Below are 144,179 nucleotides of genomic sequence, written 5' to 3'. Positions count from 1 at the left end.
ACGAAGCTACATCTGTGCTAACGATGCTATCCGTAGCATACAAGTTAAAACATAATGGAGAAGTGTAAAACATTAAGAAGGATTATACTGTAAAACATAAGGCTTCTCGGTGAGGTTGGTAAAATAAGGTCATGCTTTAGTTAGTTTGCTAGTTAGGTAACTGTATGCATTGTTATTGTTAATTTAAAATAGCTATGCTCGACGATGCAGACAGCTAGCGTCACATTAGTGTTGAAGAGCAGAGTACTGTATGCGATTAACCCATAGATTAACCTCACTATAAGCTCTGTGTATCTGAAAAATATGAATTTCACATTTCCAGTTGGTTCCAGAAATAACGTTGACGTAGATATTGCAATATGGTTTGTTGAGCTGGAGTTGATTGTTGAAGCTTACTGGTTAACGTTCATCATATTAAACGAACGAACCCAAACGTTGTTGTTTTTAATAATATTATTACCAATACTTACTTAGCATTTTATTATCATAACACTGGAGAAACCGATTTATTGTGGCAGCAGAACGTGAACATGTAACTTAATGCCTGCATTTGAGGACGAAAAATAGCTCAGTCAATGCTTTAGGGACAAGGAAATGATTTGTTTAAATATTAGATATGACGTTATGTGTGCTTCTGTGACAATGAAGCTTATTCATTGCATTACATTTGTTGAAGTTGTTTGTCTTTTACCCTTACGTGTGTGTTACAAATGAATGTGAATATGGCATAGTACAAATATTTAAATTGACTGTCTCATGAAAAACGATTCTAAAATAAAAAGGACCCCAAAGTGAGTCAGCAAAACTTTCAATAATAATCTAAGGTATTGAGTTTTGGGATGTTACTTGCATACAAATCTATAAATGCCTTAAGGTTTCTAAAACATACAATATGTGGTAAATGCAACAGTGGACCCAGCAAAGATTCACATTTTTGCATGGTTTGTTGCTGTTACTTAATTTTAATAAATTCAAGTCAAGCTTAGTTACATGTGATGGTAGCTATATGCTCTTACCTGTGTGCCTCCTCCGCAACCAGACTGTATTCAAACTCTTAAGTACCAGTTCTATCTACTTTAAACAATTAAAAAGACAAAATCAACTACATTTATTGATATACCAATCTTTATTTTTGGGGCCTCTTCTTCTTTTAAATTAAACTTTCAGACAGGAGATATTGAAATACAGTAATAGTTTTGTCTATTTAAAAAAGAATGAGCCATTCCTTACAGTTAACTTAATATTTCTTATTGTCTAAAGCGTTTATGACACACATTTCCCCCTCATATTCACAGTGTGGATCAATTGAGACAGCGTGCAGAGACTTTGGGAGAAACCTCAGCATGACGGATGTCCTGTCTGTGGGTTTGGCTGGAGAGGACTGAGGTGGAGAGGTCTTTCTCTGGGAGGAGAAAGGCCTGATGAAGAAACCCCCTAACTGCATCTGTGAGCACATACTGGGCTCAGCTGTCACAAACAAATGATGGTCCTGTTTGACTTTGTGTTCACAATAAAAGTGTAGTTTCTTAGTGAATGTCCTGTATTGGTCTTTAATCTGAAATCAGCTTTTCATTTTCTTCTTGCCCCTCTGAGAAAACGGTGAGGCAGTTGTGTCCTTCAGGTATGTCCTTTCCTAACAGAAATGACAAGAAACATATGACATTATTGCAGAGCAAGTGTGTTATTTATGAAAGGTTTGTTTATTTAGCGGCTGTAGAAATAATGTATTTTTTTAATTTGAATGTGTTTTTTTAATTCATCACTTTGTACTACAAAGATAATCAGATTATGAATGAACAGTCTGCAGTTAATCAACATTAAAATATCTTATTAAATAATATTCAACTGCTCGGTTGTCTCACTGCAAGAACCACTTTTACCACGTCTTTTACAGACAATATGTAGAGACAAATGGTAGCAATTCTCACAATGTAAAATAATAATTGCCTTAAATAAATTGAAATGTGAAAGCTGATTATAGTTGTTACTTTATCTATTTAAACCAGAACGTTTCTCGATTCTTTGTACAGTATGAAAGGAGTCTTTGTACCTTTGAGTCCATGCTGAAGTTCACTGATGTTAGGAATAGGTCTGTCTCTCGTGGTCAGCATCCTCTGGTCTGTCTGCATCACCTGGAAACTTTAAACAAACAGATGTATATGTAAAGTAACAATGTGTTGGTCACAGACTTGTTTTTACATGCAAATGTCATGTGATAATCTTTTTGTTATCCTTAAAAAAAAGTGCTGGATATCAAAGCCCACACACACGTAAGGGTAAAAGACAAACAACTTCAACAAATGTAATGCAATGAATAAGCTTCATTGTCACAGAAGCACACATAACGTCATATCTAATATTTAAACAAATAATTTCCTTGTCCCTAAAGCATTGACTGAGCTATTTTTCGTCCTCAAATGCAGGCATTAAGTTACATGTTCACGTTCTGCTGCCACAATAAATCGGTTTCTCCAGTGTTATGATAATAAAATGCTAAGTAAGTATTGGTAATAATATTAATAAAAACAACAACGTTTGGGTTCGTTTAATATGATGAACGTTAACCAGTAAGCTTCAATAATCAACTCCAGCTCAACAAACCATATTGCAATATCTACGTCAACGTTATTTCTGGAACCAACTGGAAATGTGAGATTCATATTTTTCAGATACACAGATCTTATAGTGAGGTTAATCTATGGGTTAATCTCATACCGTACTCTGCTCTTCAACACTAATGTAACGCTAGCTGTCTGCATCGTCGAGCATAGCTATTTTAAATTAACAATAACAATGCATACAGTTACCTAACTAGCAAACTAACTAATGTACAAGCATGACCTTATTTTACCAACCTCACCGAGAAGCCTTATGTTTTACAGTATAATCCTTAATGTTTTACACTTCTCCATTATGTTTTAACTTGTATGCTACGGATAGCATCGTTAGCACAGATGTAGCTTCGTCTCGCTTGTTAGCTGAATAAAAAGACAAGTAAGAAATAAAGTGCTTGAATTTCACTTACCGAATAAACTGCATTCATGTACGGTCTGTTTGAACCGCAGAGCCATAAGATAAGTGCGATATTTCAATGAAGAATACTCCACCAGGCATCAACACAACAAGCACGTCCGAGTAGCACCCTGGAGCTAATGAAGCTAACGTGGCTAGCAAAGAGACCACTAGCAGATGACTTCCGTTACATTAGAATGACTTCCGTTACATTAGAATGACTTCCGTTACAGCAAGAATCCCCTCACACACACATAGGTGAAACACATGCACATTCCCTACTGAGAACCTTTCAGTAAAATGTTTTTCAGGAGTGTGTGTGTGAGGTTAATTTTCAGTAGTGTGTGTGTGAGGTGTTCAGTAATGAATGTGAGAGGATTTCAATAGTGTGTGTATGACGTTAATTTTCAGTAGCGTGTGTGTGAGTTGTTCAGTAGTGTGTGTGTGTGTGTGAGGATTTCAGTAGTATGTGTGCAAGGCCAGATGTTTTCAGTAGCGTGTGTGTGAGGTGTTCAGTAGTGAATGTGAGAGGATTTCAGTAGTGTGTGTGCAAGGCCAGATGTTTTCAGTAGTGTGTGTGTGAGGTGTTCAGTAGTGAATGTGAGAGTATTTCAGTAGTGTGTGTGCAAGGCCAGATGTTTTCAGTAGTGTGTGTGTGAGGTGTTCAGTAGTGAATGTGAGAGTATTTCAGTAGTGTGTGTGCAAGGCGAGATGTTTTCAGTAGTGTGTGTGCGAGGTGAGTTTGAATTCTGGCCTACACGGCCCTTCATAAACATCCCCCATTTTCATCACTTACAGCGCCCATCGTACAGGGCAAATGAAACGTGTAACCGGGGTGAAAAGGGTACACAATACAAACACAATGATCTTACACCTGCATTAGGCTATACATCACATTGTATATCAGCATGTTCAAATCGGATAGGTGGGCACTAGGGACATCTGGGCACCTCGATGTACAATTGGCTATTTTGTCCAAAATGTTAAAAAATAAATATTTGAAAAATGGTATTAAGTAATGCAAAGTATACATGATGTGAACATGCACGATACATCATTATTAGACTTAATGTTATCTGAAGGATAACAACCATTTTCCCAGCATTTTCCCATCAATCCACACACACACACACACACACACACACACACACACACACACACACACACACACACACACACACACACACACACACACACACACACACACACACACACACCACAGATCTCCACTCACAGGCTTTACCCAACTGTGTTTTTCTTCCACTGTTTGTTGTAAGACACAAGTATTTTCTTTTTAGAAGGGCCAGGGCCCAGAACCACATCCTCTCTCTCTTCTCCTCTTTCATTATCACCTCCTCCACCGGCAGCGCTCATTTCCCCACACGACTGAACAGGCTGACATGACACACAAACAATGATGCCGCGTCCGCGGCCCACCGGAGAAAATCTCACACACACACGTGCGAGCATTGTGCCTGCCCTGTCCACTGAGCGGTCCTAGTGCCCTTCGGATACAGCAAACAAACACACAGGCACGCAGCCAGACACACTGCATTGCGCGCAAACAGAAACATATTTTTGATTTTTCCCTTTACACGGGAGTCCGGGACAAACAATGTCCCGTACGGGACACGCCCCTTTTGGCTCAAATACGGGACGTCCCGGCTAATACGGGACGGTTGGCAACCCTAGATGGAACTACGATTGCTCAAATGCTAACCCAACTCTAAACATTCATTAACGTTAGCTTAATAAAAACACCAGTAACATAACATAAAGTACGCAGGCTTCACTTACCGAAGAAACTGCATTCATGGACGGTCTGTTTTAACCGCAGATAAATCCTATATTTGCATGACGAATAGTCCACCAGGAACCAACACTACAAACACGTTCCGAGTTCAAGTAGTGTTCTCCTCATGAGCTGAGCCGCTGTAGCATCACGGAGCCAATGGAGCTAACGGAGCTAGCAGAGAGGAGCTAGGAGCAGCAGTCCCGTTGTCATGAAGGGGGAATCTAACTATATACAGAATATGTTTTGTGGATCCAGGCTAGAAACATGTTCATTTTCTGATATTAAGTTGGACATTTTAACATATGATCTACGGGAATTGCTCCCATCTGCATCCATCGCCTACAGTTTGCAGCATTGGGCTTCACCGCACTGTCCCGGGGTTTGCCGCTTGGCTCCATAGACTGTATATATATATCTGATAGGCCAGAAGTCGGTTTGATTGCATTCGGACTCGATTGCTTATCCTGTCTGAGTAGCCCGGATGATGCTGCATCGCAATTTTTGACGTCGAATTTTATACAGCGAATTTTTTGACATCGAATTTTAAACACCGAAATATTTGATGTCGAATTTTTTTCACTTGAATTTTTGGGATCTGAATTTGAGCATTCGAATTTTTTTCACTTGAATTTTTACATTTTTATTTCACATAGGTAAATTCGGAGCAAAAACATTTCAGATACATGATTTTCAAAGTAATTATTTTCAATGCTATAAATTCGGTGTCTGATCAAATTCAAATACTTCTGTCTCTTGTTTGCTTCCATATTCAGCGCTCTGCTTCCACTCCCTGCACTGCAGCCGTGCCTGGAGTCCCGCCCCTCTCAAGCACACTCTAAGTGCCTCCCCTCTCTCGTGCACGCGCTAGCTGCCAGAGCATATGAGAAAACGAGAAGCATGGCTGCAAGTGGGAGTGCAACTGCCGCTGCGCCTCGGCTTGTTGACAAAAAAGACGCCAGAAGCGAAATTTGGAAGTATTTTAGCTATATCTCTGACAGTGAGGGCAAGCCTACGGACACCACGAGGCCTGTCTGTAAGAAATGTATTAATTTTATTTCATACGAATTCTTGTCATTTATTTTATATATTTATTCTTCCCATTGTTTAAAAGTTTGTGTTATGGTTCTGGTGTGAAATAAAGCACAATAATTACATTTAAGACTGTTTCCCTTTTTTTAAGAAAAGTATCGAAAAATAATCGGAATCGCAATTCTTGACTTGGTATCGAAACCAAAATGTTGGTATCGTGACAACACTAGCTACTCCTGACAGTTAAACCTGATATTTAGTAGGTCTGTTAAGTATTGAATGCTGATAATTCTGACGTAATTTGGCTGGTCAAAGTTGTTTGGGCTCGGATAAAATCGCTCCGTTACTTTCGTCCCGTGTTACTTTCGTCCCGTGTTACTTTCGTCCCGGCTCTCCCTACTTGTGTATGTGTGGTGTCAGGTGTCAGTATGAGAGGATGACAGCGCGTCTAATTTTGATGTGGCCCAAGAGCCAATCACAATAATACCTGCGATGCAGTGAACCAATCACCTTGGGGGGGGGGGGGAAACCTATCGTTGATTAAACACTATCCAGTGTTTCCCCTACCATTGTCTTGGAGGGGCGCTGCGCCCCGCCAACGGAGCCCCGCGCCCCCCCCCTGAAATTCAAGGTGTTTAAAACATATAATTTTTGCACCAAATTGCAAATAATCTATAACTACTGTCACTTTTCACATTGAACATGTGCTCTTTTATTAAATAAACTAAACGCTTTCATTTTAAGTTGTGAGTTTAGTGTTTTTGACCCTAAGAAACACTGATGCATTCATCAATAACAATAATCCACAGCTCCTCTCTCTGCTCCAGAGGATTTAAAAAATATATATCCTGTAGTGGAAATTGTATTATATCCTGATATGTTTCAACCAAATGCTTCTCATTTGGTTAGATGTGCTGTTTGCCTCTATCTACACTACTTCCAGGCCACAGAGCTGTTTTGGCTACTGAGTTGACTCACACAAAGTCACACGAGAACTTCTACAGCTCAAGGCCAGGTGTCTAATAACAATGTGACCGTGTGAAGATTTCTTACCTTCCCACCATTTTCCTCCCTTTATAAGCTTTGCTATCATATTGAACTGCGCACACTCGCGCAGACATATTTTATACTCTGTGAGACCTGTGTCTATATATATATATATATATATATTATTGTGTCTGATGTTTGTTTGAGTCATCGAATAAACATCACCAGAAAGACAACTGTCTGATTCACCATTTATTTTATTTGATCACTTTGACTTGTACTCTACAGTATTGGGGTTTTTAGATTTCCATAACAATTGGCGCTGCGAGCAGGGTCTCTGCAAGTTCGATTGGGAACACCTCCGGACGCTGGTGGTGGCCGGCTCCAGGATCCTCGGATCTTCCTCTACCCCGACAGAAACCGTATGGGACGAGAGGACCAGCGCCGGGGGTGGAACTGATTGACTTTACGAGATCAAACGGACTTAAAAAGGCTTTTCAATACTGGGTGAGATGTACAGTGTCTAAATTGTTTAAAGTTAAATGTAATTAAAACTCCATGACATTTATGAGAGGGACTGCTCGAAGATAGGGTTTATCCCGTCGTAGATCGTGGGTTTACGATTAGTTTTTGCGTGATTTGTACTGAGAAACAAATATCACATAGGGTTTATCCCGTCGTAGATCGTGGGTTTACGATTAGTTTTTGCGTGATTTGTACTGAGAAACAAATATCACATAGGGTTTATCCCGTCGTAGATCGTGGGTTTACGATGAGTTTTTGCGTGATTTGTACTGAGAAACAAATATCACATAGGGTTTATCCCGTCGTAGATCGTGGGTTTACGATTAGTTTTTGCGTGATTTGTACTGAGAAACAAATATCACATAGGGTTTATCCCGTCGTAGATCGTGGGTTTACGATTAGTTTTTGCGTGATTTGTACTGAGAAACAAATGAGGTGATTTTGTCATGGGAGCAAGGCAAAGTAGGGGGCTTGTACATCCTCCTGAGGGCCCGATTGTAGACGTCATGAGAGTAAAATATGGTGAAAACAGTCTGTCTAAAGAATAAATATATGGACGGAAATGTTTGGATTTCCAAAGGGAGGTTTTTGAGTAAATTAAAAATCAAGAAACTAAAGAATACATGTGTTCTTCAAGAAGAAGTAGAAATACAAATAATGTTAAAGTAAAAGACTTATATAGAAAACTGGACACTCACAGAAAGTGTTTATAATAAATACTGGGAGGATTAAGCAGAATGCCGTGAAAGAAGGCAGTTGGCCTTGGGCGTTAAAGAAAATATTAAGGTTGGAATGAATGTGAATAAAAGAAGGAAAATAAATTATTTCCAAAACCATGTAAACCCCAGACATCTCTGTGTTCTTCCATTGCAGGCCTGAATGACCTCTCCTCGACTGGGTATCCTTTCCCTCCCCCGGGGTACAACCCTGGCAATCCGGCTGGGCCACCTCAACCACCTCCACCGCCACTACAAGTCCCAGCCATGCAGTCAACAGACTCCCCGTAAGCTCGTCCACCCCCATCAGCCCCAAGTGGATGGGGACAACAGCGGGATAAACAAACCCAAGCCCAAGCAGGTGTTTGGGCAACACACCTCAGTAATGCCTTTCTCAACGGACTCACAGTCTGGCCGGTCACAATACCGAGGGAGAGGCAGAAGAGGTTTTCCGAGGCAGAAGACGAGAAGCAAGACCTTCATTTGAGAAAGATGTTTCAAGTGTGGCAGTGTTGAACATTGGATTATGGGACTGCTCACAGAACACTGGCGAGTGGAGGCAGAGAGGGGGACAGCAAGGACGGGGCCATTCACAATCAGACTGACCTACACTAGATGGGGAGGAGGGGACCCGATCGAGCGAGACGGAAATTTAGCCAGCAGCACCAGGGAAGTGACACACACAAACACATCATGCTAGTGAGTAATTGAAAAAATGTAGAAGACATGTCTGTGGTTAAAGAGGGTACATATTTGAAATATGACAGTGAAACAGCATTTGAGAAATGTCCCACACTGACTTTGGCTGTCATGGGTGTTGATGTTATATTTTTTTTGGTTGATTCTGGGGCTACACATTCTATAGTAAAAAGGGCAGATTTGCCTGATTGCAAATGTAGTGGTAGATTTATGCATTCAATAGGAGCGGCTGGGGTAACTGTAAAGGAGAAGTTTTTGTATCACTTCAGAGTGGAGATAACGGTGATGATAGTCATCCATTTCCCACATCAGTAAAAAAACAGTTTATTTTATCCTCCGTCTGCCTAATACATTTACTGGGCAGAGATCTGAAACTCCGGTTCGGCTTAGACCTAATTTTTCAACAAATGAGGGTTTTAAAGTCCGGCAGCCATCTCCTACAATGGTTCAAAAACTGGCATTTGATGAAAAAGAACTGTGTGAATGTGTATTAAATGGCTGCTGACATATCCTGATTCTCAGGCGTTGTTGCGTTTGACTGATCAACGTGTTTTTCCACCTGCTGTGTTCATGGAGGCTTCGCATTTGCATTATACGTGCTAACGTTGTTAATGTTGTTGATCCGTGTAAATGCTATGATGAGTTTTTCTGTTAGAATGTGTGAATGATGAGCTCATACTTAAAACTAAGCTTGAAGTTTGCTGCGCAGCTGGTTCCTGTTGCACACCCACACAACACAAACTGTGTCAAAACCCAGGGGCGGTCCACACATTTCACTAGCCAGGGGGTCCACTGATAGATAGATAGATAGAGGGATTTGGGTCTAATCGTTAAAGATTTGGAGTCAGTCACTGATTGGACATCTACACACACAGAATATGTTATGTACTATATGTCAGGTGACATGTATAAGATGAAAATGTGCACAAACGTAGCCGTTCTACGCACATTGCTGTTGGTTGAGGATGATGAGGTAATTCTCATATCTCTGAGCTTCCTGCCGCGCTTTCAGATGTGCCATACTCACTCTGGGCAGCTCACAGATATGACGTATGTTTGATGTCCACGTTCCGTTCAAATCAACCCCCGTACCCATTGAAACGTGAAGCTGTTGATGAAATTCGGCCAGTGTTTACCTCTCTGCTTAAACAAGGGGTCATTATTCCTTGTAACGATTCCGGTACACACTCCAGTGTTTCCTGACAAAAAGATCAGAGACAAAACCTCCTGACGAGTGGAGATTTGTCCAGGAGTTACAGCTGTAAATGCTATGCAGCTATGCACGCTCGTCCCAAGTCCTTATCTGATTCTTTCAAAAGTTCCAGCCTCTGCAGCATTTTTTTTACTGTAATAAGATCTCTCAAATGCATCTTTCAGTGTTCCTGTACACAAAGACAGTCAATTTTGTTCACATTTGAATATAAGGGTAAACCTTACACATTCACACGTTTGTGTCAAGGCTACTGTGTACAACCAGGCATTGTATACAAGGTTGGTCTCTCTCCAAGTTTCTAAAGGCACCGCTCTCATACAAGGCCAGTTTGATGACCTCATGATTTGCGCACCCACAGCAAAACAGTGTGGAGCTGATACCATTTCCTTAAAATACCTCGCAGCCGAAGGCCAGAAGGCTAGTTTGTCTAAACTCCAATATGTACAAAGAACAGTTATATTTTTGGGTCATGTCATTTTGGCGTATGTGTTCATAACACACGGCTGTTGTTATACTTGCTGTGATGTTACATTAGTCCGTTCTCTGTTTGTAATTATGCCGTTACAAGCTTCAAAGTTGTATTTATCATCTGAATTTGCCGAAACAAGTTTAATATTCTGAAAGCCCATAACATAGATACCGTACACGTTCGGCTAGAGAACCTGACTTACGAGACGACGCAAGGCTTCCAGGCATTGCCCCCTTTCATAATAGCCTCTAGGAATATGCTCATGCAGCACCAATTTGCTCTTGACCTTTTGTTCGCCTCAAAGGGTGGCCTGTGTCATGTGATCGGTGACTCCTGTTGCACTTACATTCCCGACGCCACCAAGAACATCACTGACACCGTGCTGCATCTTAACAACTTGTTAGCCGACATGAAAGTGGATGACATATCCAACGCAGGCGGCTGGGACTGGTGGTCCTGGCTTACATCGGGGGGGTGGCAAGCATGGCTGGCTAGGATAGTTCCAACCCTGACGATCATTTTCGGCCTATTAATCAGTTGTACCTGTTTGATTATCCCAATACTGAAGAAAGGCTTTTCCAGCCTGGTATCCTTAGCTTTCGTTCAGTATACTGTTATTCCATTACAAGACAATCCTTTGCGCCACAGTGAGATAGACCAGCTAGAATCAGAAGAGTCTGATTCCGACACTACAATATAATCAATATAATCATGTGAATCGAGTGTACTCTCCTCTTATGCTTACATTATATTGGAGTCTGTCCTCCACAAAAACAGCCAGTTTTCTATGATATATTTGTGATGTGTTTACTTAAACCAGCGATGGAGTGTATTCATTGATGTGTTATATCAGTCTATCCTGTCATTTGTTTTTTATTGATCAAGTATGATCAAAAGGGGGGAATGTAGTGGACATTTTATTATATCCTGATATGTTTAAACCAAATGCTTCTCATTTGGTTAGATGTGCTGTTTGCCTCTATCTACACTACTTCAAGGCCACAGAGCTGTTTTGGCTACTGAGTTGACTCACACAAAGTCACACGAGAACTTCTACAGCTCAAGGCCAGGTGTCTAATAACAATGTGACCGTGTGAAGATTTCTTACCTTCCCACCATTTTCCTCCCTTTATAAGCTTTGCTATCATATTGAACTGTGCACACTCGCGCAGACATATTTTATACTCTGTGAGACCTGTGTCTATATATATATATATATATATTATTGTATCTGATGTTTGTTTGAGTCATCGAATAAACATCACCAGAAAGACAACTGTCTGATTCACCATTTATTTGATTTGATCACTTTGACTTGTACTCTACAGTATTGGGGTTTTTAGATTTCCATAACAATCCCAATGCCACAAAAATGCATCAGTGACGTGGTTGAAATCTTGTCTCCAGAAAAAACTGTTTGATGTGGCTCTTTGCAGTAACATAGAAAAAATGTGGCTCTTAACCTCTGACTGGTTGGCCACCCCTGTGCTATATGAACGTGGACAACAGAGAAACATATTCTTCATGACCAAAGTTGGAATTGAAATAAAAAAGGAAAGTGAAACTTATGCTTGTCACCCTCTCCCTCCGGTCCACATTAATACAAATGATCCCAATACGTATGATTGTATGAAAAGATCTTTAAAAAAATATAAATGTATTTATCAGGGTTCGTACGGGTGCTGGAAATCCTTGAAAATGCTTGAAATTGTACGAGGTGTACTCAAGGTTTGAAAAGTGCTTGAATTTTGGGAATGGTGATTGAATTTGGGATAAAGTGCTTGGAATTGTAAATGCTTTACTTCGCTTTTTAGATTAAAAGAAAATAAAGAAGTCTGAGCGAGCTTAATTGCTTCGCTTTTACATAAAACAGCTCTGCTCCAGCCTTCCCGCGCTATGCGCGTGACCTGCAAGTGTTTTTGTTACGTGTGACCTGGGCATTCTGATGAGAGTGATAGATGACTGTGTGCCAGGAGGTTGCAGTTTCAACGAGCGTTGGCTAGCAGAAGACAAATACAAGCCATGGCTAATACCTCATTCACACCAACGGTGTTTCAGGGCCGGTTCGGAGCTGGAGCTTGAAAAGCACCGGGTTTTCCTCTTCACACCGCAGCGGAGCAGCCTCTTAGCTCCGGAATCTGGTTCGTTTCAAGCACCAAAAAATTGTCCGGCCAGAGCAAAAGCACCACATACGTCACGCTTACGTCGAGGCGGGGGCAGGGGCAGAGACAGATCAACTCCTGAACAACAACAAAAGCCCGCGTTTTATCCAGTTTGTACAACGATGGAGAGACTTAACAAGAGTTTCAGAGTTTCTGCCATAGACTGTATAAAGGTTTCTGCTCATGGTGAAGCAACGTGTCTGCGTGTTAAGGTGGAACCTGAGCATTCACGTTGATCACCTCTCATTATAACTCATTATAAATCTATAAAACTATAAATATTAAACTTTACTTCACGTGGTCATTTGAGAACAGCTGTTACATACCTGGGTGAAGGTTACAGTTCATTTAAATGAAAGATACAACGTTACTCCACACTCATGGTTCAGTCCACCTTAAGAAATAAGACCGACCTCGGAAGCAGTTGTGTTTTAAAAAAACCTTTATTGACACGTGTACACTTTTTTATAAGAATATAACTAAACGACAGAAATGACTCCGGAAAAGCTGCAGATAGAGCCATAAGAAATGAATGCAACTGATTTCATCCGCGCGGTTTGGCTTTATGAAGCAGGCACGCAAACGGTTACGTCATGACGCAAACGATGACGTAACGACGCATTACCAGTCGGACTCTGGGCGGTGTGAAAAGAGCCAGAGCTAAACCGAAGAACTGGTTCTGAACCTGAAAAGCTCTAGCACGGAGCTTGAACCGGAGTTGCGTTGATGTGAATGAGGTATAAGACGAGGGTCAAGCCCACGAGTCAATCCTGCAAAGTTTGCAAAAAATAATTTCAGTTGTTCACGATGGGAGAGTCTGCGCTGACGAGCCACATGAAAGGTACGCCGTAGTAGAGCATTTTAGATTAGGCTAACGTTGCATGTTACATTTGTTTAAGCTAACGTTAGCGAGCTGAATAGCGAACTCGATGAGGGATAATAATAATTGCAGGGGACAATCATTTCAGAGGAGCGTACCTATGTTAATATATGCGTTACAGTCGCCATCCTGTGGTGTTCAGAGGATGAAGCACTCACTGTTGTAATTGTTAGAAATTAAAATCAATGTTGATATGGCGTACTTTGAATTAAATACACTATTTAATTTAAATCAGTTTTATTCTGAAAAAAACGGAAGTTCACACTAACCATTAACTTAACACTTTTATTCTGAAAATCCTTCATTTCCGGTTAGTATTAGCATGTGGCGAAATGCTACGTTTTCGAAACGTGAATTTAAGGTGAAATAACGTGATGTTGTACCCTAAACACACTGGGTTTAACACTCATTTATTGATGCTGAAATCACATTTATTAGGGAATGTTTAAATAACCACAGACACCAGAATGATGTAATTTTGCAACAGAAAAAGGCAGGAATTGCATTGAACCCGCCCCTCTACGACGCCGGCCAATAGAAGAAGACCTCAGATGACAACAGGAAGAGCAAGCCAAGAATCGACCCCTCTTCTTCTCCTGACCAACACATGAGGAGAGCTCCTCCGCTTGCAATTTTGTACAACACCGCATCTTTTGTTAACTTTTATAAGCTTCCCTTGACTCTTTTCAGTTTCTCCTGCTCTCAGGGTTCTAGAATTGCTTTCAATTTGGTGACCCAGACGTGAGGCCCTGAAGCAGGATAGAGCTGAGTGGAGGGGAAGGCTACAAGCTAACTAGCATCACACTAGGCTGCAGACAAAGGAGTTTTTGGCTGGGCCCAGTGGCGGACTGGCCTTCTGTAGAATCTGGAGAACCACAGAACGGCCGGCCCTTTAAAAAAAAAAATGGTTTAACGTCATCATTTAATCATGCGAAGAAGAAAAAAGACCGGCCACACGAAGAGAAGGGATTAGACGCCGCGGCAGACAGGGAGAATGAAAAAACATGGATACAAATCAAAGAAAACGAAAAGAAAAAGGTGGGGCCGAGAAGGCAAGAGAAAAAAAAGTGAAGTCACTCGCAGGTGAAGCATATAAATGTCGCAAATTGACAGACCTTTTTGGCAGCAGCACCCTCCACAAACACCTTGAAAAGCCACAAGCCCATGCCAGGCTTTTGTTTGCTGACTTTTCTTCAGCATTTAATACAATGCAGCCGCATCTCCTGGTGGAGAGCCTATTATGTCATTGTAAACTGCCCGATCAACTTGTTTTATGGATTTTAAACTTTCTAACTAATAGAGAGCAGAAGGTGTCTGTCAATGGAAGCCTCTCTGACTCTGTCATCACTTCCATGGGCTCGCCTCAAGGATGCGTTCTTTCGCCCCTACTTTTATAATGTACACTGATAAATGCAGGAGCATGCAAGACAACAGCTACCTGGTTAAATTCTCTGATGACACCGCCCTCTTGTCCCTCCTTAGCGGCTCAGAATCAGGCCACGAGTGTGTTCTTACCGATTTTATTTTCTGGTGTGACGACAGTTTTCTGGATTTAAATGTCTCCAAAACCCAGGAATTGATCATTGATTTTAGACGTCACAAGGATGTTCCTAAGGAGTGCATCATACACAATGACGAGGTAGAAATTGTCACATCATACAAATACTTGGGCACCATTTTCGATGACCACCTCAAATTTGATGTGAATACTGAGTGTATTGTGAAGCGGGGTCAACAGAGAATGCACCTTCTTTGCAAACTGAACTCTTTCTCTGTCAGGCCTTTCATTCTTTGTCGTTTTTACCAAGCATTCATTGAGAGCCTTATTTGTTTTTCTTTTATCTGCTGGTTCCATAGCCTTACACTGAAAGACAGGAACAGCCTGAACAGCATTGTTAAAAGCTGCTCCAAGATCATCGGCGTGAAACAGAGAGACTTAAATTCCTTCTGTAACCAACAGATTCTGCGGAAAGCAGAGAGCATTCTGAACTCTCCAGGTCATGTACTTTCACATGAATTTCGTCTGTTGCCATCAGGGCTTATATATGCTCTACCTGCTCAAAGGACTAATCGCTTTTCTAAATCATTCATCCCTTCTGCACTCAAACTTTTAAATTCTTGAAAAGGCTTTTAACTTGATTATTTATTTATTTATTTATTATTGTGATGCTTTGAACTATTTATCGTGTAAATTGGAATTATCCACATCTGTGCTCCCGGGTGTATCTGTGTGTTTTCTTCCTTGTATGTTCCTGCCTGTGTACATGACATAAGCTGCTGCTCATAACCAATTGCCCCTTGCGGGATTAATACAGTTGTTGATTGATTGATTGATACAAGCACTATCAGCAGCAGCTTAGAACAAGTGCAAGATGATGAAGAGAATGATGAGGGTGCGAGTTCAGATATACAGCCAGCCTCCTGCGTTCATGATGAGGGACAGAGTTGAGCTGGTGGCTGGCACATACAAGTGCAGGGCAAGAGCAAGAGGTGGGTGAGAATTATCCCTTGAACTCAGTGGCGTTTTCTCCTGGAGGCCAAGGGAAGCCAGGCTTCCCCTGTTTTTTTGGATTGTAGTTATCATTTTAATAAATAAATAAAAACACTTTGTTTAGTTTCGGTAATTATTCTGTCGGCCCATCTCTCCATTCTCATTGAGTATTTTACAAAGAGTGAAACAGCGCCCCCCTAGATATTATGGTGAAACAGTAGATTGCACTCTGTTGCGAGAGGAGGCCAGCCGAAATTGGCTTCCCTTGGTGAAAACAAATCGAGAGATTGACCAATCAGATGAGGCTCACGTCATGCCTCACAATCCAATCAAATCGCATCAACTTCAGTTCGTACTGTAACTGTCATCACCGCCCTTAAAAAGTAGCAAGCAAGTGCAATTATGGAGGGTGGAGATTCTGAGTATTTCATCAAAAATAATTTTACTAAACTTCCGCTACAGGCAGCAGCAACTAAAAATGAAATCTGATGACAGGCCAATGCCCAAACTGGAGCTGTGTACAGAGAGGAAAAAAGGAGCGAATCGGACGTAAAACTTTAAATAATAAACGGCGGATTTCTAACATTTGACATTTCATGTGGCCCTGGCTGGGCCTAAACGAAAGGTGAGACAGTTACCTGTTTAATTCCATGGTGATTGCGAGTGGTGTGGAGATTGTATATAGTGTTTCTATTGTCTCTGTTGTATCTTTGGCGCCGCCCGATTAATGTGAATATTACATAGTATTAAGACCTTCTGGGGAGGCACTAGATTTTATCTGGTTTACACTGGACTGGGTCCATCTTGTGTTAATACCTCTGGGTAGGTACTAGCCTTTATCTGGGATAGGACTGGGTCCACCTTGTGTTAAATACCTCTGGGTAGGTACCAGACTTGATCTGTTTTACACTGGACTGGGTCCATTCATGTTAGTCTATATGTTTGATGTGTTAAACCGGTGTAGTCTGGTTTAATAAAGTATATTGTGTGGAGTTTTTAAGCCGAAAAGTATATTTTTGTGTGATGTTCTAAGCCGATAAGATTGTGTACAAGATTGGTATGAGATCAGTATCTATAGAATTTAGAGCTAAGATAAATGAAGATTGTGTTGTTTTGTATTTAAGTCAAGCAGTGTGGTTTTTTATCTGCAGATGTTGAGTGTTCCCATTGTTCCCCTTCCCCCAGTCACATGAGGTTAATGCTATACTGCTAAGCTAGTTAGCTAGCCAATTAGCATTACTAGATGGTGAAATAGTTTGAGTAAAGATACAACCGGTAACTACTGATTAAATACACACGGATGGTGTAGATCAGGGGTTCTCAAAGTGCGGCCCGCGGGCCAATGGCGGCCCTCGGAAATGTTTCTGGCGGCCCGCGATAGTTAATGTGACACGCTGAAATGCATGCGTTATATTTTAATCCTCCATGGTTCGTATCTAGTGAGAATTAGAATGGATATATACATAATTTACGTAAATTAATCATATATTTTCGATTATAAGGAGTAGAAATATGATTCAGATATCCGCGGAATCGCTGAAAGTGTAGCTTTCCAGCGGTATCTCCTGTGAGACTGTAACCAGGGCACAGCAGCCAATATGGTCGCTCAAAGCAGCTTGACTTTACACTGTGTGGGATTGGTGGATTCGTGTGTCCGTCAAGGAAATCTCGGCCGGCAGCTATCATGGTCTGAAATGACCAATGGACATCGAGAAATCACTAAGGACCTACCCACCAAGTAAATAAAACATAAACCACGTGTCTCCTATCAGTTTACATCTGTGAGGAGAAAGAGAGAGACAGAAAATTGCTTTAAAAAAAACTTTACAGTCGCCGACTTCGCTAGAGATTTTTTTCGTTAGCAGCAGTGAAGATAGAGCCTCAGAACCTGAAGTCTTCGATTCTTCTGAAGAAGAAGAATACAAAGACAACAACAAGGATCCATTTGGACATGGGTAAGTGTAAATATTACAGTAATAGTGTACTGGCAATGTGTGGGGAATACCGCAAAAAGTAACAATAGGTTTATTGATATCTTTTTTTATCGATAGTCATTAACTTTTTATTGGGACAAAATAGACTCTCCATTAGCAAACGTTTACTCTGTGTTAACGTTATTTTGGTGTGTAAAAGTGAGAGTGTGTAAAAATGTGTAGATGATTAAATTAATCATTTATTCGTCCCACAACGGAGACATTTACAGTGGCTATGGACATGTTTTTGCCATCGATTATTGTATCATACTGTTCTGTACAGATGAGACTTTGTCATAGATTTATTTATATGTGTGCCTGTGATTATTGTACCGTCCTGTACAGATGAGACTTTGTAATCAGATGTAGCCTATGTATATGTGTGTCTGTGATTTTATACTGAATGTAAAGTAACTGGAAATACCTGTGTGTGTGCAACACATCCTCACTCCCAGGTCGGCCTATGTTGACGTTATGTCAAGTCCCCTGTCGGCTTTTTCCAACGCAAGGGGGGGGGCCTTAGCGGCCATTTTCAACGCAAGGGGGGGGGCCTTAGCATCAATTTTCAGCTTTCCGGGATGTCCATATGCTTCTATGGACGCTCATGGAAGCACGACATTCGTTTGTGTCGGCTGCCCTTAAAGGCAATGTGAGCGTCCATTCTCATTGGATAACGGAGAATTGTACACCCGGAAGTAAGTATTCCCCTTACTGTCGATTGATTTTACAGTGATATCTGCACTACTCATCGACTAAAAAACACCAGATTATCCTTGTTAATTACACAACATTGATTGGTTTTAAATTGTGTGCAATGCTTTTGTATTTTTCCCCTTCGATTCGGAGAAACAAATATGTTTTCGGAGTAAAGGATGGCAGAAGACACTACACTACCCAGAATCCCCAGCTATCGTTTTGACTACACCATGTGCTCTGTTTGACGTCACGTGATCTTCAAATTTCTCCCTGCAGAAAAAAAAAAACATGGCCGAACTTCGTTTTATTCTTGATGGAAAATGCCTATTTTAAAGTTAGTTTAGCCATTAAAATGCGTTTTGATGTCATTTGATGCGAGAAATATGAGTTGTTATTTCAGATTATGTGTGCAGTGGATGTACATGATCTTTAGTTTGCTAGTTATTACGAAGATTACTTCAGGAAATTGCGTCCATAATGTTTTCGTTGTTACCAAGGTGGTTGCTAGGGACGCTGCTATCGATATTATTTCTGTTATGTTGTGTAACTGTTTAATGGTGTTATCTTTATTGCTACCCCCTTCCCCGTCAATGTATAGTGTTGGTCCACAGCGCAAACATATTAGTTTAACAAAATCCGCATCTAAAGATACGTTATTTTCCCCTGTGCAATTCCAGTCTCACATCTCACAGCACATCGTCATTAACAAATACCGGAAACAGACCGAAAACATTTAAAAAAAATACAATAATACTTTATTCCGAGTGTGCTTGCTTTTCTCTTTGGAAGTCATCACATAACGGCATTGTAATACACGGTTCGGCTGCATTAAATATTACATATCTGCCGTAGTTCTGTATTTATAGAGCCCTGATGAGAAGACTTCTAGACAAACATGAGGAACTGAAAACGTGACGTGGATCATAAATATATCAGCAATTAAACAACATCTTACATTTCTTTTCACACAATACGTCTCCTTGCAGTATCAACACTAATTCGGCTGACTTTTATATTTGATCCAATTTGTAGATAGGCTGTATTTACACCATAAAGGTGCACAGCTGATATAAAGGGACACCTAGTGGTTAAAGCATGTTATTGAATTTCATTATTTTTATTATTAGATATTAATAGGATCCCTATAAAGTATATTAATTACTCATTATTCTCTACTAATAGTTAATTAAAGACTGTATATAATGACTATTTTGCACATCCCTTTCAAGATTTCATGATTTTCTAAGGTTTATTGACATATCATATAGGCCTACACAACTACGGTGTAGTTATGCATTGAATGAAAAACTTGGGTCGCAGGTTCCTCAATATTGCATTACAAGACATCTATCAATATTTGTGCATACCTCCAGCAATGTTAACTATGTTGAAGCACTTATTTTAACTGATATTATACATAATGTATTATACTCTTATAAGATGTATGTAGATATTTCATCTCTGACCTTGTCAGGTATTGAACAATCAATAAATAAAGAACACAGAATTGTTGAATATAAAACACAGAATTTGTGTGATTATACTAAATGATTTACAAATAAACACCACTGCATATTTAACTGTTACACATGCTGATGTAACGCAAATGTTCCAACTTGAGATCAATAAAGTATATCTTATCTTAAGCTGATCGATGGCTACTGCCATATTTGCAAAATGTGCCTCTGAACCTTAACAAGTGCATGTTTCAGGCTTATCAATTAATGTAATGTAATGTAATGTTATCAATTAACAACAGGGGTCACAAACATAAGACCAGCTGTTAAATAAAGCTCTTCTGACCTTAGCTGGCATGTCTGTAGGCCTATATATATATATTAATGCTGCCCATTATGGGCACAAGCAATTTTCACCCATTTATTAATTATATGTTTTAAATGTGAGTGTTTCCTATCCCCTAAACCTCCAGGGATGTACACAGTTTAATACTGGCAACTTCTTATTATGGGAAATACGAAAACGTCTTTTATAACTACAACTCCCAGTAGAGACGTGCCATAGATAGAGAACATGTTGCGAAACAGAATAGCCAGCATGTGTAGTTCTGGGGACGGGGTGGGGGAGGGGGGACGCGGTGGACCCGTTCAAATCCAGTTTTGGACAGTCTGCCGTGATTCCATCCCATTTCAAGTGCTGTTCGAGAATCGGCGTAACCCTCGGAGCACACTCTCCAATCACAGAGCTTGAGGACTATCACGGGGTTTGTCAAACAGAGCACATGGTGTAGTCCAAACGATAGCTGGGGATTCTGGGTAGTGTAGTGTCTTATGCCATCCTTTACTACGAAAAAACATTTGTTTCTCCGAATCGAAGGGGAAAAATACAAAAGCATTGCACACAATTTAAACCAATCAATGTTGTGTAATTAACAAGGATAATCTGGTGTTTTTTAGTCGATGAGTAGTGCAGATATCACTGTAAAATCAATCGACAGTAAGGGGAATACTTACTTCCGGGTGTACAATTCTCCGTTATCCAATGAGAATGGACCCTCACATTGCCTTTAAGGGCAGTCGACACAAACAAACGCCGTGCTTCCATGAGCGTCCATAGAAGCATATGGACATCCCGGAAAGCTGAAAATGGACGCTAAGGGCCCCCCCCCTTGCGTTGTAAATGGCCGCTAAGGCCCCCCCCCTTGCGTTGGAAAAAGCCGACAGGGGACTTGACATAACGTCAACATAGGCCGACCTGGGAGTGAGGATGTGTTGGTGTGTGAGAGAGAGAGAGAGAGAGAGAGAGAGACTCCTGTCCAACCTCCCAAACTTTATATTTATGTGTGCATTGTTATTTGTGCTTGAGCAACATTTTACTTGAACTTTATTTCAATGCAGTAATTATTGTCCTACATTTTAATTTGTTTTACAGAGAGGTTTCACAGCTGCCTGGGCCTAGTGGCTCACAGGCGGCGTTTATCCAGGAGCCAGAACATCCATCTGTGCCGGCCCCCAGGTCAAGATCTACCGTGGCACAAGGACCTTCACCAGAGCCATCACCACAAGGACCAGCAGACCAGCATCACTACAGCTGCCTCCACCTCCATCTGCGGCTGCCACCAGGTCAAGATACACCTCAGCACAAAGGCTCCACCACAGCCATCACCTTCAACCCAGCCAGCAAGGAGGTCTCGTGGAGGTCTCATATAGCACTTGTACACCCCACCTACACAGCAGCCCATGCACCATCACCCCCATCTTCACAGCAGCCAGACCCACTGTCTTGGAAGACAGACAAAGACCTTGACACTGTCTTGACATTTATAATGAATAGTTGGTTGAAAGTTCTGATGTTCAATATTGTAAATAGTGAGATTTTCCAGTTTCTTATATTTATATAAATAGTGAATGCTCAATTTGTATTTGTACACATTACATGAACCTTGGTATGTAATATGAAGTCATTATTCAGTCCTGATGTATCTCAGTCCCTGCTGTGGTGAAAGTAGAGTGATAAACACCTATTTTTCTTAAAATTCAAATTAATTAATTTTCATTTTAGACATGAATTACACATTTATATACAGTGTAATTCAAATATTTCACTACTTTTGTTATCCTAAGCTACTTATCTCATCACACAGTGCTCTAAGGTTAGTAATTTGCATATATAGCAATACCAGAGATTCTCCTGAACATTTTGATATTTAACACATGGGGTGCCATGTTAGAAGAAATATAAAATAAAAGGTGATTTAAGAAAACATCTAAAAATCGAGAAAATACCCTTAGACTCCAGAGGGTTAAGAATGGTAAAACTGCACCCCCCGGGTTGTCATTCCTAAATTATGAATGACAGCTTGTGGAAAGTTTGCTAGACTACTGGTTGCATGGCAACTAGGCATCTCGCGGGAAAATCTGTTGTAAGTTATCAGAATCAGAAACGGGAGTTAGCTAGCGATTTTAGCTAGTCACTGTCTGTAGATAATCCAACTTTGTGTCCTCTGCAAGTTGTTAATGTATACTGTATGTATAATTGGTTAGTACAATAAAGAAAGGATTTGTTTTGGAATTATTTTGTGTTCCGTTTTTTCTTGGACGGCCCTCAATCCAATATTGGGTACCTAAATTGGCCCTCACTCATCAAAACTTTGAGAACCCCTGGTGTAGATGAACGTTGAGAGTAGATTGAGTTGTTTTGTTTTTCATGCTTTTCAAAGAAAGTCATTTGAACTTTATTATTTGGGGAAATAAACAGGAAGTAGGTTTATGAACCGGAAGTACTAGTTGATACATTTGAAGGGTGATACAAATAAAACAGCTCCCCTAGCGGACATAATAAGTATTACAGTTAATACATTCTTCACCACACACAGATAAAGATTACATGTGGTTTCTTTGAATTGAAGTATTGTAGTTAACACATTTTATGACATTTGCATAATTTCATAAACTTGAGTATACACTGTAAACAGTTTATTTGGATTTTCACCATATTCCTATGTTCATATTATAAAGTCAAAACCATACTGTTCATTTTTATTTATTTAATTCTGATTTAAAAATGTGCATCATTTCTAATTTCTAATTTAAAGGTGGGGTAGGTAAGTTTCAGAAACCGGCTCGAGATACACTTTTTGTTATATTCCATGGAATGCTCTTAACATCCCGACAGCAATGCATATCTTAAGTGCTTTGACAAAAAATCCATAAAAAAACGTCATCTGTGGAAGCCGTAGTACTGTAAAAAGTACAACCAATCCGTTCCCGGCTAAACGGATTGGATTGCCGCCCTGTCTGTCAGCCTTCCATCTCGTGCACGCACAAATGTATCTCGTGCCCTCATTGGGCGTGCCGTCATTGGGCATGCATTGCAGCAGTACTTCAATGACTCGCCAGCAACAGGCGGCCAATTTTGAGAGCACCTCCTCCAACACACATGAACGCGCACATGACGTCTGCTGACGTCATGTGCGCGTTCATGTGTGTTGGAGGAGGTGCTCTGTAAGGAAGTCTGAAGGAAGGGGCGGATTCTTTTCGGCTGTGTACTTTCAAATTTTAGTGCACTCGAGCCGGTTTCTGAAACTTATCTACCCCACCTTTAATTATTTCAAAATTTTAATTTAGTTTTTCCAATTTCTAAAAAAATACTACCAGATTTTAAAGTTAAGTTCAGATGACATAGGATACTTTTATAAAGAATACAAAGGTACTATTCAGTGGATTAGTAATTCTTCCTTGATAACTTCATAATTCCATCCAAGTACTTAAGAAACATGTCACCAAAAGACACTAAGATAAGAGCTTTCTCAATGCCAGGCACAACTGCAGATATTAAGGAGAGAGTAAACATCTGGTCAGATGCTGGGACAGTTCCCAGTAAAAGACAGAAGACATGGAACCAAACAGAAGAACTGTTCAAGCAGTGGCAAACGAGAGAATTGATTCCAGCAGATGATCAACCTGAACCAACGGAAGCCCATAGAAAAGCTGTAGTTGAATATGAGAATGCTGAATACCTACAACAGCAAGAAGCATGGATCAAAGCCGGACAACCCCCTTGATATGGTATAGACCTGCTAAAATCGCTATGAACAGAGCTGAAAAAAGAAAATCTAGAGTTACAAGACTGGTACTCCATCTGGAAGATGCCAGCCAAAGATTGACAAACAGCTTACTTATGGTAGCAGCAGAAGATCTGCCAGTAAATGAAGACACAGCAGAAGAGGCTCCAGTTATCCAAACTCCAAAGCAGTATCCAAGCCTGACCGAAGTGTCTCCTCCCGACATATCAGAGAACAACCAATTTCACCAAGCTTCAATTCAAGCCCCTAATGTGGAAGTATTGGAGTATGAAAAAAGAATCAGTAAATGTAACCAGCTGATGGAGGACAACAAACGCATCATAGAAATTATTGAGTTGAAAGACATGACTAGAGAAAACCAAGTTCAGCAAGACAGATCACATGGGTTACAAACACCCATGTCATTCAAGCTGGAGGAGGAGCTCAACAGAAGAATGGAAGAACTCGGCAGAAGACTGGAAGCAGAACTCATCAGAAGAATGGAAGAACTCAAAAGACAAGAACATGAAGAAAGAAAAATATGGGAAAAATAACAAGAAGAGAAAAATTACCGAACTTGTTACTCTCCTGAAACAACACATTCCGTTGAGGAAAGACGGAAGGCAGATGAAGCACATAATGACATTATGGCAGAAAGAAAAAGGACAGAACAGGAATACCAAGAACGCATGGTGCAAAGACGACAAGAAGATGAAAGATTCCAAGTCATGATGGCAGATAGACAACAGAGAGAAAGGAGGGAACAAGAAGAACGAATAACTCAAAGAACACGCCGAACAAACTACTCTCCTGACAAACAATATTACGAAGGACAAGGAGACGAAGATGACAGCGGCAGTACACATTCTGTAACCAGCAGACACTCTGTATACCTGGAACCGTCACAGCAACAACGGAGTCTTACACCACTCTCAGAAAACGAGCAAGAAAAAAAGAAACAAGAACAGTAGCTATAGCTAGAAGACTCAAGGACCGCACAAGACACATGTTACCATTGATAGCAGCGGGAGAAGGACGAATTGAATACCAATCATGGACTCACAGGGACATGGAATCCTTAGTGGCAAAGCTACCTCCACTCACCCAAGGAGGTCAGAATTGGGTGAATGATCTGGAGAAGTACACTGTCCAAGACCACCTGTGCTTGGGAGACATGAGGGCACTGCTTGGACGGATATAAGGAAGACTAGAGGCAAGAGCAGTAGATTTCGAGGCCAAATGCACCAACTCTCCAGATGACATTTCGTTCAACAAAATCAGGTAGAGGTATTGGGCTGCTATTCGTCACATATACCCGACAACACGCAGTTTACATGCCCTCACCAGCCGGAGGAAAGGCACGGAGGAAGACATGCATGCCTTCTGGAAGAGATGTGAAGGAGTGTGGGAGGACAGCACGGGAGAACGACATGATCTTTCTCCATCTGTTGAAATGTTGTGGAAGAACGCTGTCATTGAAGCTCTTCCCCGATCAGTGCAGGCAAGCCTGGGAGACGTGGTGGGATTAGAGACTAAACCCATTGAAGAATGGAGACTACATCTCATTCACCACGATATGAAATACCAGGCAACACAGAGGGAAAATTATGAAGACGACAAAATACTAGCTAGAAGACTCTTGAAGATACAAATAGCTGAGAAAGTTACCGAAGCTAATAAAAACAAGAAATCGACAAAGCAGATGGCCATACTAGCAGAGAAGGCAGGGCGGACACCTCCAACAGTTCACACTCAGGAAGAACCAGAGAATCAAATGCAGAACCAACAAAGCGCAGGAGGAAGTGTATGTCCACAAAACCAAGTTCAGCAGACACCTGTGTATCTTCCTACGCAAGTACAGCCACAAGCACCACAGTATCTTCAACAGCAAACACCTGTGTATCCCCCTACCCAAGTACAGCCACAAGCACCACAGTATCTTCAACAGCAAATACCTGTGTATCTTCCTACGCAAGTACAGCCACAAGCACCACATTATCTTCAACAGCAAACAACTGTGTATCTTCCTACGCAAGTACAGCCACAAGCACCACAGTATCTTCAACAGCATACACCTGTGTATCTTCCTACGCAAGTACAGCCACAAGCACCACATTATCTTCAACAGCAAACAACTGTGTATCTTCCTACGCAAATACAGCCACAAACACCGCAGTATCTTCCCATACAATTCCAGAAACAGCAAATACCTGTGTATCTTCCTACCCAAGTACAGCCGCAAGCACAGGTATACACTCCCATACAGCATCAACAAAAAGGACAATGGAGAGGAAAGAAACGATCAAGAGGAAGAAGGGATGATGGCTGCTTCATATGTGGTGATTGTAGACATTTGGCCAGAGATTGCCCCACTCAGCAATATCCACCACAAGGTAGCACCTCACAATACAGAGGAGAACCAGTGTTAGATATTAGAAAAATTGAGGCGGAAGCATATGCCAGGCCCATAGGGATGGGTACCGAGCATAGACTGTATATATAAATGGACGTAGGGTCCGTGACGTCACCCATAGGATTCTGCAGAGTTGCCGAGAAGCCCTTAGTAGGCGGAGTCGGCCACTAACGGCTCAACAGTGACGTCAGAGTTCAACTCCCGCCTACTCCAGCCTGCTCCAAATAAGGGCAAAGAGGCGGAGCCGAGGCGGGACCTCCTGCCACCGAGCTGGAAGTTCCAGAGCTAGCTGAAGCTACCAAGCTAAGCTAACATGCTCCCCATCTCCACACTGCCGTGGCATTTTACGTTTTGGAGGTAAGCGGCAGAGGTGGGACCAAGTCATTGTTTTGCAAGTCCGAGTCAAGTCTCAAGTCATTGTTTTGCAAGTCCAAGTCAAGTCTCAAGTCAGGATGGGCAAGTCCGAGTCAAGTCTCAAGTCATTGTTTTGCAAGTCCAAGTCAAGTCTCAAGTCAGGATGGGCAAGTTCAAGTCAAGTCAAGTCCTAAACTTTGACAAAACGAGTCATAAACAAGTCATTATGTGTTTTTCACCAAATGTAATGACATCGATCAACAGAATAATACTTAATAATCAAATTGCTCTTTATTAGTCACATTCATAATTTAATAATACATTTTCTCTCTGCTGGTAAAGTAACGTGTGTTTTTCTAATTTAAGAGGGATCAGTAAGGTAAGGCTACCGTGACGGTTTGATTCAGAAGGAGTTTAATGTATAAGATCCCTGATATTGAGCTAACCAGAATGTTTATTTCCACTGTGTACAACATGTTGTAAGGGACCCACAATCTATCTTTATGCAAGGGATAATGTGCAGCGAGGCGGTCTCTATGGGGAAGAGAACACCTGCATCTAGATCCCTCTGCAGGTGGTACTTTAACTATATTTTGATGATAATACTTTTGTACTTTTACTTGTAACATTTTGAATGCAGGACTTTTTATTGTACAGGGTTCCTGCAGGTTTCGCCAACTCAAATGTAAGACTTTTTAACACCTTTTTAAGACCACTTTGAATAGAATTTAAGACCTATTTCACGGCAATAAAGTATGAAGGAAAATGTATATAAAGAAGAAATACGTCCCATAATCACTTACAAAGTAAATGTATTCATGTTCAACATAAGAACAATGACTGAACACAACAGCATAACAGTACAGAACTGTGTTAGCGTGTTAGACAAAAAGTGTGTCTGTGTGTGTTAGGGCTGTGCAATTAATCATATTTTAATCGCAATTACGATTTTGGCCTGCCACAATTACGAAAACAACATAATCGGAAAAAACGATTATTTTGCTTTGCTAGGTTGTGACAGTGCACTACAACATATTTGATCTAATTATTTTTTTAGTAATGTATCATTTATTTAATTAATTTTTGTATTGGTTTTTCAGTTGAATTATATGTTCAGGGTAATCAACAGTTAAAAAGTTGTGTTCAAATTATTATTTATTTTAAAGTTCAATAAATGGATGTTTTCAAAGTCAATGAATAATCATATTTAATAATCGTGATATTAATTATTGACCAACATAATCTTGATTATTGCCATAATCGAGCAGCCCTAGTGTGTGTGTGTGTGTGTGTGTGTGTGTGTGTGTGTGTGTGTGTGTGTGTGTGTGTGTGTGTGTGTGTGTGTGTGTGTGTGTGTGTGTGTGTGTGTGTGTGTGTCTGAGAGAGAGTGACAAGAGCTATATTCAGAGCTTTGCTGCCTTGGCTACACTATTTCATCGTTGCTGTTGTATGATTGGTTTTAGGGTTGACGTAGACCCAAACTTCGCCCGGAGGTCCCCCGGTGTTGTTGCGGGAGCTGCTGCATTAGCTGCTGCTGCACTAGCTAACGCTACATTAGCAAAACAAACACTAATTTATTTTGCAAAAGGTGCAGCGGGCTTCAAACACGTTCCCTCCACTGGTTTCAACCAAGCACTAAATTAGACGTTTTCCAACCAAATACGGTGGAACTTACACTTCCCCATATTTATTTGTAAGTAGATTCGAAGATAGGCTACATGAGCTGAAGTTTGGTTGCTAGGTTACTAGCTGGGTGTTCTCCAATAAGGGGCCGGGGGAAACAAAGTTAGTGATTACTGGAGTGGTTCCATGTTGATTTAATTCAATACAAATTGTTGGGGGGAACTGAAAGGCTATTACCGTACTGGTTACTTTGCAGCCCGGACATTTCCCCCAAAACACATTTAGACGCTATTGCAACATAGAAGTAGCCTACCTTTAAAATCCGATAATTTTTAAGACCTTCTGAATCATATTTAATGCTTTTTTAAGGCCTTCAATTCTGATTATCAAATGTAAGACTTTTTAAGACTTGTTAAGACCCCGCGGGAACCCTGATTGTAACTTTTTTAATTCTTTGAACTTCTCCCACCACTGACAATAAATCCTGAGTGGTTACCAAAAAAAAACCCTGCTCTGAAGGTTATTTTCATTTTACAAATCCTGCACTCAGCTTTGCTTTCTCCAATATCATTGAAAAGCAGCCAGATGCTGCTTCTTTTTTCGGTTTTCGCTCATTTCTTGACTTTTTCCGACGCGTATGCATTTAAATCCGGCTCCCCGTCTCCCCGTCACTCTGTGCAGCTGGCCTGTACCACTACACATGCTGTGCCCCCCACCCTTCTTTCACATAATGGTATGATCCTAGTGTGTCCTCGCATATGATTGGCCGCATGGTGGCCCAGCTAAATAAAGACCCGCCCCTGCCTGAAAGGATTCTCAGCAAGAGTAGGAGCCGCTGAAGATTCTGCTTTCCCCGACGGGAGTCTGCTCTTCTAACGGCAGCTCGCGATCGGCGTGTTGGAGACCTCTGAATTAAAGTATCAAGTCACCTCAAGTCAGAAGGCTCAAGTCCAAGTCAAGTCCCGAGTCATTGGTGTTCAAGTCCAAGTCGAGTCGCAAGTCTTTTGTGATGTTGTCAAGTCGAGTCTCAAGTCATAAAATGTGTGACTCGAGTCCAAGTCATGTGACTCGAGTCCACACCTCTGGTAAGCGGACATGAAACTATTCAGCAAAACTATAAATAATAACACTGGAATCAAGCAAATATTAATATGTTTGCATGACATTAGTTATTTGTATTTTGATATAACTTAACTATACGTTTAATACATTTAAGTCAAGCTAAGGTACATGTGATGGTAGCTAGTTAGTGCTCTTACCTGTGAGGCCTCCTCCAAACAGCATAATAACCAGACTGTATCATTACAACTAAGTACCAGTTCTAGATCCTTGACTTTAGACAAACAATTCAAAAGACAACATGTATTTAAAGACCAATCTTTATTTGAATGTGCCTCTTAACCTGATATATTAGTTATACAGTAATATTGACAATCTAAAAAAACTGAGCAACTCAACAGTCAACTTTATGTTTCTTATTGTCTAAAGCATTTATTATTTTCATTTCCCCCCTCTCATATTCAGTGTGGACGGATTGAGACAGCATGGTGTCCAGAGAGCTGCAGAGACTTCAGGGAGAAACCTCTGTGTGATGGAGGACCAGGCCTGATGGAGGACCAGGCCTGATGGAGGAGCCCATGCTGGGCAAAGCTGATACCAACTGCACAGGCCTAGTCTGTCACTTTATTTGACTAAATGTGTTTACTTATACATTTAATAGGTTTACACCTTCTGTCCATATGTGCTTTTTATTTAAAACATTTGATTAACTTTTGGTTCACATTTGAATAAATTGTATTTGTATTTGCACTCCTTTTGTCCATTATTCTTACTGAAAATGTTAGATTACACATTCACATCTGACTGAAGATTGGCCCCATTTATTTGTGACGTTGCAAACTCTGCAGTACAAGGCACAAGTGATGTGAAGCTCATAAAGCGAGGCAAATATAAATAATCAGCGGATGGAGTGTAGATGTGTAAATAGGTGCATTCGATAAGCTGACTGTTTTTACAATAAAAGTAGTTTCTTAGTGAATGTCCTGTACTGGTCTTAAAATCTCATAACATCAGCTTTTAATGTTCCTCTTGGATGTTCTTCTTGACCCTCAGAGAAGGAGAAAATGTCGTGTCTTTCAGGCATGTCCTTTCCTAACAAAAATTACAGGAAACATAAAACATATTATTGCAGAACAAGTGTGTTATTTATGAAAGCAGTGTGTTTGTGTGTTTAGGGGCTGTAGATATAATTATTTTGAAATTGTAATGTTTTTTTTTTATTTCAACAGTGAGCTACAAAGACAATCAGATTATGAATGAACAGTATGAAGTTCATCAACATTGAAATATATGTTATTATCAAAATAATATTTAACTGTTACAAAACGTAGTGCAACTGTAGAAGCTTGCTCTGTTGTCTCACTGAAATAATCACTTTTACCACGTTTTTTACAGACAATATTGAGAGATAAATAGTAGCAGTTCTCACTATGTGTTAAATATCTTTGCCTTCAATACATTAAATTAGAAAGCTGACAAAGTCATAGTGCTTGTTAATATCTAAATGTAACTTTTTGCATGTAAAAAACCCTCAACTTAACTGATGTGTAGGTGATCTAGTATTTAGTATTGTTTAATGGAATGTATATCAGTGTATTCAAGTCAATACTTCATTTATTAAACCAATATCTTTCTTGATTCTTTGTACAGTATGAAAAAAAGAGTCTTTGTACCTGTGCTGAAGTTCACTGCTGTGAGGAGTCCAGTTCTGTCTCTCACTCTCTGGTCCAGCCTGTCTGCATCACATGGACACCTTAAACAAACAGATATATATGTAAAGTACCATGTGTACAAACAATATAACTGATTATCTTCTGTTGAACATGTTGGATTGTGTATTGTCCGAGTCAAGGTCCTTTTTATTTTACTGTAACTTTGGAAGTTGTGTTACCAATGCTTACTGTTTATTTGATACCCATTTGGTAATGCAATTAATAAAAACAACAAGGTTTGGGTTCGTTCTTCAGATGACTGTGACGTTAACGTGTAAGCTCGATAATGAACTCCAGCTCAACCAACCATATTGTAATATCTAAGTAATCATCTTGAAATATGACATTAATAATTGTAATATACACATCTTATTGTGAGGTTGATTTCACATACACTACTTCAACGTTAACTTGTCTACATACTTGAGCATAGCCAATTTAAATGAACCTTAGCGATGCATACAGTTCCTACCTACATAATAAAATATCTCTCTACGTTACAAGGATGACCTTATTTTATCAACCTCAAACAGAAGCCGTTTGTTCAACAGTATTATCCTACTTAACGTTTAACACTTGTCTATTTCGTTTTAACCTTTATATATACAGTCTATTATTTTAACTTGGAGGCTACGATTAGCATCGTTAGCACCGATGTAGCTACCACTCGCCACACGCTAACCCAAGCCTTAAAATTCATTACGTAGCTGATTAAAATCATTAACACATAAATAAAGCACTCGAATTTCACTTACCGCAAAACCGCATTCATGCACCGTCTGTTTTAACCGCAGAGCGAGTCACAATAGTCCGATAAATAAGCATGAAGAACAAACAGCCACGGCCGGCTTCAAGTTGTGTTTCCTGGATGAACTGACCAGGCAGAGTCCCTGTAGCTTCACGGAGCAGCTAGCAGAGAGACAAGAAGCTAACAGCGGCAGGCACTTGACAGAGCCGTCACTCAATGTGACCACGCCCTAATGTATGCAAAAACGTTAAGACCTAATATAAATAAAAGGGTCGTGTTAGAAAACAATTCACTCACAGATCCATAATCATGAAGGTGGAATCTAACTATATCGATAATAAAATGTATGGAGCCAGGGGTAGAAACATGTTTTTATCTGCTGTAAAATTGGGCATTTTAACATGGGGGTCTATGGAAATTGCTCCTTTCTGCAGCCATCGCCTATCGGCCAATATATGAACTGCAGTGTGTGGCACTTCCGTATTGGCGTCCCGGCTATTGCCCAGAGTTTGCCCCTTGGTACCGAGCCCCGGTATTAAACGGGCCCCGGGGCTGAATTATTAAAGACCGTGGTACCCTTAAGCTCCGACGTTAGCGGTCTTTTTATCGGTACTGGAGACATGTAAAAGATATATGTCATGTGTATTATTGCTACACAAACATTATATTGCAGTTTTAGTGTCGCCAACTCCGTTTCTAACATGCAAAAAGACTGCAAAAATGCTTCTATGATTATTTTTAGTGTATTTTCGATCTCTCTCCCCCGCCTGCTTGCGAGGGGGGCGGGGCAGTTTACACACACGCAGCTGCTACATGCAGCAACACACACACACACACACACACACACACACACACACACACACACACACACACACACACACACACACACACACACACACACACACACACACACACACACACACACACACACACACACACACACACACACACACACACACACACACACACACACACACACGGAGGAGACGGCGGAGAGAACTCGCTCCGAGGTGTGGTTAAACTTTACCCGTCTCGATGCTCGTTGCCTAAAGTGCAATAAGAGTTTAGTATGTAAGGGCGGTAACACGAGCAATTTGTCTAAACATTTAGCAAAAGTGCTCCACATCCAGACGGAGGAATGCACCGGGTTCGACTGTCTTTCTAGTATCTCTGTAGCCCCATCCACGAGTAACGTTTCCACGTCAGGTGTTATGTATGCTAGCAGCAACACACTACATTATACAAACATGGGTTAATGATTAGAGGTAACTGAGTTATTTATTTTGTTAGTTTTGTTCACAATTTGTTTAGTTAGTTTACCTTATTAAAACCTTATCGATACTGTTAGAAATTAAAATCAATGTTTTATGGCATAATGTTCCTTAAACATACCGTCAGTTTAAATGCTATTTTATTCTGGAAAAAAACGGAAGTTCTCAATACCAAGCTTTTATTCTGAAAATCCTTCATGACGACATCCGGGACTACCGTCCATTAGTATCATTAAAGTGGCTATTGACGCCGTTAACATGTATTACATATAAAGTTATGAAAGAGATAAGGAGGAGAAAAGGTATGTGGAAGTAAGCAATGAATGTAAAATGTCGAAATCCTCTGTTTAACGCGATATCGGAGACAGAAGAACGAGGGGGGAAGTCCCCTACGTCACTACAGCTCACAGAGAGGAGGAGCGAACAGCGAGCAAGCGGGAAGGACGAATGCTTGTACGCTCTCTTCTGCACGGCCGGCACCTGGGAGAGGAAGGCTGCAGCCTTTCTCTTCTGACTGAACAATATCCTGCTTGTAACATTACCGCACCATATTTTTAATTAAAGTACAATTTGAACCTTCTCAGAGACTCCATTTAGTCTCCTTTTTAAGCTTCTCTCCTGGACGCGAGAAAAACGAACATAGTTAACAATACCCATCCCTACAGGCCCATGATGAATATTTCTGTTGGATCAGGTGATTGGGTAAATGTAAAAATCCACAAGATGAACTCTTTGCAACCTGTATGGAGTGGACCATGGGAAGTTGTAGATGCAGATGTTAAAAGTTAAAAGTAAAAAAATGAACATGTTGGCACCCACTTACACATTGTGTAGCCGTACCGCCACATTACCTGAAACGGTACGGCAGTTAGAACTGATTTTGAAAAACTGGTACAAAACAATAAGGAATTGGACATTTTTAGGAATGACAGCACCAGGAGATGAGTAAACTCAAGAATCTGTAGAGTGTAAATACATAGAGAAAAACACATTTTTACACTCAAACTGTTTGCATATCATAGACAAGGAATTTAGATAATATAAATAAATGTTCACCAAAAGTAATAAGTATAATGGAAAGTAGACATAGGCCTACACTTGAGTCAAATTACATTACTGTGATCTGATTAGTGTGATCTGCAGGTTTACTACTGTTCTAAGTAACAGTGGGATTTAAAATAGTATAGAAGATATGGAGAGGTTCTTTCATAGTGTGTGGAATATGTGATGCTTGAAACATGTAAGTATTCCAATTTATAGGAGAAAATGGTTTCCTGAAAGAGTTATGTTGGGTAAATATGTAACAATGGATGAAACCATTTTTAGAAGGAGTTTTTGTAATATCATTAGTAGACATTCATTGTGTTGTTTAGATGGCATTTAACAACTAAGACAGATAGTATGATTAGAAAAAAGACAGAGTGGAAAGGGTTGAATTGATTTCACCTCAGTGTGCTAGACTTCCTATAGGTAATGCATCCCGAGAGCTGGACTCCCCCTCTGAGTCAGAAAGGCTACCACCCCGACCCTCCAAGCAGACAAAAGACCTAACCCAAAAGGAGACTCCTCCTTCTCCATCGAACAGACAGAGAACCAGAGCTGAAACAACAAGACTGCATCCAGAACCATCTCCACCTGAGGCATCCAGAACCAAACAGCAAGCTGACATACAGAGAGATACTCTAATCATTCCCTCTGACAGGGCATGAAGTTCCAAGCTGAGCCACGAGATTTGGCACAAGAGCAGAGTGTGGGACATGAGAGCAGAATCCGCCCTCCATAAAACAGCAAAGAGACTGTAAAGGAGGAGATGAAATGTAAAGCAGTAAAATAACAGTGGCATGATGTGGGCTGCAGATGTAACTGGGCCAAAGGCTGCCTAAAGGAGTTACAGCGGATGGATTCAAGAGCTGATGGACTGAAGAGAAGACAGAATCAGAGGAGTTGGCATGGTCGATTAGAAGTGAGGAGGCCGGGGTCACGACTTGATAAATACGTAAAGACAAACAGTTTTATTAACCATGAATTAATCAATTGGTAAATTAAAAATAGCAGTAAAGAGGAAACTATTAAAGTAAAATGAGAAAATCATCCTAAAACACACTGAGGGATAAAGGGGGAGACATGACAGAGTAGAACTATATTCTTCAATCTTTTCATCATGTTAATAAATTATTCTTTAAGAGATTTTTATTCAAGTGTGAATAAAGTAGTGATCTCATTTGTTACAATATTGATCACCATTAAAAGGATAGTTTTAGGAACCACTCTATAAGACAAATCTTTATTTGTATGGATAATGTTAAAGGGAGAGCTAGTGCCAAGCCAAATATAGTATTCCAATCTAAAGTGTTGATTTCACCATTGCAGCATGGTTATTACCACAGGAGGGCTTTAACCTGTTAAGCCCGAGAGACACCGGTACCGGGGCACTGCCGCAAAATCTTGCAGGAAACAGTGTCTGAGGGCATGTTCATTTAATAAACTATGAATGTTTTATATCCATGTAACGGGACGAAACTCATCTAACCGATCATTTAAAAACATTTTTTTTTTAAAAACCCCATAATGCTAACGCTGAGCCTCTGAATTAGCAACGAGCGAAAAATGCTAACAGATGACTGCACCAAAATTCACTCACAAAACCTTATTATTTATCTTTGCTGCACATCCAACCCATAGTTTCACATCGTGAGGTGACACAAAATCGAAGGGTACCCTCAGTATCACTTAATTATATGAACTCGCGGAGATAATAACAAGAACAGACATCAAAACATATGGCACTAGGTAGCTAAAAACGCTAACATGGCTCACCTGTGTCGTAGTCTGGTCAAAAGTGGTCTTCAATGGCATTAAAACAATAAAAACGCTGCTGAAGTTAATTCATAGGTTCATCCAATGTGTCTGTGTCCCTTTGAAATTATTTCTGATAACCCATAAGCAATAAACCTGCGTTTCCGTTTCTAGAAGTCAGAGCTAGAGACAGCTTCACTCTGGTGCAAAACTGTGTGCGCGAAGCTCACACCTTTTTGTTTTAGACTGTGTGTGAGTGGGGAGATTCCCCTCCCCTTCGATTCTATTGGCTTTAACGGTCAGAAAGAGATGTCAATCACCAAAATCGACCAATGGGTTCCAGAGAAACGGTAAAACCCCCATTTCCACCCAAATCACCTCAGAGGTGGAGTTTATTTTGCTAAACCTCTCTAAAAAGGTCAAATGTCACTTGTTTTGCATCAATCTTGATACAGGGTACTTATTATATGTTGTACTTTGGATTCTTAAAGCTTTTAGTCTACCTTACCATCGTCCAAGGGTAGTTTTCACTATAAGTAAAAACATTATTTTGGACGGACACTATAATTTACAGTTTTTTACTATGTTCAATCTGAATTTTCTTTAAAATAAAAAACATCTATATTGATTCTGACTTTTCTACATCCAACTCACAGGTTTATCATTACTTTGAGAAAAAAGATTATGAATGTAACCCTTTTAGAAGGGAAGATATGGTCATTTGTTCTGGGAATGTCATTTTCGAGCCTGAGACCTGAAAAACTGGCTCAGGGCTAAACTGGTTGAGATGGAAATATGAAATGACTTCTGTTTTTAAATCCTTGATAAAGGAGGGAGTAATTGTTGCATGTTCGGACACCCAAGGTTCCACACACTGCTAAAGAGTTTTACATTGTTCTTTAAGTGGACAATGAGCTATGAAATACATAGCAGAGCTACACAGATCCTAGTAATGGTTTGACTCAAGATAATAGTTATGTACACAAGTTTCTGAAATAGATCCATTAGAATTTGTAATACTAATTAGGTGTAAATGAATTGCAGTAGTAGTAGTACTATAAGGAAGTGAGTTTTTTACCAAGTTTCAGGAAAGGTGGGAGGCAGAAGCCCCAATGAAAAGTTAGAACCATCTTGAAAATCATGGAATGGCGCTCCGCATATGACATATTTTTGGGTACCCGCCTATGCTGAATTACCTCTGAAAAGACTCTGCAGAGCACGACATGGCCAAAAGACTGAGACCAAATTACCTTTGACCCTGACTGACAGTGTGACAAAAGCACTGTCCATGACTGACTCTGGGGTGTACCTGACCAAACCTGACTTGACAACCAGACAGTGTGAGTGTGAATGGATGCCGGCATGTGATCAGTGTAACTGCATGATTCTAAAACAATAACTAACCAAGCATGTTTTTGGACTAACATATTATTTTGGAGCTCCAAGGGAAACGAGAGGTTTCCTATAAATTCCACAAAAATGGAAAACCGCACATGTGACCCGTTTCTAATCTACTTGATGATATTTTACTCCCACAGGAGTTGGCGGTTTGCAAATGTAAAACTCAAACTAAAATCTGAAGACTCTGTTTCTTTTGGGCCTGAAGGACGGAGAGGAACACTTATTTTCACTGAAGTGTTTACTTTGGAAATCATAATAACGGATGTAAAATTGTAAATAATGTTCGCTATGTCCCTAACCAATATTTACCTGAACGTTTTTTCCCCCTCCTCATTACAGGAGTTTGTTACACATGAGTTCATGTGTAAAAAGGGGGGAGTGTGTATAATGTATAATGTCAACATGGCTGTAAAATTCACAATTTAAATGTTTCTTTTAGGGATTGAAAGAAACCTTCCGCCCCAACCCAGATGTTCAAACTGAGCATTGAATGATAGTTTTAGAATGAACCTGCTCCATATCTGGGGATAAGATACAATTTGGTGAATGTTGACATGTTTCTAAATATTGATTGAATTATGTGAGAGATGTAATTCCAGAATTGAATACTGAAGAAGTTGACCTGTGATGATGAAACAATTTTGTAATATTTTAACAGATATTAGAGTAACTGAGGTTTGAAATGTAGAAAGAACATATTACAGTTAAGTTAAGCTAAAACATAGTAATGTAATGAGACCGAATTTAATTTAGACAACATATTGTAACTAGCCTGGTAAAGAATTAGAAGTAAAAGCCATAGACTTTATTGTTTAGTTCATTATGGGGATATACATTTAATTTAAATTCATAATAGAAAGACATTTGATGACAGTATGTTGGAATTCTGTATTCATTTTTCAGCTTGATAATAGACAGGTAGAAGCCGTATTGCCAGGTGCAATCGATGGGATTTCTGCACACGATCCAAGCAGAGAATGACGTACCTTACAGGACAGATACACTCAGGAAATCATTCACTCTGACAGCATCATGACTTTAGTTGTTTTTGAATCCATAATGAAATTGTATTACATAACGTTAGTGTGTGTCTTTACCACAAACAGGAATAGTTCATTGTTATATTTAGATTTGAGAAAGATTACAAGGATTTTATTTAGGAATAACACAGAGGCTCACCAGACATTTCCGAGCTATTGAAATATGTTATTTAGTTCACCATGAAGATGTTTTTATTTAGTTTGTAACATATGCCAAATAGTAAGATTCAGATATCAGCAGGTTCTGAATTATTATTCCTCTGTCCCACAACCAACAATAATGTGGATGGGGAGAACTATATCTACTAGAACCAGCAGAGATTCATAAATTACACCAGAGACACAGTAAAATAAGACACAAACAGTTAGATAAAACAGACCGATAGAATGGCACTAGACATTAGTTGAAAAAGGGGGTGTATGCTAAAAACTGAAGAAGATAAGATTGTTTAAATAAAGAGTAATATTTAGCTATTGTCAGATAGTTTAATCCTTCTTATACTTTATACTTATACTTTACTTATACTACCTGCTCGTCGCGAAGAGACGGAGCGGCTCCACCTGTTTGCTGCCTGCGATCTGTGATCTACGGAGGCCTGCTCCCACCTGTAGAATACGGCTGTACTGGAGAGGTTTTTACCCCGGAGTCGTCGCGGAGAGACGGAGTGGATCCACGCTTCGGGCTTGGCCTGCTTCCACCGGGCGTGTGCTGCTGTGCGGAAGAGGATTTTACCACCGCTGGGGCCTGCTTTCCACCTGTCCTGGTTCTGCTGTTGCAGAGGCCTGCTTTCACCCCGGGGATACCACGGAGGGACCGGAGCGCTTCCACGCTGCTGTTTTCGCCTGTCCTTTGCTGCTGTGCTGATTTTGCTCCAGGAACATCGCGGTTACTGTGTGCTGGTCTGGGAAAATGGCCCATATCGGGATTCTGCTGTGCCTGTTAACTGTTTTGGACTATGAGAAGATCTCTAGTCATTCTGAGAAGACTACTGGATTCAGGTCTGTTCTGCCACCCGCAGTGGGCATCCCCTGCAAAGGTTCGGATGTGTTGCACAAACAATTACCGGTTGCCTTGTCACAGACAATCTGCTCGACAAAATATGTTTGTCTTTTTTATTTTCCTGCGATGATGGTTCTTCAGGACTGCTTCTTAAGCTCTAATCACACTCTCGCAGACTTTTCCGGTGTTTCTAAATTAGATGACAATGTATGTGTGTCGCTTAAGAGGAAAATATGCCTGGTTTTGTTGTTGTTATTACTGTCAGGAAATGTACAACCTAACCCTGGTCCGCCCAGTAGTAGTAGTCAGATCGCTACTCCTGCTGATTTTAAAGCTAGGTCTGGGTTGGGTTTCATCTACTTGAATGTGCGCAGTCTGTTAGGTAAACTAGATTTTGTCCGTATCTGGGCAAAATCGACTGACGCTGACGTCATTGTCTTATCAGAAACATGGCTAAACAAATCTATTTTGGCCTCTGACATTGCCTTAAATGGTTTTAATGTGTATCGTACCGACCGGCCTAATAAAGGTGGTGGCGTTGCCATTTATGTTAAGAATAAGTTCAGTGTAACCACATTAGTTTCCAAATCGATCAGTAAATATAGAAGTGGCAAAGGGTCAACAGGTCATGGTAGTGAGTTGTTACAGACCCCCCTCAGCTGTCAAAGACTCCTTGTCTTCACTAGCAAATCTTTTATCACAACTAGACTACAAGGAAATAGTGCTACTTGGAGATTTTAACTGGGACTGGTTAACTGCAGTGTCAGAGGATTTTAAAAACCTTTGTATCTCTTTGAATGTTACTCAGATTGTTGACAGTCCTACTCGCCCAAATATTAAGTCCCCTAATAAATCCTCCCTAATTGATCTCATTTTAACTAATGTTCCCCATCAATGTTCATCTGTGGGAGTATTTGCAAATGATCTGAGCGATCACTGTGTTGTAGCCACAATTAGGGACACTAAGGTCCAAAAGGTTAAACCTCGCATTATCATTAAGAGAGACATAAAACATTTTGTGGAGCAGAGTTTTGTGCATGATCTGTTTGATTTTGATTGGGGTAAAATCGATCTGTGTGTTGATGTGGAAACCGCATGGTCTTATTTTTATCTTGGTTTTATGGAGATCATTGATAGACATGCACCCCTGCGTAAATTTAGAGTAAAGGGACGAGACAATCCTTGGTTTTCTGCTGAGCTGTCTAGTCTCCTTCATGAGAGAAACAAGGCCTGGGCAAAGGCTAGGCAATCAGGCTCAGAGGTAGAGTGGCTGCGTTTTAGGCAGCTAAGGAATAGCTTCACTTCAAATGTCAAAAGTGCAAAGTCGAAGTACTATTTGTCAGTTACCACAGAAAACTTAAATAATCCTAGGAAATTTTGGAAAGCAATAAAATCGATATCCACCGGTGAGATCCGTAATGAGCTACCTCCGTGCCTTACCACAGCATCTGGCACTATATTGGACAGGGCCACTATGTTAAATTGTTTTAATGAGCATTTTGTGTCCTGCGGTTCTATGTTTGATTCTGTGACTAACTCTGCTTTTGTGAACACCCCAATCCGTGACTCTGAACAATGTGGTCTGGAAAACCCTTTCAGTTGTACTCCTTTTACTGTCAATGTTGTTCATGAAGCCTTATCTAAGCTAGATCCTAAGAAACCGGCTGGCCCGGACAACGTAGAACCCTTCTTTTTAAAGATAGCTGCAGATTTTATTGCTCTTCCTCTTACTACTCTTTTTAACCTCTCCCTCAGCACAAATGCAATTCCAAAAGTATGGAAGTCAGCTTATGCCTTATGCCTTATGCCTTTACTAAAAGGAGGGGAGGCAACTATTTTAAATAACTATAGGCCAATCTCTAAATTGTCAGTTCTGGCGAAGGTGCTCGAACGCCTAGTGAGTGAATAGGTAAAGGAGTTTTTATGTAAAAATGATATCCTGTCTAAATATCAGTCAGGCTTCAGAAAACAACATAGCACCATCACTGCCACAATTAAAGTGGTGAATGACATTACGAGTATTTTAGACAATAAGCAGAGTTGTGCAGCTCTATTTATTGACCTTTCCAAAGCGTTTCATACCGTCGATCATCGCATCTTAAAGCAGAGGCTACTCAGTATCGGCATATCCAGCCATGCAGTGGGGTGGTTTGTGAACTACCTCTCTGAAAGGTCCCAATGTGTTCACTTTGATGGGCTGTCTTCTGAGTGGTTAAACATTGCTAATGGTGTTCCTCAAGGTTCTGTTTTAGGTCCACTTTTATTCTCCATATCAACAGTTTAGGTGAAAATGTGGATGAAGCTACTTTACATTTGTATGCTGATGATACCGTGATGTATTGTGCAGGTCCCTCCATTAAGGAGGCTGGTGTTAAATTACAGGCTGTTTTTAACATTATTCAGACTCAGCTTGCTGAACTTAAGCTTATTTTAAATGTTGATAAAACCAAGGTAATGCTATTTTCTAAAGCTAAAAAGACACCAGAGCCTGTTTTGGATATTGTTACTATGCAAGGACAAGTACTTGAAGTGGTTACCAGTTATAAATACCTAGGTATCTGGCTTGATGATTGTCTTACTTTTAAACTTCATGTCAATAACCTGCTTAAAAAGCTGAGGGTTAGACTAGGTTTCTTTTTCAGAAACAAGTCCTGTTTCTCTTTTGAAGCCAGGAAAAGGCTAGTCACTGTGACCTTTTGACCTGTGCTGGACTATGGTGATTTGATCTATATGAATGCACCTGCCTATTGCCTGAACAAGTTAGATGCCGCCTATCACAGCGCACTGAGATTTGTCACAAATTGTAAAGCACTTACTCATCACTGTACCCTGTATGCCAAGGCAGGTCTGCCATCACTTACTGTAAAGAGGCTCAGTCATTGGTACACGTTTATTTATAAAGCTTTGTTGGGTAAACTCCCGTATTATATCTGCTCTCTGATAACACAGAGAGTTGCAAGCAGCTATTGTCTGAGATCGCATGATGTAGTATTGTTAGATGTGCCAAGAGCAAGGACTGTCTTAGGTAAGACAGCTTTTATGTGCGCAGCTCCACTTGCTTGGAACAGTCTTCAGCAATAATTGAAACTGAGCAATCTCATTCCTCTGCATGTTTTTAAAGCTAGGCTAAATGAAATGCTATGGCCACTTGTAAATGTCTATAACTATGTAAATGTATCCTGTAAATATAATGTATAATGTCCTTTATTGTTTTATGTTTCATGTGGAACCTATATGCAGCAGGTCTCCCTTGAAAAAGAGATCTATGATCTCAATGGGACCAATCTGGTTAATTAAAGGTTTGAAATGAAATGAAATGACTTTGTAAAAGAACAAGTGCCTTTACACCAGATACAGTATGAAGAGGATTTATGATGTGAAAGGAGGGAGTTAGACGTTTTCCATACCAAGCTAATTGTTGCTATTTTACGAAGTGACATTAAAGGTTTAAGCTAGAAGTTATGCACAAATGAAAAACTTCATATTTATGATGAATATGTATTCTTATTTGTATTTGTTACTTTTATGAGTTATGTACCATGCAATGTTCGGATGAAGAACTAATTGATTTCAGTATTATTTACATACCTTAAAGGGTATGTAAGGAGGGATTGTTAGAAATTAAAATCAATGTTGATATGGCGTACTTTGAATTAAATACACTATTTAATTTAAATCAGTTTTATTCTGAAAAAAACGGAAGTTCACACGAACTATTAACTTAACACTTTTATTCTGAAAATTAAAGGTTAGCATTAGCATGTGGCGAAATGCTACATTTTCAAACCGTGAATTGAAGGTGAAATAACGTGATGTTGTACCCTAAACACACTGGGTTTAACACTCATTTATTGATGCTGAAATCACGTTTATTAGGGAATGTTTAAATAACCACAGACACCAGAATTATGTAATTTAGCAACAGAAAAAGGCAGGAATTGCATTGAACCTGCCCCCCGACGACACCGGCCAATAGGAGAAGACCTCAGATGACAACAGGAAGAGCAAGCCAATAATCGGCCCCTCTTCTTCTCCTGACCTCGGCTGAACACATGAGGAGAGCTCCTCCGCTTGCAATTTCATTTGTACACCACCGCATCTTTTGTGAAATTAAATGCTGTTAACTTGTATAAGCTTCCCTTGACTCTTTTCAGACTCTCCTGCTCTCAGGCTTCTAGAATTGCTTTCATAATTCAACCCAGTCTCACAGCATTTCGTGTTATAGTCACAAAATATAATCTATTGATTCGACACAGAGTGATTTTAAAAGCAATGTATTTCTACGGGTAGTATGTTTCGTGCCTAAACCAAATGTGACTTGCTCTATCGAAATCAGTCACATTGACCCGAAGACACATTTTCGTTTGTATTACTGGTCTGGGGGAAGCTCGAGAGGGTGTGTGTGTTTGTTTCCCGGGGAAACACTCACAAGAAACACCGGCTGTTGTTATGCTTGCTGTGACGTTAAATTACTCCGTTCTCTGCTTGTAATTATGCCGTACAAGCTTCAAAGTTGTATTTATCATCTGAACTTGCTGAAACAAGTTTAATATTCTGAAAGCCAAGACTTTGTTTATTTGAAAACAAACTGTCCCGAACCCTGTTGTGTTATCTATGATTACTATACGGCGTATGCCTTTACTTCATCATTTCAGCGGAGGGAGGGGGAGCGGCGCTGCGGAAGAGAAGGGTGCGAAATAAGAGATGCCTCTTCTTCCCTTTACAAGCTTCAAAAATGTTTTATCATGAGATTTTGGCAATAACAGTTTCATGTTCTGAAAGTCAAGACTTTGTTTATATAAAATCAAACAAAACACCCGAATCCTGAAAAACTAGTTTTTTTACACAAATCCACGTTTATTTTTTAAATGAGCCGTTGCGACTTTTGACTGATTTCGATAGAGATAACAAATTAGAAGGAACAAAATATATACAGATTTCAGTATTCTGAGGCTCTGAGCCCCATTTATTTTCCCCACAGGCGGCAAAAAAAGCCCGACATTATACGATTTAAAATGATAAAACAATAATGGTGGCTTGATATTGAGTAAGAACATGTTTTTATGAACCACACAGCTTCGGGTCTTCCAAGACCGACCGGACAAAAAGACGCAGGCACGAAACATACTACTTGGTTGCGTAATTAGACCATAGCTTTTCGCTATGGTTGATACTTTTAGAAACAGGCTTTAATATAAAATCTTGAAGTATTATACAAGTAAAACTACATTTAGCTTTAATCCCATCATGTAATTGTAGAATGAACACAGTCTTCCTTTGAAGATGTATAAGTCAGGTGTCTTGAGTAGTCAAAATTACCTACAAATCATTGGACACATTTGTAAATATTATTTTACACTTGTTACCATTGTGAGTCTATTTTTATGCAGCTCTGCGTGATTTTGTGGCTACAATTCAGACTAATACGCTACCAGAGGTGTAATAAGTACTCAGATGTTGTACTTGAGTAAAAGTAGAAGTACTCAGATCTTGTAGTGAAAGTAGAAGTACTCAGATCTTGTAGTGAAAGTAGAAGTACTCAGATGTTGTACTTGAGTAGAAGCAGAAGTACTCAGATCTTGTACTTGAGTAAAAGTAGAAGTACTCAGATCTTGTACTTGAGTAAAAGTAGAAGTACCAGGAATACTCTGTTACAGTAAAAGTCCTGCATTCCAAATGTTCCTCAAGTAAAAGTAGAAAAGTATTCTCATCAAAATATAGTGAAAGTAGCGACAGTAAAAGTAGTCGTTGTGCAGATTGGTCCATTTCAGAATAATATATATGATATGTTTTATAATGATTGATCATGAAAGTGTTCTCAAAGCTGGTAAAGGTGCAGCTAGTTTGAATGACTTTGTATACTGCAGGGTAGCTTGTGGATTTACTCCAGGTGGAACTAAAGTCTGATTCAACACTTGTAAGATGCTTGAAAAGCTTGAAAATGCACCTTGAAAATGCTTGAAAAGTTCTTGAATTTGACTTTGGAAAAGGTGTAAGAACCCTGTATTATAAACGTTAGTCCTTAACATCTATCACTGTGTATATCACCATACAAACATCTTTTAAAAGTTGAACAAACCCCACACAGCTCAGTAAAGACTGTGAGATGTTGACTTTATTTGATCATTTCAGTAAAAACTAACGTTCATATTTCTCTTTTTGATTATAATTAGGGCTGTCAGTCGATTAAAATATGTAATCGCGATTAATCGCATGATTGTCCATAGTTAATCGCGATTAATCGCAAATTAATCGCACATTTTTTATCTGTTCTAAATGTACCTTAGAGGAATATTTTTCAAGTTTGTAATACTCTTATCAACATATGAGTGGACAAATATGCTTTATGCTAATGTTTATTATCATTTGAACAACGACAAATATTCTCATGAATATTAAACACAACAACCTCTGAACATTACAAATATTCGCCTCAATTCAACCTGGAACCTCTCATTCAATAATACAATACAACTGGTGTGTGTGTGTGAGTGTGTGTGTGTGTGTGTGTGTGTGTGTGCGTGTGTGTTTGTGTGTTTGTGTGTGTGTGTGTGTGTGTGTGTGTGTGTGTGTGTGTGTGTGTGTGTGTGTGATGGATCGTTGGAGCTATGTGCAACTCAAGGCATATGCTCGAACCGGAGCTGCCTGGACGCTGCAATCATGTTGCGCACTATCCGTGCTGAGTGTGCTGACTTTTCGTACAATGTCCCACTGTCTGGCTTCCTGCATAAAGTCAAGTGCTCGGCGCAGTTGTGGCGAAATGTCGCTCCTCTGTTTTCATTTAAACAGCTCCATATCCGTTAGCGCAGCTAGCTAGCACCAGATGCTAACAACAACAATGCACGTAAGGTCTCTCTCTCGCTCGCTCGGGCCACACATACACACACCCTCCCGGTCCTCCAGATGGCCAGTCGGTGCCTGCCGGTGAGCGTGGAAGTGTGGTCTGCCACAAGCGGGCGGCAGGAGCGGGGCTGTCAGCATCAGCTTGTAGATGGTATTTTAAACTCGATGCGCTCTGAAACTACGGGGCGGCCGAGGACAACAAATACACATGCGTTAATCGCGTTAGAATAATTAGTGGCATTAATTTTTTTTGCGTTAACGCGTTATTAACGCGTTAACTTTACAGCCCTAATTATAATACTGATGAACGTTCAAAACAAAGCACTTTGGCAACTTACCACATACGTTTTAAAAAGCTTAATAAGCACCGTAACTTTCATGATATAATTTCTCCGTCATAATCGGTTGTTTCCGTGAACGGCCGACTGTTGAGTGACGGAAAATGCTGCGGCTGCACTGCATTGTGGGGCAGCATTTTCTCCTCTCCTTTCGGTTAGGGAGGTCCAGTGGTTCCTAAGCTAAAGGAGGTTATAAAGGAAGTTTGAAACCTCCTTTCCTATCATCTAGAGAATTCGAACGGCACTTATCATGGCTGCCACTGAGGGACTTGCGGGTCATTTCACTCCGTTAGGAAGGTTCCTAAGAGAAACGGACTATTGGACTTCAGCCGGAGTCTGTGCGTGTACCAGTTTGTTTGTGGGCGTGTCTTCTTCTTCTTTTCTTTAATGGTGAATCGCTTCGACTTGGAGCATATATCACCACCTACTGTTGATTTATTTAATGTTCATATTAAATCCTTGTCCTCAGACCAGTGTTTTTGAGGAACTTGAAGATCAGCTTGTTTACTTCATTTCTTGAGTTACTTTCGCATATTGAAATCCATGTCCTTGATGTTAAGTTGTTCCAGTGCAGTTTTCAGCATGAGTCTTTGCCTTGTATATTCCAGGCAGCTAACAAATACATGATGTATTGTCTCTGGTTGTTGGCAACCATCACAATTGCCAGTTGGATGTTTTCCAATCAGATGTATTGATGAGTTTAATCCAGAGTGACCCAATTTTATCCTGCTGTTAATGCTCTGTTCTCTTCTACTACTCCCCCAAGTGCTTTCCGTTCCTACTTCCCTTTGTATCTGGTATAAATGTCTTCCTTTAGTGTTACTGTCCCACAACTTTTGCCATTGTTGCTTGATAACAACTTTTGTTATCAAAAACAAACAACTTATTAACAACTGATTTGACTTCTGCTCTACTGATGGGTACAATTATATAAATCTGGTTTGCTTTCTGTGGGTGTGTCTGCTCTGATTAGATGATGTCACTCAGGTGTGTCTGCCCCAATCTGCCCAGTAACTGGTTACCATGGTCACCTGCAGCAGCAGAGGGAGGATCATTCAGAATGCATTGAGGTTTATCTCTGACAATTTTGCCTTCTGTTCAAAAACTATGGCTCCTATCAAAGAAATGACCTGACCATGAGCGCCAGGGAACCCTGATAAAGATATCAAAAATCGGAATACCAGTTTAATAGCTGAATGTCTTGTGACCGTTTTAAAGTTGGAATGAAGTCTGTAGCTGAAAGTATGTGAAAGGAGTTGCATTTTGCACACAGTGTAGGTAAAAGAGGATTTGAAGGTTCATCCAATTGAGTTAAAAAAAATAGTTGAAAAAGCTGAATATTTTAAAAATTCTTTCCCATCATCATTTTAATGGTTTCTGTGGCTGAAAGTATGCTCAAGTTATCGGACGGCGGAATCTGGTTGAAATAATAATAATATGCGGAATAAAGATTTGAAGAACAATAGTGGAATGCTGTTGAACAGCATTCACACTAATGAAATGTATGTTCCTACATTACGAGTGTATACATATCTGAAATGTGTTGGTTTGTAAAAACAGTAAAAACACAAAGGAGTGCCTTCTTGTTTAGGACATGGGGAGCCCGATGTTATGGGCAGTTGATTTTCCTGCTGTGGTTAAAGGTTTAAGGTTTTTAAAAGGTTGTATACATCAACATACAGTAATCACCTCATGATTAGTTAATCATGAGTATCTGTAAAATGATGAACATGTATTTCCTCACAGCAGGTTTCTCGTTCAGTCTCAGTCCTGGTGATGGACTCCAGGTAAAAAAGCTGCTATGAGAGAGAGAGAGATCCAAAGATTATCTTTAGGAGTTATGGTCAGTTAAATCCACTGCTGCTGCTTAGATTATGTACCGTCAGAAGTCCTTATCCCAAGCAGACAGCTCATCAGGAGGTTCCTCTGTGTCAGGAGGGAACAAGTCGAAGTGACTGTGATCCATTGGGCCCTTCAGCTGAGGAGCAAGATAAATCATCAGGAAGTCAATACATTTTGCCAGCATAAGTTCATTCACAGTGTCCTCATTGGTAGAGCTGAATCCCTTATGTCCGTGCACACGCTAATCAAGGACATTTGGCCAGTTCAGTTTGCATACTGACAGTCTTCCTTAAAATACATACTTATAGGTCAATATTTACACATGTCAGGGACAGTTTGATTTCCTTCATGCAGCTAGGAAACCACTGTAACTCAGTACCTTAAATAAGTCAGTATTGCACTTTGTACGTTGAACAACCACTCGACCACATGACACATGACTGTGTGAGAATCTAACAGACTTCAAACAATGTTGTTTCTCAAAAACCTAATGAGAAAATGTATATTTTTGTACGTGTAGATCAGGGTAACTCAACAGTTTAGTGATGTCACTTTGTTATGGAAGTAAACAATGGAGTCCAATGGGGCCGTTTTAGTCAGGGTGGGGAGTGTGTGGGAGAGAAACTCCCTCTGGAAGGATAACAGGGATTTTAGTCTCTGCAGACCATTTACATGCACCAAAAATCTATAAAACACACTGTAATTCAACCATTTCAAAAATGTTCTTCAAACCTGTCGCTGATCCTTTGGGCTTGGTTCAGAGCCAGTTAGTTCAGTTGGTAGTTGCTAATTCATAGCTATGCTATTACCATATATATTTATGCATTTTAACCTTCATTAAATCTCAATTTTCCATTATCGGTCACAAATAATATTGTAAACATCATGGCAGATTTCCCCATGAATAAAATAAAAGCAGTAGATTGCATTCTTGTAAAGTTTATAGAATGGCAAGTGGTTTTCTCAGATTGTTCCGGAACAGTATGTCAGTGCGCCATGTTAGAAAACAAAGCTCATGGTCTCACCTCTCTCCTCAATGGGGACGGCAGCTTGTGACGCCTCAAACCTTCCCAGTTGAAGCCCTGGAACCACCTTTACAACAGAACAAAAATAACCTCAGGGTTGGACTATATTTTAAATAGAACAGGCTGTGACCTTAAACCAGATTATTCCTGGTTGAAATATAATTAGAAACTGTTGGGTTTTCTACGATCTGAGGTAGGATTAGCTGAAAAGAGTCCAGGAAGCTTATTTACAAGTTAACAGCGTTTAATAAAACAATGGTACAATGATACAATGAATTTGCTCTCTCCGTCGCAGGGGATGAGAAAGAAACCAGCTTCCTTTTTGTGTCACATATTTATCATCTGTAGTCTTCTCCCATTGGCTTTGCGTCCAAGGCACGTCCTGTCGTTTTCTGATGTTAGTTACAATCTTCTAATTGGTCTAGTTGGTCATTTAAACATTCCCTAATAATAGTATTGCAGCGTCAATAAGTGAGAGTTGAAGACAGTGTGTTTAATGTGCAACACCACGTGTCATTCTCCTTATATTCACGTACACAAAATAATATTAGCTACATGCTAATGCTACAAACACCGTCCGAACAGACAGGAAGTCGAGTGTGTCGACAATGTCGTGAACAGAATAAAACAGTGTTATTAATTGAAAGTTACAGCACATATTGATTTTATCCCTTACAAAACCACATAATACACCTACTAGTTTCAACCAGTGGTTATAACATAATCACGATTTTATGCTTATGTTTTCAGTCTTTTTATGTCTTCCACTCTAAACTTCTCTGCAATATAGCTGATAAAACAATCTAAATGGGTGGCATCTTATTTGAAGGCTACAGGATACAACCCAGACCCGGTTCTACAGAGATGCATAAGGGAATTGAGTCGTTATGCACCCTCATTTGAAAAATGAAAAGTAAAAAAAAGAAAAAAAATGAAAAGTCAAAAATATTACATATATAATAATAATAGTAGTAATACTAATAATAATAATAATAATAATAATAATAATAAGAAGAAGAAGAAGAAGAAGAAGAATATAGTTGAAATAAAATAAATTGTAATTGTGGTTAAATAGCGTTGTCTGCTGCATTTATTTGGTCAATTTAAATGGTAAGTAACGTTATGTCAGGTGCGCGTGACCTGTGCTGCTGCGCGTTCGTCATCTGCAAGGTGCTTACACAGCAGTCAATGATGGACATCAGAAAATGGTTAAAACAACCAGCCCTTATCGCCAGCAGTAACACTGCATCTACTGCAGGTAATAACAGTTCAGATCATGGGGACATTACGTTACCCGCGGCCACTGTCGTGGACACTAACACCCGACTCGCCGGCTTTGCCCGCCTCGCCCACGGAGGCGGAGCAGCCGCAGTCGTCTTCGTTGCCCCTCGGCGGCCCGCAAGTGCCAGAGGACCTCAGCAAAACAGAGCCTGCCCAGGTATATTTAAACTAGACTGGGAAGGCATGAATCAAGCAAAGAGCACATAGATCCATAGATCTCTTAATTTTGCTCTCAAAGTGCACCAGATTGATGCTTTTAACTAAAAAATCTTCTCGGGGGAGCATGCCCCCGGACCCCCCTAGAGGAGGTGAGGACCCCCCTAGAGGGTGTTAGGTCCACTCCCGACTTATAAAAATAGCACTTTACCACTGCACCCTCTCTAATCTCAGATGCACCTTGAGTCATTTTGTTCTGGAACCGGGCCTGATACAACCTTAGTGTTGTAACTAGTTTACCTGGGTAAAGCTCTGTGTAACATGAATGCCACTGTGACAATATAAATATCTTACATTATTGCAACAAAACACAATAAAATGCGCCAACCGCTGGATAAGCATTCCTAGAAAAGTCAAATTTTGATCTTAAACAATGTTTTAAACTCATCATAATGCCCTGTGGGGTAGAGTGGGGAAAGATGACCCACCCCCTGTATCTAGGGCAGTGGTTCCCAAACTTTTTGTGCCCAAGGCACACCAAAGGACAAGTAAAAATCTCAAGGCACACCTATTGTGCAAAATAGCCCTTATAACACGTGTTATCACTCATATCATGTAAAATATCTGTAAATGTGCATAATTATTTACTAATGCCAAATAAAATGTGACAAAGACAACTATATTACTCGTGAAATATTTATTAACGAAATATTTCAGAAATTAATTTGAAACTTTATCAAATTAGGCTTCATCAAAGCAGCAACACACTCATTTAAACCAGACAGGTCACAACATAAAAAACGAGGCAAAGGAAACTCAGCAGAAATTCAGCACAGAGAACTGTCAATGCAAGGAAGCTGCATTGTCCATGGTCCTGAACTACAAATTATAAATGTATTACTTTAAAAAAAGTAATATATTACACTACTTCGTTACTATCTACATAAAGTAACTCGTTACTTTACTCGCCGAGCACGTACGAACTGCGCATGCGTGAGTGACAATAACTTTCCTTACCAGCAGGCGGCGGTAGTGTGTATTTGTCATTCAAAACAGGCAACAACCGGAAGACAGAGAAGAAGAACAGACAAATAGCGTGTGCGGTAGCTTCACCTTAGCATGTGTTCTTTGCAGGTGTTTGTTGAGGTTTGACGTAGTGTTTACAGCAGTGGATAACAGCTTCTGGCCTGGACACAGTTTGCACCTCACCGTCACATTCCTGTCTATTCTTCGGACGAACTCAAAATAATGGGCATACCTCCACCCCTCGAAAGTTATCGCTGACTCAGCCATGTTTATGTAGCACTGCACGTGGAGATGTGGATGCGCAAATCGCGCAGATTACGTACATATAGAGCTACAAAGTACTGATATAGTCAATTAAAAAATAATTATTTTTGTGTAGTTGTATATTGCAATAATAACGTATGGTTGTCACAAAATCCCACGGCACACCCGGACTTGCCTCACGGCACACCAGTGTGCCGCGGCACACCGTTTGGGAACCACTGATCTAGGGAACTGTGCACATTTGTTGTCATGTGAACATAGATTCAGGAAGCACCCATCATTTTCTATGTGGCTATGATATGTATCATACATGTTGGTTATTTAGCAAGGTGTAAAACCATGTAAATCATTGTGCTAAAGATTAGCATCAATGGCTAAGCTAGACAGCTTTTTTTCTCCAAAAAAGTGGATGTGGGGTAAAGTGAGCCAGTGGTTCAACTTAACCCCCCATGAGGCACTGAAGTCAAATGAAGTCTCTGTAGCATAAAATAGTGTTTTAGTGTAGTTTTTTTTTGTACTACACAACTGATTTGTAGTGTTGTAATACTCGAAACTGATCACTTTTTAAAGGTTTTGGTCTTGTCTCGGAATCGACTGCATTTGGTCTCGATCTCGAGATTTTATGTCAAGACCACGGCTATAGCTGGGGACCTGATGAAGTTTGGGTACAGAAATCCAACATATTTGGTTCTAATTTATTGATAGACACCTGACAGCTATGGCCTGCTCAGTAGTCTAGTCATTGGGCTTCCCAAGTCTTAGCATCAGCCGTTAGTTTTATGAGAAAACTTTAAACATCATTCTCTGACCTTGTGCACCTTAACTGCGCCCTTTAATCCTATCCTCACCTAAGGAATACATTGCAAAGCTACTTCATCCATTAGTGATTCCAACACCATTAATACCTGTTTCTAATCGTCTTACAAATAGCCAGTTGGCAACCCCTCTGGTATGTTCTCTGACATTTCTATCAAAGGTAAGAACCAGTTTGCCATATTGTGTTTCATTATAGGAATGCAGGTCAGTCTTTAGGGACATCAGGTAATTGTTACAATTGTATACAATTGTTGTCTCAGTAATTGTTAAATTTTTTAGTTGGGGCCCCAAGGTTATTGCCTCAAAAAGCAAGTTATAATCTGGTGCACATCACCAGTTTACATTACCAGCTAACAACATGTCAAGCTAACTAGCATGCTGACAGTAGCATGCTGCTAAACAGAACTTTACATCACAGTTTTGAATTAAATATAATTAAATTAAATTATGAGCAGTCAAGCGGAAGTTTCTTACTTGTGTTTTTTGATGTCAATGATGCCATTTTTTTTGTTTCCCAGCCTCTCGACTGGATTTAGCCTGATAGGAAGCGGAAGACATTTTATATTAGTCCAATTTATTAACCCTGAGGATTCTCTATTTAAGAGAAAGATACTGCCAGGAAACCTAACACACTTACATGATAACATTTGTATAACACTTGGCTGAATATACATAGCAGCAGCATCAAAACTTACAAGCTGCTAGCACATTGGCTACAAAGGCAAATGTGGACAGGACATCAGTGTTACTGCAACATAATCATCCATTTAATATTTTTGAATGATATTGCCTGGTCTGCTCCACACCACCATCTACACAGTGGTTTCCTAATTGTCTGTTTAAATGACAGAGCACTATCATCCTCATATCAGAAGTTGTTTCTTGATTCACCGTACTTGCAGAGTCTCCTGATAAGGTCGTCTGGACGCTTCCCTATTCTTTTAGGGAAGTCAACCTTCTCAATGCCATGGAGGACCATGGTGTATATCTTTATGGGGTCTGTGCCTGCAAAGGGAGGGCTGGAAAAAACCCAGAAGAAACAGATTTCCTGTTTATTGGGAAGTAGAATGATCATTACACTAATGAAAGAATGGGTTTAACATTTTGGTAAAAAAAACCGTTTTCTTTCTTTCTAAGATATTATAAAAACTAAATCCATCTCATTTAACATGTTTATTATTGTACATTCTTAAATACTGAAGTGACTGTTATTTTGTATATATTGATTGTTGTGTTTTTATTTAGGTTTTAATGTGTGCACATGTAAAAATGTGTCTTTTATTCTGTGTATATATACTTACTTATACATATATATCTATACATTTGTTTTATATTTGGGATTGTGGGAAACGGTATTTCGATCTCTCTGTCTGTACACATAAAGTTGACTTTGACTTGGACTTATTTTTCAACTTTTAACAGAGCCAGGGAAGCTGTTTCGAATGCCTCCAGGCTTTATGCCATTTTTTTTAAATCTTAATGTCTGAAACAAAACAAATAAATGAATTAAAAACAACTTGTAGTCAAACAAGCATGCATCAAATTAAAGACACTATCAGCTAGATTACATTTAATTGTGCGCATAAAGCACTTTTATGATTAAGGGTGGTAGGGAGGAGGTGAAATATCTTGCTCATGTTGCCTTCTTTTAGTTGGGCACCTTACAGTTAAATGCTTTTATTACTGCATATATATATATTTAAACATTTTAGCTTAAATCAAATGTTGACCTGCTATGCTGAGTACACTCAACTTCACCTTCATAAAACTATTGCATCTAAGATTGTAAAAAGCTAACATTTTTTGACTGACTGACTTACTTGCCAGTGAGAAGTTCAAATATGAGGATTCCTAAGGACCAGCAATCAGCTCCAAAGTCATGACCTTTGTTCATAATGACTTCGGGGGCCACATATTCTGGAGTCCCACAGAATGTCCAGGTCTTCTTTCCAAGGCCGATCTTTTTAGCAAAGCCAAAATCTGCCTGAGGAAACACAGAGGAATTAAGAATATATGTTAATAATTTAGATACACATTGCATAACACTCTTTAAATATTACAAAAAAGATTTAAAACAAGTGGCTTACCATTTTGACATAACCCTCAGCATCCAGCAGAAGGTTTTCAGGTTTCAGGTCTCTGTAGATGATACCCAAAGTGTGGAGGTAATCAAAGGCCTCTAAGACACAACCAGTACAAAACCTGGCTGTGGGCTCTTCAAAATAGCTCCTGGTAGGTTAAGAAAAGAACCACACAGGAATGGAATCCATTAATACACAAAGACAGTTAGGAAAACTATCAGGGTGTTGTGCATCTTAAGCCATACACCAACGGGGGTCCCCAGGAAAAGATATTGAGCTCTATACAGCAGAAGCACATGGCAATACCATAGTATTCTTCCAAACATAATTGTATTTTGTGTACAGTTTGTTTGTTACAACTCCATATTGATCTCAATGCGTCATGGTTGCTTCAGAGAACACTTGTGGTGAGAATTGGTGGGTTGGTTTTTGCTATTTTGTCAACCTATCTGATGCATTTCTTTAATCTCTGCCAGATTCAATGTCATCACTGGTCCTTTAAATTCATCTGAAATGTAAAACTGTCTGGACTCTAGATGTAGGTACATTTGGAGAGATAGATAGCAACTCACATTTATGGTGCATTCCCAACCCAACCCCTCATTTGTTAGGTTAAATGCTCACCTTGCAGTCATGCCAGGATGTTCCCCAGGGTTTGTCAGTGCACTGTGGATGGTTTACATGTGCAACCATAGTCTATCGGTGCAACAGACCGAAACACAGCCGCCAAAATTGTAAATTGTCTGTAGTACTCATCTAATTATGGTCTCATGTTCCCAGTTAAGTATTATATTACACTGTGACTAGAGCACCAGAAATATGAAGCATATCGCTGTAAACAGAATTCACCTGATGCTGACCAAAACACAGCAAAAAGGAAATCTCAATCTCAGAATGTCTGAGAATAGCTGTATGCCATTATCAAAGTGTTTCGTTAGATCTCATAGATATTACAAAACAATTTTCCCTACTTCCCCATATTTTTCCTGTGAAGGTATTTGTGTGTGCATGCAAACATATGCTCTCTCCCTATAACATTCAAAAATAAATATACTTATTACTTCTAGTGATTTTGAGTAAACTAATCCTTTAAATTACTATGCATATTTTCAATAAAGTTGTTTATAATGTAGCAAAAGAACCTACACTCACATATCCCGCAGCACAGTCCACAGCTCTCCACCAAGACACACCTCCAGCAGCATGTAGACAAACTTATCATCCCGATATGTTCGGAATAACCTGAAATACAGCCAACAGACTCTTTGTTAACTCCTGTTCGCGTTAAAAACATCACCAACCAGCTAGCTTACTACCCTGTTAATATTCTGTACATTTGAGGTGCACCTTTAAGGCCCTGTTACACTGTCCCGAAATTGACACCCGATGGACACACAAATATGGAATTGTGAATTTCGCACGAAGATGGCCCCGAACCACACACGAAGGCAACATTTACATTACATTTAAGACATACAACTGCAACGAAAGTACCAAAAACAATTATGTTACAGTACTATGATACTGTACTGATATCTTCAGACTTTGTTCTTTACTTTATCCGTCGTTATATGTAGAAAATATTACGTTTTCTCCGTAATGTTGTTTCCATAACAACAACAACTTCCTGTCAACTGTCCTTCAAAATAATATATTATATCTTTTTTAGTTTCACAGAACACAAATTGGGTTATTTACATAATATATTTACATGATTTTGTTGTGCAATAAAACAACCCGATGGACACACGATAAAGGAAATGTTCAAATTCGGCTGTGATCGTAGCAACATCGGGCCATTCGTGAGGGCATCTTAAGCCTTCGTATGACCGCAGGTGGAGTTTCTCAGGCTCCGGCAGCAACTTCGTGAGCGGTGGCAAAATCTTTGGCATGCCAAAAAATTGCCGAAGGACCTTGCGAAGGTTCATTTTCGTGTTGAATTCGTGTGTAAATGTTGCCCTTCGTAAGGCCATCGTGAGGACATCTTGTTATCATCGGTGCCATCGGGCATTCGCCCCGATCAGAGTGAGGGTGAATGCACTGATGATAACACGAAGATGACACGATTTGACAAGATGCCCTCCCGAGTGCCTTACGAAGGTGCCGCTCACGAAGTTGCTGCCGGAGCCTGAGAAACTCCACCGGCGGTCATACGATGGCTTAAGATGCCCTCACGAATGGCCCGATGTTGCTACGATCACAGCCGAATTTGAACATTTCCTTTATCGTGTGTCCATCGGGTGTCAATTTCGGGACAGTGTGACAGGGCCTTTAGTCAAAACTGCATTCATGCTTTTTATTGGTATTGATGTCTTGTATTGGTAATGCAAATCCTAATAATATGAATGGTGAATAATGGTTGTCATAAACCCAGGACATGCGTCTAATGCACTTCTATGGACTAACGAGGGTTTACAGAGTGAAGCTGCAGATCAAAAATACTGCTACTGCAACTCTTCAGAGAAAAGCCCTTGTTGTTCTATGAACTTGACAACACATGACGACACATTAAATATAATTGACATACTTAGATTTAATTGATAATAAAATACCTCTGAACTGATATAGAATAACGGGAGTGTGGTATTAGTGAAGGAGAGTGAACATCACATGATGGCTGACCTTTCCTCTGAATGACAGTCAACACACTGCTCACACAAGCCTTTGTTCTGTAAAGTCATAGTCCAGATAAATCTCAGTGCAGTGGATGGACCCGGGTCAGCAGCATTCTCCCAGCAGGTTCCTTAGCAACTCCACAGAGAAGCTGAAACATCACCACCCCTCCATTTAATCTTCTCCTTTCGGAATACAGGAGGTTTGTGTTGCCTAAAATCCTCCTGCCTCTTCTCTTGAACCTTTTTGTGCTTCCACTAGCTCAGATAGCAGACAACAACTGCATATCTTTAAACAAAAATTACCAGGGTATGGTTACACCTGCATGTGTGATGAGATTCACCTGATGATGAACGCAGAGTTGGTCTGCTGAAGGATGTTTTTCTCAGAGTAGATGTGCTCCTGCTGTCTGGTGTCAACGATGTGCTTCTTCTTAATGCACTTCAGAGCAAACGTGGTGTCCTCGTCCTTCAGCTTTACCTGAGACGCAACAGAGAGGAGTTAGCCTTCATTTATAAACACTGTCCCTGTAATAGCCTCCCGAGGAAAAATACTTTGATTATAGTGAGGAGCCTCAGGAAATCTCATGTTTTCCCCATAATTATCTAGAACAGCTTAATGCTACATTTCACTTTTTTCCATGAAGTAGATTAGACGTTTTATCACTCACCCTGTCATATCCTCTGACCCAACCTGCCATGAGGTCACAAACACTGCCCCTTAATTTTGCAGATATATTTTAATAATATTCTTATTTTTCATCCATTGATCCATGATGTTTCCTCAAAGATGCCATGCTACAAAAGGACTTGAGTTGAATAAATAACAAGAACAGGGTTTGGCTGTTAAAACATTATCCAGATAAATAAATTGCAGTATAATAGTAGTGTTACTGAAGCTAACCAGCTCCACTCGTCCAAACCCTCCCATGCCCAGAGTCGCGATGACCTCCAGATCCTTGAAAGGCAGGAGGGAAATCTTCTCCCTCAGCCTCCTCAGCTCCTGGGCCTCTGCAGAGTCAATATGAGGGGAGTGGGGCCTGAGAGAGGAACAGCAAGGGACATACGGTCACATTTGGGCCCCTGTTTGCTTTTACTCATACACTGACTCTGTCATGGTGCACTTACAGGGCGTTTCTCCTCTCATCACTCCTGGAAAGCTCATCTACATATTCCTTCAGATAAGCCTGGAGCTCCTCATAGGTTCCCACCATTTGGTTGAAATTGCTAGAGGGGGTAACAGGGGGAAATTAACAACCTTTAGTTTGCTGTGTGTATGTGTATGTGTGTGTGTGTGTGTGTGTGTGTGTGTGTGTGTGTGTGTGTGTGTGTGTGTGTGTGTGTGTGTGTGTGTGTGTGTGTGTGTGTGTGTGTGTGTGTGTGTGTGTGTGTGCTGCTATTATGACTCACACATAGTCACAGGAGAACTTGCCTTTCCTGAGATCTACAGCTCAAGGACATGTGTCTAATAACAATGTGACCGTGTGAAGACAGATTTCTGACCTTCCCACCCTTTCCTCAATATAAGCTTTGTTACCATATTAAACTGCGCACACTCGCGCAGACTATCCTATACTCTGTGAGACCTGTGTCTATATTTTATTGTATCTGATGTTTGTTCGAATAAACATCACCAGAAAGACAACTCTGTCTGATTCACCATTTATTTGTTTTCTGACTTGTACTCTACAGTATTGGGGTTTTTAGATTTCCATAACAATTGGCGTTGTCGGCAGGATCTCTGCAAGTTCGATTGGGAACACCTACGAATGCTGGTTGGTAGCTCCAGGATCCTCGGATTCCCTCTACCCCGCGACAAAAACAGTACGGGACGAGAGGACCAGCGGCGGGGGTGGAACTGATTGACTTCACGAGATCAAACGGACTTAAAAAGGCTTTCCAATACTGGGTGAGATGTACAATGTCTAAATTGTTTAAAGTTAAACGTAATTAAAACTCCATGACGTTTATGAAGGGGGCTGATCGAAGAGGGTTTATCCCGTCGTAGAAGTGGGTTTACGATTATTTTTTGCGTGATTTGTACTGAGAAACAAATATCACATAGGGTTTATCCCGTCGTAGATCGTGGGTTTACGATTAGTTTTTGCGTGATTTGTACTGAGAAACAAATATCACATAGGGTTTATCCCGTCGTAGATCGTGGGTTTACGATTAGTTTTTGCGTGATTTGTACTGAGAAACAAATATCACATAGGGTTTATCCCGTCGTAGAAATGGGTTTACGATTAGTTTTTGCGTGATTTGTACTGAGAAACAAATATCACATAGGGTTTATCCCGTCGTAGAACGTGGGTTTACGATTAGTTTTTTGCGTGATTTGTACTGAGAAACAAATGAGGTGATTTTGTCATGGGAGCAAGGCAAAGTAGGGGGCTTGTACACCCTCCTGAGGGCCCGATTGTAGACGTCATGAGAGTAAAATATGGTGAGGACAGTCTGTCTAAATTAAATATATGGACGGAAATGTTCGGATTTCCTAAGGGAGGTTCTTTGAGTAAATTAAAAATCAAAAACCTAAGAGATAAATTACAAGAGTGTGAAGATGGAATAAAAAAGAAGAGCAGAATTAAAGGAAAAGACTTAGAAAAACTGGACAGTCACAGAAAGTGTTTAAAATACTGGGAAGATGAAGCAGAGTGCCGTGAAAGAAGGCTATTGGCTGCGGCAATAAGAAAAATACAGGTTGACGATAAAGGGGAGAAGAAAGAGAAAAAGAGTTTCATACCACCACCCAAGTATAAACTACACACTTCCCTTTATCCCCATCTTTACACAGGCGTGGAGGATCCTCTCCTCGACTGTGGATTTCCATTCCCCCCTCCCCCACCCCCCGTTCACCTGCCAGCTGAGCAGGCTGAGGAGGCTGCTGGAGGTGTTGCTGGAGGTGCTGCTGGACCAGAGGTCACCGCCAAAGAGCAAGGATATGGCGGACATTCTCCTGGTTACCCCACCAAACTGGAAAGGACGATCCAGGAGAAGAAAGAGAAGAGAGAAAGAGAGGAGAAGGAAGCGGAACTCTACAGAAAAGAACACCCCCGCAGACCGGACCAGGACTTAAATTACAATCTTCCCATGATCCAGGTGGCTGGACCTGCTGGTCCGTCACTCCTTTACCGCCCATGGACCATATCGGATATGAGGGAAATAGCAAAAGATCATATCCCAGATGTTGAGTTAGGGGGTGCTAAATTTGCTGCAGCACTAAAGCACATGTTCTGTCGACAATTCACACCCACTATGCCGGAGATAAAGACATTGTTGACTCTGAGAATGGGTCCGACACACGTCAGCCATTTCGCCGAAATACTGGGAGGTCAACAGCACGTGGTTGCCCCACTCTGGGATGATGACTTGAACAATACCTACCGCACTGCTTTGGCTAGACTAGAGGCCGCAATAACTACAAAGTTCCCCGCCAAAGTCGACATGTCAAGAATCTGGGCATGTAAGCAGACCCCGGAGGAAACAGTAAATGACTATTACCACCGCTTAGAAAAAGTGTTCACGGAGAACAGCGGCATTATCAAACAAGAGGCTGGGGCACAAGGAGTAGCAGAAATAGGAGTCTGGGAAACACACCTCACAAATGCTTTCCTCAACGGCCTATCTCCAGCCATTTCGGCATCGGTGCGAAACTCCTGCATTGGCGTAATGGAAGGTGCCCGACTGGAAGAAATTCGCCGACATGCCGTGCATGCCGAGAAACGCCTTTTAGAAGAAAAAGCCAGCGAGGAAAAGAAACGCCGCAACCGTAAAGAAAAGTGCCAGCTGACCTTGGTCCAAACTGTTACAACCGGCTGGACCCAAAGTGATGGCCAGGGCAGAGGGAACAGAGGCAAAGGAAAAGTCTGCAATAAAGAACGCTGTTTTAACTGCGGAGAGACGGGTCATCGTATGGCTGACTGCCCACACGAGAAGAAGAAGAAGAAAAAGTACCTTCGATTTGATAAATCGGACCGTAAGAAAGACAATTCTTCAACTTGACGGGGGTCGAAGGAGGGAGTGGGGGAGGAAGAAATTCGGTTGAGAGAGACGGACTCACTGCCAGCATCATCTACCCAGGGAAGTAATGCACACAAACACATTCAGCAGGCTATTGAGAAATTGGAAGATTTAGAGAAAATGTCTGTAATTGAAGAGGGTACATATTTGAAATATGACAGGGAAAAAGCATTTGAGACATTTCCCACACTGACTTTAAGTATAATGGGTGTTAATGTTACATTTCTGGTTGATTCGGGGGCTACGCACTCTGTGCTAAAAAGGGCAGATCTGCCAGATTGCAAATTGAGTGGAAGATACATTCACTCAATGGGGGCAGCTGGGGTAACTGTGAAGGAGAGGTTTTCCATCCCAATTCAGTATAAAGATAACGGGGATAATATGCATCCATTTCCCACATCAGTCAAACATAGTTTCCTATTATCATCTGTCTGCCCAATACATTTACTGGGCAGAGATCTGATCCTTAGGTTCGGCTTAGACCTTATTTCTACAAATGAGGGACTCAAAGTCCGACGACCAACTCCATTGATGGTTCAAAACCCCACATTTGAGGATAAAGAATTGCTGAATGTGTGCCAATGGCTGTTGGCATATTCTGATTCTCAGGAATTATTACGTTTGACACATCAACGTGTTTTTCCACCTGCTGTGTTCATGGAAACTTCTCATTTGCATTGTACTGCTAATATTGTTGATGATACATGTCAATACTATGATGAGAGTTTTGTGCTGGAAGATTTGAATGATGAGATCATGCTTAAAACTATGTATTGGAATTCGCTGCGTGCTGCTATCTCTGTTAGACTCGGAGCCGGACAAACCAAGCTGTATCAAATCCCAGGGGCGGTCCCACACATTTCACTAGCCAGGGGGCCCACTGATAAATGGAGAGATTTGGGTCCAATCGTTAAAGAATGGGAATCTGGTACTGATTGGACTTGCACAGACGACCCGTGGATTGAGTATTCCCCAAAACATGACGTGTTTAAGTACAGTATTGACTGGTCGGTTCATGTACTGCGGTCTCTGACTCTCACAGGCAATGAGGAATATGTTAACCCTGTTACTGGCCCAGAGTTCTAATTTTTCAGTCATATTTCTGAGCTCCCCGACGCGCTAAAAACAGTACCGCAAATACTGTGGGCAGCTCACAAATATGACGTAGGGTTAATCCGCTCTGCGGAGCCGGTGGTTATCACTCCTAAGTCCACGTTCCGTCCAAATCAACCCCAGTACCCACTTAAACGTGAAGCTGTTGATGGCATAAGGCCAGTGTTTACCTCTCTGCTTAAACAAGGGGTCATTATTCCGTGTAATGATTCCCCTGTCCGCACTCCAGTGTTTCCTGTCAAAAAGATCAGGGACAAACCTCCGGACGAGTGGAGATTTGTCCTGGATTTGCGAGCTGTAAATGCAGCAGTGCACGCCCGAGCACCGCTGGTGCCAAATCCTTATCTGATTCTTTCTCAAGTCCCAGCCTCGGCAGCATTTTTTACTGTCATCGACCTCTCAAATGCATTTTTCAGTGTCCCAGTACACAAAGACAGTCAATTCTGGTTTGCATTCAAATTTGATGGCAAACCTTACACATTCACTCGTTTATGTCGTTTATGTGAATCTCCTACTGTGTACAATCAGGCTTTGTGTACAAGTTTGGCTTCTCTCCAAGTCTCGAAAGGCACTGCTCTAATACAATATGTGGATGACATCATGATTTGCGCACCCACAGCAGAGCAATGTGAGGCTGATAGTATTGCTTTGTTAATGCACCTCGCAGCCGAAGGCCACAAGGCCAGTTTGTCTAAACTTCAATATGTACAAAGAACAGTTACATTTTTGGGTCACATCATTTCAGGAGAGGGAAAAACGCTTTCAGATAAACGTATTGCATCATTGGCATCTCTGCCAAAACCTATCACTAAGCGACAGATGATGTCATTTTTGGGTTTTTGTTCATATTGCAGGTCGTTCATTCCAAACTATTCTCCAATCGAGTTGCCACTGCGTACTATCACGTACGTCACTGGTTTGAAACCTACAGATCACCTTATATGGACACCGGAAGCCGACAAAGCCTTCATTAATATGAAGCTGGCTCTCCAATCCCCACCGACTCTAAGTCTACCTGATCACACTAAACCTTTCACTCAAGCAGTGGATGAACGAAATGGGTGTATGACCTCAGTTCTTCTTCAAGATCATGGAGGAAAACAGAGGCCTGTTGCCTATTTTTCCTCCAAGCTAGATCCTGTAGCTGCTGGCCTGCCTAAATGTCTACGTGCAGTGGCTGCTGCTGAAAAAGCGCTCAACTTCTCACGTGACATTGTGGGATATGCACCTTTGACCCTGTTAGTTCCACATGCTGTTTCACTCATCCTCCTTGAACAGAGAACATCACACCTCTCTGCTGCACGTTACCTTAGGTATCACACATGCCTGTTAGACATGCCTAATGTTTATGTCAAGCGATGTAACACTCTGAATCCAGCGTCTCTTATGCCTTTACCTGAGGACGGTGACGAACACGACTGTGTTGCCGAACTTTCCATTGTGTGCACACCTAGACCGGACTTAAAAGACGTTCCTCTGACCAATGCTGACCTCATTTTGTATGTTGATGGGTCTGCCTGTCGCGACCAAGGGGGCACTAATCGGGTGGGTTTTTCTGTTGTTTCAGATTCTGCTGTACTCCGTTCTGGACCACTCCCATGTCACCTCTCGTCTCAAGCGGCAGAGCTGATCGCACTAACTGAAGCCTGCACGCTTGCAGAAGGCAAAACCGTGACTATTTACACTGACTCACGATATGCTTTTGGGGTAGTGCACGATTTTGGGGCTATTTGGAAGTGTAGACAATTTCTGAAATCTGATGGCAAACCAGTACTTAACCATCTACTGGTTGCAGGCTTACTAGACGCCATTCTGCTCCCATCTGAAGTTGCAGTCTGTAAATGTGCCGCACACGCAAGCAGTACAGACCCAGTTTCCCTAGGAAATGCGTCTGCTGACTCAGCCGCAAAGGCAGCTGCTCTGATTCCTCTAACACCTCACGCACACTCATTTATTAAAATCCCTGTCTCCTCCTTCACTGACAACATGTCATCACTGACTTCCATGCAGCAGCTAGCTACACCAGTTGAGAAGGCTCAGTGGAAGGCTGCTGGGGCTGCTTTTGACCCAACCTCCAGCATCTGGGTTGGTCCAAATTCCAATCCATGTCTCCCAAGACATTTCTTCCCTCATTTCGCTAAGTTGACACATGGGTTAGACCATGTGTCAAAAGGAGGGATGTTAGAGTCTATAAATCAGGAGTGGTTCACAAGGGGGTTCACAATAACAGCTCAAAAGCACTGTGAAGCATGCCTAATTTGCATCATGCACAATTCTGGTAGAGCAGTAAAGGTTACAGGACCCGGAGCACATCCACCTCCCACCAGGCCATTTGAGCACCTAATGCTGGATTTCATTGAGCTTAGCCCATCAGAGGGTAAGAAGCATTGTCTGGTGGTGGTTGACATGTGGTCCAAATGGGTTGAAGCTTTCCCAGTAAAAGCACAGACAGCAAATGCTGTGGCAAAGGCACTACTGAGGGAAATCATTCCTAGATGGGGATTACCAGACAACATTTCTAGCGACAATGGTTCACATTTTGCTAATGAGGCCATTACGCAGATAGGAGAATACATGGGCATAGACATCAGAAAGCATTGTGCTTATCATCCACAGAGTGGGGGTGGTGTGGAAAGAGAGAACGGCACAATCAAAAACAAACTAGCAAAATGCTGTGCAGACACAGGTCTGTCATGGACACAAGCTCTGCCCATTGTGCTGATGTACATGCGGATGAGGAAAAGAACACGGAGTCAACTCAGCCCATTTGAAATCCTTTTTGGGGCTCCTCCACAGATTGGACTCAAGGCTCCAGGATGTCCTCTTCCCTCCACAACTTTGTGTGAGGATGCTATGTTGTGCTATTGTGTTAACCTATCATCCACTTTAGCAGACATCCGACGTCAGATGGTCGCAGCATTGCCTACTCCTGCCACTGGTCCACTTTATCATCTCCAACCCGGCGACTTCGTGCTGGTCAAGGATTTCCGGAGAAAGAGTTGGAAATCCAATCGTTGGCAAGGTCCATACCAGGTGCTTCTGGTCACCCAGACAGCGGTAAAGGTCGCCGAGAGAACTACGTGGGTCCACGCCAGTCACTGCAAGGTCGTAGTCACAGGAAAGGGGAAACAGAAGTAGATGACAACAAGTGATGTGTCCTAGTCACCAACAGATGACAACAAGTGATGTGTCCTAGTCACCAACAGATGACAACAAGTGATGTGTCCTAGTCACCAACAGATGACAACAAGTGACGTGTCCTAGTCACCAACAGATGTAGATGACAACAAGTGATGTGTCCTAATCACCAACTTGCACCACACTTGCACTACATACACTAAAACACACTACACACAAGGTATCACGAGCGAGTGCCAGCTGAGCGGTTCCATATGCCTCTGGTTCCTCGTTTGTGTTATCAATGTGCGAAGTCTGTCACAAAATCGACCGAGGGAATACACACACACCCCATGGAGCATTCCCACCTCGTGATGACGGCTCGCCTGGGAAAACGACAACGCAACCGTGAGCAATACTACTGGAGAGCCTGGACAATCACAAAATGGTTCCTCTGCATACTTGCCATGATAGTTGTGTTAGGACTAGTTCTATATTTTATGTATTCATGGTCAGCACACAGCAGGTCAGCCAAAATCGAGGTATCTAAGAGGTACATGGGGAAAGCAGGGCGAACCACATGGGAAGAGGGGCTGATCAAGACAGGGATTGGTAACATTACTCTAAGGGATGGGGAAGATAGCACAGTGCAGTTAGACCCGTGCGACTACATGCATTGCTCCGACCCTAAGAAACTGGGGTGGGCGGACGCCTACATATGCTATGTCGAAGGCAGTTTTGGTCAAACCGCCAATCACTGCTCGGGGGGCTGGGCTTTTGTTTTATGGACCACCGCATACACCGATTTGGGTTATACCCTATGGGACGACAAAACAAACATCAAAGGGAGATTGTCTATCTCCAAAGTCAATTCATCGAGCCCCGTTGTCCTGTTGCAACTACAGGCTGCCCAGATATCAGACGGGGGTTATTATGTTGTATGTATGTATGTATCCGGCACCGACCCGTGTGGCACATTTTACATAGACATCGCGCCCAAAACTCAGACCCCCAAAAAGGATAAACCGCCTTTGACACAAACATTGACATCCATAGGTACATCTACACTTCTAAAACGTAACCTATACATAGGCAATAACGACCATAACAACATTGATGTGGTTCAGACCAGTAATGGGAACACCGGTAACGTTTGGTGGCACACTCTGAGATCATTCTTGCAGGCCGCAGGACAAAATGGTTCATGTTATGCATGCACCCTTTTTCCCCAGGACTCATCAATGTCAGTGCCAGTTCGTCCGCGCTCTCTGACCCAGGTTGAACACCTCTGTGCGTTTATGGCTCTGACAAGGCCCATCAAGGGGGAAGACCGCGTAACCGAGTGGCGTTATGCCAGGCAGCTTCCTCCACCATGCAGTAATAAGTCTAACTCCCTTTTGCGTGCATATACGGTTGATACCACATACGCAAAGTACCAACCGGTCAGCCATGTGCACCCCAGCCATTTGAGAGGGATGAAACACAGCATTTGTATCCAGAGAGTATACCACAAAACGTCTCTTACACCACCTTATTTTTCCCTAGGTACTACTACTGGTTGTACTCGTATCCTACAGAATACGTGCAGTTACGGTGTTTACAATAGCTCGTATTGCATATTCAGTGTCCCTGAAAGAATCCTTTCTAACGTAGCATTCCCTGATGTTAACCATACTTCCCTCCAACTGGCCTGGCCCAGTGATGCTGGGTTTAGCGCGCCACAAGATTACGTTTGGTTGTGCGGCGACAAGCTCTATCAGATGCTGGCTCCCCTCTGGATAGGTACATGCACTCTAGTGGATTTGAATCCAGCAGTCACGGTCCTCACGTCCTTAATGTACACGACACATCATTACCCAGAGTTCCAACACCCCGACCACCACAAGGTAAAAAGAGAGCTGACGTCCACTGGAGTTAAATTCTTTGGTGGCTTGTTTCCATGGTGGGGTACAGTAAACAATGCCCATAAGATAGATACCTTACACGTTCGATTAGAGAACCTCACTTACGAGACGACGCAAGGCTTCCAGGCATTGCCCCCATTCATAATAGTCTCTAGGAATATGCTCATGCAGCACCAATTTGCTCTTGACCTTTTGTTCGCCTCAAAGGGTGGCCTGTGTCATGTGATCGGTGACTCCTGTTGCACTTACATTCCCGACGCCACCAAGAACATCACTGACACCGTGCTGCATCTTAACAACTTGTTAGCCGACATGAAAGCGGATGACATATCCAACGCAGGCGGCTGGGACTGGTGGGCCTGGCTTACATCGGGGGGGGTGGCAAGCATGGCTGGCTAGGATAGTTACACCCCTGATAATCATTTTCGGCCTAGTAATCAGTTGTACCTGTTTGATTATCCCAATACTGAAGAAAGGCTTTTCCAGCCTGGTATCTTTAGCTTTCGTTCAGTATACTGCTATTCCATTACAAGACAATCCTTTGCGCCACAGTGAGATAGACCAGCTAGAATCAGAAGAGTCTGATTCCGACACTACAATATAATCAATATAATCATGTGAATCGAGTGTACTCTCCTCTTATGCTTACATTATATTGGAGTCTGTCCTCCACAAAAACAGCCAGTTTTCTATGATATATTTGTGATGTGTTTACTTAAACCAGCGATGGAGTGTATTCATTGATGTGTTATATCAGTCTATCCTGTCATTTGTTTTTTTTAATTGATCAAGTATGATCAAAAGGGGAGAATGTAGTGGACATTTTTATTATATCCTATATGTTCAAAGTAACCAAATACTTCTCATTTGGTTAGATGTGCTGTTTGCCTCTTGTTACTCTACTTCAAGGCGACAGCTGCTATTATGACTCACACATAGTCACAGGAGAACTTGCCTTTCCTGAGATCTACAGCTCAAGGACATGTGTCTAATAACAATGTGACCGTGTGAAGACAGATTTCTGACCTTCCCACCCTTTCCTCAATATAAGCTTTGTTACCATATTAAACTGCGCACACTCGCGCTATACTCTGTGAGACCTGTGTCTATATTTTATTGTATCTGATGTTTGTTCGAATAAACATCACCAGAAAGACAACTCTGTCTGATTCACCATTTATTTGTTTTCTGACTTGTACTCTACAGTATTGGGGTTTTTAGATTTCCATAACAGTACATGCAATACTATCTATAAAAACAGTATTACTTTTAACTGGTTTGCAGCCACATAACTTATACAGAATACACTACTTTAAATTATTTTAGTACAAATGCACTGAATGGAAAAGCACAGCACGCTGTCGCACAAGCGCAGGCTACTAACTGTCATGGGTTTGACTTTTTCTTTTAGAATAATTAGTGTGAATGCTGTTTACAGCATTCCACTATAGTACTTAAAATCTTTATTCTTCTCCTTAAACTTATTTCAGCCAATACTTTGGCACTCCATAACTTCAGCTTATTTTCAGCTACAGAAACCATTCAAATATGAAACTATTCAGCCTGTTCAGGAATCGATGGGAAACCTTCAACTGTTTCAAAATATGTTATACTTTTTGAAATATTCAGCTTTTTAAACTCTTTTTTTAAACATTGAAGTCAATGGGAGATGCCTTCAAATCCTGTTTTCCTACACCTTGCGCCAAATGCTACTACTTCCACATACTTTCAGCTAGACACTTCATTCCAACTTTCAAATGATCACAATATCTTCAGCTATTCAATTCCTATTCAGATTTTTGATATCTTTTAAACTTTTTGAGATATTGAATTTAGTTTGGAGCTTGGTAGAGAGGCCTTTTCAGATTTTAACATTAGAGTGGATGGAGCAGCTCGTTAAGTCGAGAGTGCTTTGATCTCAAAACAGAGTGCAGCAGTGCCTGAAATTCTCCCCCCAAAATATTTTAAACTTGCCATAATTCCCAAACCCTACACTCCTCAGACATATTTTTTCATGAAAAACGTAGGAAAACCTCTCCTAGGTTGGAAAATAAAAAACAATTAAGAAAAAAAATTAAACAAAATGCCTCTTGAGGGCATGAAGAGAGAAAAAGTCCAGCTAGCTCCCAATATATTCCCATGTTAAATTGTTCTGGATCTTTCTTCAGAGCAGAGAGAAGTACACTTTAGACAAACTGCTCCCATCTCCACATTTTAGACACAAAACCAAAACCAAAAACATATTTCAGTTCATTGGGGTTCCCTGATGCTCACGGTCTGGCCATTTTTTGATAAGAGCCATAGTTTTTGAACAGGTGGCAAAATTGTCAGATATAATCCCCAATGCATTCTTATGGGACTCAGTGCTGCAGTTGGTTGTCATGGTGTTGCTGGGCAGATTGGAGCCACACACACACGTGAGTCACATCATCCAATCAGAGCAGACACCATGGAACCCTTTGATCTCTGGGTTTACACACACACAGGTGTTTGTAAACATTCAATCACTACTACTTGCATTTAATATCTTTATTTAACTCCTTCAGCCTAATTTCAGCTGCAGGAACCATTCAAATAGCAAACTATTCAGCCTTTTCAACACATGATGGGAAACTTTCAACTTTTTCAAAATATGTTATACTTTTTAAAATATTCAGCTTTTTAAAGTCTTTTTTTAACATGGAAGTTATTGCAATGCATTTGAGCTGTAACAATTAACACACACACACACACACACACACACACACACACACACACACACACACACAGACAGACAGACAGACAGACAGACAGACAGACAGACAGACAGACAGACAGACAGACAGACAGACAGACAGACAGACAGACAGACAGACAGACAGACAGACAGACAGACAAGCTCCAGGATGCTATTGGCTACAACAGCAGTCTGGGCTGCTCCCCCCAGCCCCGGCGCCCCCACAGCCCCCCCCGCTTCAGTGTCATCAACCAGGCCCCCAGCCGCTTCCACAGGGTGGCTGTGGAGGTGCACCGCCGCCTCAGAGCCAAAGAGGGCGTTTCTGCAGAGCCTACCTCAGAAAAATTCTGCGGGGGGTTCAGAGCAGCTCACACCCCCACAGTAAAGTCTGTCCGCAAAGACTCACAGTAAGTTAACGGGATACTCCACACATTAACATTAACTTTTAGAGTGGTAAACATATTCCCTCTGAAACCTTCAAATCAAACCCAAAATCAGCCCACCGGGAGTACAAATATCTACATTTTCTAGTTAAAACTGACTTTTGGGATCCTGAAAATGTCATGTGGAATCAGCATCCTCAATCATCCCCAAAACCACTCAGAAATTGTCCAAATCGGCCAATCATTATTGTCTACATAAGATATAATACTATTTGCTATCAACAACACCCTAAAGTCTATACGACTCTACCTAGCACCTGGATTTTTGTTTTACTAAGACCACAAATCATATTCCCTGGTGTGTAGAAAAACAGCTACTAAGTCTATAGAAAATGTCTTACAAAATCATTACTGATGATAAATCTAGAAAAGTATTTATTACGTCATCAACAAGCTTTTACTACAAAAATGGTGTCGAACTTCACATGTGTGCTAACAGTCCAGCCATGAAGACATCTACGGGAACGTTTTGAGATTTCTTCAAATGCTGTTGCCATGGCAACACAGTGCTCACCATGAAACACGGTTTTCTCATAACTTCAGTGAAAATACTCGAAATGGCCCCAAACTTCACAGGTTTGGTAACGATGCAGCCATCAACACATCTAAGAGTATTATGGGGTGTCATCAAATGCTGTTGGCATGGCGACAGATCATTCACCATAAAGTTAGTTCAAAAGTTTACAGTCAAAATATTCTGCTGCTTTCCCAAGCCTTTTTACTTTCTTTTCTCATCTTAATACAAATTCATTCACTACTACTTACATCTGATATTTAACTCCATCAGCCTATTTTCAGCTGCAGAACCCATTCAACCATTATATTATTCAGCTATTTCAGGACATCAAGGCTATACATGTTGTTGTTTATACCTTTTTTTAAACCTTTTCTTTGAAATATTAAGCTTTTTCTGCATTTTTGTAGCTAAAAGCAGCTACCATTCAGCTAATAACATATTCAGCTTTTTCTGCATTTTCAGCTAAATTCAGCCATAAATGTTCACAGTTTACAGCATTCGCACACATTTTCTGCAGGAAATGCATTTTCTAGTTCTTATTTAGTTTGCTTGTTTGTGTTCTGTTGTAACTGATGTCCTTTCTGAGCCTGCTCTCCCATGATCCTGCTCTTCTGTCAACCCGGTATCACGGCAAGACGTGAACATGTGACAATTTACCATGCTGGGAGACGTGAAGATGTCACGATTTCTTCCCTTCAAACGTGACAGTTACATGGTATTGTTAACATGGCCCAACCAGTGGAGATATACCCAGAAATGCCAAGCAAATGCTACCCTAACGGTCGGTTGTTATTGTCAATATTAATATAATAATGATTTATTTTTTAATAGTCACACTCGATTTCGCCGATTTTCTTGTTGCCCCAGCTGGTCGACACCTCTTTTAGCAGAAACAAAGACTACATTAATGTATTAAATCGATGTTAATCCATGTGTGTGGATGTGGAATTACGAATGACGTTGTGCGATTGCGTTGCCAGGCAACAGCTTCGGTTCATCTTTAATTTCATAGTTCATAGTTTAATTTACAAACTCTTCAACTAGAACCGTAGTTATATTTAAAAACATTTTAGAAGGCCTCACGAAATACTTCAATGTACATTTAAATTTAAATGTGAAGGAATGTGTGTATAACAAAATACATCCGTCATTAACAATACCGGAAACAGACGTAGGCAAGATCCTCAGCTCGGTGATTCGATGGTTCATCTACAACCTTTATGCACGTTGGGAAATGGTGTTTATGTGATGTGAAATCCGAAAACATTTTTTAAAAATAAAATAATACTTTATTCCGAGTGTGCTTGCTTTTCTCTTTGAAAGTCATCACATAACGGCATTGTAATACACGGTTCGGCTGCATTACATATTACATATCTGCCGTAGTTCTGTATTTATAGAGTCCTGATGAGAAGACTTCTAGACAAACATGAGGAACTGAAAACGTGACGTGGATCATAAATATATCAGCAATTAAACAACATCTTACATTTATTTTCACACAATACGTCTCCTTGCAGTATCAACACTAATTTGGCTGACTTTTATATTTGATCCAATTGGTAGATAGGCTGTATTTACACTATAACGGTGCGCAGCTGATAGAAACTGACTAACGGTTAAATGGTTAAAGCATGTTATTGAATTGTATTATTTGATTGCTATTGTGGCCAGCCTAAGGCACACCTGTGCAATAAGCATGCTGTCTAATCAGCATCTTGATATGCCACACCTGTGAGGTGGGATGGATTATCTCGGCAAAGGAGAAGTGCTCACTATCACAGATTTTTTCAGATTTGTGAACAATATTTGAGAGAAATTGTTATTTTGTGTATATAGAAAATGTTTTAGATCTTTGAGTTCATCTCATGAAAAATGGGAGCAAAAACAAAAGTGTTGCGTTTATATTTTTGTTCAGTGTATGTGAACATTATGAGATGGACAGCCAGAGAGAATAAATGAAAAACAGTTGTGAAATATTATATGACAAAACAAGTCAAGGCTCCTCCTCCTCTGGCTGGCTTCATCAGCCTAAAGTCCACCTCAACCAGGGTTACTAGAGGTGCGGCTAGGGGAGACTGCACCATCCCATTTAGGAAAAGCGCATTCAGCCAGGCTGTCTTTTCATTCCACGCATCCCATCAATGGAATTCAATACCACAACCAATAAGAGAATCCTCATCCTACTACACATTCAAGCAGTGTTAAAAAGTGGCTCATTAATAATCAACAGTGTCAGCACTGATGTGTGGGTGTAGGTGTGTGTATGAGTGATTTGTAAAACATCACAGACAGAAAGGTATATCCGTCATTTAACAGTAAGTTATTGAAATTATGAATCCATAGATGTGTCTCCCATCACCCAAAACCCCTGACTATTCTCTCAACTCAGTATTTACATTCTTATATTCAAAGAAAATCAGTAATATCTTTAAAAACTACAAGTAATTTTATATCAGCTGGGCACCGTTATGGTACACAGCTGTGTAAATCTACTAATTGGATGAAATATAAAAGTCAGCCGAATTAGTGTTGATACTGCAAGGAGACGTATTGTGTGAAGAGAAATTGAAGATGTTGTTTAATTGCTGATATATTTATGATCCACGTCACGTTTTCAGTTTTGGTGGCAGTTCTTTCTGTTTGTCTAGAAGTCTTCTCATCAGGGCTCTATAAATAGAGAACTACGGCAGATATGTAATATTTAATGCAGCCGAACCGTGTATTACAATGCCGTTATGTCATGACTTTCAAAGAGAAAAGCAAGCACACTCGGAATAAAGTATTATTTAAAAAAAAAAAATCGGATTTCACATCGCATAAACACCATTTCCCAACGTGCATTGCGGCTAAACCATCGAATCACCAAGCTGAGGATCTTGCCTACGTCTGTTTCCGGTTTAGTTTATGACGGATGTATTTTGTTATACACATTCCTTCACATTTAAATTTAAATTTACATTAAAGTATTTCGTGAGGCCTTCTAACATGTTTTTAAATATAACTACGGTTGTAGTTGAAGAGTTTGTAAATTAACATGAACCCAAGTTGTTGCCTGGCAAGGCAATCGCACAATGTCACGTCCGTTAATTCCACATCCACACACATGGATTAACATCGATTTAATACGTTAATGTAGCCTTTGTTTCTGCTCAAAGAGGTGTCGACCAGCTGGGGCAACAAGAAAATCGGCGAAATCGAGTGTGACTAGTAAAAATAAATTATTATTATATTAATATTGACAATAACAACTGACCGTCGGGGTAGCATTTGCTTGGCATTTCCGGGTATATCTCCACCGTGTAACTGTCACGTTTGAAGGGACGAAATCGTGACATCTTCACGTCTCCCAGCATGGTAAATCATCACATGTTCACGTCTTGCCGTGATACCGGGTTGCTTCTGTCAGTAGATCCACTCACCTGCTCCCCATTCCCTGATCAGCTCCTTCCTATCTATACCAGAGCATTTACTTGCTGCCAGATTGTCTTTGAGCCATGAGCCTGAGCTTTCCTTTGTCTTGTACCATATTCTGCCAGTGCCTGTGTTTTTAACCATTGCCTGTTTTCCCTGGACAATGCTTTATGTTCAAAGTTCAAGGTTCGAGGCTTTTATTAGTCATACGTACATAGCTACAGTGTAGTTATGACGATGAAAATCTTAGGTCACAGGCTCCTCCAACAGTGCAACACATTCAAAAAAGCCTTACCCATTACCTAATTTGCCTGCCTGGGATTTTTGTATCATTGGTCTACTTTTGTAGTGATTTTTGTAAGACTGAGCATTTGCACCTGCCCTTGTGGTGTTATGCATTCGGTTTTTTTCCTTGAACTGTTGGAGTAGCACTGTATAATTACATCTGTTAGTTCATGTGGATGACAGAAAACTAAGGGCTGTGCTCTGGGATTTGACTGCAGCGTTTGTTGTCATGTCTCTTATTGCCAAATGTAATGTCAAGGTTTTTCATAGAACATAAGGATCTCGCTGACAGTTTACCCAGGGTTGGTTATAACCTTCCATACTCCTCTATCCATCTTCAGTAATAACTGGTTGCAGCAATGAAAGAGTAAACAGAAGTAACAAAACACAGATGAGGATATATTACTGCTCTTTACACTCTCATCTATCATATATTAAAATGGCCTTTAATATAAGCTTTGGTTCCAGCTGTACACAATAACATATCAGGTAAACATCTTGTATGTACTCACTCTCTGTCCACCACCAGGCAGTGTGTGTCGTTCTCATTGCAGATAATGTTGGCTGAGCGAACATCCTCACTGTAAACAAACGCAACACAACACACATGAACACATTCTGTGGAGCACCCCTCTGACATGCCTTAGATCTCTGATCAGATGAGCAGTCTCCTCTGTTTGTTTACCCATAGTCAACCCAGACACAAGGAACTGGCCCAAACTGCTCTCTACAGTGGAGTTACTTAAAGCAGCCTTCTTATCTTCATGGGTTCACTGGTTAATTGGTAATATTATAACACGCAGTGTTGGAAGAAGTATTTAGATAATTAACTTAAGTAAAAGTACAAATATGATGGCCTTAAAATGTTCCATTACAAGTAAAAGTCCTGATTTCAAAATATTACTTAAATTAGTACTCATTCTACACAATGACCCATTTCAGAATAATATCAAAATACAGAAGTATTATCAGCTAAATGTAGTTCAAGAATCAAAAGTAATAAGTGTACGACAACGATCTCTTCAAATTATTATATATTATGGTTATTATGTTATCCTGTTGTATCCATATAAGAGCATTTTAGTGTTGAAGTTATACCATATCAGCAGATCATGTGTTTTAATATGTACAAAGTAACTTGGAGTGTTGTAATAAATGTAGTCGAGTAAAAAAAGTACTTAAGTAAAATACTTGAGTTAAAATACTTTGTTATTTTCCACCGCTGCAAACCGCTCACTACAGTGGACAGGTAGGATACTCAAAAGTAGTGTTATTATCTTCATGGGTTTCACTGGTCAACTGGTAATGTGTTAACAAGTGAGCATTGATGGCTGCCAGAAGAACACGGAGCATGAGCTTCAGAGAGTTGGTGCTCACTGAATACCATGTGATGTGAGCTTTGAGGGTCTGTAATATATCTTGGTTTTTACAGTTTTGCAGTTCTGTGTCCTCAGTCCTGTCTGTACCTGATCAGAGCTTTTTCTCCAAAGTAATCTCCAACTCCCAACGTCTTGATTTGCTGTGGTTCAGCCAGCCCCTCTGTGCTCTGAGTGACTATCACCTACAGAGAGAACTGAACTGAGACAATCATTATTTTCTAATGGGAGTCAGTCAGTATACAAGCTGTAGAGGCAATATACAGTATATGGGACCTAATATTCAGCTTAAATCATACATAATCATTCATAACTGGATATTTGGCATTAAACATATATGATTTCCTATACTTGAGAATCATATTATACATGCAAAGCTAAATACGTCAATCATATGTCATATAGCATCAAGGTGAGTTATGAGCAGCTATGAATCTTAAGGGTAACACTGTATTGATTTCCAGATGTTTCGTCATTTGAATTGCCCTCTGCGTATTGCAACTACTGCAGAAAAATCAGCTCCGGATAAATAAAATGATATATATATTATCATGATAACATTTAATTTATTTGCTTCAAGGCAAATTAATCGTGCAAATGAACTTGAATAAATCAAATACTGAGGCTTTAGGACAGTTTGACAGTCTTGTGCAGATATCTCACCTCTCCTTTTGCAATAATAAAGAAAGTGTTCCCTTCTTCACCCTCTCGAATGATATACTCCCCTTTTTCAAAATAGTCCTGAAAAGACAGAAGGTCAGTCATTCTCTTTAAATCAGAAACAGACACTGTATGGAACTTGATAAAATGTAGAAATATGCTAAAAAACGTCAGTGTGAAATACTCACCACTTCAAGACAATCCACAACCTTGGCCAGCTTCTCCTCAGGCAGTCCTCGGAGAAGGGACACACTGACAGAGACACAAATACACACTTTTTTTAATGGATGTTGGCATTTATCATATACAGTAAACTGCAAAATAATAGAAATTTAGGAAATGTTACAATGCACTTAATTGTCTGCCACTAAAAATGGTCTTTAAGGCTTTGTATTTGGTATATCATGCAGGATTTTGATGATTTAATAATGATAGCATTTAGACTCAATGTCTTCATTATGAAATTAAGACATTTTAATTTTACCAGCCACTATAGCACTGCTGGTATTTTTTTCACCTAGAGCGTCTGAGCAAAAGTCAGTCTTAAACCTGTACAGGTGTGCAGTGGTGGAAAGTAACTAAGTACATTTACTCAAGTACTTCAGTACACATTTAAGGTACTTGCACTTTACCTGAGTATCTCAGTATATGCTACTTTATACTTCTACTCCTCTACATTTTGGAAGCAAATGTTTTACTTTTCACTCCGCTTCATTAATTTTAGAGATGTATTTACTAATTACTTTATACATTCAGATTTTGACAAACATTACTCAGGTAAGCATTTTAAAATAAGATGTTTGGTATGGATAAAACTATCGTGCATTATATTTAATTTACCTAAATAACTTAAAGTGGGGTTAACACAACATTTATTGGCAGCACATTCTTCTAATATTTGAAGATTTGCTGCTTTTGCTTTAAAATATTAACAAATGTGGGGGGGGGGGGGCACAGAGCTGGGTTACCTGCACAGGAAGCTGAAGTACTCGTCATGGCGCGCCTGTGTGCTCTGCATCATGATGGTCTGGAAAGTCTGCCGGTCCAGAGCCCAAATGTGAGACTGGGACACAGCTGGAGGAGAATCAACCATTCATTTGATCTGCTTACCATATCAGTTGCTTATATATTTGATTACTATTTATTTATTTTGTATTTGTATGCTGTATTCAGTCCAACAACATGCTGCAGATGTACTGGAATGACTATTATGTTCATGTTGGGGGATTGTTTTCTGTATTTCTGAGCCAGACAAGAACACTGGCATTGTTTCATGTTCTGGAACATTTTGTAGACATGTTTTCTGAATAGAGCTAGCTGTTTTCTCATGCATTCTCATTCTCATTTATCATGTCTGCACACAAACACAGGCAGAACATTCCAACTAAACTTTGTTTAACTACTTCTTTAAGATTATGTGTGCAACTATTAAAAACAAAATGAGGATTAATCCTTAAATAGATTTCAGACAGCTAACCTTCAGGTATCTTTGATCGGCTGCATTTGATATATATAATATAACACCAAACATTTTATAGCAACATTTATTTTGTTATAATTTCTCCAGGTGCCAAAGTAATATTTATATTGTGATATTTAACAAGAACAAATCAAAAGCTAAGCTAAGATAAAGACAATTCAACTATCAAGTCATAATTTCAAGTCATAATTAAAGCAATTAATTATTCAATAGATGTTATTAAGGCCTAATTTAAATATAAATTAATGTATTCAAATTCAAGCTGATGAGTGAAAGGATTATCATTTAACACACTGCAGGCCCCATGTTTACCTAAAATGTTTGTGTTGCATTGTGAAAAATAATTGTGTCTTTCCATCAAATGTTAATTCAAACATATTGGGTGTACAGTTAAAGCTTATAAGCATGATAACATTATCATATCTGTGGAGTTGGTGACACATGGATGAGCAGGTTTGAGGTATATTTAATAACTCCCTGTGAGATGGAGGTGTCTTAAATGATATGGATATGGTTGTGAACACACACGCCATAGCATACACAGTGAAGCACCAGGGAGTGCGATCCCAGAGGAGACACACATAAAGGACCAGCACTTATTTAAAGAATGGCTGCTCCCCTCACCTTTGACCGTGGCTGTTCTCTTACAGTTGTACAGTATGGCCAGCTCTCCAAATGCAGTTCCAGGACGCATCTCCCCCAGCAGCTTTCCATTCTGGAAGACCTCCAGCAGGCCATCTGCACGGAGCAAACACACTTTACAGTTCCACTCATCTGAAATCCTAATATCTGTTGGATACAGATGTTAGGATGGCCGGCCTTTCATTATTCCTGTCATCCCTACCTTTCTATCATCCCTAACTTTCTATCATCCCTAACTTTCTATCATCCCTACCTTTCTATCATCCCTAACTTTCTATCATCCCTACCTTTCTATCATCCCTAACTTTCTATCATCCCTACCTTTCTATCATCCCTAACTTTCTATCATCCCTACCTTTCTATCATCCCTAACTTTCTATCATCCCTACCTTTCTATCATCCCTACCTTTCTACCATCCCTACCTTTCTATCATCCCTACCTTTCTATCATCCCTACCTTTCTATCATCCCTATCAACTGTCCAGCAAAGTCTCTTTAATGTGAAATGGGCCAGTGTTAGTTGCATCAGATCCATGCTCTGCAGAGCTTACCTGCCAGGACATAGAGGTAGTTTCCAGGCTCCCCCTCCTGGATGACCAGCTGTCCCTTGGTGTAAACCTTCTCGTACATGCAGTCCACCATCTCCCTCATGTGCTGCGGCTCCAGCTTCTTCAGAAAGTCATTGTTCATGATGGCTCTGTTGATGAGTTTCTTGGTTCTGGAATTCAGGAAGAAGCAGCGATAACCACATTCTAATGTTAGTGATCCATACCAATATCACATCATACATTTACCTCAGGGGTTTAAGAACCTTTGCAGCATACAAAAGTCCTCTAAATATGAAGACCTCACGTAGGATGCTAGCTATGTTTTTGTTGTTATCCTGTTAGCTGCCAACCAATAAAGGCGGTCACCTATGGTCTTTTCCGTATGCGACGTCAAGGAAAGCCACAGTAAGCACCAGTGGCGGCGCTAGGGGGTGGCTATTTGGGCTCAAGCCCCGGATGTTTTCTGAAAAGCCCCAGATGTTTCACTTAAAACATTTTTTTAACGTCTCGGGAGTAATGTGCAGTACCGGAGTCCACCAGAGAGGCAGCCGCTGCGGGACATTAGCCTGCGTACTGCGTAGTACAAAGTTATTGTCATTGAAGCAGCCGGCGCCACAAGCTGCAGCAGCAGCAGTATCAGCAGCTGACAACAATGTCATCACCAGCAGTCAAGAAATGGATGATGTTTCAGGTTTGTGAATCTAATGGTGATATCTGCACTCTGGCTGACTGAGTAAGAAGTGAAAAAGAGTGATGTAACGTTAATGTTATAGCTAGTAAACATGGAGTAACCACACTAAGTATATCCTTATATGTTAGTATGTATACAGAACATGACTAACAATTATCCTAAGATGTAACGTTAACCCTTCATACCTCAGTCTACTTTTAAGACACTAAAATAACGTATTCCAATTTTTATTTTGTTTTCGCGCGTGGAATTATACCGGCTCTCGTTTCAGTACACATAACAACGGAACCATAGCAACGGAACTGACAGGCAACGGAACTGACAGGCAACGGAACTGACAGGCAACCCTCTGAATCCGATTGGCTGTGACTGCATCCACTCAGAGTGTCCGATTCAGAAACGTGACTCTTACACTCTTTACGTCACAATCAAGAATGGTTGATGAGAATAGATCTATAAAACGAAGAGCAATGCGCCAGAATCAAGGTGAGACTATCCGCATCCTTTAAAACGCACATTCGTTTCACCGAAATAAGTAAACGACTGTATTTGAGTGAGTTAAGGCATTAGTTTGCTCCATTAAGGTGTTAATGAATAAGTGTTCTCCAGTGCCTTTTGTCCGCTTTAAGGTATTATTAAGGTAGGGTTAATCTAGCTCTCAAAGTGCACCAGATTGATGCTCCCCCCCCCAACAACTCATGGGCTAAGCCCCGGATCTCCTACAATCCTAAATCCGCCACTGGTAAGCACGCAGTAAGCTTGGCTCAGTGTTGCTGTTTTCACTGGAAGCAGCAGAGAGCAAACAATATAGGTTGCTTTCCTTCAGTTCATCAGTTTATTTTGCATACAAAACAGCCAATGATGTGATCAACAGCTAATGAACACGTAGCTTCAAGATTTGACCTAGCTGGCACACAACAGAGACATATGAAAACCAATTTATTAAAACACATGTCGCTATATATATATGTAATATTTTGTATTATATTCTGCTGTATTACCCTCTATATTATGTAAGGGCTGACTTCTGTAAAATAGTTCTGCTATTCATTTATTTGCACACCTTCATGGTTCATACACAGGAGAGGATTCTGTATTAGACACAGCACTAAGTTTGCTAGATGACATGCATCCAAAGGGTTTCAGGTTTCCATAGACGATTCTCAAAAATGATTAGCCCAAATGGAGGACCCCAGCAAAATCACTTATGTCATGTTTTGCTTGATTTGGTCAGATACATTTCCCCTGCCCAGAGTCCCATATGACATAGACATAGGCGTGATAGGGCCACTAAAGAACATTTTGACAGTGGGGCAGGATCATTTGAAAATGTGATTGTCAGAAGCATTGCTGTATTACTGTGAAACTACATTCTAGTTTTAATTCTAAAGTGATGTCTTCACGTTAGTCCAGGATGCATGTTATAAGCTCAACCATGCCACTGCCCATTATAGGTTATACCTTTATATGCTAGCATATTATTTATTTATTTACAAAAGCAAATGTGATCTAAATAGTAATGTATAATTATGTGTTGGTTTCACCAGACGTGTTTGCTACAATAAAATATTGCAAATATGGGTCCTGGTTCCAAGCCACTGCATTAATGTGTGCATTTTTTATTTATTCAGCAGATTTCCCTGAGTGGGTGTTTTTGTGCGTCTCTGATTAGCACATCACACAGATGATGTGCGGTGCGTTCAGTGGACATGAGAGTCTGAATGGATCTGAGAGCAGCAGGCAGCGGAGGTTGAGTAATTGAAGCTCATAATGACCCAGATCCTGCATCTAGATTCAGTGGCCCTTTGTTCCCCTCCATGTCTTTCTATTATCCTGCCAAGGTAATACAGCCTTTCAGATGTGTGTGTGTGTGTGTGTGTGTGTGTGTGTGTGTGTGTGTGTGTGTGTGTGTGTGTGTGTGTGTGTGTGTGTGTGTGTGTGTGTGTGTGTGTGTGTGTGTGTGTGTGTGTGTGTGTGTGTGTGTGTTGTGTGTGGTGTGTGTGTGTGGGGGGGGGGTTAAGCACACTCTGCTACCAAAGGTCTTCTGTTTTGGTCGATCACATTTAAATGACAACGACACCGTTTTTGTAGTAAAAGCTTGTTGATGACGTAATAAATACTTTTCTAGATTTATCATCAGTAATGATTTTGTAAGACATTTTCTATAGACTTAGTAGCTGTTTTTCTACACACCAGGGAATATGATTTTTGGTCTTAGTAAAACAAAAATCCAGGTGCTAGGTAGAGTCGTATAGACTTTAGGGTGTTGTTGATAGCAAATAGTATTATATCTTATGTAGACAATAATGATTGGCCGATTTGGACAATTTCTGAGTGGTTTTGGGGATGATTGAGGATGCTGATTCCACATGACATTTTCAGGATCCCAAAAGTCAGTTTTAACTAGAAAATGTAGATATTTGTACTCCCGGTGGGCTGATTTTGGGTTTGATTTGAAGCTTTCAGAGGGAATATGTTTACCACTCTAAAAGTTAATGTTAATGTGTGGAGTGTCCCGTTAACTTACTGTGAGTCTTTGCGGACAGACTTTACTGTGGGGGTGTGAGCTGCTCTGAACCCCCCGCAGAATTTTTCTGAGGTAGGCTCTGCAGAAACGCCCTCTTTGGCTCTGAGGCGGCGGTGCACCTCCACAGCCACCCTGTGGAAGCGGCTGGGGGCCTGGTTGATGACACTGAAGCGGGGGGGGCTGTGGGGGCGCCGGGGCTGGGGGGAGCAGCCCAGACTGCTGTTGTAGCCAATAGCATCCTGGAGCTTGTCCACCTGGGAGACCTTGGCCTCCAGCTCACTCTGGAGATACTGCAGCTGAAGCTCCTGGGCCCGGAACTCCTGATCCCGACGGGCCAGCTCCTCTTCCAGCTGGGTGATCCGCAGCCTGAAGAGCAATATTAGTTTCATCACTGAATATAAAACCACACTACTGCACACCGACTCAGTCTACACTACAAACATAGAGCAGACAACGTCTGAAATGCTTAGCTGGACCGGGGGGGGGGAATGACTATACATTTAACCTGTTTAGCCCTGAGCCTGTTTTTCAGGTCTCAGGCTCGAAAATGACATTCCCAGAACAAATGACCATATCTTCCCTTCTAAAAGGGTTAAATTAATAATCTTTTTTTTTCTCAAAGTAATGATAAACCTGTGAGTTGGATGTAGAAAAGTCAGAATCAATATAGATGTTTTTTATTTTAAAGAAAATTCAGATTGAACATGGTAAAAAACTGTAAATTATAGTGTCCGTCCAAACATTCTTTTTTACTTATAGTGAAAACTACCCTTGGATGATGGTAAGGTAGACTAAAAGCTTTAGGAATCCAAAATACAACATATAATAAGTACCCTGTATCAAGATTGATGCAAAACAAGTGACATTTGACCTTTTTAGATAGGTTTAGCAAAAAAAACTCAGAGGTGATTTGGGTGGAAATGGGGGTTTTATCGTTTCTCTGGAACCCATTGGTCGATTTTGGTGATTGACATCTCTTTCTGACCGTTAGAGCCAATAGAATTGAAGGGGAATTTCCCCACACACACACATGGTAAAAAAAAAGGTGGGGGCTTTGCGCATGCAGGTTTGCATCAAAGTGAACCTATCTCTCGCTCTGACATCTGGAAACGGAAAAGCAGGTTTATTGCTTATGGATTATCAGAAATCATTTCAAAGGGACACAGACACATTGGATTAACCTATGGATTAACTGCAGCAGCGTTTTTATCATTGTAATGCCATTGAAGACCACTTTTGATCAGACAACGACACAGGTAAGCCATGTTAGCGTTTTTAGCTACCTAGTTCCACATGTTTTGATGTTTATAAAGTTGCAAGTTCTTATTATATAGTGATAATGTATGTACCCATCGATTCTGTGTCATCTCACGATGCGAATCGATGTGTTGGATGTGCAGAAAGGATAAATAATAAGGTGTTGGTGCAGTAATCTGTTAGCATTTTTCGCTCGTTGCTAATTCAGAGACTCAGCGTTAGCATTGTGGGTTTTTTTTTTGGAAAAATAAATAAAAATGATCAGTTAGATGAGTTTCTTCCCGTTATATGGATATAAAACATTCATAGTTTATTAAATGTTAAGATGCCCTCAGACACTGTTTCCTGCAAGATGTTGCAGGAGGGCCCCGGTACCGGGGTCTCTCGTGCTTAACAGGTTAATACACATCGTAAAATGTGCTACAAGTTGGAGAAGCATCCGTAAGGAAGAATTGTATTCATTTTGAAATGAACTATTTTTTTTTGACATTTCCTAAGCATTAACTAGAAGTTGGTAAGTAGTAATTCTTGAGAATTAATCAAGTTGTTTTTGAAGGTAAAGCTAATCAAACCTGAACCATATTATTGAATGGTTTTATAACAATGATTAAATGATTGATAAACAACACATTTTGCTGTTAGTTTGGATCGAAGTCTTGGTTATAAAGGGAACAGATGTTGTAATGTAATATAATGAAATATGGGACATTTCCAGTAAAGCAAAGACCAATGACATCCCACCGAGGGCTCAATGATTAATCACACAAAAAACGTGTACTAGCCACATTGGTCCATAGGGCAAAACGTAGTATGTTCACAAAAACATCCTCTCAAATTGTTACATGGCTAGGATTCTTTCTTTCAGCCTGTCCTCCTACAAAAAATGACCAAATAGGTCGATTGTTCAGCAGCTTAACACGACCCAGAGTAAAGTGTAGCACCTCTAGTGGTCGTGTAAGAAACAACATGCTCCCGTTGATTGCAAACGCTCCGGAGATTCTTTTATTCACAAATAACCCTCTCTGGAAAATCCTAAATTGTGCAATAGTTTGGCCATTAAAATGCTTTTTGATTAGATTTCTAGCGATAAGTGTATATTGTACTTTTATAATCTACGTCCAGTGGATGTGGAGGATCTATAGTTTGATAGATATTACGAAGATGATTTCAGGTCTCACCCAACCCAGTCTCAAGGCATTTCGTGTTCACCAACACGATTTTTAATCTATTGATTCGTGTTCACCAACACGATTTGCCCCTTTTTTTCGTGTTGCACAGCACGATTTTAAAAGCAATGTATTTCTACTGCCTGCAGCACGTCTTTTTCTCCGGTCGGGTCGTGGGAGACCGGAAGCTGTGTGGTTCATAAAAACATGTTCTTACTCAATATCAAGCCACAATTATTGCTTTTATTTTAAATCGTATAATTTCTGACTTTTGTTGCCGTCTGTGAGGAAAATAAATGGGGCTCAGAGCCTCAGAATACGGAAATCTGTATTTTTAAATCTTTTTTTCCTTCTAATTCGTTATTCTTTTCAAAATAACACACTGTTATTTACTCACCAATAACACACAATTACCCTTGCTTTTATTTATTGGTTTAATTCCATAATCTCGGGCTTTTTTGGCGTCCGTCAGGAACTGAATTTCAAAATAAAAATAACCGGAAACAGACGTAGGCCTATAAGGGACATTTCGAGCATCATTGCGATTGTCAACATTTCTGAGTTTAGGATGGCCGAAGACAATACACTACCCATAATCCCCAGCTATAGTTTAAGACTACAGTCCCCGTAAGGTTACGCAGAGCGTCAAACAGCTGTGTGAAATGGAACGAAACCACGCCAGACTATCCAAAACTGGAATCGAACGCCCCCCCAGAACTACACATGCTGGCTATTGTGTTTCGCAAAATGTTCTATGGGACGTCTCTACTGAACGTTTTCGTTTTTCCCACAATTAGAAGTTGCCAGTATTAAACACATTGGTGTTATCAAATGTAAAACATATAAGTAATAAATGGGTGAAAATCGCTTGTGTCCATAATGCGCAGCATTAATACCCACATGACAGCTCATTGTTACTTTATAATTCTACTCCACTACAATTCAGAGGTTAACCTGGTATTTTTACTCCACTGCATTTATTTGAGTTACTTTGCAGATTCTGATTAATGATGTGAAATATAAACAACCCTTAAATCAGACTTTAGTTACACCTGAGTAAAATTCAGGTAAGGTGATTGTCAAGTGCCAACAATCAGGAGAGATATTTGATAGTTGGTGCTTGAGAAGACTAAACATGTATCTGCAATTGACATGAATGGAAACGAGTAATAAAGTATATTCATTACTCGTTATTCTCTACTAATAGTTAATTAAAGACTGTATATTATGGCTATTTTGCACATCCCTTTCTAGATTTTCAAAGGTTTATTGACATATCATCACAACTACGGTGTAGTTATGCAATGAATGAAACACTTGGGTCACAGGTTCCTCAACAGTGCATTACAAGACATCTATCAATATGTGTGTACCTCCACCATTAAACTGTCATATTCTGCACATTTCTTATTCTATCTACATACATAAGAGTATAATTCATGTGTATAATATCAGTTAAAATAAGTGCTTCAACATAGTTAACATTGCAGGAAAGCAATATATTAGACGTTACGTACTTTGTCAGGCTTAATATTTATCTGTAGATAGATACCCCCAAAGTTGTTTTCTTATTTAAAAGAAGACCTTAATCTGTTATTTAATGTTTAAATAAAGGTTAATTCGTTTTTCTGTTTTGCACCTCCTCCTATTAATATCTTTGTACATTCTGCACTAAACTGTTTTATTGTAGAGATCACTTATAGTATCTTCTTGATTTTTTATATTCTATATTTATACTTTTCCCCCTATGAAAGTATGTACTCTTAATATTTTTTTAATCAAATAAAACACAATAATTCAATAACGTGCTTTAACCACTAGGAGGTGCACACAAGGTACACACAGCCATAATAACTTTGTATTATTAGTGTAGGACACTTATGTTTTCGTACAACATCTGAAGATGTGTAGTTTTATGCATGCTTTCACATAATTTTACAGCATATTGCTATACTATTTCAGACTCAGTATTTACATTCTTACATTCAAAGAAAATCAGTAATATCTTTAAAAACTACAGTCCTTTTATATCAGCTGTGCACGTTATGGTGTAAATATAATCTATCTGTGAATTAGATCAAATGTAAAAGTCAGCCGAATTAGTGTTGATACTGTAAGGAGACGTATTGTGTGAAGAGAAATTGAAGATCCACGTCAAGTATTCAGTTTCGGCGGCATTTTCTCAGTTTTTCCAAAGGTCTTCTCATCAGGGCTCTATAAATAAAGAACTACGGCAGATCTGTAATATACAATGCAGCCGAACCGTGTATTACAATGCCGTTATGTGATGACTTTCAAAGAGAAAAGCAAGAGCGCTCGGAATTAAGTATTATTTTATTCTTTTAAAATGTTTTCCGGATTTCAAATCATATAAACACCGAATCCCAGCATGCATTGCGGCTAAAACATCCAATAAGAGAGCTTAAAACCATAGCTGAGGATCTTGGGTAATCGCTCACTGTTTCCGGTTATTTTTATTTTGAAATTCAGTTCCTGACGGACGCCAAAAAAGCCCGAGATTATGGAATTAAACCAATAAATAAAAGCAAGGATAATTGTGTGTTATTGGTGAGTAAATAACAGTGTGTTATTTTGAAAAGAATAACAAATTAGAAGGAAAAAAATATTTTAAAAATACAGATTTCAGTATCCTGAGGCTCTGAGCCCCATTTATTTTCCTCACAGACTGCAACAAAAGTCTGAAATTATACGATTTCAAATAAAAGCAATAACTGTGGCTTGATATTGAGTAAGAACATGTTTTTATGAACCACACAGCTTCCGGTCTTTCTCGACCCGACCGGAGAAAAAGACGTGCTGCAGGCAGTAGAAATATATTGCTTTTAAAATCGTGCTGTGCAACACGAAAAAAAGGGGCAAATCGTGTTGGTGAACACGAATCAATAGATTAAAAATCGTGTTGGTGAACACGAAATGCCGTGAGACTGGGTTGTCTCACCAGGAGAACGTGTATATGCGGCAGCTTCCATGTAAAGTTATCGTCAACCCTCACGGGGTGAAAACAGTATTTCCGGTCTCGATGTTTTCATAATAAAACCGGAAGTATTCCCCTCACTGTCAAATGATTACACAGTGATATCTGCATTACTCATCCACTAAAAAACATCAGTTTATCCTTGTTAATTACACAATATGGATTGGTTTGAATTGTGTACAATGCTTTTGTGTTTTTAACCTTCGATTCGGAGAAACAAATAGTTTTTTCGGAGTTTAGACACTACAGAGTTTCCGAAGACACTACACTACCCAGAATCCTCAGCTATCGTTTGGGACTACAACATCCGCCTTGCTTTACAAACCCCGTGATTCGTCCTCAAGCTCTGTGATTGGATGTTGGAGTGGCAGTGCGACAAGGTTACGCCGTGCGTCAAACAACGCTTTGAAATGGAATGGAACCACGGCAGACTATCCAAAACTGGACTCGGAAGGGTCCAGCCTAGCCCTCCCCCCCAGAACTACACATGCTGGCTATTGTGTGTTTCGCAACATGTTCTATGGCACGTCTCTACTGGGAATTGTAGTTTTAAAAGACGTTTTCGTATTTCCCATAATTAGAAGTTGCCAGTATTAAACTGTGTACACCACTGGAGGTTTAGGGGATACGAAACACATTGGTGTTATCAAATTTAAAACATATAATTAATAAATGGGTGAATTAATATACCCACATGACACCTAAGGTCAGAAGAGCTTTATTTAACAGCTGGTCTTATGTCTGTGACCCCTCCTGCTGTTCATTGATAATCCTGAAACATGCACTTGTCAAGGTTCGGAGGCACATTTTGCAAATATGGCAGTAGCCATCGATCATCTTAAGATAAGATAAAATATACTTTATTGATCCCAAGTTGGGAAATGTTTTTGTTACAGCAGCATACTACTTTGTTCTACCCCACTACAATTCAGAGGTTAACCTGGTATTTTTACTCCACTACATTTATTTTTGTTACTTTGCAGATTGCAGATTCTGATTAATGACAACCCTTAAATCAGACTTTAGTTACACCTGACTCAAATTCAGGGAAGGTGATTGTCAAGTGCCAAAATAGACTATGGAATATATTGGACGTTAAGTACTGTCACGATCTGTCTGTGTTGTGTTTTGTCTTGTCTAGATATGTCTTTGGTTCTATTTCGTATATGGCTTCGCCCTCTAAGGCTATCACTATTGGGTTATCCCTATGCGCCCCCGCGCAGCACTGAAACACTTGTAGTCCACGCCCGCCCGCTAGGTGCGCCCCACCCTCGGGCTTCCTTCCGGTATAAATAGGAAGGAGGCCCGGCAATCTGCTCCCTCTTTTCTTCAACAAACCAGCACAGTTACTGAAGCACAGCCTACCTGGGGTCAGAGCACGCATATGCGGCTCTAAACCAGCAGGTAGCATGCACACACTGCGCTCGTCTCCCCTCGAGCGTCAGGAAGCAGAGAGCGGACGCTCTTGCTGCTGTGGCCGAGGAGGACGATTGGCCCGTCCAGGCTTACGAGCCCGCGGACGGGGCCTTGTGTCCCTGGGGCAGAGTGCCGGGCAGGAGTCTGAGGAAAAAGGCAACTCCTGCCCCGTCTCCCTCCACAGTTCGGTTCTCCCCTCCCTCCTCTCCCCCGGACGGGGGGGACAGAGTCGGAGCAGGGTGCCAGCTTGGTGGCCGAATAACATCGCGCGGCTCTCCAACTCGGTGGGGACACTGGTAGAGCGGTCCACCACCGAGGCAGAGGAAATCAGCAAGGCGGCCAGCACGGCACTCATTCTGTGCGCGTCCGTCGCTGTCTCCCAGGTGAGGATTTCCGCGTGGGTGACACCGATCCAGCGCCACCTTGGGCTGAACTATAGGCGTCTGTTACGGAGACGGCCAGAAAAGTGCTACTGGACGCTCCAATCAGCCCGGACGGGCTGCTCGGACCCCAGTTCCACGCCATGGTGGAATCCATGAAGACGGCTGCGGAACAGGCGGACGGCATTCGCCAGCATGTACAGCTGGCTCCAGCCGGCTGAGCTGCCACAGCGGCATCAACGCCCGCAGCAGCTGCGGCGTCTACGCCGGCCACAGGAGGCCGCAAGTGGAGAGACGCCCACAGCAACCGCCTCGGCGTCAGACTCCCCCTTCGGCGGCTGCAGGGGCTCCGTCCCACGTCTCCAATCCCCCGCCACCCCAGAGACAGGGTCTCCCAGCGGCGAGTCAAAGGGGAGTGAGGCTCCCCCGCTCCTGGTTTGCTCCGCGAGAGCCTCCGAGGAAGCAGAGCCGGTAATTAAGCCGGCTGCCACTAATCTGTTGATTAAGTAGACAGCAGGGCTCCCTGCAGAAGCCTGCTGGTTTTAACCTATCGGTTAATAACCTGCAGAGCTTGCGGCATTCCTCTGTCCGAGATACGCCTCCTACACACGGTCATAATAACCCATGAGCGCCGTTTTAACGCCTCATGTGGACAGCACTGCACACACCTCCACTCATCCCCTGAGCGTGTACACGCCTCATGATGACAGCCGGAGTGAAACGCAGCGTGTGGAGGCTTCCTCGCAGCCCTTTCGCGGCTGCGACTAATCTGTTGATTAAGTAGACAGCAGGGATCGCTGCAGAAGCCTGCCGGTTTTAACCTCGGTTAATAACCTGCAGAGCTCGCGGCATTCCTCTGTCCGAGGTACGCCTCCTACACACGGACGCCTCATGTGGGCAGCACTGCACACACCTCCATCCATCCCCTGAGCGTGTACCAGAGTTCCCGTTAGAATATTTTTCCGCCGGTCAACATGTCCGTTAAAGTTTAAATCTTCCGGACAAAATGAGAAAAGTGCCGGTCAAAGGTCTTCTTTGTTATTTATTGTGCTTTAAAACAAATTGATATGATTCGATATTAAACAAACTAATTATAGTAGATTAACTACATTATTCAAAAGTGTACAGTAATTTACAATAACACGGGAATAATAAACGGAGTGCTCTCCCTCTCCTGACAGCCCGTCAGTATCATGCAGCTCGCGGATCCAGTAATGAGTGACCCGACAGTAAAACTAAACATATCTATAACTAGTTTAGGTAGTTTGAGAGGTCATTAAAATAGCTACGTGTGATATTCTAACCTGGTGTGTGTTTTGTTCCGCTCACTGCTGCATGTGATCATGCAGAGCTGCGTGTCGAGTCGTCAGCAGCAGCTGATCTCTCTCTCCCGTCAGATTAGACTTCACTCGCGTTTATGTCCATATCGATCAGATCCAGCTAGTTCTTGCTAATGATAGGACTACCTGCTTATTAAAAGACACCTAAACAATAAGCGTCGCTATGCAACCGGGTGAGGCCGCAAAGTATAGCGCAGCATTATGCATTTGTTTACATGCCCACTGGAACCCCGAGGCATTACCAACAGAGCAACGCACAATCAACCAATACAGGACATCTCTTTCTCCACATTAAGTGTTAGACATTAGAATTGACTATTCTTGTTTGTCACATAAATGGCGCAAGTTGCGCAACTGATGTGGTATTGCGCTAAACGGAAATTATTTTGAACGGACACTTTGACCGGAGAGATTTAGATTTGCCGGTCTTCAGCATATTTTACCGGTCGTAGTCCGGTATTTACCGGCTAACGGGAACTCTGGCGTGTACGCGCCTCATGATGAGAGTCGGAGTGAGACGCAGCGTGTGGAGGCCCCGCGCAGCCCGTTCGGTCCCAGCCCACCTGGGGTTGCCTCACGCCCTGTGTAAACCAGCTGCCTATAACCTTTCGGTTAATAGCCAGCAGGGCTCGTTGCTAAAGCCTGGTTTTAACCTGTCGGTTAATACATTTCAGAGCGCGCTAATTAAGCCGGCTGCCACTAATCTGTTGATTAATAGACAGCAGGGCTCGCTGCAGAAGCCTGCCGGTTTTAAGCTATCGGTTAATAACCTGCAGAGCTCGCGGCATTCCTCTGTCGGAGCAACACATCCTCACTCCCATGTCGGCCTATGTTGACGTTATGTCAAGTCCCCTGTGTCGGCTTTTTCCAACGCAAGGGGGGGGGCCCTTAGCGTCCATTTTCAACGCAAGGGGGGGCCTTAGCGTCCATTTAAAGCTTTCCGGGATGTCCATATGCTTCTATGGACGCTCATGGAAGCACGGCATTCGTTTGTGTCGGCTGCCCTTAAAGGCAATGTGAGCGTCCATTCTCATTGGATAACGGAGAATTGTACACCCGGAAGTAAGTATTCCCCTTACTGTCGATTGATTTTACAGTGCACTACTCATCGACTAAAAAACACCAGATTATCCTTGTTAATTACACAACATTGATTGGTTTAAATTGTGTGCAATGCTTTTGTATTTTTCCCCTTCGATTCTGAGAAACAAATATTTTTTCGGAGTAAAGGATGGCAGAAGACACTACACTACCCAGAATCCCCAGCTATCGTTTGGACTACACCTATCCGAGATAGGCCTCGTACACACGGCCTTAATAAACCCATGAGCGCCGTTATAACGCCTCATGTGGGCAGCACTGCACACACTTCCATCCATCCCCTGAGCCTGTACGCGCCTCATGATGAGAGTCGGAGTGAGACGCAGCGTGTGGAGGCCCCCGCGCGGCCCTTTCGCTCTAGGCCCACCTTCCTCAAAGGGAGGAAAATCAGGGGTTTTCACCCGTTAATTTTCTAATCCCGAAAAAGGCTGGGGCAATGAGACATCCTCGATCTGTCAGTATTCCACATGCTGACGCTCAAACAAGTGCTGGAATGTGTTCACCAGGACGACTGGTTCACTTCCACCTGAAGGATGCATACTTCCACGTACCCATCATCCTGAAACACAGGAAATTCCTGCGGTTTCTCATTTCAGGGAATATCAGACCAGACAATCGTCTGCCGCTCGGATATATCCTGGCTCCTCCCATTTTTGTGTAGAGAAGGCTGGAGCCGCTACACAGAGGAGGGATGAGAGTGTGGTTTCCTCTGGACGACCTGCTATTTGCTGGCTCGCTCCAGGGAGGAAGTCGCTTTACAGACGGTACATCTTGTATCGCATCTGTCAAAGCCTGGGTTTCATAATAAATTGGAAGAAGAGCTGTCCTCTTCCCTCTCAGACAAACGGTTATCTGGAGTGGAATTAAACTCAGCCATCAGAGCGCAACTCTCGCGGCAGCGAGTGGAGAAACTGACAGCTCTCCTCCGGCATGTCACAACCCACACAGCCCTCTCCGTGACGCAGCTGCTCGGCGTTGGCATCAGCTGGTCACGTGGTGATCCCCTTGGGTCTCTTCCAAAAGGGGGACACTCCAGAGGTGGTTCATTCGCTGCAGAAGCCTGCTGTTTTTAACCTATTGGTTTATAAACTGCAGAGTTTGCGGCATTCCTCTGTCCCAGATATGCCTCCTACACACGGTCATAATAAATCCACGAGCACCGTTATAACGCCTCGTGTGGACAGCATACACACACCTCTCATCCTCTGGGCGTGTACGCGCCTCATGATGAGAGACGGAGTGAAATGCAGCGTGTGGAAACTCCCTCGCAGCCCTTTTGCCTCACAGGCAGCGGCGGCGATGGCGTAGCATGTCACCATGACGACCATTACGGCACATCACAGAGAAGCCTCTCCCCCCAGCAGTTCCATGGGATACAAGAAACACCGTCTTCTTGCCTAAGGTCATCACAACTCTTTTAGGTCAAGAGTGATCACCCTGGCTGGCTTATTCTCCCCTCCTTAGAGGTCGGAGGAAGAAGCCACGTCTCATCTCCTCTGTCCTGTGCGCGCGCTGTCCTGCTATGTGGCGCGCACGGCCGCCTGGCGCCGTTCTCAGCGCCTGTTTGTGCACTATAGAGAGCGCTCGATCGGGCAACTTCTGTATGCACAACGGCTGTCACACTGGCTGTGTGAGGCTGTGTCGCAGGCATATGTCTCCTCTGGGGTGGAGCCCCCGGAGAGTATCAAGGCGCACTCCACCAGAGGACTTTCCTCCTCCTCCACGGCGTTGCACGGAGGTATGTCAGTGGAAGATATTTGCACGGCTGCATCTTGGTCTTCCCCCTGTTCACTTATTCAATTTTATTTGAGGGAGGTCTCCCATTCCTCTCTGACGCACCCTGTACTGGGTGTCCTGTCGGAGTGAGTGACGTCAGGGATCCAGCTGTGCGCCTCTCTCCTGCCTCTCGGCACGCGGAGAGCGGCCCTTTTCCCCTCGTATGAGAGGGATGTTCCCTTTACTCTGACACACTTCGTACGGAGTGCCTGGTCAGAGTGAGTGACGTCAGGGATCCAGCTGTGCGCTCTCCTACCTGTCTGACACGGAGAGAGCGGCTGTTCCCCCTCTATGATCGCAGGACAAGGTGGGACCTTCGTCTCTACTTTCTCACAGCGGCCGGTATGTATTGTTCCCAGCCTTCACCCCGTCGGGAAGATAGGCATGTTTTGCTATGTTCCAGGGACGGTGATGCGCCATTACGCATGGCACAACAGGCAGGGGGTGTTATTGAGCAGGTGTGTCTGTGCTTCTAGTGCCGGGCGGACCCAGTGGGGCGCAGACTACATCATGCTTCGCCCTTAACCCAATAGCGATAGCCTTAGAGGGCGAAGCCATATACGAAATAGAACTGAGGTTACCTACTGTAACCCAGCTTCTATGAGTAAATGGCGCAGCCCTCTAAGCGCTGGGCCCCACTGGCTCTACGAATAGCTGAAGAAAAGTTATATTGTATGGGAGCAGATTGCCGGGCCTCCTTCCTATTTATACCGGAAGGAAGCCCGAGGGTGGGGCCCACCTAGCGGGTGGGCGTGGACTACAAGTGTTTCAGTGCTGCGCAGGGGCGCAGAGGGATAACCCAATAGCTATAGCCTTAGAGGGCTGCGCCATTTACTCATAGAAGCTGGGTTACAGTAGGTAACCTCAGTTTTCTGTCTGCGTTGTGTTTTGTCTTGTTTAGATCTGTCTGTGGTTCCCTGTCGTTAGTTTCCCTGGTGTGTCTAATCTACCCGATTGTGTTCACCTGGTGTCCCTGTGTTTTCTCCTCCCTCCTCACCTGTGTGTTGTTTGTAAGATTAGTCTTGTGTGTATTTAAGTTCTGGTTTTTCTGTCTGTCTTGGTCGGTTCGTCTTGTGTAATGACTTGGTCCTTCAGATCCAACGGCTGACGAGTGGTAGAGAACGGAGAAGCGGTGTACAGAGTATGATTTAAAGCGTTTGTGAGGTTTTTTTCACGGAGCCTACATATTCGATGCTTTGGTGAACGGGTGTGGGGTTTCTTTGAACGCCCCCCCCTGGGGGTTCTTCCCCTGAGCTGGGTTTTTTTTTGATGACAGATTCAATGGCAACTGAACCAGGAATGGACAAGACCACGGCAACGCGGATCATGGACAACGAGAAAGAGGGGTGCAAAACGGACGGAAAGGAGGATACCGATGAAGAACAAGGACAAAACAAGAAAACGGGAGAGGAGGAAACAAGAAAGGAGAAGGGGAGTGAGAGGTACAGTGTAGAACTAACTGTGGAGGTAACTGTGGATGGAGGAGCCGCAGTAACAATGATGGACTTACTAAAGGGAATACAAAAAAAGTGTGGGGTTGTGGACGGGTGCAGAGTGAGAGGGGAGCAGCTATATGAAGTCACCATGCGGACCTGTCTAGGGAAAATGAAAATAATGGAGGGGCTGAGGGTGAACGGGGTCATGGTGCACGGACCTCTTGAACAAAGATCTGACTGTCTCGTTCCTAAATCTGCCGGTATATGTACCTGATAGGATGATACTTAAGAGACTGGAAGAGTGGGGGGTCGAGCCCATCTCGGCAATCAAAAAAAGAGTGTGGCCGGGCACAGAAATCACAGACGGCACCAGAATCCTGAGAGTAAGGTTCAATGACAAGGTCAGCTCCCTCCCCTATTCCACAAAGTTAGACACAGTGAGGGGGGCGGAGTACTTCAGAGTATTCCACAATCGCCAGGTTCCTGTCTGCAGGTTGTGCATCCAGCCCGGTCACTTCTTTAGGGAGTGCCCGGAGTTTAAGTGCCACAAGTGTGGCCAGACAGGACATTATGCCAGGGAGTGCAGGTTCAGGGCGGGGAGAGAGGAGAAAGAGGAGGAAGAGAAGGAGGACAAGGAGGAAGACGAGGAGCAAGATGAGGAGGAGGAAGACGAGGAGGAGGAGGACGACGAGGAGGACGAGGAAGGGCGGAAGGAGCGAAGAAAAGACCCTTTGAGGAGGTCAGCGATAAGGATGAAGGCCTGAGTGGGGGAGGAGCGGCGTGAGGTGAGGATGGAGCTAAGAAAAGTGCAAGGCAGAGCGGCGGAGGCGCCGAAGGGAGCAGCGGCGGGGGAAAGAAGTGTTGGAGTCCTGGAGTGGTGGAGGACATCTCGGAGGCATCAGAGATGGATGAGGGAGTGTTGGAGGAGGACCCTGTGGGCGCCATGGTCTTCGGGAACCCTAATGATGAGCAGAGGGGCCGCGGCATGAGGAGAAACAGGCGTGAGGATGAGAAGAAGACCTCAGCGGAGAACGCCGGGCGGAGTGCTAGACGCAAAGCGGACAAGGAGAGAGAGATGGAGAAATGGAGAGCGAGCTCAACAGAGGGGGAGCTCGGGAAATAAATCAGCTTAAGGTAACGATGTTAAGGACGCTTATTATAATAACATCCCTTTTGATGGCAACCATCTCCTCCTTTAGCAGCAATGGCCTCAAAAGTAGGATTAGAAGAGAACGGGCGCTAATTCTATGTGGGGCCAGTATAATATGTCTGCAGGGAACACATTGGGATGGGGAGTGTGTGGAGGAGGTAAAAAAGGAGTGGATGGGTGAAGTGTTTGCAAATAAAGGGAGTGTACATGCTAGGGGGGATGTGGAGGTTGAGATGGAAGAGACTGAGGGGGGGGAGGAGGTGAAGAAGTAAGGGAGGAAGGGGGAAAGGATGTGGAGCCTGGGATGGAGGAGGAAGTGGAGGATAGCGAGGAAAGCGGGGATGAGGAAGAGGAGAAGCAGTGTATGAAAGAGGGGGAGTTAATGAGAGTGAAGAAGGTGGAGAAGGAAAGGGAAGAGGATGAGGCAAGAATGAAGACGGAGAAAAAGAAGGGCTGGAAGGTGGAAAAAATAAATATAGGGGTTATTAATAAAAAGGGTGAGTGGGTGAAAAGTGAAAAGGATGTGCATCGCCTCACGCTAACGCAAAGGCTGTATGGAAGTAGAGAGGGAGAAATGCTGGAGGAGTGGGGAAAGAGAAGGGCATGGGCGATAGCTGAGACGAGGACAGATGTGGAAAGAGGAAAATGGGATGAAAAGTAATTGATGGGTGTGATGTATGACAAAAGTGTATGATGGTTTGAATAAGTGTCTGCTATATTTGAGAATGCTTGATGTAAGCTGAGAGTTTGTTCTGCAGGATTCTGTGTATGTTTTGATTTGTTAATGATATATGATATGCAGGAGTGTGGAGATGGAGAAAAATGCTTTATGATTGAAATAGATAAGAAGATAATTGGATACATATTCATGAAAGCTGAGATTTTGGTGCGATTGATTTGTTTGAAAGCCTTGGGGTCCTTTCTTTTTGGGGATCAGTAAGGTGGACTATTATGTTTTAAAATGTAACTTTGTTTATATTTTTCTATAAAAAAAAAAGAAAAAAAAAGTAATGACTTGGTCTGCGGTGAGTGTTCTGTTCAGTCTCTGTTAATAGTCTAGCCTTGAAATAAAGGAGTTATTTTTGTCACTTTAATCTGCATTTGGGTCCTGCTTCCTACACACACCGTAACAGTACGAACCGACCAGAGATATGGGCCCAGCAGATCCTTTTGAGCAGGAACTATTGGATTATACCTTCTCTTTGACTAACTGCGCTCATCGATGGATGGGAGCGGTCAGGGTTCAGCAGCGAGAGGCTGCTCTGGCAGGATTACGATGGAGAATCAAGATTTGGTTAAATTCTTACCTGCCTGGATTTTGGATTACCTCACGGTTTGTTTTCCCGATCCTGATAGACCCAGGTCTCCCAATTCCCTTTTTGATACCACACGCATCGGTGTGGTCCGTCTGGCGTCAGCCCCTGCTTCTCACCCAGTGTTTGCTACAGTCCAGGAGCCATTCGCTGGTACTCGTCTGGCTTTTGGAGGTCCACGGAGCCTCCAAACGGCTCCTAAAAGAAGGAGTCGCAAGGCCAGGTTAGCAGCTCGAGCCCAAAGGGCCATGGTTCCAGAACCAGTTCAGCCCCCAGCAGCCATGGTTACAGAACCAGTTCAACCCCCAGCAGCCATGGTTACAGACCCAGTTCTGGCCCCAGCAGCCATGGTCCTTGCTCCAGAACCGGTCCCGGCAGCCATGGATTCCGCTCCAGAGCCGGCCCATACAGCCATGTTTCCGGCTCCAGAACCGGACCTTACAGCCATGGCTCTGGCTCCAGAACCGGTCCACACACCCATGTTTCCGGCTCCAGAACCGGACCTTACAGCCATGGTTCCGGCTTCAGAGCCGGCCCATACACCCATGGTTCCGGCTCCAGAGCCGGCACATACAGCCATGTTTCCGGCTCCAGAACTGGACCATACAGCCATGTTTCCGGCTCCAGAACCAGACCTTACAGCAGTGTTTCTCAAACTTTTTCATACCAAGGACCACTTAACCAATAAAAAAACACTCGCGGACCACCTAACTCCACAAATATCCAAAAACACATCATTTTTTACAAATCGCCTGAAAATTGTACAAACAAGTGGCAACATGTGTGATGAAGGTGCTTATCTGGGCTATATCATGCAATCGAAAGTGAAACTTAAGCTCGTTCCATTGCGGAGATATTCCCGCGAGAGTGCGGAAAACTTAAATAAATGTATTTATTTCAAATGTGAAATTTTACCAATATACTCACGGACCACTAGGGGGCGCTCACGGACCACCAGTGGTCCGCGGACCACACTTTGAGAAGCACTGCCTTACAGCCATGATCCAGGCTTCAGTTCCAGTCCCCTCAGCCATGGTTCCGTCTCCAGAACCAGCCCACACAGCCATGGGTCCGTCTCCAGAACCGGCTCCAGCAGCCATGATCCAGGCTTCAGTTCTGGTATCCAAAGCCATGGATCCGGCTCCAGAACCGAACCATACAACCATGGTGCCGGCCCCAGTTCCAGCCGTCGTTCCGGCTCAAGTACCGGGCCCAGCAGCCATGGTCCCGACTCCAGCACCTCGTCTCCTGTCGGCGTACCGGCCGACGCCAACTCCAGGTCTTGTCCCATTGGAGGTCCCGCCGTCTACTCTTCTACCGGGGGTCCTGCCAATCCCTTGTCCTGTTCCGTTGGAGGTCCCGCCAACTACTCTTCTACCGGGGGTCCTGCCAACTCTATGTCCCATGCCATTGGCGGTTCCGCTGGGGGTCCTGCCAGACCTATGTCCTGTTCCGTTGGAGGTTCCGCCGACTACTCTTCTACCGGGGTCCTGCCAACTCTATGTCCCGTGCCTTTGGAGGTTCCGCTGGGGATCCTGCCAGCTCTATGTCCAGTCCAGTTGGAGGCCCCGCCATCACCTGTCCTGCCGGGGGTACTGCCAACCCCTTGTCCTGTTCCGTTGGAGGCCCCGCCATCATCTGTCTCGCCGGGGGTCCTACCAACACCTGGTCCTCTTCTGTGGGGGATCCTGCCGAGGCCTATCCCACCGGCTCCGGTTCCTGTTCGGCAGACACCGGGCTCTGCTCGGCTTCTGGAGCTGTCTGGTCTTCGCCCTCGAAGCCCGGCCCCTTGAGAGTCGCGGTCTTCGCCCTCGAGCCCGGCCCTCTGAGAGCCCGGCCCTCTGAGAGCCCGGCCCTCTGAGAGCCCGGCCCTCTGAGAGCCCGGCCCTCTGAGAGCCGCAGTCTTCACCCTCGATCCCGGCCCCCTGAGAGCCGTGGTCTTCGCCCTCGAGCCCGGCCCCCTCTGAGCCGCATTCTTCGCCCTCGAGCCCGGCCCCCTGAGTGCCGCGGTCTTCGCCCTCAAGCCCGGCCTCCTGACTTTCCCGGCCGCGGTCCTCGCCCTCATGCTCGGCCTCCTGACTTTTCCGGCCGTGGTCCTCGCCCTCATGCTCGGCCCCCTGAGTTCTGCGGTGGCCTTCGCCCCTCCATAACCCCCACCTTGGACTGTGTCTTGCCCCCGGGTCGTCCGCCCGAGTCCCCTTTCTTGACTTCTGCCTTGCCCCCGGGCCGTCCGCCCGAGTCCCCCTTCTCGGCTTCTGCCTTGCCCCCGGGCCGTCCGCCCGAGATCCCTGCCTGGTCCTCTGCTGTGCCCCTGGGCGGTCAGCTCAGTCCCGTCCTCCTGACCCCCTCCACCCACCCTGGTGGCTTAGTAATGCCTGCCGGTTTTAACCTTGGTTAATAACCTGCAGAGCTCGCGGCATTCCTCTGTCCGAGGTACGCCTCCTACACACGGACGCCTCATGTGGGCAGCACTGCACACACCTCCATCCATCCCCTGAGCATGTACGTGCCTCATGATGAGAGTCGGAGTGAGACGCAGCGTGTGGAGGCCCCGCGCAGCCCGTTCGGTCCCAGCCCACCTGGGGTTGCCTCACGCCCTGTGTAAACCAGCTGCCTATAACCTTTCGGTTAATAGCCAGCAGGGCTCGTTGCTAAAGCCTGGTTTTAACCTGTCGGTTAATACATTTCAGAGCGCGCTAATTAAGCCGGCTGCCACTAATCTGTTGATTAATAGACAGCAGGGCTCGCTGCAGAAGCCTGCCGGTTTTAACCTATCGGTTAATAACCTGCAGAGCTCGCGGCATTCCTCTGTCCGAGATACGCCTCCTACACACGGTCATAACCCATGAACGCAGTTTTAACGCCTCATGTGGACAGCACTGCACACACCTCCACTCATCCCCTGAGCGTGTACACGCCTCATGATGACAGCCGGAGTGAAACGCAGCGTGTGGAGGCTTCCTCGCAGCTCTTTCGCCTCACGGGCAGTGGCGGCGAGGGCAATGGCGTGGCTCGTCACCAGGACGACCATTACGGCACATCACAGATAAGCCAGAACGGGGGAAAGAGCAGTATTCCAGGCTGAGTGCCCCCAGCGGCAGCGCCCGCAGCGCCACGGCGTCAGGGCTCACTGCAGAATTCTGCTGGTTTTAACCTATCGGTTAATAAACTGCAGAGCTCGCTAATTAAGCCGGCTGCCACTAATCTGTTGATTAAGTAGACAGCAGGGCTCGCTGCAGAAGCCTGCCGGTTTTAACCCCTGTTAATAACCTGCAGAGCTCGCAGCATTCCTCTGTCCGAGATACGCCTCGTACACACGGCCTTAATAAACCCATGAGCGCCGTTATAACGCCTCATGTCGGCAGCACTGCACACACCTCTATCCATCCCCTGAGCGTGTACGCGCCTCATGATGAGAGTCGGAGTGAGACGCAGCGTGTGGAGGCCCCCGCGCAGCCCTTTCGATCCAGGCTCACCTTGGGTTGCCTCACGGGCAGCGGCGGCGAGGTCTCTGGCGTGGCTCATCGTCATGACGACCACAACACATCTCGAGCATGTGCGCCCGCTCTCAGAGTGTTTCTCGGAGTGGCAGCGCGTGTGTCTGATGGACAGATGGAGAAGCAGGCTGATCAGCAGAGGGTACACCCTGCAGTTCGCCCCCCACATTTCAACGGGATACAGGAGACAGTCCTGTCATCCCGAGAACAGTGGCTTGCGCTCCAAGCAGAGCTACGGGAACTCCTGTTGAAAGAGGCTATTTCCAGGGTTCCCCAAGGGGAAGAAAATCAGGGCCAGCTGCCTCCAATCTGTTGATTAGTAGGCAGCAGGGTTCGCTGCAGAGGCCTGGTGGTTATGACTTTTCGGTTATTAAACCACAGACCTCGCGGCGTTCCTCTGTCCGAGATACGCCACCTACACACGGTCACAATAAGCCCATGAACGCCGTGGTAACGCCTCATGTGGATGTCACTGCACACACCTCCACTCATCCTCTGAGCGTGTACGCGTCTCATGATGAGAGTCGGAGTGAAATGCAGCGTGTGGAGGCCTCCTCACAGCCCTTTCGCTCTAGGCCCACCTTGGGTTGCCTCACGGGCAGCGGCGGCGAGGGCTCTGGCGTGGCTCGTCGTCATGACGACCACAACACATCTCGAGCATGTGCACCCGCTCTCAGAGTGTTTCTCGGAGTGGAAGCGCGTGTGTCTGATGGACAGATGGATGAGCAGGCTGATCAGCAGAGGGGACACCCTGCAGTTCGCCTCTCCCCCCCCCCCACAGTTCAATGGGATACAGGAAACACTCCTGTTCTCCCAGAAGCTATGTCTTGCGCTCCAATCCGAGCCGCTGGAACTCCTGTTGAAAGAGGATATTTCCAGGGTTCCTCAAAGGGAGGAAAATCAGGGGTTTTCACCCGTTAATTTTCTAATCCTGAAAAAGACTGGGGCAATGAGACATCCTCGATCTGTCAGTATTCCACATGCTGACGATCAAACAAGTGCTGGAATGTGTTCACCAGGACGACTGGTTCACTTCCACCTGAAGGATGCATACTTCCACGTACCCATCATCCCAAAACACAGGAAATTCCTGCGTTTTCTCATTTCAGGGAATATCAGACCAGACAATCGTCTGCCGTTCGGATATTTCCTGGCTCCTCCCATTTTTGTGTAGAGAAGGCTGGAGCCGCTACACAGAGGAGGGATGAGAGGGTGGTTTCCTCTGGACGACCTGCTATTGGCTGGCTCGCTCCAGGGAGGAAGTCGCTTTACAGATGGTACATCTTGTATCGCATCTGTCAAAGCGTGGGTTTCATAATAAATTGGAAGAAGAGCTGTCCTCTTCCCTCTCAGACAAACGGTTATCTGGAGTGGAATTAAACTCAGCCATCAGAGCGCGGCTCTCGCGGCAGCGAGTGGAGAAACTGACAGCTCTCCTCCGGCATGTCACAACCCACACAGCCCTCTCCGTGACGCAGCTGCTCGGCGTTGGCGTCAGCTGGTCACGTGGTGATCCCCTTGGGTCTCTTCCAAAAGGGGGACACTCCAGAGGTGGTTCATTCGCTGCAGTAGCCTGCTGTTTTTAACCTATTGGTTTATAAACTGCAGAGTTCGCGGCATTCCTCTGTCCCAGATATGCCTCCTACACACGGTCATAATAAATCCACGAGCACCGTTATAACGCCTCGTGTGGACAGCATACACACACCTCTCATCCTCTGGGCGTGTACGCGCCTCATGATGAGAGACGGAGTGAAATGCAGCGTGTGGAAACTCCCTCGCAGCCCTTTTGCCTCACAGGCAGCGGCGGCGATGGCGTGGCACGTCACCATGACGACCATTACGGCACATCACAGAGAAGCCTCTCCCCCCAGCAGTTCCATGGGATACAAGAAACACCGTCTTCTTGCCTAAGGTCATCACAACTCTTTTAGGTCAAGAGTGATCACCCTTGCTGGCTTATTCCCCCCTCCTTACAGGTCGGAGGAAGAATCCACGTCTCATCTCCTCTGTCCTGTGCGCGCGCTGTCCTGCTATGTGGCGCGCACAGCGGCCTGGCGCCGTTCTCAGTGCCTGTTTGTGCACTATAGAGAGCGCTCGATCGGGAAACCTCTGTCTGCATAACGGCTGTCACACTGGCTGTGTGAGGCTGTGTCACAGGCATATGTCTCCTCTGGGGTGGAGCCCCCGGAGAGTATCAAGGCGCACTCCACCAGAGGACTTTCCTCCTCCACGGCGTTGCACGGAGGAATGTCAGTGGAAGATATTTGCACGGCTGCATCTTGGTCTTCCCCCTGTTCATTTATTCTATTTTATTTGAGGGAGGTCTCCCATTCCTCTCTGACGCACCCTGTACTGGGTGTTCTGTCGGAGTGAGTGACGTCAGGGATCCAGCGGTGCGCCTCTCTCCTGCCTCTCGGCACGTGGAGAGCGGCCCTTTTCCCCTCGTATGAGAGGGATGTTCCCTTTACTCTGACATACTTTGTACGGAGTGTCTGGTCAGAGTGAGTGACGTCAGGGATCCAGCTGTGCGCTCTGCTACCTGGCTGACACGGAGAGAGCGGCTGTTCCCCCTCTATGATCGCAGGACAAGGTGGGACCTTCGTCTCTACTTTCTCACAGCGGCCGGTATGTATTGTTCCCAGCCTTCACCCCGTCGGGAAGATAGGCATGTTTTGCTATGTTCCAGGGACGGTGATGCGCCATTACGCATGGCACAACAGGCAGGGGGTGTTATTGAGCAGGTGTGTCTGTGCTTCTAGTGCCGGGCGGACCCAGTGGGGCGCAGACTACATCATGCTTCGCCCTTAACCCAATAGCGATAGCCTTAGAGGGCGAAGCCATATACGAAATAGAACTGAGGTTACCTACTGTAACCCAGCTTCTATGAGTAAATGGCGCAGCCCTCTAAGCGCTGGGCCCCACTGGCTCTACGAATAGCTGAAGAAAAGTTATTTTGTATGGGAGCAGATTGCCGGGCCTCCTTCCTATTTATACCGGAAGGAAGCCCGAGGGTAGGGCCCACCTAGCGGGTGGGCGTGGACTACAAGTGTTTTAGTGCTGCGCGGGGGCGCAGAAGGATTACCCAATAGCGATAGCCTTAGAGGGCTGTGCCATTTACTCATAGAAGCTGGGTTACAGTAGGTAACCTCAGTTCCCTGTCGTTAGTTTCCCTGGTGTGTCTAATTTACCCGATTGTGTTCACCTGGTGTCCCTGTGTTTTCTCCTCCCTCCTCACCTGTGTCTTGTTTGTATGATTAGTCTTGTGTGTATTTAAGTTCTGGTTTTTCTGTCTGTCTTTGTCGGTTCGTCTTGTGTTATGACTTGGTCTGCGGTGAGTGTTCTGTTCAGTCTTTGTAAATAGTTTAGCCTTGAAATAAAGGAGTTATTTTTGTCACTTTAATCTGCATTTGGGTTCTGCTTCCTACACACACCGTAACAAGTACTTTGTCAGACTTCATATTTATCTGTTGATAACCCCAACGTTTTTTCTTATTCAAAAGAAGACCTTAACTTAAAGTCATCTTTAATGTTTAAATAAAGCCTTATTAGTTTGTCTGTTTTGCACATCCTCCTGTTAATATCTTTGGACGTCCTGCACTAAACTGTTATATTGTAGAGATCACTACAGTATCTTCTTGATATTTTCTATTCTATATTTCTATCATTGACCTTCTACTTTCCCCCTATTTTGTATGTAGGCTACTCTTTATATTTAAATGTTTTCATCAAATATAACTTATTCAACAACTAAATTAAATAACGTGCTTCAACCATTAGGCGGTGCGGGTTAAAAAACCAGTGGTGTAGTTAATAAAACATAATAATATCAAACATAATACTATTAACTTTATTGTGAAATTAAAACAGAACGGTAAAGAAAAATACAGTTTCAGTCTCTCGATTTGAAGCTTATGCATTGTACCATGAACCTGTATAGACCTGTAACAGTCAACTGCATGAGGAGTTGGAAAGGTAATTCAGTAAATCAGTAATATCTTTAAAAACTACAAGTCCTTTTCTATCAGCTGTGCACCTTTATGGTGTAAATACAGCCTATCTACCAATTGGATTAAATATAAAAGTCAGCCGAATTAGTGTTGATACTGCAAGGAGACGTATTGTGTGAAGAGAAATTGAAGATGTTGTTTAATTGTTGATATATTTATGATCCACGTCACGTATTCAGTTTCGGCGGCATTTCTTCCAGTTTGTCCAAAGGTCTTCTCATCAGGGCTCTATAAATAGATAACTACCGCAGATGTGTAATATTTAATGCAGCCGAACCGTGTATTACAATGCCGTTATGTGATGACTTCCAAAGAGAAAAGCAAGAACACTCGGAATAAAGTATTTTTTTTTTTTTTTAAATGTTTTCCGATTTCATATCGGATAAACACCATATCCCGACATGCATTGCGGCTAAAACATCCAGGATTATGGGTAGTTCGATGTTTTAGCCTATCAAAGCCTCTGAAAAAAGAAAGGTGTCTCTCAGAATCGAAAGAGAAAAATCTATGGGAAAAACACAAAAGCATTGTACACAATTTAAACCAATTAATGTTGTGTAACTATTTCAGGGTCATAAGTTTTGATCATTCAAAAAAATAAAATGTATTTGAAAGTTCAAGTTTTTATCCTGAACTTTGAAAAATACAATGATGTATTCAAAATAAAAATAAGTATTTGAAATCATTTTTCAGGTTGAATATTATTTTGATTCAGTTCAGCAATTCTTTTGAATAAAATATTTATTTTCAGATTTCACTTTTATACATATTTTGATATTTAAAACCTTATTTTTTTCCGTTGCAGATTTTTCGTTTTCAGATTCAAAACAATTATTTTTTCAGTTTCAAATCTTGTTTTTTCAGGTTTCACATTGCTTTTCACCTTCAGATCGTTTTTCGCTTTCAGATCGTTTTTTTTCGCTTTCAGACTTTTGGCCCTGATATTGCTTTAGGGGGCGGGGCTTAGCAAAGAGTAGTTTGGCATCCTGAGTGGCAGGTTGGTGGCAGGGCTCCCTCTGTCATTTTGCCAGAGGTGTGGACTCGAGTCACATGACTTGGACTCGAGTCAGATTCGAGTCACACATTTTATGACTTGAGACTCGACTTGACAACATCACAAAATACTTGCGACTCGACTTGGACTTGAACACCAATGACTCGGGACTTGACTTGGACTTGAGCCTTCTGACTTGAGGTGACTTGCTACTTTAATTCAGAGGTCTCCAACACGCCGATCGCGAGCTGCCGTTAGAAGAGCAGACTCCCGTCGGGGAAAGCAGAATCTTCAGCCGCTCCTACTCTTGCTGAGAATCCTTGCAGGCAGGGGCGGGTCTTTATTTAGCTGGCCCACCATGCGGCCAATCATATGTGAGGTCACATAGGATCATACCATTATGTGAAAGAAGGGTGGGGGGCACAGCATGTGTAGTGGTACAGGCCAGCTGCACAGAGCGACGGGGAGACAGGGAGCCGGATTTAAATGCAAGCGCGTCGGAAAAAGTCAAGAAATGAGCGAAAACCGATAAAAGAAGCAGCATCTGGCTGCTTTTCAATGATATTGGAGAAAGCAAAGCTGAGAGCAGGATTTGTAAAATGAAAATAACCTTCAGAGCAGGGTTTTTTTTGGTAACCACTCAGGATTTATTGTCAGAGGTGGGAGAAGTTCAGACAATTAAAAAAAGTTACAATCAGGGTTCCCGCGGGGTCTTAACAAGTCTTAAAAAGTCTTAAATTTGATAATCAGAATTTAAGGCCTTAAAAAGGTCTTAAATATGATTCAGTCTTCGGTCTTAAAAATTATCGGATTTGAAAGGTACTTCTATGTTGCGATAGCGTCTAAATGTGTTTTGGGGGAAATGTCCGGGCTGCAAAGTAACCAGTACGGTAATAGCCTTTCAGTTCCCCCCAACAATTTGTATTGAATTAAATCAACATGGAACCAGTAATCACTAACTTTGTTTCCCCCGGCCCCTTATTGGAGAACACCCAGCTAGTAACCTAGCAACCAAGCTTCAGCTCATGTAGCCTATCTTCGAATCTACTTACAAATAAATATGGGGAAGTGTCAGTTCAACCGTATTTGGTTGGAAAACATCTAATTTAGTGCTTGGTTGAAACCAGTGGAGGGAACGTGTTTGAGGCCCGCTGCATCTTTTGCAAAATAAATTAGTGTTTGTTTAGCTAATGTAGCGTTAGCTAGTGCAACAGCAGCTAATGCAGCAGCTCCCGCAACAACACCGGGGGACCTCCGGGCGAAGTTTGGGTCTACGTCAACCCTAAAAGCGGAGGTGCTGTAGATGCTAAATACCGTAGCTAAACACCAATCATACAACAGCAACGATGAAATAGTGTAGCCAAGGCAGCAGAGCTCTGAATATAGCTCTTGTCACTCTCTCTCAGAGACACACACACACACACACACACACACACACACACACACACACACACACACACACACACACACACACACACACACACACACACACACACACACACACACTAGGGCTGCTCGATTATGGCAATAATCAAGATTATGTTGGTCAATAATTAATATCATGATTATTCATTGACTTTGAAAACATCCATTTATTGAACTTTAAAACAAATAATAATTTGAACAGTATCTTTTTAACTGTTGATTACCCTGAACGTATAATTCTGAAAAACCAATACAAAAATTAATTAAATAAATGATACATTACTAAAAAAATCATTAGATCAAATATGTTGTGGTGCACTGTCACAACCTAGCAAAGCAAAATAATCGTTTTTTCCGATTACGTTGTTTTCGTAATTGTGGCAGGCCAAAATCGTAATTGCGATTAAAATATGATTAATTGCACAGCCCTAACACACACACACACACACACACACACACACACACACACACACACACACACACACACACACACACACACACACACACACACACACACACACACACACACACACACTCAAGCACACACAGACGCACACACATACACACTTGTTGTCTAACACGCTAACACAGTTATGTACTGTTACGCTGTTGTGTTCAGTCATTGTTCTTATGTTGAACATGAATACATTTACTTTGTAAGTGATTATGGGACGTATTTCTTCTTTATATACATTTTCCTTCATACTTTATTGCCGTGAAATAGGTCTTAAATTCTATTCAAAGTGGTCTTAAAAAGGTGTTAAAAAGTCTTAAATTTGAGTTGGCGAAACCTGCAGGAACCCTGTACAATAAAAAGTCCTGCATTCAAAATGTTACAAGTAAAAGTACAAAAGTATTAGCATCAAAATATACTATAGCCTACCACCTGCAGAGGGATCTAGATGCAGGTGTTCTTTTCCCCATAGAGACCGCCTCGCTGCACATTATCCCTTGCATAAAGATAGATTGTGGGTCCCTCATAACATGTTGTACACAGTGGAAATAAACATTCTGGTTACCTCAACATCAGGGATCTTATACATTAAACTCCTTCTGAATCAAACCGTCACGGTAGCCTTACCTTACTGATCCCTCTTAAATTAGAAAAACACACGTTACTTTACCAGCAGAGAGAAAATGGATTATTAAATTATTAATGTGACTAATAAAGAGCAATTTGATTATTAAGTATTATTCTGTTGATCGATGTCATTACATTTGGTGAAAAACACATAATGACTTGTTTATGACTCGTTTTGTCAAAGTTTAGGACTTGACTTGACTTGAACTTGCCCATCCTGACTTGAGACTCGACTTGGACTTGAGCGCAAAGACTTGAGACTTGACTCGGACTTGCAAAACAATGACTTGGTCCCACCTCTGCATTTTGCCTTCATGGATGTTAGGTAGCGCGAGAAATATAACTCAATACTTTCTTTACACAATACTCCCGTGATTGGTGGTAAACTGATACCAGCGTCAAAGTTCCGTTAAGCGAGCTGTTGAGCATCGTAGTTGGCAACACTCAAGGTATAAGAGCAATAAACTGTGCTAGAATGTGAAATTACGTATCCGCAATCAAGCATTGTCCTTCCCTATTTCCACGTAGCTCCATGAACGCAGCATAGTATTGGCTTGGTTTTTGCGATCAGAATCGGAATACCTTTTAGACCCCGCACAAAACAACACAGACTATAACACCTCTTGTTGATAAATAACAACTATGTGCAATATTTGCAATATGTGCAATATATATATGCCGTTAAAAACTGTGCAATATATACCTGGCTGCTAAATCCGCAGAACTGTTACAGAGTATGTATTGTGTAAAATGTGTAACTTAAAAAAAATATATAATTTATTTTTTTAATCTTTAATACTTTTTTTATGCATGCTTTAGGTAACATTAAGCTGTCTTTGGCTCTTCTCTGCTGTAACAATGTAAATGTATCCCCTGTGGGACGTCTAGGGGCTGTGCTGGTTCTATAGTTCTATAGTTGCTTTCCATCCCCAAGGCCAAACTCCGGAGCTTCGGGGACAGAGCCTTCTCTGTGGCAGCCCCGAAGCTCTGGAACTCCCTCCCCCAATACCTCTGTGAGTCTGAGTCCCTCACCCTGTTCCAGTCCCGCCTCAAAACCCACCTCTTCAACTCTGTATCCATAAGCCCCCCTCCTCTCAATCAACTTCCTCCTGACTGCTTTTCTGTTTTGTTTTGTTTCTTTTTGGCATTGTCTTTGTTTTGTTTGTCTACCCTCCCTCCAAAATGTAAAGCGTCTTTGGGTTCAAGAAAAGCGCTATAGAAATAAAATATATTATTATTATTATTATAGTCTGACCGCTGCAGGAAGGAAGGACCTGCGGTATCTCTCCGTGAGACAGCGGGGGATGGCGTCAGGTCCACCAGAACAACCTGCTGGCTCGTTGCGGTTACGTAATTTCACATTCTAGCACAGTTTATTGCTCTTATACCTTAATTGTTGCTCAACAGCTCGCTTAACGGAAACGTTGACGCTGGTATCAGTTTCCCACCAATCACGGGAGTATTATGTATAGAAAGTATTGAGTTATATTTCTCGCGCTACCTAACATCCATGAAGGCAACATGACAGAGGGAGGCCTGTCACTCAGGAAGCCAAACTACTCTTTGCTAAGCCCCGCCCCCCAAGCAACATCAGGGCCAAAAGTCTGAAAGCGAAAAAAAACGATCTGAAAGCGAAAAACGATCTGAAGGTGAAAAGCAATGTAAAACCTGAAAAAACAAGATTTGAAACTGAAAAAATAATTGTTTTGAATCTGAAAACGAAAAATCTGCAACTGTAAAAAATAAGGATTCAAATATCAAAATATGTATAAAAGTGAAATCTGAAAATGAATATTTTATTCAAAAAAATTGCTGAACTGAATCAAAATAATATTCAAGCTGAATTTTTTTTTCAAATACTTATTTTTATTTTGAATACATCATTGTATTTTTATGACCCTGAAATAGCTCCATAAGGATAAACTGATGTTTTTTAGTGGATGAGTACTGCAGATCCATCCATCCATCTTCTCCCGCTTATCCGTGGTCGGGTCGCGACCCGAGTACTGCAGATATCACTGTTAAATCATTTGATCATTGGTTTTATTATGAAAACGTCGAGACCGGAAATACTGTTTTCACCCCGTGAGGGTTGACGCTAACTTTACATGGAAGCTGCCGTATATACACGTTCTCCTGGCAAAACCTCAAATCATCTTCATAATATCTATCAAACTAAACCTACACATCCACTGCACGTGGATTCTAAAAGTACAATATACACTTCTCGCTAGAAATCTAATCAAAAAGCATTTTAATGGCCAAACTATCCTACAATTTAGGATTTTCCAGAGAGGGTTATCTGTAACGTTTGCAATCAACGGGAGCACTAGAGGTCGAACACTTTAAAACGGGATTATAGGTCGTAGTAAGCGCTTGAACAATCGACCTATTTGGTCGTATGAGTTGGAGGACTTGTTGCTTTCTTTTCCTATTGATTTCTTATGGCCAGTGTCATTGAATGATAGTATAGTTTAGCCATTATAATGCTATTTGATTAGATTTCTAGCAAGAAATGTATTGTTTACTTTCAGACTCTACGTTCAGTGGATGTACACATCTATAGATTGATAGATATTATGAAGATTATTTCAGGTCTACCCAGGAAAATGTGTAAATACTACGTTGTCATGGTAACAATAGAGGACAACCAGGATAAATGAAAGGTTCCTCCAATGATTCATGTTGATGCCCATTTTCTATTTAGTAATTCCAGACAAGGACAAATTATTTGCTACTATATTACAGCAAAAAAGATTAAGAAGCCATTAAGCCAAAGGAGAAACTGGATATTTTACATGTATGGCATTTATGTTGCTAAAATGCAAGTAACATTGTACATTGTATCAACCTCTTACCAATTCCAGAGGTAAAATAATCTGGGCCACATTCAGAATTCAGAGGTCATACTGATCTAATCCAACAACTAATCCAACAATAGGTTTTCATCAAGGTTTTAACTTTTATTCTGACCTGAGGATGTCTTTGTCCAGGCCTGGGGGGTCTGTGTGGATGGAGGCCAGGCAGCTGTTCTCCTCAGCCCGCAGGACTTTTATGGAACCGTTGCCCATGGCCAGGCATTGGCCAGCCACCATAGGAAGCCCTGAGTGTCCCGCTGTGTGTCTGAGAGGAAGTCGCTCTCTCCTTAATGCATCCTCGCTGAAGTGTTCAAACGTTCTTCAAAAATGAAAATGACTGATTAATTATATTTTGACTGACGACAAATGTATTTTTCAGGGTGACAAAAACACTGCCACAAACAGTGCTGAACCAGCCTTTACACACTCTACTACTGTCAGGTGGACAATATTATTCATTCAAGTGTTAAAAACTACCAACTAAGCTTCCACCTTCCACTATCTGTTGTTTATCCCCAAACAAATATCTAATCAGGTTTAAGCACCATGCAGCCTTGAATTTCTACTAATGTCTGTACACTGAACAAAATAAATGTAATAAAGAAAGAGAAAAGTTCCATGATTTACTTACAGAGTGACTGAGGAAGGTGTTGAATATGATCCTCCTGATGCTCTGAAACACCACTCTGTGTTCAGAGTTTCATGCTATCTAGAATCCAGTTGCGTCCTCTTCGGTTGCTGTCCATGAGCTCAATGACTGTGCCGGGAAGCTGCAGGGGTCTCCACCACTCTGGAGCTCTGCTGGTGAAGAGTGGCAGCCCCTGGTGGGCTTCTAGTGTTTCACATGTTCAGAGTGGGAAAGTGGGAGACCAATGAAATCACAATAACAATTTGTAGAGTAACTGCATAAATAATAACCTACGAAAAATGTTTCTGGAGAGGGTAATATGAAGGCGATCAACTTGAATGCCCCCTCCCATTGATTTGATGTCTATAGAAATGAATAAATAAATATAATCATGTTTTCCCATTATGCTTTTTGTATGATTTTTCATAAAAGTGTCTTTTTTTTCAGTGTATAAGGAAACATTTGTGTCGAGCTTAAAGGTCACCTATCATGCTATTTTTAGGCAATAGCATAGGTCTCAGATATATAAAAAAAACATGTCTATACATTTTTTTGTCAGAAAACCAAACAGATCACCCATTCTAGCCATGCCTCATATCCCTCTATTTCTCTTCCTGTTCCAAAAGTGCTGATTCTGGGTATAAACAAGTCTCTCTTGAGAATGAGACCCTGTGTCTCAATGAGATTTTCACCTGTATAAATAAAGGCTAAATAAAAAAATAAGGCTTTTTTTTTTTTAACTGAAAACAAAGAAAATAAGAGGGGGCGGAGCTTATGCCGGCTCATGCGGGACATGGCAGATACTGTCTAAAATGCTGCGGTGATGAAACGCAAGGATTATTAGATCAAGGATTATTAGATCAAGGATTATTACTGAAACAGTATGGAGCTCAAAGGCTTTCTCTCTTGCCGGTTATACCACAAGGTGAGTTCCTTTTTATTTCCTGCTTCTTCACACACATGTTCTCTCCAGTACAGGTTAGCTCTGAGTGTTAGCGATGCTAATGTAAACACCGACCATATTACGTCCAAAACAGTCGGGCATTGTCTCCGATAGCAACGTTTCTTATAGTGCTGTGGGTCCGCTGCCAATATTACGTCATATCGGCCGCAAATCCGGATCAGCTCCGTTGTAGCCCAGTTTTTAGAGATTTGGGTACGGAGGAAAAGAGAGAGGGTTTTTATTTTCTGACGCTCCTTGAGTTCCCTGACACATATTTATCTATAAAATACATAACAAAGTGAATTTTGCATGATAGGTCCCCTTTAAGTTTCAAACAAGTGATTAGACGATTGTAAAAGGCTTAATAGACCTCACAGCTCCAGATATAATAATAATTTAATGCAGGAGACACAAAACATAGACATCCACTACAAAACTGTACACTTGCATACATCTTTTTTATTTGTTTTTATTTGATAAAAACAAGGTACATTCAGAGAGAGAGGAACTATTGTGTAGACATCCACGCGGATTAATATAATGTTATCCTGTATGGCAGGGAGGAAAGAAACCATGATGCACCCTGAATTAGGGTGCGTTCACACCTGCCTTGTATAGTCCGGTTGAATCGAACCCTGGTGCGTTTAGCCGCTTGGTGCGGTTCATTTGGGTCGGTGTGAACCATGGCTCGAGCTTAAGGACGTCCCGTCGTCCTGGGGCCGAAAAAAATAGTATCGGGGAGGATACAAAATAATTTTGGGACGAATTTGGGACGAGAGTTAAAATAAAAATACCCTGCTAACTCTACTACAAAAGGCGATGAAAATGAAACCGACTGCACATTTTGTGTAGCACATTAAACCTCCTTGTCAACATAAACACACATGCACATTTGCACATCATACAGCTGTGCCGCTGGCTGTCAGCCAGCCGCCCAGCTGGCTGTGCCCGCGAATTCCTGGCCCTCAAATTCGCGGGTCTAGCTATGTACTGAGTGTGTGTATTTCGCGGGTTGAGTGATGCACAATGGCATCCCGTGGAGGAATTCTGAAATGTTTTACCGTTAATCACAAAAACGCACAGCAGAACCAGACCCTGGAGCGCCGGCCTCTTTATTTACTTCTCCATCCCCTATGGGCAGGGGCGGATCTAGACAAATATTCATGGGGTGGCAAGAGGGTGGCAGGAGATTTTGAGGGGTGGCATCCCCTGGCAGAAGTATATGCTGATTTAAATCGCAGTGTAACGGTACACGTACTGAAATTATTCTGTACGGGCCCTTCGGTTCGGTGCACGTGTGAACCGAAGGGTACCGAACGAATATAACGTTAAATGTAAAAAATTGAGAACATGAACAACTTTCTGGAAGTAATCTTAGGTATATATCATAGAGCGACCAAGTAATTTCATTGGACGAGAGGCATACTATGAGAGCCTGTCACAGGGATGCGTTCAAATGTAGTCAGTAATTTGAGGAACTATCGAAATGGTGAACGCAGATAAAGTTGAGCTCGAAAATCCTCCAGCAACATTGAAGTCTCCGGTTTGGGAAAATGTTGGTTTCGCAGTTACGAACAAGGATGACGGACAAAGACAGCTGGACCGAACCAAAGCTGTTTGTCGGCATTGTTCAACTAACATTGGTTACGCGGCTGGCAATACATCAAACTTGCACACTCATTTGAAAAGGCATGAACGTGAATATCACCGGTACCAAAAGAAAAAAGACTGAAGTGCAAACCCAACTCCCGCTAGCATGTAAGCCTCCACCACTCGCAGAGAGTTCAGACCGAACCAAAGCTATTACAAACGCCAAATATCCTTATGTTGCCATGTTAGCAAAGCGCTACCTGGCTGTGTCTGCTACCTCTGTCCAAAGAGAGGGTGTTCTCCACAGCAGGAGACATTGTTAGTGCCAGCAGATCTGCCCTTTCGGCAAGCAATGTGGACAAGTTCATCTTTCTTTAAACAACATGAAAATACAATGAAAAGCAAGTCCTAATGTCAACCTGGCTGCTTAGGTACAGTACAGTTCAAATACAGATCATTTCAGTTCATCGACATGCTGCACCTTAATGTTTATTTTATTATATTTTGTATTTATTTGAGTGAATATTCACAGTTTAATAATAATTAAAAAAAATGTAAACAAATGTAATGTTGTGATATTTTTTTCTGCTGTACCGAAAACGTACCGAACCGAACCGTGACCTAAAAACCGAGGTACGAACCGAACCGAAATGTTTGTGAACCGTTACACCCCTACAATCAATGTTAACTTGGAAAGCCACAATATTAATATTTTAACTCAATGACATTAGGTGATATTATTGTGGCACATCAGTAAAGCCTTACATATACATATGTAAGGTGGCAGACGTAATTTAATGAATTTTAACTGAACAATAACTGAATGAGTTGGTTTCACTCTTAGACCAGCAGGGGAACCAAATCTATGCACTGCTGCAATAAGTACATTCATTAACTGTCTCATCGATGTTTGTCTGAATGAATATGATACTATTAACAATCATATTATTCCTATCAGCTGTCAATCACTGTTAATAAATAATAATAATAATAATAATAGATTTAATTTGTTAGCGTTTTTACAGGTGCTCAAAGACGCTTTACAGATATAGTGAAGAACTGTTATGATTCACATATTCATTTATTATTGAATAAACTATATATTTTTTGGAGGAGTTAATGATGAATGTTCATCAAGATGCTTGCTCACCCTCCTTCAAATTTGAAAAACAAGTAATTATATAATTATTGATATACAGTTACAACCTTGAGTTTACATCAGAAAGAACAAACATTAAAGAAGTGACTAACTGCATCAGTTAGGGTTAAAAAACGTGTATTCAGCTAAAACATACCTACTGGCCTAGTTAAATCAAAGTGGTTACTTTCTGTTGGCTGGGCAGTGTAGTTTTACACACCGTCTGATTTTACTTCCTCAGGACTTAAAACTGTTTTTTGGGGGCATACCCCCTCAAAGAAAAAAATATATACACGCATACAAGGTCATCATCTTAACAGTTTGTTATTCTCATCGAGTCATCCGTGAGCAGAGCATCAAGTTGGCATGTCTATTACAGCTGAATGCGGTGATTACCATTTTGTTCAGCAAAACGCCTCACAAACGTATTAAGATCCAAAGCTTTAGTGCGTTTTGATTCAATGCTGAGTACAGCCAAACTTGACATTCTCTTCTCTGTGTAGATCGCAACTACCTCATTCCTTCAGTGCTTGGGTCCGAAATGCTTCTCGTTTTGCGCCGTCCACCGTTCAACTGAATTCGCCATCAATCATATTTCCAGTCTCGCGCCAGGGCCGGGGGAGGGGTTACAAGACACGCGTCTTGTGCTGCATTCACTTGCACTCGGACATTAGAGATTTTCTCTCAGAAATGTCCGATGAGCCACAACTTTTCTTTCAAAACAAAGATGCCAACTGGGGTGGCAGCTGGGGTGGCAAGGCTATTGTTTAGGGTGGCAGTTGCCACCCCATGCCACCCCGGTAGATCCGCCCCTGCCTATGGGTAATAAGGCTGAGATGAGAACCCTCCATCGTATTTAGTCCTTAGCAATATGCTGCGCCTCTCCCCATGTAGGGATGGGTACCGAGCCCCGGTATTAAACGGGTCGGAATTATTAAAGACAGTGGTAACGTTAAGCTCCGAAGTTATCGGACTTTTTATCGGTACTGGAGACATTTAAAATATGTCATGTGTATTATTGCTACATACACATTATATCGCAGTTTTAGTTTCGCCAACTCCGTTTCTAACATGCAATAAGACTACAACATGCGTCTATGATGTATTTTCTACCTTTCCAATCCAGACGAGATCTCTCTCTCCCGTCTGTGTGCGAGGGGGCGGGCCGTTTGTAAAGGTCTCCTGACTGTGTTACAGACTGTCATCCTGGTTAGTGGTTACTCTGGGTTCTGTCTTCAGGACAGTGTTGGATTTTTTTGTTAATTGGATGGGGCTTGATTGGATTCAATATTAGAGTAATTTTCTCGTTTGTGTGTTTGTTTAAATATATTTGGCCTTTGTTTATGTGATTGAATGATTTACTCAAATAAAAAGGTTGATGAATTATCATCTAATGATTTGTATGATGTTTTATTTATGTTAAAGGTCACTTTGAATGATTTTAACTAATGATAATGTAGAAAAACTAACATTTTAAATTCGGGACGGTCCACATTAATTTCGGGACGGCTTAGATTGTATTTCGGGACGGTTCCGGGAGGATGAGGAAAAAAGTTAGTCGAGAGCCCTGGTGTGAACGCAGTCCGAGACCTCTGAAGTGAACTAAACAACCGGAATCTGGTCCGCTAAAATAGGTGGTCTCGGAGCGCTTGCTTGCGAACTCTGGAGCGGTTCATTGCTGATGTGAACGCAGTCCGCACCAAAACATAGGAATCGCAGTATTTACGTGTCACAAGAACGCGGATATCTTCAAAATCTTTAGCGAAAGAGTCTTTCAAGACATCTGCGGTTGTTTAGTTAAAGAGTAAAGCAGAATTAAGTGTTGAACAGTGTCGTGTAAAGTAAAAATTCTCCGTCAGCTACATAAAAGTAAGAACACCTGTCTTCGGTGAAACGCCCCTCCTCTGCAGAACGTCTCTCATGGATAATGTGCAGCAGCGCGGTCATTATGGGGAAAAGAACACCGATCAGGAGCCTGTCGGTGTTCTTTTCCCCATAATGACCAAGTCGCTGCACATTATCCCACTTATTACACATGGCCACATTCTCAACAAAGTAATGACATGACTCCCAATATTAATTGAAATGCTTTTATGGATTTAGAAAATGATTTTATTGATTACAAAAATAGTTGTATTGATTTAAATTGACAAGCATCCGCTAAGAAAAATAGTTCGATAGCGTTTTTGAGGAGCTTTTTGATTACAGATTTGAAAACATCGTTGCTTGCTTTAAAAGTAGCACAATTCATTATGTCAAACCTTGGAAAGTATCTAGATATCCCTGCCCTAATGCCAAAGTAACTGGCAACTGAATATGTGTCGCCGTTTGATGTATATGTCTGGACCGCTGCGTAAAAAGGAGGGCTTCTGACCGTTACTTCTCCGCTGTTTTCTTGTCGCTCTTGTCTTGTCAGTTAGAAAAGCAAACTGCATGCAGTTTGCTTTTCAGTCAAACTGTATATACAGTTAAATCGAACGGACTTCTTTGTGCAGATGTGAGCGTCCTTAACAACGGTCAATAAATCCTTGACAGCGGTCTGTCTGTTCTGGATTAAAAACGTGTCACGTGTTTTGAATTGACCAATCAGAATCGAGTATTCAACAAAGCCATGTTATAATGTTTTTTAACGGACGTTGTCTGATTATATAAATCATATGCGCGGGCCGCTAGTGTCTGTTGATCTCCAGATTAACAGCAGCATGAGAATAACCTGCCGAAAGTGCCGATGCTCCATGGCGGAGGCTCCGCTATAAATTGCCGGGATTTGCGTTTTTACCCCCTTAACCTGTTAAACCCGAAGGTCCCCGCCGGCGGGGACCCTGGGTCTTTTTTTCACGATACTGTGTCTCAGGGGATCTTAATATTTAAGAACCTGTTAATGTGTTATACCAGATTAACGGAAATAATCTCAGCTAACTGCAGATACAAACCATGTTTACCAAAACAAAACACAAGTCTCACAAGAAGCATCTAAATTACCCCTGAGCGAAAAATGCTAACGGACATTGGCAGAGAACTCAAGATAAAAGTACCCTTATTACTTATCATAGATAAGTAATAAGGGTAAGACATACAATATATCCGATTAAAGCTGAGACTCCATAGATTATGTAGGTATATAGTATCATCACTGAGTGATCCGGACTCGCGACAGGGGAAGCAAATACAGTCATCACAACACGTACCTTTACGAAGCTTCTAGGGAGATTGTCTCACAAGTAGCTGTCAATCCAACCCAGTCTCACGGCATTTCGTGTTCACCAACACGATTTGTAATCTATTGATTCGTGTTCACCAACACGATTTGCCCCTTTTTTTCGTGTTGCACAGCACGATTTTAAAAGCAATGTATTTCTACTGCCTGCAGCACGTCTTTTTCTCCGGTCGGGTCGAGGAAGACCTGGAAGCTGTGTGGTTCATAAAAACATGTTCTTACTCAATATCAAGCCACAGTTATTGCTTTTATTTGAAATCGTATAATTTCGGACTTTTGTTGCCGTCTGTGAGGAAAATAAATGGGGCTCAGAGCCTCAGGATACTGAAATCTGTATTTTTAAAATCTTTTTTTCCTTCTAATTTGTTATTCTTTTCAAAATAACACACTGTTATTTACTCACCAATAACACACAATTATCCTTGCTTTTATTTATTGGTTTAATTCCATAATCTCGGGCTTTTTTGGCGTCCGTCAGGAACTGAATTTCAAAATAAAAATTACCGGAAACAGGCGTAGGCATTTCGAGCGATTACCCAAGATCCTCAGCTATGGTTTTAAGCTCGCTTATTGGATGTTTTAGCCGCAATGCATGCTGGGATTTGGTGTTTTATGATATGAAATCCGGAAAACATTTTAAAAGAATAAAATAATACTTAATTCCGAGCGCTCTTGCTTTTCTCTTTGAAAGTCATCACATAACGGCATTGTAATACACGGTTCGGCTGCATTGTATATTATAGATCTGCCGTAGTTCTTTATTTATAGAGCCCTGATGAGAAGACCTTTGGAAAAACTGAGAAAATGCCGCCAAAACTGAATACTTGACGTGGATCATAAATATATTCAACAATTAAACAACATCTTCAATTTCTCTTCACACAATACGTCTCCTTGCAGTATCAACACTAATTCGGCTGACTTTTACATTTGATCTAATTCACAGATAGGTTATATTTACACCATAACGGTGCACAGCTGATATAAAAGGACTGTAGTTTTTAAAGATATTATTGATTTTCTTTGAATGTAAGAATGTAAATACTGAGTCTGAAATAGTATAGCAATATGCTGTAAAATTATGTGAAAGCATGCATAAAACTACACATTTTCAGATGTTGTACGAAAACAAAAGTGTCCTACAATAATAATACAAAGTTATTATGGCTGTGTGTACCTTGTGCAGTGGTTAAAGCACGTTATTGAATTATTGTGTTTTATTTGATTAAAAAAATATTAAGAGTACATACTTTCATAGGGGGGAAAGTATAAATATAGAATATAAAAAATCAAGAAGATACTATAAGTGATCTCTACAATAAAACAGTTTAGTGCAGAATGTACAAAGATATCAATAGGAGGAGGTGCAAAACAGAAAAACGAATTAACCTTTATTTAAACATTAAATAACAGATTAAGGTCTTCTTTTAAATAAGAAAAAAACGTTGGGGGTATCTATCTACAGATAAATATTAAGCCTGACAAAGTACTTAACATCTAATATATTGCTTTCCTTTAATGTTAACTATGTTGAAGCACTTATTTTAACTGATATTATACATATGAATTATACTCTTATGTATGTAGATAGAATAAGAAATGTGCAGAATATGACAGTTTAATGGTGGAGGTACACACATATTGATAGATGTCTGTCTGTTGAGGAACCTGTGACCCAAGTGTTTCATTCATTGCATAACTACACCGTAGTTGTGTATATGATATGTCAATACACCTTTGAAAATCTTGAAAGGGATGTGCAAAAGAGCCATAATATACAGTCTTTAATTAACTATTAGTAGAGAATAACGAGTAATGAATATACTTTATTACTCGTTTCCATTCATGTCAATTGCAGATACATGTTTAGTCTTCTCAAGCACCAACTATCAAATATCTCTCCTGATTGTTGGCACTTGACAATCACCTTACCTGAATTTTACTCAGGTGTAACTAAAGTCTGATTTAAGGGTTGTTTATATTTCACATAATTAATCAGAATCTGCAAAGTAACTCAAATAAATGCAGTGGAGTAAAAATACCAGGTTAACCTCTGAATTGTAGTGGAGTAGAATTACAAAGTAACAATGAGCTGTCATGTGGGTATTAATGCTGCGCATTATGGACACAAGCGATTTTCACCCATTTATTAATTATATGTTTTACATTTGATAACACCAATGTGTTTAATACTGGCAACTTCTAATTGTGGGAAAAACGAAAACGTTCAGTAGAGACGTCCCATAGAACATTTTGCGAAACACAATAGCCAGCATGTGTAGTTCTGGGAGGGCGTTCGATTCCAGTTTTGGATAGTCTGGCGTGGTTTCGTTCCATTTCACACAGCTGTTTGACGCTCTGCGTAACCTTACAGGGACTGTAGTCCTAAACGATAGCTGGGGATTATGGGTAGTGTAGTGTCTTCGGCCATCCTAAACTCAGAAATGTTGACAATCGCAATGATGCTCGAAATGTCCCTTATAGGCCTACGTCTGTTTCCGGTTATTTTTATTTTGAAATTCAGTTCCTGACGGACGCCAAAAAAGCCCGAGATTATGGAATTAAACCAATAAATAAAAGCAAGGATAATTGTGTGTTATTGGTGAGTAAATAAAAGTTTGTTATTTTGAAAAGAATATCGAATTAGAAGGAACAAAATATTTAAAAATACAGATTTCCGTATTCTGAGGCTCTGAGTCCCATTTATTTTCCTCACAGACGGCAACAAAAGTCCGAAATTATACTATTTCAAATAAAAGCAATAACTGTGGCTTGATATTGAGTAAGAACATGTTTTTATGAACCACACAGATTCCGGTCTTCCACGACCCGACCGGAGAAAAATACGTGCTGCAGGCAGTAGAAATACATTGCTTTTAAAATCGTGCTGTGCAACACGAAAAAAGGGGGCAAATCGTGTTGGTGAACACGAATCAATAGATTAAAAATCGTGTTGGTGAACACGAAATGCCGTGAGACTGGGTTGCTCAGTCTGATCAAAGTACGTGTTCAATGGCATTAAAATGAGAAAAAATGTGTCTGAATCTGTTAATCCATAGGTTCTTAATGTCCATGTATAAAAAACTGATTGAATTTATAATCCATAATTCCATTTTTATGTAAAAATTGGAGAGTAAATGCTAGCTGCTAATGGTAGCCACCACAGCTAGCTGCTGCTTCCGGTCTCGGCAATGCAGCAGTCTCACACATACACATGACCAAATAAGGACTATGTGGGAGTTCCCCTCGATTCCATTGGCTCTGACTGTCAGAAAGAGATGTCACATGTCAAAATCCAGCAAGGGGGGCCAGAGATATGGAAAATCCACCCAAATGGCCCCAGAAGAGGTTTTTTTTTGCTAAATCTGTCTAAAAAGGTCAAATATCACTTGTTTTGCATCAATCTTGATACAGGGTACTTATTATATGTTGTACTTTGGATTCCTAAAGCTTTTAGTCTACTAACCCATCATCCAAGGTTCGTTTTCACTATAAGTACAAAATATGTTTTGGACGGACACTATAATTTACAGTTTTTTACCATGTTCAATCTGAATTTTCTTTAAAATAAAAAACATCTATATTGAATCTGACTTTTCTACATCCAACTCACAGGTTTATCATTACTTTGAGAAAAAAGATTATTAATTTAACCCTTTTAGAAGGGAATATATGGTCATTTCTTCTGGGAATGTCATTTTCGAGCCTGAAACCTGAAAAACAGGCTCGGGGTTTAACAGGTTAATGTCTGACCAATGGTTGAACAGCATTTCCGAGCACATGACTTGTGTTTAAAGTTTATAGTCCGTTTGAGTTTTGCCAGTGTGAACGCAAACCGAACCTTCTGAAAAATGAAACAATGTAACAAACTGTGGTCTGGTGTGCACCAGAGAGCGGACTATTAGGTGTGAATGCATCCTTAAACAGAACAAAAAAACGATAGAATGATAGTTAGTTCATGGATATATTTCATGCCTTTTAAGTATTTTAAAAAGATCCCCTCTGTATTTGTTCCATGCTCTCTCATGTAAGCTTCAGTTAACCCTGACAATGCATTTCACATTGATGTTGTCAACAATTAGATTGAAATGTACAATTTGAATGTAATTATATGCAAATATGTGTACCTGTTTATCCTTTATAGGGGGCATTCTTCTCAGAAGAGAATTGTGTTATATTCAAACACACACTACTTAAAGGTCCCATCTCATGCTTTTCCGGTTATTACTCGTCCCCTTGTGTGTTATGAAGGTTTTTCTGCATGTAAACGGTCTGCAGAGTCACAAACCCTCAAAGTACACCCTGTAGCGAGTAAAACTCTAACACAGAAAATACCTGTCTATTCTGCCCCAGAACGCCTCGTTGGACATTTCGGAGATTTCTCTTTTTCTTCCTGGGTACAGTGACGTGCCCATATGTCATTTTAAACTTCCCGATCAACTTGTTTTATGGATTTTAAACTTTCTAACTAATAGAGAGCAGAAGGTGTCTGTCAATGGACGACTCTCTGACTCTGTCATCACTTCCATGGGCTCGCCTCAAGGATGCGTTCTTTCACCCCTACTTTTTATAATGTACACTGATAAATGCAGGAGCATGCAAGACAACAGCTACCTGGTTAAATTCTCTGATGACACCGCCCTCTTGTCCCTCCTTAGCGGCTCAGAATCAGGCCACGAGTGTGCTCTTACCGATTTTATTTCCTGGTGTAACGACAGTTTTCTGGATTTAAATGTCTCTAAAACCCAGGAATTGATCATTGATTTTAGACATCACAAGGATGTTCCTAAGGAGTGCATCATACACAATGACAAGGTAACAATTGTCACTTCTCGCGTCCATTCGCGATGCTAATGTAGCGTTAGCCTACATTAGCATCGGCTCCCGCCCCCTTAGCACCCGGTGGAGGGGGCAGCAGGCTACTCTTCAAATGTTTCACGAAATACTTACCATCATCATCTCTTACTGTTTAGCATTTTGGTTTACTTCATGTTAAAAAGGACAAGGCTAAGTAATGTAATGTAATGCTAACTAACATGCTCGCTACTAGCTAGGTAGCTAACTTGACTATGTTCCATGTATATTACCTGATATGTTTGATCCAGCGACTCCTGGTCCTTTCATCAGACGGGAAGCGATAGAACGAGCAAGAGGTATGATTACTGTTGTGATTACAACCTGGTACAAAGCACACAGGCATCTTGTAAAAGTTAATTTATTTTTAGCAATCTCTTATATTTATTGGAGGCAACAAATCAACATCTTCTTCTTCATCTTCTTCTTTGTTTTAATTGCGAGTCGCAACCACTTGGAGCATTATCGCCTATGACATCACTTACGCGACCCAGAATGGGATCTGGGATTTGTAGTCTTTCTAGTTGCGTATTTTTCATAGTCTTATATTTCACAGGGCTCAACGCTAACTTTTAAAAGTGGTTGCCAGGCTGGCAACCAGGCATCAGCTTTTGGTTGACAAAACTGAAAATACGGTTGCCATTTGTAGTCACCTTATATTTTAAATAATTAATATACTATACAGTTATACATCAACTTAATAATGAAAATGTGACACAAAAGAATGTTCAAATGCTTTACAATAAGTAATTAACACAATTATTTGAAACTTTAGTGGTAGTAAACTTGTCCACCCTCAATTGCTGCATACAAAATACCAGTAATGCAGCTGCTGTCATGTTCTTCACAGATCCCTCACAAATGAATTGAGCAAGTCACTAGTTTTGTCATCCGTTGTCTCCCTTTCAAATGTGGGTTTTCTTGACCTTTGTGCTGACCCCCACCATAGATCCACTGGCCCTTCAGCATTGAAGTCTTGATTGTGGTTCTGTCATTGGCCAGACTAATACATTTCTAATGTTAAATAAATGAAAACCATTCACAGTTAAGAATTAGATATTAATTATTAATGCTGTAAATTACCTTTAATATGTCTAACTATATTTAAAATGTGTTACCTTTTTATAGAAGTGATTATATTTGTATGCCAATATTTTTTTATGGTAAAGTTTCGTTTAGCACTTTTATTTTGGTAGTAATAAGATCGGGACTCTTATTTTGAAGGAACTTTTATCGGAAGTGAATGGACAATGGAGCAGAATGTACATATATATTTCGCCTCCCAAGACTTTACACATTTCCTCTTTGCTTTCGTTCGGGTTGATCTTGCGCTTTATCAGTTGAATCAAACCGGTTGCCACTGACGATGGAAACCAAAGGCCAACAAGTGGTTGACATTTTTTCTGAAAGGTTGCCAATGGCAACCTGGCAACCGTTACAGTTTTACGACAAACTGACTTTTTTGACATGGAAATGATTGTTTAAGATTGACAAACATCACATGTGTAATTTGTGGCACAATTCAAATGGGATTGAAAGATAATCTTTCTCTCCCCATTGACTTTAATGTATAATTTGTCCGAAATAAGGTCCCATGGAGGCTCCCGGAAGGGGAGGGACTTCGCCTCTCTATTGGTATCTGAAGTGTCAATACCCCAAAACATATTCTTGGATATAAATACCTAATTTTGAGTTATTTACACTTATAGTTTAATGTCTTGTTACATAAGGATAGATCATATTTGTTAAGTGTTATTATGGGAGAATTACTATTCTTGTGGTACTACTGCCTTATTAGGCCCATATTGAGCAGAGCATATTAAGACCAAAACTCATGTACAACAACTTCCTTACTTGCAATAAATAAGCACTAATTGGAGGGTTATTGAGGAAAAACTCTCAACTAATGGCTTATTACTTGTAGAATATGGTCATGTAGAATAAGGCATTAATACGTGTTTTATAATGACTAATAATAGTCATATTAGTATATATATATATATATACTGCTAATATGCATGTTAATTAACAACTAGTTGACGGTTAATTTGTGTACCTTAATATAAAGTGCTACCCAATCTTTATTTAAGGGCTGTGAATATAATAGGCCTATGTCTAAAATGGACAACATTGTTTGGAGATTTCAACTATACAGCGATTCTGCACTGCGGTCAACTCAGCCGTCTCTCGAGTTTGTTATTATTATTTGTTTCCATTAGTTCTTCGTGAGATCAATCATGTTGGACTCAGTAGGCTAGTAGTGAAACTACTCCCACAACAAGTACTATGAAGTACTTACTGTGTACTTTTTGACTAATCCTCTGTCAATGTCCCCTCCTGAGAACAAGAATGCATGTTTCTCTGCTATTTTGAATCAGCGTTAAAACACCTTTCTTCACTGATATTGTTGGACAGAGTATTTTAAGAGGATATGGAGGTAGACATGATATCAGCAATACTGCCAGTCAGTAGTCCGGCAGCAGCATTTTTACCCCTTGGAAAGTCTTGTCCGCTATTTAAATGTACTTTGATTGAAGTTAATAACAATATAGATATAGCATAGTTGATGCAGTCTTTCTTAACACTTTTAAAATAAAATACTGCAAATTAAGAATATGTGTAATGTTCTGCACAGATAGTGACGACGACGAAGGTACGTTTTAACCGTTTGTTTTTTCGTTTTAATTGAAAAAAAAAAAAAGCAGAAGCGGGTTGTTCTTTTGTTTTTCAATTATGCCCCAAAACGAAAAAACGGAAATTCAGCTCGTTTTTTCGTTGTTCTGTTCTTACTGTTAAAACAAGTATACTACTCAATGTTTCGTTTCCATAAGTGGGTGTGTCTCCAGCGCCTCCTTGCTTCTGATTGGCTAGTGTGCCCTATGCTTGCGCTGTACTCTTCAAAATAAAGGTTCAACGTCTTTGCCTTTAGACTGCGTTACAAATATACGTATATTATTATATTCATACATACAAGTACAGAAGACATTCTGTCCGTATGTCTGTCTTTCTATGTATATGTCTGTCTCGATGTCTTTCTATCTCGATGTCTGTCTGTCTTTCTGTAACTATATTTTAGAGTTTAAAGCGTAGCCACTTTTACTCCACTACATGTATTTAATACCTTTAGTAACTTTACAGATTTGGATGAATGATGGGAAATGTAATCAACACTTAAATCAGACTTTAGTTCCACCTAGAGTACATTCACAAGCTACCCTGCAGTATACAAAGTCATTCAAACTAGCTGCACCTTCACCAGCTTTGAGAACACTTTCATGATCAATCATTATAAAACATATCATATATATTATTCTGAAATGGACCAATCTGCAGAACGAATACTTTTACTGTCGCTACTTTCACTATATTTTGATGAGAATACTTTTCTACTTTTACTTGAGGAACATTTTGAATGCAGGACTTTTACTGAAACAGAGTATTCCTACACTCTGGTACTTCTACTTTTACTCAAGTACAAGACCTGAGTACTTCTACTTTCACTCAAGTACAAGATCTGAGTACTTCTATTTTTACTCAAGTACAATATCTGATTACTTATACTTTTACTCAAGTATAAGATCTGAGTACTTTTACTCAAGTACAAGATCTGAGTACTTCTACTTTTACTCAAGTACAATATCTGATTACTTCTACTTTTACTCCAGTACAAGATCTGAGTACTTCTACTTTTACTCAAGTACAAGATCTGAGTACTTCTACTTTTACTCAAGAACAAGATCTGAGTACTTCTACTTTTACTCAAGTACAAGACCTGATTACTTCTACTTTTACTCAAGAACAAGATCTGAGTACTTCTACTTTTACTCAAGTACAAGATCTGAGTACTTCTACTTTTACTCAAGTACAATATCTGAGTACTTCTACTTTTGCTCAAGTACAAGATCTGAGTACTTCTACTTTTACTCAAGTACAATATCTGAGTACTTCTACTTTTACTCAAGTACAAGATCTGATTACTTGTACTTTTACTCAAGTACAAGATCTGAGTACTTTTACTTTTACTCAAGTACAAGATCTGATTACTTCTACTTTTACTCAATTACAATATCTGATTACTTCTACTTTTACTCAAGTACAAGATCTGAGTACTTCTACTTTTACTCAAGTACAAGATCTGATTACTTCTACTTTTACTCAAGAACACGATCTGAGTACTTCTACTTTTACTCAAGTACAAGATCTGAGTACTTTTACTTTACTCAAGTACAAGATCTGAGTACTTCTACTTTTACTCAAGTACAAGATCTGAGTACTTCTACTTTTACTCAAGTACAAGATCTGAGTACTTTTACTCAAGTACAAGATCTGAGTACTTTTACTTTTACTCAAGTACAAGATCTGAGTACTTCTACTTTTACTCCAGTACAAGATCTGAGTACTTTTACTTGTACTCCAGTACAAGATCTGAGTACTTTTACTTTTACTCAAGTACAAGATCTGAGTACTTCTACTTTTACTCAAGTACAAGATCTGAGTACTTCTACTTTTACTCAAGTACAAGATCTGAGTACTTCTACTTTTACTCAAGTACAAGATCTGAGTACTTCTACTTTTACTCAAGTACAAGATCTGAGTACTTCTACTTTTACTCCAGTACAAGATCTGAGTACTTTTACTTTTACTCAAGTACAAGATCTGAGTACTTTTACTCAAGTACAAGATCTGAGTACTTCTACTTTTACTCAAGTACAAGATCTGAGTACTTCTACTTTTACTCAAGTACAAGATCTGAGTACTTCTACTTTTACTCAAGTACAAGATCTGAGTACTTCTACTTTTACTCAAGTACAAGATCTGAGTACTTCTACTTTTACTCAAGTACAAGATCTGAGTACTTTCTACTTTTACTCAAGTACAAGATCTGAGTACTTCTACTTTTACTCAAGTACAAGATCTGAGTACTTCTACTTTTACTCAAGTACAAGATCTGAGTACTTCTACTTTTACTCAAGTACAAGATCTGAGTACTTCTACTTTTTACTCAAGTACAAGATCTGAGTACTTCTACTTTTACTCAAGTACAAGATCTGAGTACTTCTACTTTTACTCAAGTAACAAGATCTGAGTACTTCTACTTTTACTCAAGTACAAGATCTGATTACTTCTACTTTTACTCAAGACAAGATCTGAGTACTTCTACTTTTACTCAAGTACAAGATCTGAGTACTTCTACTTTTACTCAAGTACAATATCTGAGTACTTCTACTTTTACTCAAGTACAAGATCTGAGTACTTCTACTTTTACTTCAAGTACAAGATCTGAGTACTTCTACTTTTACTCAAGTACAAGATCTGAGTACTTCTACTTTTACTCAAGTACAAGATCTGAGTACTTTTACTTTTACTCAAGTACAAGATCTGAGTACTTCTACTTTTACTCAATTACAATATCTGATTACTTCTACTTTTACTCAAGTACAAGATCTGATTACTTCTACTTTTACTCAATTACAATATCTGATTACTTCTACTTTTACTCAAGTACAAGATCTGAGTACTTCTACTTTTACTCTCAAGTACAAGTACTGATTACTTCTACCTTTACCAAGAACAAGATCTGAGTACTTCTACTTTTACTCAAGTACAAGATCTGAGTACTTCTACTTTTGCCTCAAGTACAAGATTGAGTACTTCTACTTTTACTCAAGTACAATATCTGACGTACTTCTACTTTTACTCCAAGTACAAGACTTGAGTACTGTACCTTTTTACTCAAGTACAAGATCTGAGTACTTTTTACTTTTACTCAAGTACAAGATCTGATTACTTCTACTTTTACTCCAGTTACAAGATCTGATTACTTCACTTTTACTCAAGTACAATATCTGATTACTTCTACTTTACTCAAGACAAGATCTGAGTACTTCTACTTTTACTCAAGACAAGATCTGAGACTTTTTACTTTTACTCAAGTACAAGATCTGAGTACTTTTACTTTTACTCAAGTACAAGATCTGATTACTTCTACTTTTACTCACAGTACAAGAATTGAGTACTTCTACTTTTACTCAAGTACAAGATCTGAGTACTTCTACTTTACTCAAGTACAAGATCTGAGTACTTCTACTTTTACTCAAGTTACAAATCTGAGTACTTCTACTTTTACTCAAGTACAAGATCTGAGAGTACTTCTACTTTTACTCAAGTTACAAGATCTGAGTACTTCTACTTTTACTCAAGTACAAGTATCCTGAGTACTTCTACTTTTACTCAAGTACAAGATCTGAGTACTTCTACTTTTACTCAAGTACAAGCTCTGAGTACTTTCTACTTTTACTCAAGTACAAGATCTGAGTACTTTCTACTTTTACTCAAGTAAAGATCTGAGTACTTCTACTTTTACTCCAGTACAAGATCTGAGTACTTTTACTTTTACTCAAGTACAAGATCTGAGTACTTTTACTTTTACTCAAGTACAAGATCTGAGTACTTTTACTCAAGTACAAGATCTGAGTACTTCTACTTTTACTCAAGTACAAGATCTGAGTACTTCTACTTTTTACTCAAGTACAAGATCTGAGTACTTCTACTTTACTCAAGTACAAGATCTGAGTACTTCTACTTTTACTCAAGTACAAGATCTGAGTACTTCTACTTTACTCCAGTACAAAGATCTGAGTACTTTTATACTTTACTCAAGTACAAGATCTGAGTACTTTTACTTTTTACTCAAGATACAAGATCTGAGGTACTTCTACTTTTACTCAAGTACAAGATCTGAGACTTTACTTTACTCAAGTACAAGATCTGAGTACTTTCACTTTTCACTCACAGAACAGCATCTGAGTTACTTCTACTTTTTACTCCAGTACAAGATCTGAGTACTTTTACATTTTACTTCAAGTACAAGATCTGAGTACTTCTACTTTTACTCCAGTACAAACCTCTGCGTACTTCTACTTTTCTCAAGTACAAGATCTGAGTACTCTACTCAAGTACAAGATCTGAGTACTTCTACTTTACTCAAGTACAAGATCTGAGTACTTCTACTTTACTCCAGTACAAGATCTTGATTACTTCTACTTTTACTCAAGTACAAGATCTGAGTACTTCTACTTTTACTCCAGTACAACCTCTGAGTACTTCTACTTTTACTCAAGTACAAGATCTGAAGTACTTCTACTTTACTCAAGTACAAGATCTGAGTACTTCTACTTTACTCAAGTACAAGATCGAGTACTTCTACTTTTACTCAAGTACAAGATCTGAGTACTTCTACTTTTATTTCAAGTACAAGATCTGAGTACTTCTACTTTTACTCAAGTACAAGATCTGAGTACTTCTACTTTTACTCAAGTACAAGATCTGAGTACTTCTACTTTTACTCCAGTACAAGATCTGATTACTTCTACTTTCACTCAAGTACAAGATCTGAGTACTTCTACTGAGTACTCTACTTTTACTCCAGTACAAGCTCTGAGTACTTCTACTTTTACTCAAGTACAAGATCTGAGTACTTCTACTTTTACTCAAGTACAAGATCTGAGTACTTCTTACTTTTACTCAAGTACAAGATCTGAGTACTTTCTACTTTTACTCAAGTACAAATCTGAGTACTTCTACTTTTACTCCAGTACAACCGAATCTTGAGTACTTCTACTTTTACTCAAGTACAAGATCTGAGTACTTCTACTTTACTCAAGTACAAGATCTGAGTACTTCTACTTTTACTCAAGTACAAGATCTGAGTACTTCTACTTTTACTCCAAGTACAAGATCTGAGTACTTCTACTTTTACTCAAGTACAAGATCTGAGTACTTCTACTTTTACTCAAGTACAAGCTCTGAGTACTTCTACTTTTACTCAAGTACAAGATCTGAGTACTTCTACTTTTACTCAAGTACAAGATCTGAGTACTTCTACTTTTACTCAAGTACAAGATCTGAGTACTTCTACTTTTACTCAAGTACAAGATCTGAGTACTTCTACTCAAGTACAAGATCTGAGTACTTCTACTTTTACTCCAGTACAAGATCTGATTACTTCTACTTTTACTCAAGTACAAGATCTGAGTACTTCTACTTTTACTCAAGTACAAGATCTGAGTACTTTTACTTTTACTCAAGTACAAGATCTGAGTACTTCTACTTTTACTCCAGTACAAGATCTGATTACTTCTACTTTTACTCAAGTACAAGATCTGAGTACTTCTACTTTTACTCAAGTACAAGATCTGAGTACTTCTACTTTTACTCCAGTACAACCTCTGAGTACTTCTACTTTTACTCAAGTACAAGATCTGAGTACTTCTACTCAAGTACAAGATCTGAGTACTTCTACTTTTACTCAAGTACAAGATCTGAGTACTTCTACTTTTACTCCAGTACAAGATCTGATTACTTCTACTTTTACTCAAGTACAAGATCTGAGTACTTCTACTTTTACTCCAGTACAACCTCTGAGTACTTCTACTTTTACTCAAGTACAAGATCTGAGTACTTCTACTTTTACTCAAGTACAAGATCTGAGTACTTCTACTTTTACTCAAGTACAAGATCTGAGTACTTCTACTTTTACTCAAGTACAAGATCTGAGTACTTCTACTTTTATTCAAGTACAAGATCTGAGTACTTCTACTTTTACTCAAGTACAAGATCTGAGTACTTCTACTTTTACTCAAGTACAAGATCTGAGTACTTCTACTTTTACTCCAGTACAAGATCTGATTACTTCTACTTTCACTCAAGTACAAGATCTGAGTACTTCTACTTTTACTCCAGTACAACCTCTGAGTACTTCTACTTTTACTCAAGTACAAGATCTGAGTACTTCTACTTTTACTCAAGTACAAGATCTGAGTACTTTTACTTTTACTCAAGTACAAGATCTGAGTACTTTTACTTTTACTCAAGTACAAGATCTGAGTACTTCTACTTTTACTTCAAGTACAAGATCTGAGTACTTCTACTCAGTACAACCTCTGAGTACTTCTACTTTTACTCAAGTACAAGATCTGAGTACTTCTACTCCAGTACAAGATCTGATTACTTCTACTTTTACTCAAGTACAAGATCTGAGTACTTCTACTTTTACTCCAGTACAACCTCTGAGTACTTCTACTTTTACTCAAGTACAAGATCTGAGTACTTCTACTTTTACTCCAGTACAAGATCTGAGTACTTCTACTTTTACTCAAGTACAAGATCTGAGTACTTCTACTTTTACTCAAGTACAAGATCTGAGTACTTCTACTTTTATTCAAGTACAAGATCTGAGTACTTCTACTTTTACTCCAGTACAAGATCTGATTACTTCTACTTTTACTCAAGTACAAGATCTGAGTACTTCTACTTTTACTCAAGTACAAGATCTGAGTACTTTTACTTTTACTCAAGTACAAGATCTGAGTACTTCTACTTTTACTCCAGTACAAGATCTGATTACTTCTACTTTTACTCAAGTACAAGATCTGAGTACTTCTACTTTTACTCAAGTACAAGATCTGAGTACTTCTACTTTTACTCAAGTACAACCTCTGATTAATGGTTGATTTCCAAATGTTCTGTTGGTGCGTGGATGATCAAATAATAGTGATTGATTGTATTGCCTTACGTATGCAGCTATTTGCCTGTGTTTAGAAACATAATTAAACATACCATGGACACACATTCAAACCATTTTACATTTATTAAACATTGCAGATGAACCTGGAATTTGAACACACACCACTTAACAATAAACAATAAACTTAACAATAAACGACTGAACTGCTGTCCACTTTAGGGTAGGGCCCTTAAAGCATCCAGTGCTGCAGACAGTCCAGCAACCTGGGTATACACTGGCTCCTGATCCCTGCACTTTTACACCTATCTTCTTACAATGCCTATGAGATCCTTTATCCCGTTTGGAATGGTGCTGGCTCGTTATGAATGGCACGCTCAAAGAGTTCAGCAATGTCCGCATAGTTCCTTGCAAATTCTTGTTCAGCTGCTGTCTGGTGCTCCACAGTGGCAAATGGGTTTCTCCCAAACAGCGACACTCGTGTCAGAGAGGACCCCACTTCCTGATGATAGCAGTCTGCAGCATCTGTAGCTTCAGGCAAAAGATCTGCAGGCAGTCTCTTTGGGCACCCACCATGAGCAAGTTGATCTGGGATACCCTTACCTTAAAAAAAACACAAATAAGTAGCCATTGTTAGTGTAATGTTACATATCATGCATATCAATGAACCTCACACAGCGTGTAACCATAGCCTGCCCTTACAACAAAGTGTACTTGTGCTATTAGTACACTTCTTACAAACTTTAAAAAGTATGTTTTTAATTTGACTGTTTATGTACTTACCAGATATATATATGTTTCATGCAATAAGAGCAATCTATAAACTAGATAGTAGATATGTCTTTACTCAGACAATTATTGAAATATTGTAATATATACATGCCACATTTAAACATTTCCATCCACCTAGTGTAAAAAAGGGGATACAGAGAGAAACAAATGTAGGATATAAGTACAACTTATAAAAATACATAAAGAAGGTCATTTGTTATGGGGCTTAAGTAACATTCTGAAAACTGCTATACAAACCTTGGATTCTGTGTGCATTCCAGGACTGCACCATCCGGTCAAGTCCAATGTTGGCTACCTGACAGGTAAGAGTGGACACACAATATCATGTGATGTTGTCTTCGAGGTTTAGTTCCTCCTGGTCAACAAGGTGGTTGAGTGCGCCTTTCAGAGGGTAGTTTACCCTGTTGTTTACCTCTGGCCACATCCTTTCTATAATATGATTCTGTAATTTAAAGTAAACAAAAATGAGAAGAGTCAAATGTAGAGAGCACATTGTAATTTCCCATTGTTCATTTCCCAATTTCCGGCTTTGTATTTGATCCATTTCTGTTGTATCCAGTTCAAAAGTACTGTGTATCTCTCCTATGTCATAGGGAAAAGCTAGCAGTCCCCTAGAGAAGTTTAGTGAACGCCATGGGTCAGCTTTATCAGCTAGCAGTTGGGTGAATAATGGAATGAGATCAGAAATATTTTATTTGTCTCGCCACAGGGTAATTTACATGATTACAGCAGATAAAGTGAGGAATAAAAGACAACAATGAAGCTTAGCGCAAGTTCAATGAGGAAGACCAATACCCCCTGGTGTTACACGTCACTTCAATCTCCTCTTCCATTAAGTAATCAGGGGCGTTACTCCCCAGCTAGCCAATCATCGCACCTGCTAACCCCTTTAAATCTGCTCTTCCCTCTCTGTCAGTTGTCATTTCAGGTGTCAACACACAACCCTCCTCCACCCCTTCACCTCCTGTCTCCTAATTCAGGGCCAAGCTAATCCTTCTTCCTTCAGACCAGACCGAACCACTTATCACCACCACCAGTGTCTAGACCCCGGGGGGGTTCATCGGAGCGGTTTTCCCCTCCCGAATGATCATCCTACAAACCGGGGCCTAATCTCCAAACATCAGTTAATTCATTGTTGTAATCTGTCAATCATCATTTTCTTATACCATGCGTCCCGGTAATAAACATGTATTTCATACATCACGTCTCTCCTGATTGAAATGTCTATGTGGGGATTGTCCACAGTATTGAGTATGTAAGTCGCTTTGGATAAAAGCGTCTAACAAGTGACATGTAATGTATGAACACGTTGATTGCAATTCAGATAAAAAAACAACTCGCCTGTGTTGACTTTGTTTGCATGTATGGCTGTCTGCCTGTGTTATTCCGGTAGTCTGCCAATTTCTCCTGCATGAAAAGAGTCAAGTAGAATTATTTTCCATGGTCTACTCGGATTTGGTCCCACATTCCATATCGTAGGACAGCACTCCTGCAAAACAGCAATACAAAAGTCTTATGACATGTAACAGAATGTCATGTTTGTTGTTACAACCTAAGCATTGCTAAAGCGAATTGTGTACGCAGTTAAAATGTTGATCTCATCAATCAATTACCAAGTAACGTACAAATACAGTGGTTACCTGTCAGTAGTTTTCGATTTACAATATTTTTCCCAAATAAAACTGTTCAAATAAAGCTACATTTAGCCATTGTGTTTTTATTTAGCTAAATGTTTACTAAATGATTTACTGTCTGCTGTTTATTAGGTTATTATTATATTATTATAACAGAAACAGGGCACTGAAACTTACTGGTAAACCTCTTGATATATGGTCAGGTTGTTTTTCACTGGCATGGTGGAGTGGCTTACAATGTTGCTGGAGAATCCGTCCACGGCAAGGACGTGGGTCACCCCATACATCACCAGTTTCTCGTTTTGGTCAATGTGCAATTTGTGACCCATGTACTCTGCACTGTATGGCACTGGATTTAAATTCCTTAATCTCTGAGGAATCAAACACAATGTTATTGTTCTCACAATATGTTCACAGCAATGTACAATACAGGAAAATCTAGATGTTTTTAATAATACCTACACGATACCGATCTGCATGATATGGCTGGTTAGTTTCTCTGAGGACACGACCAACACGCCCCTCTGATGCTCGGATTCCTTTTGAGGCCAGGTAACCAGTCATCATTTTTCTTCCATATGTTGGTCCAGTCTGAATTTGTAAACACAAAACAAAAACTAAATAGGACCAAGGTACGTTTTAACCGTTTGTTTTTTAGTTCTAATTGAAACCAAAAAAAAACAGAATAGTTATCTCATTATTATTTACACAATTATGTCCAAAGTTATTAGTGAGTATTTCTGTCACATCATTGTTAAGCCTCAACTCAGCTCCTACGTCTCAAAGAAAACCCATAATTCAGGGCTCGTTACATTTGTTTGTATTGTGAGAATAATCAATATACAAATGAAACCGGAACTTTAGTCCACTGATGTATTGTTCCCCCACGGACAAATATCGAGGGTAGTAGCTTCCGGAATCGGAAGTTGCATTGTTTTTAGCATTCACAGTAGGATGTAGCATATCAAGCAGCATTAGTGAAGAGATGGATACAAACGCGTGTCGTTACATACTAAACACACCGTCTCCAACTGCCACTCATCGATGCTAACATATCAACTGTTACTATATGGTTAACTATCATGTATACAGCTATTTAAATGCTTATGAATGGATGTTTAGCTACGCCAATAGAGGGTAACGGAATATGACGCCGCCAACCAATGGGAGAAGACTGGAAGTACCAGAGAGTTTATAATCGGAGCTGAAACGTTTATACGGCCCCTCTCCCGTCGCAGCCTCAGAGGAACGTCATGTTTACATCATTAAAACCCTATCAATTTTACAAGAAGTTTCTTGGATTCTTTCTGGCCATTTACTCCTCCCAGCATTCCGAAACCCAACAGTAGGCTATAGAGTCGTGCAGTGACACGTCCTAAAATCATAAATCTTTCAATTCGATTTATGATTATAAAATTATAAAAGTAGGGTAGACTGTGGAGATTATCCGACTGAACAAAACGTGATCCGTCTCTTAAATGTGTGTCAACCACAGACATTATTTGGAGCTATTTTCCAAAATCCTATGGCGAAATTGCATAGCTTTTTTGTCGAGGGAACCAGAAGGAACTTACTTCCGGGGTTTAGGATGCTTCACTACACCACTCTATTAAGTAATAAGTACAGTACTTGAGTAAATCTACGTAATTACTTTACATCACTGAATTAAGCCATAGGCCTACCTCACCTCAACAGCTGCTTTAGCAACCTCTACTTCCAGTTGGGAATCATGCACTCACTCTCTGCCTATACCATTTTGGGTACAAAAGCGACGGATGTTTGTTTGGGAGAACCCTTTTGTTAAGCCACATTCATACTGGAGATGATCGGATATATTTTGATCAGTATAACCATCTTTTATCATACTTTGTATAACTTCTCTGTAGGCAAACAAACTGGACTCCATTATTATTAATAAGGAGGGTGACTATATTTCCCGCGATCAAACTTTCCTGTCATGCGCACAGCAGTCCTGGTGTAAATTGATGGTACATTTACGGCACCATGCCGTAAATGCACCCTGTGTAATGTACACATTACCGCCAAGAACGACTTGTCGGACACGGCGATAGCAATATATTGTTAACAATAAACACGGAGATGGAGTCATACTTTCTTTTCAGAGGCAGCCAGCGAGTTACTCTTAAAATAGACGACATGCGCGTCGACAGAATCAGCCGCATTTTTCAGGTATTTTTAAGAGATCCGTGATTAATTATTGATTGAACAGGCACATGGTGTGTTAACGTGTAACAAGCTAACCTTGTTTCAATAGCAATAATGCTACGAGTCATCTGGACGAGAGAGTCAGTTAATCATTCAATTTAAAAACAAAACAATATTTAGATATCACATTGTAAATGGGGAAGGATATTATTAGGATGTTATCGAATTGTATCCTTAATTTGGTGCACAAAATAGACATGGCATGAAAAGATGTGAAAAGATTCAATGATAAATATTTTATATGAACTGTTTTGCACAAATAACTGCATAACTATAATTTAACTTTTCAGAAGCGAAGCAAGAAGAAACTTCAATAACTTAAAAACAGCATTTACTTGGTGACAGCCCTGAGACAATTTAGTCGTACAGTCCAGCAAGACATTTATTTATAAACTATATCAGTGACATTTAGATTGATACTGAGGTCTGATATAGGCATACAAATAATCTTGAGGATTAACTACTAACTGCATGTTTTTTTAATACAATTAATAAACCACTACCTTAAGGTGACCAGATTTTCAAAATGAAAACCGGGGACATTTTGATTTTTGCGGTCAATATATCACATATCCAATTTTCTTCACTGTTAAAGAAAAAAGGGTGACAAATCTGGTTCAATGTAATTTGAACATTTTAACTATTGGATACAAACAGAAGGACGATAGCTCATATATGAGACTTCAAAGGTATTTTATTTTGAAATTCTACATCAGATTGTCCTGATTTTCTCTGATTGACTAGATGGGGTCTCCTGCTATCACCCTGGAGTGAAATAAGTATTTGATTGACTTCGAGTGACTCTTTGATTATGGACGGTCTCCATTAAATAATAATCAAAATATAGATGGACAATATATCTAATTTGAGATTTTAAACAGCATACATTTTAAATTGTGCTTCAGAAAGTAATGTTATTGGTGTCAACATCAATTGAAATTAGTCACCCAGTGGAAATGTCAGATATGTCTTCATAACTGTATACTTACATTTTACATTCACTCAGTTATAATGTAGTTATACGTAGTTTGTTTTAAATTATTATTGATCACATTATATAGTACATATTTCTTAATTTAAGCTCCAGTATATATGAATATGTTTGGTGTGTTTTTTAGGTATATTTGTTATTGACCGAGTAAACGCTTTTATTTTGAAGGCAGTTTTTATAGGCCTCTACTGTAATGCATATTCGCGCACCGCAATACAACGTGCGGGCTGGCTTGACTGTGTTTTCCGAAGTGGGGGCTGGCTTGACCGCAGTCTATTTACCCAGTGTTTCCTGACATGAAACGTTTTATTTCACCTTGCTATGTGTTTTTAACGCATATTAAAAAACAGGGACATTTCCGGGGACAGTTGCAACCGGGGACAGGCCAATACAAACGGGGACTGTCCCCGGAAAACGGGGACGTCTGGTCACCCTACACTACCACCATTGAAGAAACGACACAAAGGAAGAAATTATGCAAGGACACACATGGAAAGACAAAGAACAATGTAGTGATTGTTTAAAAGGAAATTGTGAAATATATATAACCTGTTATTTTCTTTTAGGTCAACGCAGGTAGCCTTTTCATCACCAACGTTGTGGTTTTTCCATTGGATAGTGGGTGTTTCTGCTCCCTGGACCTCTCTGATCACGGTCATTATGAGGTTCATGGGGGAAAACCTGGGGAGACTCAAAGGATCCAGACAGAGCCAGCTGAGTCACGGCTGTTTGCTTTTCGTCATAGTCAGCCAATGTCTACTGCATACATGAGTCCGTTGACTAGATCAATTAGCACCCCTCGGTCATTTCAAAGGTAATGAGATGCCCATTTCATACGTTGGCATGCTTTAGAACAGTGGTTCTCAACTGGTCAGGCCTCGGGACCCACTTTTTACTTGGTCGTGACCCAACATTTTGAAGCACTCAAATCTATTCAACAAAAAAACGTGCTGTAATATATACGCTTTTCAGCATACAATATTAATAAAAGTGAAGTACAGTGCATATATCCCTTATATCCCTTCACAGAACTAAAGTATGCTTTTTAAAAAGGTTTAATGAGATGATGGAATCAAAGCTGAACTATATAAAAAGGCACACATGCTGAAAACCCAACCCCAGCAGGGGGGTCTGGGGGGATTCTCCCCCAGGAGATTTTTAGAAATACTAACATAACTATGCATTCTGGTACACTCTGAGAAGAAAATAAATAAATCTATTACTACCCGACATATTAATAATATTTTATGCCATTGTTTGTTTTTCACTTTGTTCTGACATCTTGCTGCGAGAAGAGTAAAGAGGAGATCGTCTGTGTGACTTACTTTAAATTGTGGGTAAGGGTAGATAGCTCCCATTGTTCTGTGACCTGTCAATCATCAGACCGGGGGTCATATTTCATTATGTGCTCATTTCTATCTGAAGTTGTACCCATGGATGTATAAAGAAGAGTTCTACCGCTAAGTTATTCTCCGTGGGCACTTCCGGCAACAATCTTGATTCTGATTGGCCAGAAGACTCGAAAAAACATCAGCAAAGATATTTTATTGAGAAGATGATCACTATGTGACAGAAGTTTTCAAAACCGTTTATGGTCTCCGGTACTTCCAGTCCAACGCCGACTGCTTGCACAGCGTTACGGCCCGTCTACACTACAGGCGTCAAAAAATGCTTTCAACGCTTCGCCCATTCATTTGAATGGGGTGACGTAGGATATTTTCAAACTTCGCCGAACTGCATTGTGGGTAGCATGGCAAGGCGTTGCGAGCGTCTATCGGCGTCAAAAGTTGCACAATGTTCAACTTTTGAGGCTCGATGCTTGCTCGAAGCTGGCGTCAGCCAATGAAATCCCGTTTATGCAAATCTGCCAGTACAAGCTAGCCAATCAAACCGCGTGTATGCTGGGAGAGACTACGCAGGTCATTTCCTCGTATTAAAAAAAATGGAGGGAAAATTCATTATAGCGGTAGTGAATCACCCGGTGCTGTATGATCAGTCTCTGTTCATCTACCGGGATACAAACCGGAGGAACCAGGCATGGAGGGAGGTGGCAGAGACAGTGGGTGAAACTGGTAGGTTTTCGCCTGTTTGGGGATTTTATATCCAGTTTACTTCGTTTTAACATTGCTATTGCTTTGTATGTCGGGGGCGGGAGATTCATGTGATTGGTTGTTGGTCGCAAAAAATCGCCAAGCCTCAGACACGCCCAGCTTCAAGCTTTTTTGACGCCTGTAGTGTAGACGGGCCGTTAGAAAATCGGGCCTTCAAAATAAAAGTTTGAGTTTTCCCCAAAAAAAAAAATCTTTTTTTTTTACATTTTTTTTTCTTCACTCACACATCCGCGACCCACTCGAAACGGGTCCGCGACCCACTTTTGGGTCGCGACCCACCAGTTGAGAACCACTGCTTTAGAATGTTACGTTTTAGTCCATGTTGCTAACTAAATGTGTGTCACTGTTCTTTTTGCATTACAGGTCAATACATGTGTCAGAAATAATGGATGGAAAGATTGTTTCCACAAGGGTGGTCATGATCAGATTTGTTGAATCAGAGGCAAGCGTTCCACTGATCACAGGAAAAGTGAATGTGGCCATGGGAGACAGTGAGGAGTACATCCTTACAGACACCGTTGGGATTGAAATCGTTGAGTCTGAAGGGACAATTGGTAAATATAATTATTCTATATTTCATTTTCATTTATGCAAAAGATAAGGGTCTGAAAGTGCTATCAGTACAACAATGTGCCCCTTTTAACATTTTATTTTCACGTGTCATTACTCTTTATTTCTCTCATAAAGGGTCTTTGTACTGGAAGCCGAATGCAAGAAAGATCCATGATGTTGAGAGCTCTGCTTTCAGGCATCGAAGAGGCTCAAGAAGCAGGTGTGGTTGGATAACAAAACTGATTTTGTCTGGAGAAGGTTTGAACTGGTCTATCAATAGGGGAAATAATTTAATGTGTAAAGAAGGGCTAGCACTCAAACTGAAGGGTCACAATATGCAGCATTTCACTTTATTTTACTCGGTAACAACAGACTGGCAAAACCCTCTCATTATTTGAAAAAGGCTGCTTTCTGGTCATTTAGCATTTTTGCAGCTCAAGGGCTATATACGTTTGCCATCTGGGGCAGACATGCATAAGCATGGGCTTCACTGTAGCACACCTCAGTACTCTGTGGGTCAGTACATGGTATGAAGAGTCACAGTCAACATCCGTTCTACAATCAGCATTTATAAACAATATCCTTTAAATGTAATTTCAAGAAATGAAATGTTTCCACATGCTCTTGTTTATTTAGCATCATCTAATTTGCCATGTGTGGAGAATTGAAGATTTTATCACCTGATATATAAGAAGTGTTACGTTTGAATAGCAGAAAGTCTTGTTGCAATGTCCAGATATGGAAGGAGGCCCCTTGAGTTTCTCTGTTAATTATCAATAGTCTGGGCAAGTAACAGGGGAAGCCAGGGGGGGATTTTCCTCAGATTTAATGCAGTTACATTCTTGTAGTTAATGATGCATGACAGGCAGACCCATAAAAAGCCTTGATAATTGAGTCACACAGTTAAGAGAGAAAATAGTCCTTCTGAATTATCAATAAATGTATTCAGTCCAGTAAAGCAGACTCCGAGGAGAAGGGAAGTTCACAGAAGCCTTTAGGCTACAAGAACAATCAACTTCTGTTAATGATAAAGATGTGTGTGCGTTAAAAATGTTTGGGGAAGAAGTGTGTCTAGCAGCAGCTAGATGGGATTACTGCTCAAAACGATACCTGTACTTGTGTTTTATATTGATTTCTCTGTTTTATTCTTTCATAAATGTGAGGACTAAAATTGCTACAACATAAAGGGGGGGCAGTTATGCAGGACGGGAGACTAGGGGGGGAAGGGGATATTCTTCTTAGGATCTCCAGCAGGTCAGAGAAGTCTACATATCTTGAATAGTAGATGTGTGTGTTTAATTACTTTGTATTAATAATAAGCAGTCTGTGTAACCAGAAGTTGGAGATATGAGAGATGAAATCTTTGTGTTATCTTTGTGAGCAAGGGAATATTCTTTAGACACAACTGAAGTTTCTGGAATGCTGCAGGATGGGCTCTGTGGGAGGAGAATCTCACCCGA

The 144,179-nt window shown here is 41.2% G+C and overlaps 1 protein-coding gene across 1 annotated transcript; it reads right to left on the bottom strand.

The window, feature by feature from the left end:
• Positions 1–48,495: 48,495 nt before the first annotated feature.
• LOC117546495 (cGMP-dependent protein kinase 2) lies at positions 48,496–112,757 on the bottom strand. The gene is made up of 20 exons (XM_034216741.1): positions 112,636–112,757; positions 83,326–83,691; positions 80,111–80,277; positions 79,542–79,655; positions 78,406–78,511; positions 77,626–77,689; positions 77,441–77,518; positions 76,868–76,962; positions 75,914–75,982; positions 58,998–59,096; positions 58,774–58,909; positions 58,214–58,350; positions 56,410–56,499; positions 55,264–55,405; positions 54,997–55,160; positions 54,073–54,195; positions 53,651–53,713; positions 49,634–49,700; positions 48,647–48,744; positions 48,496–48,565 (listed from the first exon to the last, which is right to left on the bottom strand). The coding sequence occupies exons 1-19, from the start codon at positions 112,755–112,757 to the stop codon at positions 48,649–48,651; spliced, it is 2,298 nt and encodes a 765-aa protein (XP_034072632.1). The 3' UTR covers positions 48,496–48,565; positions 48,647–48,648.
• Positions 112,758–144,179: the final 31,422 nt, after the last annotated feature.

This window comes from Gymnodraco acuticeps, unplaced genomic scaffold (genome assembly GCF_902827175.1).
Source record: "Gymnodraco acuticeps unplaced genomic scaffold, fGymAcu1.1, whole genome shotgun sequence".
In the NCBI taxonomy this organism is placed as follows: domain Eukaryota; kingdom Metazoa; phylum Chordata; class Actinopteri; order Perciformes; family Bathydraconidae; genus Gymnodraco; species Gymnodraco acuticeps.
The sequence above is the reverse complement of the archived record's forward strand: the minus strand, read 5'-3'. Positions and strand labels throughout refer to the sequence as shown.

Bases quoted from the DNA above. Each gene is read 5' to 3' on its own strand.
- LOC117546495 (XM_034216741.1), bottom strand. From the start codon at position 112,757: ATGGTGGCTGGCCAATGCCTGGCCATGGGCAACGGTTCCATAAAAGTC. The intron at 77,690-78,405 runs GTAACCCAGCTC...TGTCTCTGTCAG, and splicing joins TACTTCAGCTTCCTGTGCAG to TGTGTCCCTTCTCCGAGGAC. The intron at 75,983-76,867 runs GTACAGACAGGA...GTTTGTTTACAG, and splicing joins GGAGAAAAAGCTCTGATCAG to TGAGGATGTTCGCTCAGCCA.